This window comes from Perissodus microlepis, chromosome 1, assembly GCF_051167445.1.
Source record: "Perissodus microlepis isolate ML-2025 ecotype Zambia chromosome 1, ASM5116744v1, whole genome shotgun sequence".
In the NCBI taxonomy this organism is placed as follows: Eukaryota; Metazoa; Chordata; class Actinopteri; order Cichliformes; family Cichlidae; genus Perissodus; species Perissodus microlepis.
Window position 1 is genome coordinate 19,992,007 of NC_140461.1, and position 121,896 is coordinate 20,113,902.

The following is a 121,896-nucleotide window of genomic DNA, read 5'->3' on the forward strand; positions in this document are numbered from 1 at the left end:
AAAAGTACAGCAGCTTTAAATTGAAACTGGCAGTAAAGCATTGATTTTTTTTTCAATTATTATTATTATTATTATTGCACATGATTTAAAGTTTTCTATAATCTTATGTTAAAGGAAAATGACTGCAAATCCTGCTAATTTTCCCATTATTTCTTTTCCAGCCATTTGTTTGCCTAAATTCATTAGCTTTATTGGGGTAAATTATCCAGCCTTAGTCACTGTGTGGTGTCTTTTAAGGAGCCACGGGCGAATGGGAAACAGGAAGGAAATTGGAAGTAAAAGCAGGCAGATAAAAAATGAACAATAGAATCCCTGAATGCAATTAAGCAAAAGAATTAGAAGTCTCTGCAGCGAAGAAGAAATGTCCTGCCTCAGTAGATCCTCTCGTTCATGCAGGGAAAAAGAACTTTGGTGTAGAGATAAAGGAAAGCCTTTCATTCCTCAGAGGTGCTCCTGGTGTCCAAGAAGTGAGGAAAAATTTCTGACTTAATTTTCATGCTGTGAGCTCAGTGTGCATGATATTAAGAACACCTTCTTTGCTCAGTGGTGCTATATTTTCCTCTCAAAACAGTAGGTGATCTTTGAAAAGATGGATTTCACAAGATGTTCCGCATGAATGCTACTGAATACTGACCCCTGTGTCTTTCATGTTTTTTTTTTTTTTTTGCTAAATTTGCTCATGCTGGGTTTCCATCTATAGACATCACATGAATGTCTTTTGAACTATTCCTGGAAAATGTAATCTTTGAGGAATGAGCAATTGTCAAATATGCACATGAATCAGCTCTAATACTGAAATGAGTGAGGATGTTATTATAGTAAGGCATGCACAGCACAAAAAGACACAAAACCTGTCAGCGAACTGTCAGAGCAGGACAATTTTATGTATTGTATTTATCTTGATTGCCCCACAAATTGCCTCTAGAAAATGGAACTGATCACACTTGGATGTGTTTTCAGACAGAAAAAACCTGTCACATTGGTGTGACGGATTGATTTAAGATAAAAGGTTTCTAACCAGCACAGAACAGAAGCATATAGGAAAACAATAGCTCTCCAGACTTTTTATTTTTGATCCTGTCATGTTTTAGCTCCTTTTGTTTTCAGACACAGTCAATACACAGATAAAGGACTAAAAAAGTCCCAGGTGAACTACACAAATAAGAATAAAAACAGACTTCTGGTGGCTTGCCTGCAGTGTGTTTGTACAGGATTGCTGTGCACTGTTTGCTGTTTGTGCTCTGTATCTGGAGGCTTCAGCTTTTCTAGGTCTGTGCCAAGGAAATATTTTTAATTCTGTGCTAAGTTTTTTTTCTTTTATTTGTTTTGGATACTGTATAGAAAGGATAACAGTTTCCTGAGACTAATCACATGAAAAAAAAAAAGTTTTCACAAGACTGTGCAATCCTGTCAAAAGCCAAGTGGGTAGGTAGCAGCCATGTGCTGCTAATCAAATGCAGTTGATCAACTGATCATCATGAAGTTTTGACAGTGTGCTGCTCTAGAGCATTCAGGTGCATGTTCCCAGGAGTGGACATACCAGGAAATTTATCAAAAGTCAGACTTTGAAATCTTTAGACCACATCATAATAGCCAAAAACTACATCTCAGACTCTACAGGCTTCAGTTAGTATGTTAAATGTTAAAGGTCATGGCAGTAAAATTAGGAAAAGACTGATCAAAGCTTTTTTTTGGAAGGGTTGCCAGTTAAAGTCTCTTTTCTCTAAAACAGTAACAAAAAATTGCATCAGAGCAAACCAGAAGATTTCTGGAACAATTGGACAGATGAGACTAAAGTGGAGATGTTTGACTGTAAAACACAGCACCATGAGAAAACCAAACACTTCATACCTCCGCAGTGGTGGAGGAGTGATGATTTAGGCTTGCTTTGCAGTCACAGGTTTTGAGTTGGCCCAGTTAAAAGCTATGCTATGGCAGGACCTTAAGTGAGTCAAGCATACTTACAGAATGCAGACCTCAATAAACTGAAGCAATGTTGTAAACTATTGCTGCTTGAGTTATTGAATCATACACTTGGTTTTTCACAGCATTGCATGGGGCCCTGTGAAAACTTATTTTTTCACATGAGTATTTATTGTAGCTGATGTAACCATGAACACAGAAAACAAAGGAACCTACTGTGTAATAAAAAATGCAAAATAATGTTTCAGGGCTGCAGAGTAAAAATGAGGTGTTTGGGGAGAAACAGCTTGAAATAATTTAGTTTCTAAATACAGAGCAAACAACAACAACAGCATAAAAAAAAGACGGGGCCTGGGGAATGATAGTACTGTAAATAGGAAGAGGATTCACAGCAATCAACCCCTGCTGCAGAGGATGTTGTATGTCTGCTGATTAATTAGAAAATGTATAAATTAAATTTAATGTCAAGGTATTCTTTATAAAACGATATGCTTTTTTTCCCCACCAATCATAAACTTGAGACAAATGTTGAGCGCTGAAGGCGGCTGAGAAATAGTCTATCTTATTCATTAAACGAAATCAAGAGAAAGTTGAAGCACAACTTCTAAAGCAAGCTTTACAAAGTTTTGAGGCAAAACCCATCGTGTCAAATTTACATCTTTGGTTTACACAGTTGCGCACCATCATTAATTCATCTTACTTTCTCTCTCACTTAGCAGATGACACATTTCAAGCAGAGAAGCAGATGTACAAGCTGATTGATGTGATTTGTAGAACAGAAGCATGCCATGCGTGGAACATTATAGCCTGCACTTTTGCATAGTTACTCAGTTGGTGTAGGACAGATGTTGTCAGGAAACAGAGGATGACTTGGCTTCTAAATGATCTCCTCTTGCCTCGCTTTCTTGGTAATTTAGAAATAACGCAAGTGTAATTTGAAAGTGTGAAACTACTGAGCATGAAAGCACCTTTCAATTAATCTCACACTGCTGGACTGCTGGATTGCATACAGTATGTGTGTAAACAAAACACCACCTTCTTTAATACCCTGTACAAACTCAATAAACAAACAGAAACTAAATGATATGCTTTTGTTAAACAAGATATTCTGTATCTGTGTATGGAAGTATAGACTCTTACTCTCCAACAAATCAGCTGGTTGTCTCAGGAGGAAGAGTAATTAAGTCTGTCGAGTGCACACTACTTGCTCAGCTTTTTAGCCTAAATTCTTTAAGAACCAAAATAAAAAAAATATATGTTTGTAGAATCTTAAAATCTTTCAGCTTTGTTATTGAAATTGAAATCTTAACAACAGACTCTTCAGTGGTTTGCCTGTAGCTGCTGCTGCTGGCATGATAAAGCCTGTAAAGCTGTGGCTATAATATAATTATATATAATAAATTTTATTATAATTTTATAATAATAAAATTATCATATTGACATACTGAAGTATGCCAATTCTGATAATGTTCACACTTTAAGGCAAAAATGTTAAATGCAAAAATTGTACATCCTAAACACAGACAAGTTAGCCGTTTTAGATGATATGCATTGGTGGTGGGTCAGCAGTGACATGCTAAGTTTACTCACTCAGCTTTGGGCCAACCTCAAATAAAAGTTAAATAAATGTAAAAATGGATTATTCTAGAAGTCTTTAATTCCACAATCGCAGAGGTCTAGAGACCAGTTTGCGACTGACTGACAACTTCTGATCACCCTGACATTTTTTTCACATTTTGTGTAGATACCAATAACAGCTCGACCTGACTTAAATTTGGTGAAAATCAGGTCAAAGTCACACCAAATGTGAAACACACAACTTTTCATAGATCGTCTTCAAACTTCACAACGCTCTTTGATTGCTGTTGTCTGGGCTTGTTTGACATCTACAGAACCTGTGCACCTTGCAATCACTGAGTCAGCCATGAACTCCTCTGTGTACCATCTGCATGACTGTTAAAGCTTGGCTGAAACTGGGTCATATGACAGGACAATAATCCCAAGCACAGCAGCAAATCTGCAATGGAATGGCTTAAAAAGAGAAGAATCGAGGTCAAAGTCCAGACCTCAACCTGATTTAAATGCTCTAGTGGGACCTCAAGAAAGCACTTTCTGCAAACTTGAAGCAAGGTTGCAAAGAAGAATGGGCCAACATTCCTCCACAATGATGTGCAAGACTGATAAAGTCACACAGAAAATTTTTTCTTCAAGTTATTGCTGCTAAAGCCATTGAATCATGGGGTATTTAATTAACTATACATGCTTCTGAAATAAAATCACTATTTTAATGCATTACTTCCCACTCACTAACACAGAAAAAATGTGACAGTTTGTGGCTGTGAATAAGAAAAAATACATTATACTGACTGTATTATTCACTGTTTATTTTATGGAGTTGCATATAATGAAGCTAAAGTTATTCATTATTTTCTGAGGCGTGGACAGTGTTCAGCACAGAATATATTTGTTGTCATTTAATGCGATGACAAAGTGCTTACCTTTAAAGCTGATGTGTGAGATGCTCAGTGACCTTTATTGGAACAAGGAGGCACATACACTACATACAGAGACTTGTTTTGTAAATCCTTTTCACATGCTGTGAGCAGTATGATTTGTTGATGCTTCAAGGTGAAAAGACCTTGAAATATCTCAACTCAGTTGAAAATCTATTGAATATGACAGAAGATGGCAGAGCGGGATGTTATTAACGACAGATGTACTGATGTATAATATGTTTGCAAATAGAGCATACAAAATGCTATGAGAGGCAACAAAATTAAGACACTCACGATGATGGTTGTGTAGTGGGGAGGGCTTCAAGAAGGATCTGCCATGGTTCTTAGGAACATCAGACCCCCAGGGGACCTGAGGAGAAAGGAGAGCGAAAAGGGGATGAGGGGGTGGACCACAGAGAACAAGAACAAACGGCAAGGAACGTCAGGAAGTACGTCGTTGTAAGAGGAGTGGGTGAGTCTGATCTTGAGCAGCTAAATTATTACTACACACTGATTTGATGAAATGTTTGCTCAACTCACCAGATGCTTTAATTAAGAGTATGCTATATTTATCATAAATAGTTTTTTTTTTTTTTTATTAATTCTGCAAGTCCAAACAGACTGAAAACATTTTAAGGCACTGCACTTGAAGTATTAAAACTCTTCTCTCTCATTATTGACATAGCTCATTATATGCAGGGTAGCCACTCAGCACTGCAGGCATTATCAAGCAGAGATACAGCACAGCACTGGGCCTGATCTAGCTAAAAAAAAAAACAGTTTTCATTAAAGAACTGGTTTAGAAAACACTTAAAAATTAAAGAAATTTCCAATTAATAAATAGATGGCTCAAAAAGCCACTGTCTAATATGCTGTAAGAGCCATGCATGAGCAGTTTCAATAATGTGAGGTGTATATGCAGGGATCTCCCATGTTTCCACCTCTCTCATCTATGCATACATGTGTTGGTTTATTTGTTTGTGTAGTAGTTTGAGCGCCGATAACTGTGCACGACTTCCATTAACCTTTACATTTTTAAAAATCACATCCTGAGCACATCCATTCAGCACAAAGCTTAAAGGACATCCTTTGTTGAGCTTTAAAACCCTACACTTAGAGGATTAAAGGGTGTCTGTGGGCGGAGGTGCACTCAGGTAAGTGAGACCTGTGGGGTTCATAGAGGCCCACACCTGAACAAAACCCTGCCAGTCAGCCAAAGGGTACTGAGAGGTAAGATACTGCATGCACAGCCCTGGAGGAGTATCAGTGCTCGCTGCAACGTAAGACCCTGAAAGATCTGGTTTGATAGTAAAGTCAGCCCAATTCAAGGACTCAGTTTTTTACTTTGCAGTAGTGTTAACTGCAGAGTGCGCTTTAATAACAAAGAAGATGAAACCAATTCAGAAAAATGAGTCAGACACTTAAACAAACCTTCAACTAGCAATGATGTGCTGACTTCTCACATACTCTGGCTAATTTTGCTACTACAAAAACGTAAGCCCTGCATTAGCCAGATTGTTTTTATTGTCCTGTCACTCCACAATTTTTCTCTTGAAATTTCTGACAAGTTTAGCTGTATAATGTTGTTTTATGGAGTACTTTTAAGGATACATGGGTTTGAAAATGTGAATAAAGTGATAATATAACAAATGCCTAAATAATATTGCAGGTTAAACATTTACAAAACTGTATCCTAGTGTTTTCCAGATACATTGTTAGCATGTTTGCAATCCAGTTCAAAATTGCAGGTAATTATTTTTGTTAACTGCAATGATTGGCATTTGGCATTTAAATGCCAATATGGCAATTAATCAATTTAGGCTTTAGAGTAATGAATGGCTTTCACTAAGTAATATATCCTATATGCTGTATGAATGCATGCTGTGCCTGCAATAGCCATTTAAATGAAACAGAAATATCCTCTGCGTACCTTCTTAGCTGCCTCTACATTATAACAAAATCCTTTCCGACTGATGTACATCTTTGTGGGTGGAGGATCTGTTTTATAATTGCTTTTGAGAAACTTGTAGGGCTTAGTCTTTATCACTCAGATCTTTTTTATATTTGAATTTAAGTAATACTGTAAATCTCTGTGCAATCACCTCTCAGCAAATTAGGTTGCTGAAAGTAGCTGAAAATCCTTCTGCTTAACGGGCTCCTGTGTCCTCTCATCCTCGACAGCGTAATGGTGCTTTGTATCAGCAGTTATACATGAACATAATAGATTGTCTGCTGCCCTCTACATCTGTTGCCATGTGGAGAGTGACAAGTTGATTTATGGGACTTGGAGGAAACAGTAATGAATTAATTAGTTTGATGAGATGCGCCCATCAAGGTCACTGTCCAGTGATTCCCATGCATATCCTCGCTGACTGTAAACCTGATTAATTAATACTGAATGAGATCAGCAAGTGACCATATAAAGACCTGACAACTGCCAACATCATTATGTGTTATCCTGCTGTTTTAGTTTTATTTACAGCATTTAAAATTGCATGTCGTCTAACCGAGGCCTCAGAGGGTGGGCTTATGCCTCCGTCAACACTAGATTAAAAAACAGGAAACCTTCTTGTGACTCGGAAAAATTGTTAGTTGCCTGGTGATAGCATGTATTTAATTATTAATTTATTATAATTAATATTTTGTTCTATTTTATTTATTTATTCTTTTTGCTGTTGGCAAGGTTGAATATCCTCAAAAACAACCGCAACACCAACAACCTTTGAGCAACCAGTTTCAATCACAGGTCAACTGCACAGGTCTTCCTAGTAGGAGGCAATCTGTCTCCAAACGACAGACAGATAAACTTTAACCACTGTCAGGGCAGATTGTCAACATATTTTAATAAGTCTGAGTCAGTCTGCACTGACAAGCACAACTCATCTGCAACATGAAATTCGTAGCAGGGGACTCAGCTCAACTGGATGCTAACTGGTTGTGTTCTGGTTTTGTTTCTATGTAAAAGGTTGAAAGTTGTTGAGCACCTGTTCAAGCAGTTTATGTGAGTTTTTGAGACTTCTACATGATCAGTGTGATTTTTTTTCCCCTGTGAAAAATAAATTGCACAATCAATTCAAAGAAAAACAGCAAAAAAAGAAAAGAAAAGAAAAGCCAGATGTAGCAAATTTGATACAAATTAAAACTTGGGGGAGTGTATTAATATTTTATTAATTTAAAAAAATTGTCAGAAGTTTCAGTAACCACTAAATAAATAAACCATACCATACCTTAAAGCTTTAAGCCATCCTGCAGCAACTACCTCACTCTTTTGCAGAGGAATTTCAGATTTGTTTCAGATCTACAACTCTCTGGCTGAACTTTAAATTAATTTCTGTAATTTCTGCAACAGATAAGCACATTTATTGCCGATTAATGTCAGTTAATCATCATATTATTACAACTAGTTTGCTGATAATTGCCAACCCGATCATGATTGCAAACTGACAGCGGAGAGCCTCTATCTTAGTGCCGTTTTATCACCATCTTAAAACCATCTTGAGTCAAGGAGTCACAGACCTGGTTTCTGTCCTTGATGCGCCGATTTCAAAGGCAACAAATGGCAAGGTCATTGCACTTGGCTGCATAAAAAGAAGAATTCAAATATTAATATAAAGTTGTGTTAAAATATTAAAACCTGCCCAAAATGTTTTGGTGACACTGGAAGCAGTAGAAAGTGGCGTTAACTGAAAAGCTCTTTGGAAAACAGTTCTTTGTGACACATGTAAAAGGTACAGAGCAGCATTAGCATTCATTAGGAGTCATGTCATCGGCCACCTGGCAACTCTCCTGTTTTTGGTCCAACCCCCGGGGGAAATATCTGGCTCTTCAGCTGCTGCATGTTCCTCTGTGCTCATCATCTATTTGTTAACTGTGACTGTTTGCTGTTTAGTGCTCAGCAGGTAGACTGCAGTGACCTTTTTTCTCCAAACACCTGCCCGCCACCTGAGCTGGAAGGTGCTGGAAAACCAAAAATCTTAAAGATGCTTCCTTCTGCTCACTTGCTCCATAATAGGTTTTTTTTTTGTTTATACAAAAATTCTTTAAGAAAAAAACCCTTTACATATAAATTCTGCCTGGCAGAGTTAAGACTCCCAAACTTGGAGAGCAGGAGATGTTTCTTTGATATAAAAATCCTCCCCCTTACCCTGTATTCCCAGAGGCTGACCTTCAAATGGTGAATCCCATTTCAGGCTGTCCTCCCCTCCCATACTTCTTCTACCTCGTGCACCTGGAAACCACATTTAATTTAGTCTCAAAATGAATCTGTCACTTGTAGTCGCTGGCAATTTCTTCAGGTTAACAGAGGCACAAGCGACGGTGCAGCTCCCATTTATTGGTCACAGGAAACTAAGAACTTCCACTTTGCTCAGCAAAACACCTCAGCCTCTTTCCTGCGGAGCCCATTAGCTCTCTGATCAGAGGGAGTTAAGTTGGGCAGACTTTACCAAGGCTGAAGCTGTTAAATAGATCTGGCCTGCAGGTTGCAGATTCCATTCATGATGCTACTGAACACATTCAAGCTGTGTGAGACACCCGTCGTGACCCAGCGGGGAGCTCAGGGGGAGAAACTATTTAGCCAGCTCAGCATGTATACTGAGCAGGCACCATTACATCCCACTGCAACATAGGTAGTGGGATTGGAAGCCATTTTGGGGGGGGAGACAATTTAATTTCACTACACAGTATGTCTGTGGAATGAAATCAGTTAGTTTGTCTATACGTGAATGCTTTGTGGCATCTCTGCTTTTCTGTTTCATCGCTTTATCTGTTTTATCCCACCATAAAGAGCCAGCAGTATTTCCAGCAATTGCTCTTCTAATGTCGCTGAGAAATGGCAGCATTTTACTAATGCGTGTGTGCAATTTCAGAGCTTGTTTCTTGCCTTACATTTGTCTACACAAAAAAGGTTTGTCAGCATTAAATTAAATGTTCATAATCTCCATGATGAAATTAATTTGGTGGCTATAATACATAAACACGACACCTGCTAGTGTTATATCTGAGGCAATTTGTGGTGCAGTCTGTGCATGTATCCTAACAATAACTACACAAAAATGCATTAGCTATAGAAAACTACACCCAAATAAGCAATCGGTGGAATCTGGCTACAAAGGGCGGTTGGGGTATGATCTGACCATTTTTTGGTAAATAGTTCCTATATATTTGTTACACCTTGTGTCCCAAGACTGCAAAGATGTTCTGAGACGAGCATGATGTTGTCTGATTGTTGTTTAATTTATTTATCAAGCATAAAGCCACTGTCACCCTACTGAAAACTACACACTTTATGCTTTTGTTGCATAAACCTTGGTCTCATTTGTCAAGCTCTGCACTTTGTTCAGCTTTCACCTTGACTACTTCTATCTTTTGTGCACTACAAAAAAAATGTTAGCATTAGACTAAAAGAAACCTTAATATAATCCTTAACCAGAGGCAGGAATCAGCTACTTGAACTGTAGCTTTGAGTGTAAATTTCCTGTGATTTGCAAGCTCACCGTAGTAACACTAAAGATGATTTCACCTCAAAAATATGCATGTAAGGAAATTATTTGTATATTTATTAAATTATTATAGACAAAGTCGTGCATCATCCTGGTGGAGTATTTAACTTGGCTGGTATGGAGGTATGAGATCAGCGACAGATTTGCAGGTCAATATGCAAATATAATGTTTAAATTTACCGTTCTATGCATATATTAGCGAGAGATAACACTCTGGTAATAGAGCAGAAGCCTGTTTTTCCTCTTGTGCTTTGTGACTGATAAAGAAAGGAGGCTGTTTTGACACCGCTGATGTTGCTCCTGCACAACATAAAGCTGTGACTCATGGGACCTCACAGGTTCAGGCAGCAGCTTTAGATGTCCTTGAAAACAAGATTTTGAAGTTTGCAGCAGCTTTGTTTGCCTGGTTTCACACTATAGAAATATAACACAAGGGCCTTACACAGTTTGAGGGAAAAACTAAAGACCTAAAAAGGTTTTTCTTTTCTTCTGTGTCGTCTTAAACACAGGCTAGCTACTTTAATTTCCAGCAGCAGGTGAAGTAATGCAAATTCCCATTCATCTGTAAAAAGGAAAAGTTGACTTTAAATGCTGCCTCTCAAATAAAATGCATCTGACCTCATTAAAAGGGATTCACATTAAAGATTTATGTGCATGGGCATATCTGTGTCACAGAGGCGATATGCTGTGTGCAAAACTACAAAAGTAGTTTGCATGTGTTTTTGTCTATTTTTTTTAATTTTATTTTAATTGCAGTGCTAGCGCAGTGAATTACACAAACACCTTTCTGGTCATTTGTGTTGATTTGTATGACAGAGCAAAGCTTTACACACTGGCTTCATTATTGTTCAGTTAATCGTTTAGTTTCATTACAGGACCAGGACAAGTTCAGCAGGACAGACACAGGTACTCCTGTGTCTGCCCTGCTGTGACTTTTGACAATGACTACTGTGAAAAAATATATTTTATTGAAATGGAATGAATAGATAAGGACATATTACATCCAAACTGAGTACAGTTCACTCACGAATATAGAAATGTTACGTGTCCCCTCCAAAAGCATTACAAATGTCATGTCAATGACATGAAAACAAAGCTTTAAAGATTTAAGAAATTAGGTAATCAGCATCTGTGGAGAACTTTCATCAATCAGGTTACAATAATAACTACTGTACGTGGTTAAAGTCAGTGGATAATAATCATGCTTCTCAATAATAAACACTTTTCTGTCTGCTCTTTTTGTCCTTTTTTGGAGAGTATGTTACTCTGAAACAGCATCTAGGAGCAAAGAGTAGTTTCTTTGCTCTTGTCGTGCTCTTTCTTTGGTAAGTAAGGATCCAGAAATAGAAGAAAATCACTTTTACAGTTGTAGAAAAAGGAAAAAAGAAAACCATCTATTCAGTTTAATAGTAAATCATATAACAATAACATCATATTTCTTTCAATTAAATATGCGGAATTGATAAGATGGTTTCCCCTTATTTTTTAAAATTATTATTATTAATCTTGTTGAACCCATATGGCATGCAGTTTGAGAGCCACCTGGCATTCAAAAGTGGTTTTTCTATTGAAAATTGATTTGAGAATTTTATATCAGGAAATGGAGCTGTAGTGCAAAGACATGGACAGAGAGATGATTACTGTACCTTTTTTAAGCAAAAATATTTGCATCTCCTGGCATTTCCACTAATAGTCTCCTCGTCTCTGACACATTTTACACAGGTGCCTGGATTATTCTAATTAGAGAGGGGGATTATTTCCAACACTGAATTGTTCCTCCTGGATCCAGATATAATGTTACATGAAACAGGGATATCTGTGGAAAATTGGTTAAATAATGACTACGGTTCTGTTACTTGGTGGGTTCAGATCTACAGCCATATAAATGCGTCACTGATTTAAGTGTGATCCTTCTGCCATGCAAACGTGTGAAAACTAACAGTTGGGATGATAGTGAGAACCAGCGGGTACGAACTAGGTGACAAGTGTAAAAGCTCCGATTAAATTAAACTCATGCATGCTCAAGCAGGTCAGACACCTTTTCTAGAAGACTGTGTTTTTCTCTTATTACACCTCATAATTAAGACAAATGGAGCAAGGTTTGCTATTTAATCTTTCTCTTGGGTCATGTAACAATCTCATATTCAAAACTTAACTCTAATTGCAATTAAAGGGGTACTGCAACATAGAAGATAACTTATTTGTTTTACATTAATAGTTACAAGTACTCTGTCTTTCCCAGTTTCTTGTGATTATCTCAAGGATGGCTTTGGTGAACAATTGCCTTTTGAGTTTTTCTATCTTATCAATGTAACTTCTGCAGAACAAACATCTGTGTGTGGCTGTATGTTGAACAGTCAAGCAGCATATGGCCCCATATTGTTTGTCAGGGGGGAACAGTTTACTGTAAAATAATGGCTGATGCTGAGTTAGCAGATTAAAGAAAAAAGCCCACATCTGGCTGTAAAGCCTATTCCAAGGTTATAAAGTCTATATAAAATATAGAGTCCATCTGGATACGTGCTATTTTGTGCAGGCTCAAGTGTTTATGAAATCTGACCGTGTGTTGTTTTATAGTTATATACATATTAATTGATGACACCTACTTTTAGCAAACTAAGATGAAGTTAGAGACAATTTTGTACACTAAGCAGCACCTCAGTGGATAGTCTGTTGTGCATAGTACTGTGCAAAAGTCTTGAGCCACCTCTGATTAATTTGTATGTTTTTAGGTGCAGCAATTTATTAAATGTACAAACATACATGGAAATACAGTATGTAAGACAAAAATATAGTTTGTCTAATTCTAACAAGATTGAAACTCAATATTTGGTGTGACCACCTTTATTCTTCAACACAGCTTGAACCAACTTAAGCAAGCTGTCTTGCAATGTCTTTCAGTAGTACTCAGGAATAGTTCTCGAAACTTCTTGAAGGACTTCTCTGGATGTTGGCTGCCTTCTGGTCCACTTTCTGTCAAGATGATCCCACACTGCTTCAATAATGTTGAGATTCAGGTGCTAGGAAAGCCAATCCATGACTGAGAGGATTCTGTTGTGTTTGTCTATCCAGGTATGCTTTTACTGCATTGGCAATTTGATTGGGATCATTGTCATGGCTCCTTGACAGCCACGCTTCCAATGAAACGAGGAAACAGTTAAAATAAATATAATCAGAAAGCCTGGAGAACTATTGTTGAAGAAACTCTGGCAGCTTGGAAGCAAACTATAGAGAAATGATGGGTGACTCAAGACTTGCACAGTAGTGTAGTTATATATAAATTAATTGATGCCTGCTATTTTTTAACCAATTAAAATAAGGCCAGAGCTAATGTTTGGAACGGCAAGTACCACCTCTGAGCTTAGTCTGTCGTGTTTTACACTGACAAAGCAGGCGGTGCACCATCGTCGCAGCTGTTTTCAACAAAAAAGGAAGCTAGCAGAGACAAAGGTTAGTTGCAACAAAGGAACCAAGGGAAAGAAACAGAAGGAACAGCATGATTGAGAAGCCGGAGATCAAGACACTAATCAAAGGCACGCATGGATCTGTAACTCAGCAGCTGGGTGCTCTTTCCTGCTCGCAGACATGCTTTAACCTGCAGTGACCAGAGGGAACAAAGAGTCACACTTTAATTGATTTTACTTTTAAGTTCTGTTGCTAAATGGAAATCAAATCAAAACTCAGCCATGGGCCACTCAGCCTTTCTCTTCCTTTTCCTCCCCCCCACACACCCCTACCCTTCATCCCAATCCTGTGCCGTGCTGCTTTGAAGTGTAAATCAGATTCTAGTGATGTATGAAAATAAAAAATACTGTACACTAGAGACCATTTTGCAGCACTGAGGGCATGCAGGGTGTAACCAGAAGTAACTGTGTCTTTTTTACAATATGTTTAGGTCAATAATGCTTTATACTGTACAGCTCCGTGTATTTGTGTGTGTGCGTGTGTGTGTGTTTGATGTGTTTGTCATTCATATACCTGCAGTTTGTCCTTTCATCCAGCTTCAACTGTAGAGAAAAATGCAGTGACCACCAGGTGTTCAAGTACTTCTGCTGCTCTTTCTTCATCATCCTTTACCCCGATCTTTGTTTTCAGAGCTTTTTGGGGATTTTATAATAAATAGATCTTACTGCTGAGTGAAAATAAGCAGATTCTATTATAACAGAGCTCTGAGCTATGAATGAAAAAGCATGCTTGATGTTGGGTTCAGTTCTTTTCATCTTACACCCATGTGACTTTTGCTTCCTTTCATTTAAAATTCTTTCCTTGAATTTTCAGCGATTTATTAAAGAAAGACAAAACGCTAATTACTTTCACTTGGCTTGAACTCATGTACTTTATGAAAAGAGCACATTTTTATAGATTCTCACAGTCATTTGGGTAGTTGATGTTCATGTCCTATATTTTTCATTATGGGGTGTGTATAAAATTCAGTTTCTGAAATTATACATTACTTTAGCAATCAGCTAAAAAAGAAAAACACTGCTTTTAAAATAAAAAACCTTAACAAAATTTTAGCCTTGATAAAATTTTTGCAGTAAATAATAATAAAATTGGCCACTTTATAGGCACCAGCAGTGACCCAGACAATGAGTCAATCAGTGCTTGTGACTGAGTTTCAGTTTTATGTCATTTTTATTCATAAAGCATCAAATACTAATGAAAGTCATCTCAAGACATTTTACATAGTGAGGCAAAGAACCTACATATTTATTTATATATAAAAAAAAACACAACCCTGTGAACACAGCACAGTGGGAAGAAAAACAAAGTCTCTTTTAAGAGGAAGAAACCTTTGGCAGAACTAGGCTTAGGGAGGGCGGCCATCTGCTACGACCGGTTCGGGTTAGGGGAAAGCAAGAGAGGCAACAAACAGCAAACAAGGGAAGACACAAACTACTAGAGAGATTATACACAATGACATGCAATTTTTAGCAATTTGTTTATGATGCTATTTATTTAATAAGTGTAGTCATTAAATTATGTGTTACTGCTGTAAAAATTCAGTTTAGTAAACCAAACACACACACACACACACACACACACACACACACACACACGCTACTTTTGGTAGTGTAGTTACCAAAAGTAATACTGTCTGAAGATTTAGCCCCACTAAAGTAGCACAAACACAACTGTAATCTCTGTAAGTATAGAGCAAAAGAGAGAAGCGTGTAAGTGCATATTTTCAACATATAAGTGGTAAAAATGTTTCAGTCCTTTCCAAAAACACAAAGATAAATATTCTCTCATCTTTCCCTGATAACACAGTTCAAGTCCAACGTTCTGGCATTATACTCATCCTGCCCTTTCCTCTGATTTCCCTTTTTGAGAACCGCTCTTTTAATTTTACTTCTTCTGTGGTTCACAAAACATAATTTATAAAGCTACTGTGGTAACAAACTGCTCTGTGAGATTTTTGCAGAGAAACACGTTGATGCACAGTTGGCACCAGCAGGTTTGCACACATTACCCACAAATGACAGAGAGTCAGGGCAGAAATTACAAGTAATATGTATCCCAGGATGCCCCCATTCATCAAAACCTTTCAGGTGAGACACTTGCTTTTAAACTAAAGAAGTTTAAAATAGTGGAGTAAATAATTCAATAAAATAAATCAGGATAGAACTATGGCTTAGACATATAGTGCAACTTTAATTGAACTCAATGATCATCTGCATGTAATTTAATGTGGGGAAAAGGTCCAATTTGATATTCATGTTCACTGGGTCCCCCCCTACCTCCTGGGCCCCTGTGGTACTGACCTAGCTGCTTCATTGCCTTTAATGAAAACCCACATTTTCACCTGAATGGCATAAAGACTCTTAATGATGTGACTGAATAAATTTAAGTCATTATTGCCTGTCTTTTGTTCAGCTTTAGCTTTAGCTTGCATTGCATTCAGTCAGCCACATAATTTTACAGTTTGAAAGACTTCATATTGACAAGCAACCGGGACATCACAGGTGAGAAATATTTATAAACTATTAATAAACAAATTACAAGAATTAAAGGGGGAAACACAAAATACATAAAGGAAAAACTGAAAATGAGATTAATATCACATTACAATTGCAAACATGGGAAAAATTAAATAAACAACAGTGCCTTTTTTTTTCTTGACTGGGGGATAGGACAGGGAGAAAGAATGAAAGAAAGAGAGGGAGAGAAAGAAAAATAGAGGGGAGAAGAGATGGAGGGAAAGGGGGGAAGAAAAAAAAAGAAAAACAAACAAAACACCTCGATCACCTGTATGGAGATTAAAAAAAAACAGAAGAGAAAACAAACAACAAAGAGCAACATAATAAAGACAACACCATCACAATAAACTAGCTAACAGTAGATAACAGTAGATACTTTTTTAATTTCACCTGTTGAGAATGAAAAAAGAAAAAAAGCAGAAGAAAACGAGAGCAATAGAATAAACAACATCATGATGATCTATGGGAATATAATGGTAAATACTAAATATTAAACATTATTGTGCAGCACGTAAGATCAACAGCGCACAGTGTGCTTTGAGGTAGGAGCCAAAAAGGGTGTAGTTTGTGTGTGTGAGCACCCGTGTGTTCACCTGTGAGCATGAACGCGCTTGTTTTTAAAAGGTTCCTTCATGTATTGATCTGCTAGAGGGTGTGGGGAGCCACAGCCCCGTCCACCAGGGCATGAAGCAGGTATGGAGGAGATCAAAACTCCAGACATCCAGAGGCCCTCAGAACACAAGAGACCAAGGAAGACCAACGGAGGGGCAGCCGCGCCACTATCCCAGAAAGAGCTGACGAGAGTCCCAGATGAGGGGTCACTCAGCAGCCGCGGAGCAGAAGCCGGGGGGGGTTGCAGTGACGTGCCCGTGAGCTCCGCCGGCAGCCAGCTGTGCCAGAGTGACCGAGCCCCAGGCCGAGAGGCTGAGGGCACCCCCCCGAAGTAGCCTGAGCGAGCCCCAGGCTCCAGGCCCTGGGGTAGTCACACATCTGTCTACTTCCCAGGTGTTTGGTGGCAAATTTAAACTTTACATCACCTCCACTTTCCCACACTGTCAAACTCATTGTGACGTCACTGGTCTAGTCCACTCATCTTTCAGCTCAATCATCTGTCATTTTTCCTTGCAGACGCCTTTGTGCAACCCACCTCCTCCCAATCTGCACCTTTCCCCTGTTACACAGGCTCCATCCAAGCCTCCATCTTCATCTCCACCACCATCGTCTAGACTCCTGTGTGGTCCTGCCCTAATTCCTATCACTGCTGGCATTACGTCCTGCAGTGATGGGCCATCGGACTTCCATTGCCAAATACTTTAAGTGAATTCTGTTCTGTTCCTTCAAATGTTCTCTCCTTATTTAACTGGTGTCAGGTAAAGATAGCTACGGGAAGAATATTCAACATGACAATCCACTTTTCTTTTGAGACGATATGTTTAGGTTTGAGCCCAGACACACCACATGTGTTCGAAAACAAATATTTGTAGAGGATTTTATTGAAATGATGGATGATGGAAGCTGACGTTTATTTCAAGACAGGATAAGGACACATTATTAAAGTGCTGGCAATTCTGGATTGAGTATATGCCGATTTTAAATAAGCTAAAAATAACTTATAATAATAATATTAATAATAATAACTTGTACTTCCTCCCCTAGTTGCTAAGCTACTCAAAGTTATGATAGTATTACTGTAGGTTATTTACTTTCTTAATTAGGTTTAGGGGTTTTGATTTTATATCAAACTGGTTGTACAAAAAAAAAGAAAAAAAAAAAGAATTTGAAGCCAGTTTGTGGTGTTGTGATATACCATGTGCATCCCAAATAAGAACTTAAAGCAGACAGGTCTGTGTGAAATATATAGCCATGCCTGTATCCAGCCTTGGATAACACTGCCTGGATGAGTGGTTTTGGGCATGTCCCAGTGGCAGGATCCCCCGGGGCAGAACCAGGATATGCTGGGAAGATTATGTCTCCCGGCTGGTTTGGAAACACCTTGGTGTTCCTCTGGCATCTCTGCTTAGACTGCCGCCCCTGCAGATCAGTGGCAATGGATGAATGGATGGTTCATGGTTTCAGCTCAGTACACTAGATGATCACCAAAAAATATAACTGAAGATCATCACATACACCATAGGTCCAACTTCAAATTCATTAACATTTCTGGTTAAACAGGCATTGAATTGTAATTGTGACCTCAGAGGTTATTTTGTTCATCCAGGAATAACACATGCATGGGCATGTTGGGTCATAACCCCTAAAAGCCTTTTTCTGACTCAAAGTGTTGAAGTCATTCCTAAGTCAGTCTCCCACAGCAAAGGGATGTCACCTTTAATATCAGTCAAACTGTGGAAAAGTGAATTTGCGGCATGATTTTCTACTTGTTAGACCTTTACTTTAGTATCTTTAGACAACTCAGGTTCGGTATTAAATGTTAAAGCTTGTTAGGAAATGTGAATCATTCGCGGCTTAAAGGCTTATAAACAAAAGGATTTAAGACAGATTAGTTTTTTTCTACAAAGCTCATATAATAAGGATTACACATAAACCCCCAAGGTTTATTACAATATAGAAAGGACACAGACAATTTTTCCAGAGAATAAAATGTTCAGGAAGCGTTACTTTATTCATTCATCGTGCTAATGGAAAATGTTTTTGTGAATTACACTGTTAAAAACAAATCTACAAAGATGTAATAAAATTACAAGGTGATTGGATTTAAGAAAACATCTTAATTGATTGTAAAATATTTCAAGCTCCAATGTTGCTACAAAACACTGAAAAGATTCCCTTACCTTCACTCTTGAAAAAGAAAAACATACCACGGAGGCTTTGGGATTCTCATTCTGGGCAGCATAAATATATGCATGATGTCAAGTACTGCAAGTTTAGCCAAAATCTTTTCATTCTTGCATGAGAGAAAAGAAAAGAAAAGAATCTAAAGCTGAAATGGAAAAAGTAGGGCAAAGAAAGGAGACTTTATGCCGGGTATTAGACTCCCCTATTGTAACGGTCAACGATGATGAGTTTATTTCAGCTCTACAGTTGCCGAATAAAAGGCGGCCAGAGGTTGAAAAGCCTCTCTGAATGAAGGTTAGAAATATTCAAATGCATAAAGCTGCAAACTATCATACACATAATAATACAGCAGATTCTCACTAGATGTATTTTCTGACATGTACAAAATTCTTAGCAGTAACAAATAATTATAAGCCAAAGTAGTAGCTTGAGCACAAGAACAAAAAACGAAAAGAACAAAAGAAGAACAAAACAGCATGCACGGCACATTTGCATTTTTTCAGCATAATAATATGATCTGCATTTCTTGGTTTAAAAAAAGAGAGCATCTGACAGGAATGCTACAAGACATCAAAGCAACCTGATAACCATCTATCAGCCGTTAAACTTGGGTTAAATTAAACCATTCTGGATGTTTAACACGTTAGAGAGCTGACAACTCCAGTGCACTTTTTACATGTCTCTTTTTAAACACCTACAACAAGAAAGCACAATCACTGGGTGCCCTGGTAACTAGCTTCAAAATGGTGCATTCTTTTAATTTTATAAACCATACACACCTGCAATTTCTGTCAGTTTCTTTTGAAGTGAAGCTCTGGGACTCTTTGAGGTTGGTATTAGGGCTCTATAAGCCACCGAGCCAAGCAACTGTCACATTCAGTCTCAGCAAATGGGCTTGTCTGCATGTCTGATTAATTGCTGTGTGCGAGAGGTTATCCTCTAATCATCACTGCAAGTTCATACAGACAAAGACACTGCCTCTGTAAGTTCTTTAACTGTGGCCACGGTAGCCATTAATTAGCACACCCTCAACACATAATTACTAGGCAGTGCCAACCTGGAAATATGAAGCAGATATTTGTGGTATTTTGAACCAACTTTCAAACCTTCCCTTGAAATTATGCACTTCGACTCATTATGAATTGTCCACTTGTTTACTACATAGTATTTTGATGTGCTATTCAAAGTCTCAAGTGTAAGTTTTTGTACATCCACTCACCGACACCATCATGTGCTTGTCAGAAGGGGGAAAAGGAGCGATCAGATATGGAGCAAATGTGATTTTCCTACCCCCTCGAGAGCGTCTGGTGAGGATAACACTCCTCAGATGTCTGGCACGTTTAAAGGCTTGTCTCCACCTCAGTCTGAATACCATGATATATATATACATGTACACAAATAGATCACTTACAGCTCCAGTTTCCATCATACTTGTGAAGGTGGACATAGTTTAATAAATGTAAATGTTGGTACATTTATACCTGGGGTTGGGTGTAGAAGCAACACTACAAAAATTGTATAATTGCTCAAACAGCTGTGGAATATCTAAATCTAAATCTGCATGTAGTAACATTTTAATAACATTTTTTCATGGTCTCTTTCTTTCACTTTTTTCCGTATATGCTTAGCATTTATGGACAGAGAATAGCTTCTGTTCTTGAAATGATGATTACACATAAATCATTTACCCAAGAATCAGATAAATATTTGTATTTTTTAATTTTAATTAAAAATATGCTTTCACTTATCCATGTCTCTTTTTCTGACCTCCACCTTGTTAAAAGACTCTATTTGAAGTGGTGTAACTAGTCTTTGCTGGCAACAGCTGAAGGGCACAAATTCAGAGCAGAGAAGTCTTTTTTTAATTCGTGCTGAAGTGCTCTGAACATTTGTAATTTTAAACAAGCCCCCATATTAATTTAAGTGGTTGTGGAGCTATATTTCTTGATGTGGACACAGGGATTGTGAGATGGGAATCACATTAAGTTCAAGCTCATTTGTTCATCACAAGTGTGTCTCAGAGGACTCCAGAGAGAGAAACTGCAAACCTATCCAGATCTCTCTAATCATACTCATGACATGACAAAATGAAGTGCTGTAATACATGATGAAACAACTGAAATGCAAGGCAACAAACAAAGCACAGAACTCAGAATAGACTCTAATACATCTAATCTACAAGAGGTGGACAAAATATCACAAGTGCAGCATAATTTAATTCAACAGCCCTGCTCTGAATAATAGATTTGTCAAGCTTAAAGTAATAAATTGTTTTTGTTGAGACGAGATGAGAGAAGCCGGCTCTGGAAAATTTTATTCTGTGTGTTTCTATTATTATGTTACACAGTGTTAAGCAGAGCTGGTGTGGACAAAATATAACGTCCACCTTATAATTTAATATATTTGTAGTTAGCGATTCCTGCGGGGCTCCAGAACACGATTTTATGAGGTTGCAGAGATATTGTGTTCACTCCCTGTACGTCCTGAAGTCTAGTCTTGTTTACCTGACACCGTCAACCTTCCCTTGGCACAATCAAAGCTGCATCCATCTAGTGGGATCACATTTGAAGTATAGCATCCTTTCACTACGAATAATTTGAATAGTCTCATCTCTCTGTCAGCTCTCTGAGTGTTATTAACATGCTGTGCTCTGCAGGCTGCCTGTGCAGAAACTCTGCTTTTCAAATAAAACCATCGAAATGAGAAGCCACAGGTCTTGAGGAGGTACATGGGCTTAATGGACCAAAAAGCAAAATATATGTCAATAATTTTAGCAAGCATTTGCTAATTAAATAGGCTCCGAAAATGGCTGAAAAGGAAAAAACAAGTACAGAGGGTCGCCATTTAAGGATGCGCGTTTACTTTACCAGAGGAGGCAAAAACAGTTCTTCAGGTTATATCTGTGTTTTTAGAGTGTTTCTTTCTCTCTCTTTTTTTAATGCAGCAAAATGAAGTGATGTATCCGAAAGTGATGGCAGGGGGCTTGAGGAGAATAGATGTTTGGTTTGACAGAATATTGAAGAGAAAAGCTAGGTGAACTCACCAGGGCTTTTTAGAGGAAATAGAGTTTACTAGCTCAGTTTGGTGCCTTGAAAGAGAAGCCACAGAGCTTTCTCTGTGCAGGCAGGAAGGAATCAAGTAAGGTTATTGCAATTTTAGTCTACAGAAGTCAAAAAGAAAAGTAAGCAGAAGCACAACTTTCTCTTCACAAGCACTTATCTTCTATTATAGTCAAACACACCAAGGGGAAAGAAAAAAAAGGACTCATTCAAATACTGACATGATTTCCAGGTAGTTTTGATCAGCCTTGAAACACAGAATTGCTGCAGCTATACTGCTTTGGAAATAATCTTTTTGTCTAAGGAAAAATTTCAAAAATGGCTTTGACTGAAAGACACATTGTTCTTTGTGCTCCTCTGCAAAACAAGTAACTCAGTGAGATTTCTGAAAGAAAAGACACTAATCTCTCTTCTAGTTTTATGCTGAAGGTCTTCTTGTATCATAAAACATTTCGGTAAATTAAATCATCTAGCATTGATGCTTGCTTACCCTGCCACTATGTTGTAAAGCTCCTTCCTCACAACTAACTGTACTGACTCATTTTATTTATTTTCTGTGTTAATGTTATTTTTTTTTAAAGTAAATTAGTGTCCCAGTAGCCTCAAAGTTTGTGTCATTCTCAGAATCTGCATGTCACAAAATTGAATTTACTTATGTTTAGTTCAGTCAGTACAGCTGCTTATTAAACGAAAAAAAAAATGATTAAAGCTGAAATTCTGTACTTCAGACAAATCTTGATTTGTGTATCAGTTTGGTAAATAAAAAAAACAAGCTTTTCAATAGGACGTTTAGACATTTAATTCTGAGAAGCATCTAACAGGCTGTTTAATCTCAGTGAAAGGTAATGTCTCAAATTCTTATTCAAATGCGACTTCTGTGAATATTTCTGTTCCTAAGTGACCTCAAGTTTAAACTATGAGGAAAAAAACCTAAAACATTACATCAAACACTATCTTAACAAATCTTGAATGAGTTAAACAAAAAGCCATGCCTGCTTCAGGGCTGCTGCAATTACACGGTACAGACATTAGTGCTGGGCCACCAGCACATGTCACCTACAGAAGCTGCTCAGTCATGGAAACTAAGGCAATGAAGCTCCCAGTGTACAGTTTTTGTGCTGATGTTAGTGTCAGAGCAGGTTTATAGCCCTGTGATTAGTGAATCAGCAGCACTCTGTCAACTTTTGTTCAACAAAATACACCTCAGCATTTGGTGACTCGTGTGACTCATATTCATGTGGTCAGCCACAGGGTGGCTGAGCTGCTGTGTTTCCTCAACATTCAAATTTTGCAAAAACACCACTTACAGTTGATTGTGGAATACTTAGGAGGTAAAAAATGTCAAAAATTGACTCTGACTTGGATCTTACAGCACCCATTTTTAAATTCAGTGAGCTCTTAAGAATGACCCGTTCAATTCAATTCTGTTCAGTTTAATTCAATTGAATGCAATTTTATTTATATAGCATCAAATCACAACAACAGTTGCCTCTAGGTGCTTTATATTGTAAGGTAAAGATCCTGCAATAATACAAAGAAAACAGAGAAAAACCCCGCCAATCATAGGACCCCATATGAGCAAGCACTTTGGGAATGAAATACTCCCTTTAAACAGGAAGAAACCTCCAGCAGAACCAGGATCAGGGAGGTGAGCGAGTGAAGAGAGGACAAAGACACTCTGTGGAAGAGAGCCAGAGATTAATAATAACTAATAATTAAATGCAGAGAGGTGTATAAACACATAGTGACTGAAAAAGATGACTGAAGGAGAAACACTCAGTGCATCATGGGAATCCCCCTGCAGGCTAGACCTGTTGCAGTATAACTAAGAGAGGATTCAGGGTCACTAGATTTGCTTCACCTATATGCTTTAACAAAAAGAAAGGTTTTAAGCCTAATCTTAAAAGTAGAGACGGTGTCTGTCTTCCAAATCCAAACTGGATGCTGGTTCCACAGAAGAGGGACCTGAAAGCTGAAGGCGCTGCCTCCCATTCTGCCTTTAAAAACTCTAGCAACAACATGTAAGCCTGCAGTGGGAGAGCAAATTGCTTTGATGGTGTGATACGGTACTATAAGGTCATTAGGATAAGATAAGGTCTGATTATTGAAAGCCTTGTATGTAAAGAGCATGATTTTATGAGTCCTACTTTGAAGTCTGGGTGATGTTCTGTATTTATCATTTTCTAGCCAAAACATATAAAATCATGGAGTTCAGCTGAGAGAGAACTAAAGGAAACAATATGCACAATTGAACTGTCAGTTTTAATGTTCAGCTGAAAAATATACTGATAAAAACGTGAATGTCATTATCAAACGTAAATGAATGTTTTCATTAACTGAGCAATAAAGATTTATAGCTGGTGTCATAATTGTAAATGACATCTTATACACAACATTTTAAACTTTTATCATGGACCTCAATTTACAGTCTAACTTAAAAGGTGCAAAGACTGCAAACAGTGTATTGACTTTCTGGAGAATCTAATGGTTTGGGATAAGTAGAAACAATGGGAAAAGCAAGAAAAATCTTTTTCATCAGATCCTTGTAACTAGAGAATAGGAACACCCTTCACATATTGCAAACTAAAACAAATCTACCTTTTGGCAGTCTGGCAGGTCTGTTAGCTGAGATGAATGGGCAGCATGCTCCTGCATTGATCATCTCACAGCCATAAATGGCTGCTGCTGCTGAGAAGACAGGACAGAGGTGGTGGTGGTCTTTTATAGAGATGTCAGAAGCTCCAAAACAACGGACAGCAATATTAAATATGTAACAGTAAGAACAATAAACGTAATTTTACAAAGCAAAGATAACTATGAGCTAACCTGTGTTCTGAAAGACAAGTTAAAGAGCAACTGATTTGCAGCACGGTTGAGCAACTGAATCTAATTGCAACAACGCTTCACTAAGTGACTCTGACAGGGAATAGATATTGCCTAACCAAACCAATAAGATAGGAAAGAACAAGAATAATTAAAATCAACTACAAAACACACTGTTCTGAAAGTTCATTACTATTATCTTTTTAAATAACAAAATAGGTAGCATTTGTGCATTATCTCCTAAGCTCTTTCTTAAGCAGACTGTCTGGGTACAGTCTGGGGCCCAGATGTAGAAAATTAACACTATTCAGCTGTCTAATCTTTTGTTCCAAAGGCAGGCAATCTGCCGATTGAACACGAAATCAGTAAAAGAAAAGCATCATTCACAGTTAGTTCTCTACGTTTTTTGAAAAACTACACAATTTTTGTCATTTTGCCTCTGTCCAACAAAACAGTCGATTTGAAATCAGACAATCAAGATGGGAATGAAGTGCAGACTTTCCACTTTAATTCAAGGGTTTTAACAAAAGCACTGAATTAACTGTTTAGGAAGTACAGCCATATTTATTCATAGTCTCCCATTTGCAGATGCTCAAAAGTAATTGGACAACTGCCTGTCATATAGTTTCATGGCCAGGTGAGGCCCGGTCCCTCATTATTCCATGACAAATTGAGCAGATGAAAGATCTCGATTTGACTGATTCTGATTCCAGTGGAACCGGGTCATTAGTGTTTATTGATGATGTGGCTGCTGATAGAAGAAGCATGATTAATTCTGAAGTGTACAGGCTACACTGTCTGCCCAGAAATAACCACATGCTGCAAAACTGATGGACTTGCTCTTCACAGTTCAAATGGATAGTGACCCAAAGCATATGGCAAAAGCAACCCAAGAGCTTCTCATGGGAAAGAAATTTGATATTTTTCAGTGGTAAAGTCATTCACCTGATCTCAACCCAATACTTTTTAGTTATTAAATAGAAAACGGAAGGCTGAGAGACCCACAAACTAGCACTAATTGAAGGAGGCAGCAATAAAGACCCAGCAGAGCATCTAAAGGCTCTAGAACTCATGGACATCGCCAAATGTCCTTGGGTTCTAGATTCAGGCCGTCTTTGACTGCAAAGAATTTTCATCCAATAAAGTCCTTATATTTCAAATTGTGTTACTTCATCCAATTATATTTGAGCCTCTGAAAATGCAATATTCCTAAACAGTTAATGTCTGCACTCAATTTTGCACTTCAATCACATCTTGACTGTTCAATTTAAAACCAACTGTGATGGTGTACAGTGGCAAAATTACAAAAAGTGTCACTGTCCAAAAACTTATGGACCTGACTGTATCTTAGAGATAGTAGAACTTCTGTGTTTACAGTTCCAATAAAGAACCACATATGATTCATTTAAGTACCGGCATCAAAACTAATAAACTGAAAATGCAAACTGAAGCACTGGCAGTGTTTAATTCTTTGAAAGCTGTCCTTTAACATTTTATACCAAAGTGTGGGTCAAATTACTGTGAAGCCGAGTGGGAATGACATTACTCAGTGATAATGGCTGCTAGTGTGACCATCACTGATGAAGCACAAATCGGGTAACAGTGGTGATCTTTGACTGTCAAAATAAATTAAAAGTGATTGAATTTAGAATAATAAGGCTTTTAGATTTGTTTTTCAAATGGCCGCATATTCCCAGTTGTCAGTTTAATTTACCAAATTCCTGGTTTCCCCCTCCCAGTCTCTGTAATCATAGCAGCCAAGCACAAAGAAGACATTTCACGTTTTGCTCTGTAAAGTTAGAGAATGGGATAAAACTGCAAACAAAGGAATCTGTCAGCATTTGCTCTGCTTTTCTATCCTGTCTTACTTCACTAACATGCTTCAGTCACTCAGGAAAAAATGTGGAGGAACGAAGTATCACATTTAACGCTATTTATCCCATTTGAAAAATTATGCCTATATCATATTGATGTAACTTTTATTTTTCATTACTGAATGTAATAGCTTCACCCTGACAAGCTGCTGTGCTGTTGCTGTCTGGATGATTGGATGACAAAGGGTTTTTACTAGCAAATAATCATCTGGTGGAGATGATACTGGAAAATGCTGTCAAAACATAATCAAGAACTGAAGTGGGGGGGAGAAAAATACAGTCAACGACGTCTGACATTCATTCAGACAATAAAAATATACTGCAGACAAATACTGTGTGCTCTTAATATAAAATAAAAACATTCTGATCTGCTTAAAAAGGAAAAGGAAATGCCATATGCTTTGGATACACCGAAAAGGAAAATCACTAAGTGACAGATCTGCGTAAACCTGAGGCTCTGCTGCAGACATTAGTATTGGTGCACTATACTTGGGAAAAATCTTCTACACAACGGCAACATTTAAAGCTGTTTGTTATCGCTATATGTGTCATTTACTGACTCCTTTAATGAAATGTCAATAAAGAGAGGGTGCAATTAGGCCCAGACACAAAAGTCCATAATTTAAAATTCAGTCCTCACCCAGTCACTCAAAAAGGGGAGGGGGTCTTCAAAGAAGCAACATCAGTTCAGCTTGCCTCGAAGTAGATGTTGATAATTTTAAAAAATGAAGTTCACGATTTAGCCCAGAAAATACATTTTAAATGATTCTCCATCTTCCCTGTTTTATCCACCCTCCCCCCTCCCCGCTCCCTCTTCTCTGCATTGATAAGGCAGACCTATGACATGACCCCACGCCTCGATTTCACCGTGAAACCCCGTTGTCTCTATCTCGTGGTTTGATCCAGTATTGCAGCAGGTAGGCTGTGGATTTCATAGCTCTTGCATCAAAAGTGTGTTCTACATGCACGGGACAATTAAGAAAAAAGAAAGAAAGAAACCAACGTGTCCGAGGAGAGAAATCAGACACGCATGCTGGAAATGTCTCGCTGTCTAAATAAAATAACGCCTGGCTACTTTGTGTCCTTTAATGTGCGAACAGTCTTGACAGATCCACTTTCACAGTGAATCAGTGCGCAGTGTGAGGACGCGTGCAGCGGGCAGACTGTCAGTCCTCTCCACCCTCCCATTGGCTGCAGGATGCTCGGTGTCTCTCCAGTTTCCTTAATTCTCCAAAGCTACTGGAGCTGACGGAGGTTTACGATGGATCGCGAGAGGGAGCTTCACCTGTAGATATTTCATATTAACCTGTGATTCAAAATTGAGAGAGGAGGATTAAAAAAAACTAACACCTCTTTGGAAGTAAATGGTTTTCTATTGGATTTTGCGTTGCTGAACAGTTGCTGGAAATAACTTCACTATCACAGTTTTGCGGGCGGGCTGTCGCCTCCTGCTCCGGTTTAACGGGATACCGTAAGCTGTATGGAGGGATGTCGGCATGGCTTGCACCAGGAGAACCAAAACTTTGGTGTCCACATGCGTGATACTGAGCGGCATGACCAACATTGTTTGCCTGCTCTATGTCGGATGGGTTACTAACTACATCGCCAACATTTACATCAAGGTCCCGATGCCTTTACCGGAGAGAAAGTTTGAAGGGGACAAGCGAGGTGACACTCTCCGGATCATGGAGAGGCTCGATCGGCTGGAGAATGTGGTCAACCAGCACATTCATGGTAAAACCTGTTATTTTAACACGGTTCTGGATGAACTAATCCTTCTGTTTTACATATAGTGTCCGAGCTATTTGCACTAAACCATGTGAAAGTTTCATTTTTGTCACATAAAGGTGTGTGGTATTTGAAAGTGCGTTGTGCCTGGGGGAATGGATAGAGCAGGAACTTCTTTTGTCTGTTCACGATCAGGTTATTTAGAGGGTGTAATAAAGGACAAAGAAAAGCTGCAGGTTTGCAAAGGAGTGCAGCGAGGCTCTAACCTATATGACAGTAATACAGCACACATAAACACCATTTAAAAAGCTGCATATATGAATTTCATTGTAATGAACAGATAGAATACAATAAAGTCTGAACAGCATTTTCTCATTTTTTACGCACAGAGAGTGAATCTTCATTAATACTGTCAAACACGGGATTGTATCTTTCCTTCATTTATTTAGGTGTTGTTTATGCTGTACAACGCGGATTGTTAATAAAACGTTTCCTCTTAGAGAGACAAAAAACGTTGAGCGCTGCCAGCGTTAAAATACAACAGCACGACAGGACATTTCACATCTGCATTAAGTCTGATTATGTGTATAAGAAACTTGCAAAGAGAATTTCTGGATCTGCTCTTTCATTCCTCGTCTGAATGAAACGGAGTTATACATTAAACAGCTGAAACAAAAAGTAAGTCCTTTCTCCCCAATCACGTTTGACTTGAACTTGACCTGTTCCTACACTTATAGGAATGCCGGGAATCCTTTTGGTCAGATTCCTTGCTGGCATGCAGTTTCTTTATGCTTGATCACACATGGTTAATTTTCGTCCTCTCCCTCTCTTTAAAAGAGCTATTCTTGTCGTCACAAGGGGGGCTCGTTTTGGGCAGGTCCCAATTTGAAATGGCACAGAGCTGCTGCAGAACTGAAATGCAGGCAGAAATCTACTCATGCTTCTTTGAGCAATAAGGCTCTGTGCTAAGCTTGGGTAAACATTCCTCCTGGAGGCAGGTCTCCATTTCAGCTTGGCACCCATAGGCATCTGCAGGAGCTTTGTTGAGTTGCCCCCATTGACTTGCCTCCAAAGTACACGTTTCAGCTATTTCTGTTACTCTGACTGAAAAAGATAATATGTGACATTGCCACTGCTGCTGCGATTCTGCTTCTTATTAACCTTATCACCCAACCTATATAAATTATGCTGCTTACACGGAAAAAGACTCGGTCTCTAGAATCACCTGTACTTTATTTTAAGCTGCTTTTTGACAGACCGCACATGCAACATCTGAGTTCTTGGACTTTTTCCAGCTTTAACGCACAGTTTGGCATATGGGGAAATGTGCTTATTCACTGTATTGCATTCGGTCAGATGAAAAGATCACAAACCCTCCCATCTCGTTTCTGTTTGGTAATGAAGCTAAGCTGCAAGAGTGCCAACAGGGAAAAAGCTCACCTTGCTTTGTCCAAAGATTAAAAAAAAAATATATCTGCCTGCAGCCCCTCTGAGGCTCACTGATTAACTTGTTATATATTGCTGAAATTACTGCACCCAGACCAATTCCCATGCACAACCCTCCATAAACCATAGCTTGTTTTCCTTCACTTTGGCAAGAAGTATCATGGTATTTGGAGGTACTCCGGGGTGCTGGTTGTTCAGTTCTTTTTTTAACATTTGGACGAAGGCTTGCTGTTCGGATTTCTCTTAGTCAACGTGGCTTCTGGCTGTAACAGAAACAGGGGTATAGCTCCCTAAATGGAAACTCTCTTTAAAAACAGGCTGTGGTTCACGTTTTTCTTACTGTCTTTTTGTGCTACTTTTAAAACTAGGACAATCATCCTGTAATTAGTTTTAAAGAAAACGTCATGCATATCAAACATTTTCACTTCTCCATTGTTTCACCAGCTCCTGCACAGTCAGCCAGCATTATTATTGTCTGCTTTGGGATTTTTTTTTTTTAAGTTTCTGAACCTGTTTCCAGGCCCTTGCCATAAACTGAAGAGACAAGACAGAGATAACTTTAATAGCAACAGTAAGTCTCAGTGCTTGTCATTTTTTAAGAGTTCGGGACCACAGCGTTGTTGTTGGAAGCAAAAATCTGTTGGGGCTAATGCTGGGGGAGACTGTTGGAGCTGACTCAGTCAGAGCACATTTGCAACAGTAAAAACTGTAACAGCAAAATGACCCATCATTCTAAGTGCAAGCCATATTGTCTGGATTTCCCCGATAATTGCTTTCAATGGATCTGCAGCAAATGTAGACCCATAATCTGAGTGCATATGTGGCCAACAGCGTCCTCAGAAAAAGAGCCAGAGAGTCATTAGTGCACTTTTGACATCTCTAAAAATACATTTCCTTTCTGCACAATGATTTGAGACAAATGCAGAAATGGTATATTTTCACTCTTACATTCTTCAGTTTTGTGATGTGACTGAGTCATTGTATACTAGTCACACAGCCACCAACTGTATATGCACTTAGTTTCAGTGCAGCGGAGGCCAACATGAGCCCTCACACCAGAGAGCATTACCGCATCCGAGAATGAAACATTTATTGCAGCTGACAGTCAAGAGAGATGTCTCTGGTGTCAGCTTCGCTCTCAGGGATGAGACAGAAATATTCCACTATGTGATGAAGTTAAGTGGCCTGTTACCAAGATAAAGCATCATGGAAACAGCATGTTAAGCGGCTGAACTCTTTTTTTTATTAAGTAGAGTCAGCCGAGGAGAGTTTTTTCGAGTGGCTGGATCGAGCACGTTCACACATGTCCACCATGTGTGAACGTGCACTCTTTCCCTTACGCTACCAAACCCAAAACTCAAGGGCAAATGCTGCAGCTACATGTGTGACAGTTTACAGAGCATATTGTCAAGTCGTGCTACAAAATGTCTGATAAACCTCTGGAATATACAGTTAATGGAGCACTCCACTAGGTGTAATAGTCAAGCTTTTTTTGCTCTGTGTACATTTACATATAGTTGTAATTCTTTATTAAAATAGGAGGCATCAGAATTCCACATATTTTTATTTGAAATAGTGCTCATCAACTAATTTTGTCTTATTTTTTGCTGCTTTTTGTTGTTGATCTGGGTGACAAACTGTTGCATTGTTGACACAGCAGGAAAAAATAGCACTGAATAGCACTGCAGCTAAGAAATATATTCTTGAAATCATTTTGGTTCTTTGTTAAACCACTAATGAATTGTTAAAAAAAAAAAAAGACGAAGAAGAAGAAAAACAATTTCTAAGAATCAATGGGTGACATCTTCCAGTTTCCTGTAATTTGGATTTTGTTGTTTAGTTTATTTGGTATAAACAAAACAATGAGGCCAATTATCACACCTAAACAAACATAAATGCACGAGTGTTGTTTTAACAAACTGCTGTTTTATTGTGATGGTGATTATGAAAAGATAGCCGGTTTCATTGCTTCATTTGACCTCTGAGGACGTACATTCGTCTGATTGAACAGTCACGGAGCCTCTGTGAGCGAGGCATTAACGCAGTGGTGATTTAGCTGCAAATGATTGTGACAGCTCCCATGATGGCTCCAAGAAAATACTGTACACCCATCAACTCAATTGAGAAGCTCAGTAAAAGAGCATTTCAGTTGATGCTCAGAGGACAGTTATAGCTGGCTGTTTATCTGATGTGATTTTCTCTGGGGAAAGTCGGTGCAGGCTGGAATAAACGAGTGAGGGTGAAAACTGAGAAAGGTGGGTGCATGTTTGTCTGCATGTGTTCAGGTGCTTGTGTGTGCAGGCTACGGCATGCAGCCCCGGCAAGAACAAGCTGCACTCACACATACTTGTGGATTCTCAGGACTTAAGGGCCAGTGAAAGAAAGCCTTGTTTCTTACAGAAGTTATGATAAAATATAATGACTGCGTTTGCATCATAAACAACAAGAAAACACAAACATTTCTGTATTACTATAAGAATACACGTGTGTGTGTGTGTGTGTGTGTGTGTGTGTGTGTGTGTGTGTGTGTGTGTGTGTGTGTGTGTGTGAGAAAACCTCTCTTTCTGGCTCACGTTGCAGAAACCTGTTGATGATTGGTCTGTTTCTCTTTACCATTTAACTTCTTCTGAATCTGACTCACATTCATTTGGCAGCTCTGAGAGCTTGTTACTTCAGCAGAGACTAGTGAGGCAAACTACACAAATGGTGTGGCTGTTATGTTGGAGTGCAAAGCAGCTTATTTTCCTTATGGATATAGCACAATTTGAAACATTTTTATAGGTTGTGATGATTTTTTTCCCCAACATGTCATATACCAAATGACAGATTAATGTACAAGCACCACTAGTACTACTACTACTATTAGTAGTTCATGTACCTTGACATATTGCAATCTGGCAGATAACTAGAGTTAGTGGGCATAAACTGAGTGGCTAATTAAGGTAATTGAGGGCAGGTGCTGGCAGGTTGAGGGGATTAGGACAGCTGGAACAGCTGAAGACTGCTGCTGGGTGGAGAGACTATTCGGTATCTGAAGTGGCAGGACAGGTTCAGACTGGCAGAGAATCATGATGAGCATTAGCATGCAGAACCATTAAGGATGAAGATGATGTAGAACTGTTGCAAACTAATGTGCTATCCATGATGAACAAAAATGTGATTTTATTATAATATTTTTGCGAGAAAATGTCAGTGTCGTTTTACCTATTGTTCTCAAGTGCTGTCTTTGCAATATACTGCAGAAACACTGCTTGTAATTACTGTAGCAGGCTATTAAAGAGATCATATTTTTCTTTCTAATATTGTCTTCTTTTCATTGGCTCCCTGTAAAATCTGAAATTTAATATGAAATCCTTTTCTTTACATGCTAAGTCTTGAATAATCAGACCCATCTTAAAGACCTCATAGTACCTTATTATCCTGATAGAGCACTTTTCTCATAACCTGCAGGCTTATGTGTGCTTCTTAGTTTCCAGAAGTAGAATGGGAGGCGTTCACTCTCAGGTTTCTCTTTTGTAGAAGGAACTTCCTCTTGTATTGAATTCAAGAGACCAATATCCTCCTTGGGCTTAAAATTGTACTTTTTGTTCAAGCTTGTAATTTGGGATAGATCAGGTGATTCTGAACCCTCCCCTGGTGTTGCTGCTATAAGATTAGGCTGCTGGGGAATTTCCATTATACATATCATTTCTTTGTGACACTGAAATTTTGGAAATAAACAATGCAAAACACCTTAGACAAAGCAATGCTTTGAGTGAAACGCTAACACAATAAGAATGCTGGCAGGCTCATGTTTAACAGGTGCAGCACCTACTGTAATTGCCATGTTCGTTTCATATAAGACAAAGGAATATATTTTCTAATGGTCTCCTTGAGGAAATTGGTCAATTGCATTTAGCCCAGTGTAGGTATTCTGATAGAAAATCAGGTTCAAACCCAGGACCATTTTGCTGTGCACTGACTGTGGAAACTACAGAGCCACCATGCTGCCTTAGCATGCCAAAAATCACTAATTAGTACTATAGTACCCTGCAGCTAAGGCTGAATGTCATTAATTTTTCAGGTATTTGTATCATGAACCACAGTAAATTATCTCAAAGGGATGGGAGTGAATAAATGTGACTGTGCTTCCATAATAACTGGTTAAGATTCAGACTCTTTTAATTTCTATATTTCCAATACATGGAATTCAGCTGGAAAATAAACATGCCAGTGCGTTCACTTAAGTAATCTGCAGTATGTTCGATACTGCTTCAAAATTACTGCAAATGTATCTCAGGTGTGGAGTGTGTGTGTGTGGCATTTACATGTTTTCCCTGTGCTTGTGTGCGTTCTCCCGGGTACTGCGGTTTCCTGCCACAGCAGCCCTGCGCTGCATGTTAGGTTAATTGGTGGCCGTAGGTGAGAATGTGAGCGCGAATGGTTGTTTGTCTCTTTGTGTTGGACCGGAGACCTTGCTAAGGTGCACCCCTCCTCTTGCCCAATGACAGATGGGATAGGCTCCAGCCCCCACCCATGACCCTGAATTGGATAAGCAGTTAAGAAAATGGATGGATGGTGTCTCGGTTGTTTCTGTAGTTAGTTATACCTTTTGTGCAAAGTCAATAGATCTGTGACGAGCTAATATCGGTCTGGCGCTGCTGTAAAAATTTTGTGATTAAAAAGAATATTTGTTTAGGGAATAATGCAGTCTTGGTAGGCTGGCAACATTTCATGTTTTTTTTTTTTAAGTAAGCAGCCAGGTAAGGCACTCGGCACATTTAGAGAGACATGAAAATGCAAGTGCTTATAAAAGCTCCAGCCCTTTCAATATGTTTTTTTTTTTCTTTTTATGAATAGATCATGAAGCAGAGATGGTGCTTCTCAGACTTCACCATCTGTTAAAATATAGCAAGGAGGATTTTACTGCATGACTTTATCTTAATGCACAGAGCTTAACAGTGCTTCATATTGTACTGTAATGTAACTGTGGCTCTAAACATTCTGCTGTAGATTTATTACAAGTCTGATTCATCTGTCAGCACTTGCTGTTCGCAGCCTGTAGGCAGGGCTGCAGACAGTGTGTGAGAGCGAGATGTGTGAGGAGTGGGAATATAAAACAGGAGAATATTCTGGGTGGTAATTTCAATAAATCAAGACGCTATTGAAACACAGGGATATTAATCCACTGGAGAGTCTTTGGTAATGAAAACAATTAATTATTTTGAATCCAGAGGGCTAATATGTTAAAGTAAGTAAAGCCCTCTTACAAAAAAGGTCATCCCTTGACAATTTATCCTGAATTGATCAGTTCACTTTTGCAAATGTTCTCAGTGTTGTTTTTCCCCCGCTGAATTTGAAGTTGCTGCTAAATATGAAAACAATCCTTGTAAGTCAGACGGAAATCTGATTTAGCTCTGACTGCATGGGATTTACGTTACAGCCCCAGCAGTTTATCTTTATATATTGATCTACAATGATTTATTGATAAGAACCTCCTTCCCTGGAGCTGGTTATGTAAACATAATAAATATTCTCACAGGATAAACATAAAGATGCATTGTGTGATTTTTTTTAGACCGATGTGCAATGAAAGTCTTTTCTCCGGGACACATTTCTGATAACCAGATGTTGTCATCCTACAGTCAGTGGAGTAGTTATTTGCTGTCAGCAGAATGAAGCTCCAGATTAGCACACTAGATGTGATCCTCAAAGTTGTCAACACCACATTTATAAGAATTGAATTAGCAAAAATAAACACAGGGCGTTTTATGAGAACATGCATGGACATAACAGATATGTATCTGTGTTAAAGCATCTGCAGAATGCTCAGCGCAAAAGACGATGAGTGCATCAGCAAAGCATTCGAAGTCAATCCATGGACTGGAAAGCGTCAGCTGTTTCATGGTTATGTTTAGGCAACCCAGACCTCTTATATAAATCTGGGCCCTAATTTTGGTTTAGTGTTTTATATCAATTATAATTAATGTAAGGGGTTATAATACCAACAGAGTCTCATTGAGGTGAGACTCTTTATTTTGCAGAATAATCATAAACCAGTATTTGTTTGAAAATAAAATGGCAAAAGAATGCACCATCTGGGTTTCTCCTCAAAGTATCTTCTAATCCACTGTAAATGCTTCAGACCTCCATGCTTCACATTCAGCGTATATCAGCAAAGGCAGCAACAGCGGAGAACAAATTGAAGTGTTTTGTTGCACTATGCATTCAAGATTTGTCAGCAGTCGTTTCTTTTTCTCACTCCTCTGCACTTTTTCATAATTAATGGCACTAAGTGAGGAAGTATGCGTTTCCAACACAGCTATGCCATTATGTTTTCATCTGCTATATAAACAAGATCTGTCATTTTCTCATGTAGTGTCTCTTCGACTCCTTTTTATTAGATTTAATCTGAAAGCATATATCTTAAGGTATCTGAAATTATCCAGATCTGTGCTTTTATGTTTGCCTAGCTTTGGTATGAGACTGCCGACATTCAGATTATACTTTTGGGTCTATATTAAAGTCAAAATACAAACGCTTTCATCAGAGCTAAAACAGACAATCAAATACTTAAATCTCTGTCTGTTTTAGCTCTCGTCCCTTTAAACCAAATTTCTTTTGACAGACAAAGTTCTGTGAAACAGTATTTGCCTCCTATCTGATTTTTTTATTTATCTTTACTACACGTAAATGTTCAAGATTCAATCAATTTCAATAGCAGTGAAACATAACACATAAGTAAATACAAAATGCCGTTTTTAAATGATTTCATTTATTAAGGGGGGGAAATTTGTAAAATAAATAAATAAATAATTGAACTTTATGTTTGTGTCCCGCTACATCTGGCATAAAACTAACACAGCATTTCATATAAAGTCATACCAAGAACACAGTGGTAAAATATTAAATATTAGTTAATAATTATAATAATAATTTCATCTCTGCACACAGTCGTACAAAAGAAGGGCAGATTGTGAGGAAAATTGGTCTGAGCTGCTGGTGCTGCTGGTGCATACAGCGTCTGGCTCATGTTCACCCACCAACACCCATCTGCCAGCTGCCTGGATTTGCTTTTATGAACCATGTGGACCTGCATGCAGTGTGTGGCCTCCATGGCAAATCTATAATATGCTGGCCATGTGTGCACTCAGTACACAAAGCCAATCTGCTCACACCTCGACTGAAACTTCAATTAAAGTTCCGTTAGCCAAATTTAAATAATGTTAAATATTTTTCATGTCTTATGAATATGCATTTTTCTCCACTCAGCACGTCTTTGCCCTACATGATAGTTGACTGTATCTGTCAGTATTTGATTTCTCTTTATTGGGTCAGCTGATGTTGCTGATGTGAGACAATGATGGGGACGGTGTAGATGGATTATAGGGTGAGACTCGAGAAGATAGAAGTGAATTACTGTGGCCTCAGAAAGAGATTTATCATCGGCTCACTATAATTGAGATCCTCTATCAGAATACATTTTCCCAGGCTTCACTCACCATTAATCCATCACTGATACAGACAAAATTGGAGCTGTAGTTGTCCAGCCCACAGTGCCACATTGATGGAACAAATAGTTCTCTAAATATCAAATGGACATGAGAATTTTTTTCTTAAAATGTTCCATTTTTTGTTCCAAAATACATCCTTTAAAACTCCAGCAAAGTACTGAACAAAAAAAGACACTTTCCTGCTATTTCTAATAATCATTCAAAATAATCATTGCAAATCTTTTGTAATCTCAAACTGTCAAGGCTTGATGATTCTAAAATGGCATTCAGCTGTATTACCAATGACACTTGAGTCCATCTACAGTTTTTATGGCTCTAATAATTCATGCACCACTCCAAACAGAAAATGTGGAAATTGATGTAGAAAGCTTAATCTAAATGTGTTTGTTTCCACTATTAATTTGGAGAACATTGAGCATCCTTATCATTCCACCCAGATCTGATATTTTCTGTCTCAGTTCATTTGTTATACACATTCATACCCCTACACTAACTTCTGCTCACCTCTCCTGATCACTTGATTTCCCTCACATAAACTCTCATCACATCTCTTCATTCACTCCCCGGTGTAAATATATTTTGTTCACTTCCAACTACCCTCTGCCCAAATTGCCTGTGATGCTTTTCAAGTTGTAGCTTTCATGCCTTTTTTTGTCTTTGGCATCCTGACAGTCTTTTGGACTCTGCCTTTTGCCCATTAATGCTTTTGGTCTCTTGATATTTTAGCCTGCCTGCTGACTTTGCCCCTTGCCCCTTGTCCCCACATCCTGCTTGTGCGTGCATTACTTTTCACAAAGGTGAAGCAGCTGAACTTTTGGAGTCCCTTGTTCTCTGAGCTGTCAGTTTTTTTGGGTTTTTTCTCTTTCTATCATAAATTTCATCTCCTCAATAGATTTAGAAGTCCCATCGCTTCATGTGGGCTTATAGCATGGGATTTCTGCTGAGTCACTTCCATCATATTGTATTCTATTTTTCAATCTCTGCCAAGAGGCAATGTTGAGTTTGTTCATTAAATTGACAGCATTTGTAAATGCAGTGATGGCTGTCATCTTCACGGTCTTTCTAAAAATGACATTGTGACAAAATCACAATTCACATAAAATAATAACAGAAAAGACAGAGAAGATACTTAGTAAAATCCAGTCATTAATCACATGAGATCCACCTTAGTGATTGGAGTTTGAGTTGACCTTAAGGTAGATATATTGTATCAGTTTTAATTAGACAGATCCTAACACCAGTAACATCACACTGGCCTTTCCCACTTCCACTTAAAACATACGATCCGGTTTAAAACATGACTTAAAGAAATACCAATATTTCAAAATATCATTAATAAAAGTTTTGATTTGAAAAATAGAAAGGGCTGTAGTTTTATATTTCCAGTGGTTGCTCTGAAAACTGGGCATGAATTGCAGAGAGATATAAATTAGTGTGCAGCTGTGTATAAGAAAATTGAGAGAAAATATCACATTTGTGAAGATATTAAGTAATACTTTTCTGCTGTGATGTCTCTGCTACCTGTGCTTTTGCTGTTGTCTTGCAGTATGTCTTGACATAGTTGTTACACTGTTAACGTCGGAAGTGAGAACCACCTCCTGTTCTGAAGCTTTTATGTCTCTGTTGAGGCTTAAATCACTGACAGAAACTTCACATTATGCCCCACAGAGATGAAGAGGTTGTAAATGTGCTTTACGTCAACATTTTTCATGCCACTCACCTTTTCCACATATCAGTTCAGCCATTTTCTTAACTTCTTATTCATTTTAGGGTTGTGGGGTTGCTGGAGTCAAAATCCCAGTTGACACTGGGTGAGAGAAAGTTTACACTCTGTCCAGGTCATCGGTCTGTCATAAGGCTAACATAGAGACAGATAGTTATTCACTCTGTTATCTATTCTTACTTTAGTCTATGAGAGGAAGCCAAAGCACCCAGAGAAAACACAAGCATGCACAGGGAGAACATCCAAACACAGAAACGCCTCAGATGACCAGCATGTTCTTCTTATTTAAGTGTAAATTACTGCAAAAAATGGAAACACATTTGTCCCATGTAAGATTGAAACTATAATGTCTTAACACTTAACTTAAAATTAAAATAATTGCCAAAAAAAAGTTTTCTTATTCAGCTAGAGTGTACAGAATCTTTTGACAATTAAAATAATAACAATAAATTCAATATTATTTTGGATATGTAAGTTTTAATTTGTATCATTTTCATTGACGGTCATGAATCAAATCAAAGTATTAATTTGTTTAAAGTACTTTAGTTAATGTTGTGATACTCTTTTGGTGAAAATGAGATCAATCTAGCTTTATTCATAATGCATTAAATGACAGCAAGAGTCGCAAAGTAAAGACTACTGTAAGGTAAAGAGGGGTGCAACAGGTTGTGGGATGAGAGGGGAAAAGATGAGATGAGATGACATCATATGGCACTTACATGAATTTCCTTGGATTTTGAGCTGTTTTTTCCAAAAGGGTTTCAAATGGATCATTCTTAGCTCTGCCTCTTATTTCTTGCATTTAAATTCAATTCATTTATTCAAATACATACTTAAGTGCATAGTTTAATCTTAAGCATAATGTAAGTGAATAATAAATTAGTTTTTCCATTAGTCTTAAGAAAAGAAAATTACTTAAGCAATTGCATTCACTAACATTCAATATGTCTGCATGGTGTGACAGCATGTATAGGAACAGCTTTACCTACATATTCACAAAAGACTCCAAAAGTAAACAAAAGATTGTTTACTCCCCTTCTGTATAAAGCTTTAAACAGGATAAACAGTGAAGACACACACACTAACTAATTCCCCCTCTGAAATAAACAATACAGAAGCAGATTTGGTCACGTTATGAGGCAATTGAAGGCCTGAAGCTCTGCACCAGCTTCCCTTGCCTGTCTGAGTCTCTTCCTGGTGCAAGTGCAAGCTATCAAATGCACACAAATGCCTTGTGAATGCTAATGCTTTGCATAAAAGTAGAACTGATGCCTTTCAAGGTGGTAAATATCATTTTTATTTAACACCTTTAAATATGTATGGAAATGAAGTCATTAGAATCAGAATCAGAGTCATCTTTATTTGGCCAAGTTTGTGCACACAAACAAGGAATTTGACTAATCAGGTTCGCTTTGCATTTCTTTTTTTTTTTTGCATACAAAAAAAGGAATGTTTTTAAAAAGACAATATACTGTATACACAAGGAGAACATAAATATGAGGAGAAGATAAAAAGTAAGAAAAGTCTTAAGAAACTACGCAACTTTTTGGAACATATTGTTATTTGTTTGTTTTTTTTACAGGATGTCCCAGCTGCACTGTAGCCTGAGAAGATTTAAAGTTACTTGCATAACAAATCTGGGACTACTTCTCTATAGGACCTTCAGTTATGGGTGGCAGTGGTTAGCACTGTTGCCTTAAAAGAAGAAGGACCTGGGTTTGAACCTCACAAATGACTGCGGTCTTTCTGTGGAGTTTGCTTGCCCGCCCTGTGCCCACACAGGTTTTCTCTGGTGGCTCTGGTTTGTCCCACAGTCACGAGACATGCTCTTTAGACTAAACTGTGATTTTAAATTGACTGTGGATATGAGACCTGTTGTCTGTCTGTATGATGTCCTTGTCCAAGGTGTATCCACCTTTCACCCTACAACAGCCCATCCAACCGAAAATGGCTGCATGGGCCATCAGTTATCATCATCACTTTCTGTATGCTCATCTAATGTGGAAGGTATTGAGAACATATGGTCACAGAAAAAGAAAATGTCTTCATTTATTAGTCACGTTTTCTAAGAAGAGCACTGAAAGTCATGTTAAAAAAACTAAAAAAGCTATCTTGCCTTGCTGGGTGTAAATGCTGATAAAACTAACTCTGCTTTTTTGTCCCACTTCTTTTACAATCGTTCTTGGGAAGCTTTTAGATCTTCTGACACAACATGACAGGGCATTCAGCTGTCAGGCAGGGTACAGAGGCCAGCAGCTGCCATCAACAACAAACCAGCATCCCGTCTGTCTGGCCTGAGGTGCAAACCAGCACGTTGCAAAAAAGCCCCCCAAAAAACTGTCATGTGCTTTTGTGTGGCATCTGCTCTGTGGTGATAAGGACTGAAGTCAGTTGGTTCACTTTTTGCTTCAAAGCACAGCTAATTATATCTCTCATTGTATTGTTGCTGGAATTAATGTTTAACCTATATGTTCTGCAGAAGAGTTATGACTCTTGATAGTGTGAGTGCGAGGCAGAATGTAAGGCTTTATTCAAAGTGATGTGTTGAAATGCAGGAGCACATCTGCTCCCCTGTGATTACAGAAAAGCACCTATGTTCATATTTTTTTTCTTTATTTTATTTTTTTTACCGAGAGCTGACTTTGGCAGTTCTGCTGTATCTGCAGCCTCAGGTTGAACATATGGACTTGCTGGACCTCTCTGTGATCGCTGTCATTTTGCAGGCTGAAACCCTGGCTTTGTGGCTCCTGGGAAGAACATTTAGGCCACTACAGTTAGTTGGCTGGTGGGTTTAACAGAAGCAGCTACATCTGTCCATTGCCTGAAGTTGCAAACAGCCAAAATATTTTGCTAACCCAAACCCAAGCACAGTGTATTTTTGGTGCATTTAAGTATCTGAGAAGCATTGTGTGCACATTTTTTTTATGCATTTACATACTTGCTGAAAACTTCCACATGTTGTGTGGGGATATAACATGCATTACCACCATACAGTGCTAGTAATAGTACTAGTAATGCCAGCACTCAATGTCTAAAACTGTTTTATTTCCTTTCAATGTTTTAATTTATGCATTATATTAACTTACAGTATCTCAATTTATAGTATTACTTAGATTAGTTGTATTTTTCCCTCTAATAACACCCAACATATTCATAGTCCATGAGATATTGTTGCAGTTTTACTCATTTTTCACCAGCAGCCTTTTCCACTAAAGGTTTGATAAACCTCATTACTGGCCTTTACCTTGTTTCTTCACCCTTAATGAGAGATATGAAAGGTGCAACTCATAAAGTCAGCTGGTTCGGCAAAAAGACAGCCTGAGGCCATTTTTCTCTATTTCTTACAGATAATAAGCATGCCAGTTCATACTTGCGTCTGGACAGTGACGCTTTATGTGAGGTTAGTGATTCTTATGATTATGCATGCATTACACTGGGTGCCAAATCTGACTCCATTTTCCCTTTTGACCTATGTTTTGCTCCTTCTGGGCATTTTAAAGGTGGAATATAGACTACAAGCAACTCAGGAAAAGTAATATTTGTATTTTAACGTCAATAACATGAATGCAGCAAAGCTGAATCCCTGTAGCAATCATTTTGTCCTCTCTATTTTTCATTTTCCAGCCTCTGTGTCACCTATCTTCAATAACAAATCAGCAGTTGATTGCTGTACAGACATTGTCATATTCATCAATACGGGAGCATTGTTGTAAAGTTGTTCTCAACCAAGTATGATAAAGGCCTGACAGCGCTGAGATGGTTTTTTTTTTTTTTTTTTTGCCAATCACTGCACCATCTGATTTATTGACCTCAGTCATAAAACATAACAAGCAACTGTCTATTGTTCAGCTTTGACAAAAAGCACTTCATTTCACACTTTGTGTTCTGCCCCTGCCACCATTAAAATATTTAAACACACTATGCTGTTGTCATAAAAAAACGGTAAATTCTTAATTTCCAATGATTTTTGTGTTTCTGAACCATCAGTCCATGTTTTTGTCCTGAATTTTGTTGAAGGATTCCATTTTTATTACAACCGTAGCTCTAAAATTGAGGCATGGGGAGAAATTAAGAAATATATATACAGAGATATGAGATAAGAAAGAAACCTCATGGGGATCTTTAAATATTCTCTCCAATAAAGGCAAGGGCAAACAACAAATAAGGGCACTGAGTGAAGTGAAAACCAAGGGTGGGAGAAGTTGACAAGGAGAAACATGTTTGATTCAGTCTCTATAAAACTGCAAAATAATATAAAATTAAAGTATATCAAAGCTGACGTGCTTTTATGTTTCACTTCACATAAAAATGGTTAGAAATAAGTGACAATTTGAAAGTTGTTCTTTAAGATAAACATCTGGGTCTTCATGTTGTTTGTGTCTGACTGGTGAAAATATCACAGAGTATCTAAGGCACAAAGCAAAGAAATTCATTTAAAAAGCCTAAATAGTGGTGCAATAAAAACTTGGCTGTATTTAGCTTTCAGTTAAAACAGTCCAGCGGGGAGTTTAATGATCAGTTTCTCCATCATCAAAGAATAGATTTTAGTAATCCATCCAATTAAAAATCTGTTGCTGTCTATGTACTTTCAAGGTCACTTAAAACAGAAATTCAAATAAACTTCTTAAATTCAGGGTCCAGCAGAAACTCATAGATATGAAACTGAAATTCCTCTACAAATAGTGACATTGTTGCTGCAGGATAGCAATTGAACCACAACATGCCACATGTGGGCAGTAACCTTGCTTTTATATAAGAATATAATCACAATACAACCATCTGGCAACGAGCTGAGTCAAGTCTCATATTTGAAAGAGACATGTCACAAGTGAGTTTCACTTGTTTCACAAGCAATTGGTTGCTTGTTGGCACTCTGTTGGTGTTTGTCCAGCAAGTCCATTTGTTCAACATGAGGCGGCAGATACAGCAGAACTGCCAATGTATCTGTGTCTGAGGGGAATTATTTGAAAACCTCTGATAATCTGTCTGAGAGTGCAGTTAGTCCTAATCAGACAGTGATTGCTTGGCAATAGTTTGCCTCTCACCATGCAACCTGTGCAATCGCCTTATTATCAAAACTGGGCACTGCAACTACCTGCAATCTGTGACTGAATGCAAAAAACCTCAGTGCAACAGCTGATTTCTCCTAATCATAAGCAGGTTGGTTTTCAATCTTGTTTGACATTAGCAAATTATTTAACCACATTATTCAATGAGGAAATCAGAAAGGAATAACAAAATTAATTTTGTAGCTTTCCGGTGACATTTTGGGGCTCCTGGGTTTGATAACATTATTTCAGTCTGTTTTTATCCCTCATCTGCAGGTAGCTCCTGCAGTTTGACCTCAGGTCTTTTTTCCTTTTCCAAAAAGAAGTGGAGAAAGCCTTGACTGATCGTTTTCCAATCCTTCAGCTTGCTTGCAGAAGCTGATAATGGATAATTAGTTATCAAAGCTTTGGAGCTTTAGCCAGTCGAGCCCAGGAGCACATTTTCTTTTGATATTTGTCTCAATACAACATTGCTTCACATTCATATACAGGAATGTCCTTCTCCAGCTTTCACTTCCCAGAGATGCACTTTATCCACTCTGCATGTAAAGATGCACAACAGTGAAGATGCAAGGAGCAGAGATAGTGTAGCTGGATGAGTTTAAATCCCTGGGGTCAACCATCTAAAGCCTCGGACAGTGCACAAGAGAGGTGAAGACGAGAGGGCAAGCAGGGTGGAGTGGGTAAAGGTGAGCGTCAAGGGTGATTTGTGACAGAAGGATAGCAGCAAGAGTGAAAGGAAAGATTTACAAGATGGCAGTGAGGCCTGCTATGATGTATGGTTTAGAGACAGTTGCATTAACAAAAAGACAGGAGGACGAGTTGGAGGTGGTAGAGCTGAAGATGATAAGATTTTCATTGAGAGTGAGTAGAATGTGCAAGAGTGGAAATGAGTATGTCAGAGGGATGGCTCAGGCTGAGCAGTTTTGAAACAAAGTTAGAGAGGCAAGGCTGAGATGGTATTGGACGTGCAGAGGAGAGATAGTGGATATATTGGACAAAGAATGTTAACAATGGAGCTGCAGAGCTCAGAGGAGGTTCGTGGATGTAGTGAAGGACATGCAGAGGGTTGTTGTGACAAAGGAGGATGCGGAATGAGGGATATCATCAACACGTGGAAAATGGGGAGTGATGATTAATTGTCCTTGCTGGTGTGTTGGAAGCTGAAGCAGTGACACAGGGCAGCAGAAGCACTAACATATCAGAGGGAGAGAAGGGTGATTTGCAACTTAAATAGAAAACTAAATTAGAATAGTGTATTTGGTTTCTGTGATGAGGAGTGTGAGGCATGTTGAAGCAGTGTGACTTCAGTTGTCTGCCTGAACTAAAATCGGCTTCCCTTGATTTCACAAACTGCAATAAGTTTGGAATTTTTAAGTCCTAATATGTGAGGAGGCAAATAAGACATTTCTCTGAATATTTTTACTCTTAGCCCAATCACTTGTGCAGGCTCTGATGTGCACATTTTTAATGCAATGTTCAGTTGGTAGGGTGATGTATCTATAATGCTCAAATAATCTCAAACTGGTTTCTTGAATATAACAACGAGTTCACTGTCCTCAAAATGACCTCCACAGTCACCAGATCTAAATCCAATAGAGCACCTTTGGGATGTGGTGAAATTGGAGAGCCTCATCATGGATTTGCAGCCAATAAATCTGCAGCAACTCTTTGATGTTATCGTATCAATATGGACCAAAATCTCTTAGGAATGTTTTAGCACCTTGTTGAATCTATGCCAAAAAGAATTAAGGCAGGTCCAAAGGCCTAAAGTAGTCTAACCTGGTTTCAGAAAGGTGTACCTTATAAAGATTCTAGTGAGTGTGTATCTGGCAGAGAGCTATCTTTACAGACACTAGGTTTCAAAAATCAGATTACAATAGAAGGCTGGATATAATCTTTTAAATCTTTTTTATGTAAACACTTGGCACTAGAGCAGCTCAGTATTTTTTCCCAGACTAAAGTACAAAAACAAATGCAACAATAGAAACTCGAGCAGATGTTTTCTTGTTCAGTTCCTGTGGAGGTGTGAAGAGTGTGAATAGTATGCTTTTGTGTGCCATCATTTCATTCAAGTATAATCAGAAATAAAACCTCAAAACAAACCTCAGGAGATGAACAGCTTTTTCAATAGTGACTCGCTTCAATAGCTCCAGCTGTTAGGTGACCTGTTCCATATTCCCATCAAAATTCCCCAAGTGAAAAATCAAGGAGCTCTCTACCTGAATAATTGATAAATACCCCTCACCAGTCGTCAACATAGGGCATGATCAAAAAATAAAACATGAATCAACGATGTCTGTATCTGCTGTCTAAATCCATGTAGACTTCACTGAATATAGAGCAGATATTTCTGTTTCTACATGCGGTCATTAAGAAAAACCTCTGTACTCTCAGTACAGTATTTTAAATATTCTGTTGCTAGTGTGTCAAAATCCTTCACATTTCCCAAGATCTTTCTGCATTCATTAAAAGAAAGTTTTTCACTGATTTGTGCTGGTGTAGTTGAACATTTTTGTACAGCTCTGCTGGAATTAGTTTTATTGCTTATAAGATATTGAATAGTAAAATACTAAAAGAAGAAATTCTCTGAGAGTCACTGACACACTGACATATGATGATTTATTGCTCAGTTATGTCAGTCCTTTGAGAAATAACGTAATGAAAAAACAAAAGGTACGTAATAAAATTATTGTTGGTTGGTTGGTAGACAGATTTTTTGGTTTTTGACAAATAGAAAATACACCCCTTTTGATTTTTAGCCACACTTATAACACTGCTGCCAATGTCAGTCAATGATTTGACGTTTTTTTTGTCTGTACACTTAAAAAGTTAAACAACTGTTGGATAGATTGCTCTGAAATACGTGCTAGATGAATTGTACTTAGTTGGATTGCCAACTGGCTTTTCCTCTTTTGAGCCTTTTGAGTGAGAGGTATTAGTGTAAGGACCAATTTTCCTGTAGAATTTGAGTTTGGTTGAAAGCATACCCCGAGAGTTTCTGTAGTTCTAGCAGAGTGTTGGAAAAACAGTGTTGGAATATTTCAGTGCATCGTGTTACTTTAAAGAGTCAAATTTCCAGTTAAGGATCAATTTATATCGTAAATGAAGCAACTTTAAAATTAAAAAGTAAAACAGAAGTTTAAAAATAAAATCAGACAGGAGTACACAACATTAAAGAACAATGACACATCTCCCCAACTAACCCTCATATTTAACATTTATTTTAACACTTATTTTAAATTAAGTAATTCATATAATTTCAGAATAACCAGAACATTTCATTACAATTTTTAAATCTGGTAAAATTACATGAATTTTCAAGTTGGGAAGAGACCGCTTGACACTAGCCAAGAGAAAGTGTTTCAATTACTAGTCTGAATGATGCTGCAGTTTACGCCATGCATTTGAGCTCATTCTCAGTTCTTTTTATATGTTGCAGGTTTATATGTTCTTATGTTCATACTTTCCATATATATTGTTGCTTTATTCAAAACATCCTTGCAGGGGTTAGTGTTTGGGACAGGAACATTTCCTGATTTTTCCTTTTTTAAAAAAAAAAAAAACAATAAAAAAACCCACCTTGTAGAGGGGGTTTCTTTTTTTACATGGGGATGTTTTCTTTTGTTTGTTTTATGAGTTATGAATCATTTTCCAAGATTATTATAGGGAGATCTTTAGTTATGTAAATGAGCTAGCAAGTCTGTGGGTATTATGTGATTCTCTGATGTCAGTATTGCTTTGTAGATTTACTGGCTTGATCTATTAGTAAAAAAGCACTATACAAATAGCGCTTTTCTAGTCCCTAAGGACCCCAAAGCGCTTTACACAACCAGTCATCCACCCATTCACACACACATTCACACACTGGTGATGGCAAGCTACATTGTAGCTACAGCCACCCTGGGGCACACTGACAGAGGCGAGGCACTGGCGCCACTGGGCCCTCTGACCACCACCAGTAGGCAACGGGTGAAGTGTCTTGCCCAAGGACAATCACAAGGCAAACTCCCAACTCTTGAGCCACGATCGCCCCAGTACTGGTTAAACAAATTAGGGGTGCAGACAGCTAACACATCATAGAGAGTAAATACATAGCTTATCTCGGGGAACTCATAATATATGCTAAGTGGGGGGACTTTTAATGACTTGCTAAAGAAAAACACTTCTAGTAGTAAGGAACGTAGCAATAACAATTATTTGCTGTTTATTCTGTTGCCTCTAAGAGCAGACTGGTCTCTGCACTAGTGTTGTAGCAAATTGGGTTAATGGTAAATTATTAGAAAATTAGGTCTTAAAGAAAAAAAAGTGTTTTGTTACACTTTAAAACTTCATTACCAGTGAATAGTTGGTATTGACTTAAAAAGACAGATGTGCTTTCTGATAGATAAATGGGATACTTCACCCTATATTTTTCCATGCCTTGGGCTACATCAGTTTATTTTTCTGCTCCCAATGCGCTGAAATATTTTCAGATTTATATCCTACAACGATGAGTGCTTTTCTGAGAAGAGTCTACAGCCGAGACTCAGGGAAAACAACCCCTCCCCATAAAGGACAAATGGTGTTAAATGCAGGGCACAGATAAAAATTGCAAGATAGAAAATGAAAAGATACTGTGAAGAAGTTTTTTTTTTTCTCCACACGCTCATTGCTGAGGAAGTCAAATCTGATACGAGGTTATAGAAAAGGCATCTCAGATGACTGAATTTAATGGAATGGCAAATCCAGCTTTTCAAGTTGAGCAGTGAGAATGAGAAATGTGGCTGAGAAGCAAAATGTCCAGAGCTTGACATCAAATAACGCCGGCAGTGTCTCATGATATCTGCTGTTCTTCAAAAGCAGGAAAATATTAGGAGTTACTTTGCTCTGATGTTTTTGGTGTTAATGACATTGAATTTTTAGAGAAGACTTCTTCTTCTAAAGGATGAAAAAGCAAAAACAAAGCATCGGTGGCCCTCTGAAGGGCATGGGTGATTTCAGGGCTTTAATGAGGAGAAATGAACAAAAGGAGTAGAGATGACAAAGGCCGCTGCAAGTAAACATGACCCTCCTAAATTCTGTCCCTGCATATCCCCTCTTGGGAGTAAACAATGAAAAAGCTGCACACCCCTCTCCTCTTTTAAGAGGAAAATGTCAGTGTGACGTGCCAGCTACTGATGCGTCCTAATGAGAGACTCCCACCGCCACTACCACCCTCCCCCCAAGTCAGAGATGCCTATACAGCATCTATACAGTGGCCAACTTAGCCTTTCTGCCAGTAAGTAGACTAATTGGTTATTAGCTGTATTTATTGCCAGAAGAGGGGTGACTTGTGTGAGGAAGGAGTGACAATAAAAGCTGTAACTGGTCTATAAACATGAAAAGCTGATCACACTCAACGTGTTTTGCCATAGCATGCATCTTCTTTAGGGTGAGCTTACATAACTGCGCAGGTTGTATCACTTCATTTTACAAATAATTCACATAGTTCTGAGGATGTTTTTCACACCTATCGTTTGTTTTCTCTGGTCCGAATCAGTTGATAAGTAAGTAAACTTTCCCCTGGTTTGAGTTCTTTTCACACAGAGAAGAATCCAAGTGGACTCCAAAGAAACTAAGATTTGCCATTACAAACCACAGGAGAATTTTCAGTCCACTTATTGGTTAGATGTGTCGGGGGACCCTCAATGAACTGAAGCAACATTGCGGGCCAAAATTCATCCCCAACAATGTAAGACAGTGATGAACGATTTCTCATTTCTGCTAACGGTGGTTCTATAAGCCACTGAATCACAGGGTGTAGTTAGTTTTTCACAGAACTTTATTCCTCTTAAACTCAGGCAAACTGCAGAGTCAGGTTATTAATCTATGGAAGTTTGTGATTATAAGTCACAGCTTATATGTGACGATATTCTTCAGAGATGGTGTTAACAGACAGAAGTTGATTAGTACAGCTTTAAACTCATGTAACATAATTTACAATTAAACAAATGATGTCACAAAGATGGTGTTACTTTGTAAAGCAGAATTTTGCCAGATGCTTTACAGACCACAGGTCTTGGCTCCAAATTGAATTAATACCGCTAAGACAAGTTAGCATTGATCACCCCGCAAAAGAGAACAAGTGTTTTAGTTTAGCATTTCTTTCTAAATGCAGACATTCTCCATGTCCTTTTGACAAAACTAATTTAGTTGTTTGTATCGACTAATCCTGCATTCATAATTTGACATTTAAAGCACAAACTGCAGCCCACTGATTGGATAATAAAACCTCTGCTTCTACACCAGTGCTGATTTCAGGTAGATCATTGAATCTCGTCTCTGTCTTCCTGCTCATATTTTTTTTGCTCACACCCTGTTACCATACGAATTAAAGATAGTGTGAGAATAACATTAATTGCAACATATATTGATTAACAGCAGTTGCATGAATTTCACATTTAGTCTCGATTCTGGACGAGTCGTGAGGTAATTTACAGAAGATCTAAGACTCTTGTGGCCTGGCTCTTTGGGTAGGAGGGGCAGGGCTGTGAAATGGTTTTGAAACAGGCGATGCCAGAATCAATTAAATCTTTGAACTTCTTCTAAACCTCGGAGAGAAACAGAGAAAAGGCGATAAAACTGGATTAATGTGTCATTTAGCTTCTGTTAAGCGTCTACCAGCAATGTTTCCTGCTACCTGCAGCTAAAATGGCAAGGGAAGGAAGAGGAAAAAGGTAATTTATAATGAAATCAAAGCATCAGTGACCTTCTTCACATCACTGTCAGATAAGAGCAGTCTTATTTTAACCATATTTCTGAAAGCAGTTGAACTTGTCTCTTCATGCGCTTCCACATCAAGTTAAAATTAAAAACGAGTCATTCTTTGAAGCTACACATTTAGACAAAAGGCGCAAAGGAACAGTGTGTCAGTCTGTAACAAAATGCAAATTACTGTTTTTCTTTGAACGACTCTTATGTGAGTGCTTATGTGTTAAAGTGGAGCGGTGTTACCGTGACTTGCTGTTGGAAACAAAGTAAAAGCAGATAAGATAAGACAGTCAACAGCAAATTATTTATTTAAAGAATCTGTTTCTCTTGCACCCCTCACACTGACTTGAATGTGACCACTGAGTTGCAACCCTGAGGTGCCAACAGAGTTTTAGTGTGAAAAATTTAAAAGGTACTCAGCAAAGTGAATTGGCAAAGTGAACATGTGCAAGAACACTTTTACTTTCTAACATGGATGCAGTATTTCTACTGTTCAGTCTGCAGTGGTCAGAGGGAAAGATAAGTACAAGGATTGGTCCACTGCTAACCTCTTATAATGCAACTCATCCTCCATTTAGTGTGGGAAAGTCAGTTACTGAAAATGGACTTCCTGCATTATGTTTTATTGTGTCTGTTTGTGAAGGATAATGCTGCAGCATTAATGGATTTATTTATTTATATTCCAAATATCCATTCAACCTTACCATGCCTGGGTGGTGACACGGTGGTTAGCATCACTGCCTCACAGCGAGATAGTAATGGGTTTGAAGCTGCTGACCGGCTGGAGCCTTTCTCCGTGGAGTTTGAAAATTCTCCTTGTGCCTGCTATGGTTCTTCCATGTACTCTAGCTTCCTCCCATAGTTCAAAGACATGAATCTTAGGTTAATTAGTTAATAGCTGGTCTGAGTATGAGCATGATTAGTTGTGCCCGTGTTAGCTCCATGACTGGTGACGTGGCCTGGGTGTACCCTCCTCTCACCCTATGACAGCTGGGATAGGCTCCATCGCCACCTGCTATCGTGAACTGGATAAGTGGTTAAGAATAGATGGATGGACTCGGCGTATGAAGAGACATGGATATACAGTAGAAATCTACTTCAAAGGCATCAAAGGTTTTTTGTCAGTACATATGAAATTAGTTAGTTTTTTGACTTTCTTTTATCTATTAGTTGTCTGGCATGTTTTTACTGGATCGGATGATGTGTTGTCTTTCATTTGGGTTTATGGTTCCAGCTTATTTTACAATCCTGGCTCAGACTCAGATTTTTTGCTTTATAGCTAAAAAAGGAAAACGTTTGGAGAATGGACCAAAGAGTGGACCACAATTCCTCCACAGGGGTGTGAAGGACTTATTGCTGCCAAGGGTGACACAACCAGTTATTATGTTAAAGGAGTAGTTACTTTTTCACATGGAGGCAAGCTGGTTTGGATCAGTTTTTATATTAATACATTGTCCAATATGGAAAATATTTCAGATCATCAAACCAGTTAAGTGTGACAAATATAATATAAACCTAGGAAAGCAGGAGGGAGGCAAATACTTTTTAACAGTGTGTGTGTGTGTGTGTGTGTGTGTGTGTGTGTGTGTGTGTGTGTGTGTGTGTGTGTGTGTGTTCAACTGCAATGTAATATACAGGGTGGGCCATTTATATGGATACACCGTAATAACATGTGAATGGTTGGTGATATTAAAGTCCTGTTTGTGGCACATTAGTATATGTGAGGGGGCAAACTCCTCAAGATGGGTGGTGACCACGGTGGCCACTTAGAAGTCGGCCATCTTGGATACAACTTTTGTTTTTTCAATAGGAAGAGGGCCATGTGACACATCAAACTTATTGGTAATGTCACAAGACAGGACTTTAATATCACCATCCATTCCCATTTTATTACGCTGTATCCATATAAATGGCCCACCCTGTATATCACAAAGCTTTTTAAATGCATAAAACAAGTCATCTGTTCTTCATCTTTAGCAATTTATGAATTTGATTTTCTACATAAGCAGAACAAGATTCTTAAAATCAAAATGCAATATTTAGGCTCATAAACTTATGATTTTAATGAAAGCAGCTAGCAAACGTTATTGAATCAGCATTCACTTAATTTAGAATAGCTTAAATATATGTGTGTGTGTGTGTGTGTGTGTGTGTGTGTGTGTCGTCATTGCTTTTTTCCCCACTATTGTCAAAATCGCCTTGAACAGTAAATTTTTTGAAATAAATACTCTCTTTTAGCAGGCAGCTTATCTAGTTTTATATTAACCGTGTACCTGAAATCTTCATCTGCCTTGTTCATAAGACTGTAATCGATGTTGTAATCGAAGGTCCTTTCCCTGCTCACGGTCCGAATGAATATACAATGAATATATTGATCGCGTAACGGTGTTTGATGTCTTGGCTTCATACTCCACTCTCATTACGTTGGATGTTAAAATGACAGGATAGGATAAATTGCAGACTGTCTGTTTTAATTGGACGGTATTTTCTAGACAGTGAAATTACAAGAATAGACACAAGACCTTTTGAAAGGCTTGTCTCATGTCTCGGTCAAACAGGGATCACTGATTAAAGCAAAATGTGCACATCAATTTTAGTTTGTAGCAAAACACATTTGAGTTCCTCAGCACCTGCATTAAGAGTTTTGAAGCTTAGATCTCAGTGAGAGTTACATAAATTAGTTTCGAAATAACAGAACTAAAACCCAGAAGTTCATAAATCTGATTTTCATCTTGTTTTTCCCAAAAAATTCTACTTAGACCATTAGATTAAAATAATAGACTGAAACTGAAGCACTAACAATATATCCTGAGTAATAAGCTGTAAAAATATGATGACTATAAAGTAGGTTCTTAATATCAGCCATGTTTTTGCTATTTTCTGACTGGACCTGTGGAGGTGGTAATAAATGTGGTAAAACAGTATATCTTACAAGGCTACCAAACTACTATACTATCCCTCGAGACTGCTTGGCAAGCATGAGGCAACCATTGGTCACTAGGGAAAAATTAGTATTGTCCAACTAGTTTCTAGCAGACTGTATGGCAGTTGCTGATTTGTCACTCACTAACTGCTTGCCATGAGGTCATGAAACTGTGAAAATTGCTGTGCAAACCATTGTTTTTCTTCGAGGCAAAAGTGGTATGTAAGAGTAGAATGGAATCGAATAAAATGGAATAGCCTTTTATTGTCATCGTACATGCAAATGATGACTGTCGTAATCTACTTGCAATGAAAGCAAGCAACTTTCGGCAACAATTCACCAACCATTCAGGGAAATACTGGTGCTGTTTAGTTGTTGTTGTTGTTGTTGTTGTTGTTTTAAATGCCCCCAACACTGAGGCTTAGCAACCATTTACGCAGCAACCTCCACCAGCCACTTGCTGGTTGGGGAACTGGTTCAATAACGTTTTCTAATCGCTTCACTGAAATCATTTCAATGAAATCATAAGGACATTGTGGTGTGGCTTTTTAAACTTCTGTTCTGCTCATTAATTATTAATGATGATTTAGATTTTAAAATCAAAATCATAAACTGATAAAGATGACAGAAGATTTTACTAACAATCTCGAGTAACCACTCATACAGGCAGGGAATACACATTTTTCCCTAGCGGCCAGAGGTTGCCAGGGTGTCACCAATGGATCTCTAGGCCTATGTGACTGAGGCCCAATATATGACCTCTGCCTCGCATATCGATAACACATCTGTTGGACCTCGTCTGATATTTTTATCTTAACAAAGTGGAATAGAGTGTCTATAAGGAAGCTCTTCCCCCTCACTAAACCATAATTACTGTCAGAAATACAAACAGGGATAGCATCCTTTGGGGAAGCTCTTGGATGACTATTTATGAATATGGTGATGATTATCTGTCCCAATTTAAGCCTACTGTCACGTATTAAATAAAGAAAGGATCGAGGATAACCAGTGGTGTGATCTCTGAAGATAGTAACCATTATTATCATTACTATAAGAGCTAAAAAAAAAAAAAAAAGGGTTAATTTGATCATTTTTATATATATAATAAATAATATAAATACACCTAGCATGAGCTTGGTGTTGGCCAGTCTGCTACTTAAAGTGAACAAAAAAGGTCTCTAAAACCCTGAGAAATATACACCATATATTCATCACAAAACAAAGCTTTTCATCAGTTAAGTTATTTTAGGACTATATAAGGTTAATGAGAATATTCTCCATCCATCCACTCTTGGCCGTTTGACAGTTTGCAGGGTCTTAGATATACTAAGGATTTCTTAAAGGACATTTTGTCATCGTATTGATTTGCATTAAATAGTTTCAACAGCCTTGCATTTCTTACCAAGTGTACTGTGTACCTTAGGGTTTGAAGGCGCAGGTAAAAAGCTCCCAGTGTCTGCAAGAGCTTTATCAGAGGTCTACATCTGTACCACTGTGAGTTAGCATTGCACAGAAGGGATTTCTATAAAATGATAATGCTTTGTGTTTGACATTCAAAACATTTTCCCTTCACAAGCATGGGGGCATGAGTAAATATAATTTGATAAAATCTTTGTGCATTGTGGGGTGGTTTCATCACTTTGAACTATCTTTAATGGGATCAAATTGAATAATTTAACACGTACTGCTTTTCCTCCCAAAAATTAGACCATGCAGGACCTGGAGGTTTGTTGTTCTCTTTCAGTGACGTCTTTTTTAACTGTTATCTGTTCCCTTACAACTATTTTTCTTCTGTTAATGATGAGTGTGTTTTGGTTGTATGTGCATATCTTTTTTCCTGCACTATGGGAGACGGCCGTAACTCAGTTGCCTTGCTGTGCACGCATTGAAAGCACACTTAGTGTTGCACTCCACACAGGGCTGGAGTGCTTCTGGGAAGCTTAGGGAATACTTTCCCAGTCTACACGCACTATGCACGTGCCCTACTCTTTGCCTCAGGTGTTTGGCTGTGCTTTACTTGAATTAGCAGCAGTGTTTGTTCTGCTCAAGAGGAAACCACTCTCCAAACACAAGGTTAAAGTGAGTCACGTGATCTGCTTAATAGAAGAGTCATGTGACACACTTTTAATTGCTTCGGTCTTTGTTTGAACCACTGCAGTAATTGTATTGTGCTATCATATTTGTCAGATGTGATTATGTAGATGTACTAAAAAACACCAAGTTGCCAAACTCACTCTGTCTAAACAACACCAACCTGCCCTAATAGCTACTTCTGGGATTCACCGCAGAGGAAATCATCTCTGTAGGCTTAATTAATCACCACCACAAGCAGTCAGATGAATGGGGCTTCAGGCATGCTTGCCCAGATTGAAAGACTTGGAGAAGTTTTACGCAGGCCTTAGCCTAACCACAGAGTTCTCTTATCGAGAGCTGAGACACTTCCTCTGTGCTTCACAGCAGTGAAACAACTGTGGGTTGTATGTAAGTTTCACTGCCTCGGGCTTGTATCGTTTTCTGTCTTCTCTCAGCTTGGATGTTGGCTGGCTTTTTGATTTGTAAATGTTTCTCTGAGCATTTTTATAAAATACAGCTACGCCACTGTGATGTATCAAAGATAAATAACTTTGTGTACAATACCGCACCACATTTGATAAATGCAGGAGACATGCAGTCAGCTGGTAGCTTTCTGTGCAGCAAGACAAATACATTCAATCATCAGCTCGTGCTTCAGTGCAATCTATTCCTTGTTACTGCGCACAGTATTTAAAGCATTTAAAGCTCACAGTCTAGTTGGTACATGTGGAGACTATACAACTAGACTCGAAAGAGTGTTAAGTACATTAATAGCTGCATGTCCTGCATTGTCAACAGTGCTATGCAAGTTCACCTCTAACCTCCTAGGACTTGGCGTCCACGTGGTGTCCACATGTGGACATCACATTTTTGGTTGTCTAGACCAAAATACTAAATTTTGCTTTACAAGGGCCTGATATCCACTTACAGGGACATTATACTGCCACTGTTCTATTGAAATTTTAAACAAATATCCTCATATGTGCATCTCATTTTTGTCAGGAACAAAAATCAGGTAAAAAGAGAAGAAGAGTTCGGGTCTTATGAAGTTAAAATAGAATAAATATTAAAATGACCTACAGGTTAGATTAGTTACAGGTAATTCCATCTGGACTCAATGCCTCATTTACATTTATAGTTTGCATGTTAGAATTTTTAACCTAAAAGTGAAATTTCCTCCATATTTCTCTGCAATATTTTTGCCTTCTTGAGCACAGCACAGAGTAATTTTCAGAACAAGATCGACTGCATAATGCAAGACTGCATTATCACATTTACATGCTGTATTTGTTAGCAAACAGTACATTTACACACCAGGAATTACACAAAACAAGATAATTCATTTGGAGTTGTATTTCGTGCCCAGTGACGAATATATGAGTGTAATGTTTGCTTTGTTCATCTCTAATTCTGCCTCTATCCTCCAAATTCTCCAATGTTTACTAGCTTGTCAGCTTTGTCTGTACTGCCTGCTGTTTATTGTTGGGCTAACACACCATGTGTTTGTAGAGTTTTAAAATTTCTTATTTGTAAAAAGTGATATTAAGCTGAAACAGAAATATTCAGTGAAGGCCTGCATTACAAGATGCCCAGAGGCTATTTAAAAAAATTTTTAAGAGACCATTTTAAGGTCAGACTCAGGGTCGAGGTACAAAACTATGATTATGTCCTCATGATAACCAAATGTGTACAGGATAGAGACTGTGTTTTAATTTAACGGAGTATAAACTTTGTAGTTTTTTTTCCCTTTCAAAGCACAGTAGTATTATCTCCTGCCTTTCAGAAGAAGTTTTTCGTTCTGTTCATAATGTAATCCTGTTACACCTGCTGCCCCTTCATATTGTTGTATTTAATCTGCTCATGAATATTAACCTTTCTCACACACACACACACACACACACACACACACACACACACACACACACACACACACACACACACACGTCTGTAACCTGTCTTTTGTATGCAGTCTCAGTGAGGAGTCACCCCTCACTTCTCTTTGGGTATTTGAGAGTTCTTAGTTTATTTTGCTCACGTTTTATTGGTAAAAAAATAATAATAGTCTTCAGTTAATAGAATACTGTAGCTGTATTAAAACAGCTTAAAAATGAATAAATCTGAACTTTGAAAATTTAATTAAATGAAGAAATTCTTTTTGTCACTCTTCTACTAAACAGCTTTTTTTTTAATAACCATACATAAATGTTTACGTATGGTAGGATGTGAATTATCCCTGATAGCTGGAGTCTTTCAGCAGGGAGCTGAAATACTGAAGGTTTATAATGGAAATTGTCTCTTTTTTATTGTTCTATAGTTTCACTATGCTGCAGGGCACTGATGCCTTCTCTTAATGAAATTATTAACACATGATACGCCAGAACCTCTTTTCATTAGATTTCATTTCCTGCTGATGAGGCCATTTTAATTTACAATATGTTATTATTAACCATGACACAGAGGTAATTTTTTATAACGTTAATTATTTTCTGACTATTTTTTCTCGCCTCTAGAGTCCCTCTGTTTGCAATCACGTTTTCTTAATATTACTAACAGCCTCAGTTTTCAGACCTGTTGCACACTATTCACTGAAATGAAAAAAGTGTTTTAATAAGTGTATTAATAAGCATCACAGAAAATATTTTGGGATTAGGTATTGTAAGTATAATTGTAAGTGTTGTAAGTATTGCAAGTATAGCTTGAAAACTTTTATTGTGTCTCTTTTGAGATTACATCACTTCATTTTAAAAAAGTTTATGCGCTTTATTTGCTGTATTTTTGGTGATTGACCCTCTTATGGATAAATCACACTCACACTGTTAAACACACTCAAAACTTTACCTCTTAAGTTCATTAATGTCTCTTGGAAGCTTTACAAAAGGTTTAAATGATGCTACCATTGCTTTATGGAGTCTGGTCATGAAGTGAGTCTATCAACACGGACCGAAAGCTGTAATGTCGCATTCATCAAAACTTAAATGTCTCTAAGCTCTCAGTGCTGTCAGTGCAGTCACCGTGTTGAATTTTTCTGCTGTCAGCCTTTTAAACACAGTCCTTTTACAGTCTCATGTAGTGTAAGAACACAGTAGGATCGTATTTTCCAAGAAGGATCACACAATACCAAGTGATTAACTATTAAAGAAAGGTAAAAAGTGTACTGGGCACAACTAACAAGGTGCCGACTTCCTCCAGCAGCAAAGGAACGTAATCCATTAAACGACACCGCCCTGAAGACTCACTGTAGCCAGTTTCTCCACAGTACAGCAACATTGTTGACATTTTGGCGTCCACTGTTTAAAAAAGCTGTCCAGCTTAGACGTACGCCTGGCCCTCCTGGAAATCCTGCATAAAGATTTTTAGGCACTGCGCGAGTCGGTGGAGTTCAGCCAGCAGCAGGTGGAAACACTGGCTGCTGAAAATGCCACCCTCAAAGAGTTGGTGAATTCCTAATTGAAGGAATGACCCAACTCTCAGAAGAAAAGAAAAAAAATCAAGGAAACTGTCATCAGGTTCCAGGCCTGCAACACGAGGGACAACTTGGTGTTTTCAGGAATACCAGAGAAGGCAGAAGAAGACCCAGAAACAACAGTGAGTCATTTCTTCCAGACTCACCAGAAACCTGGAGGATGTAGTTAAAAACATCAGCTTCCCTCGTGTCCATTGTTTGAGCTGATCGTTCTTGGCCAAATTTGAACACTTAAAAAAAAAAAAGAACTGGTGAAGAGCCACGGCCAGGAGCTAAGAGGAACAGACTTCAGCGTCAACAACCAGTTTTCCAAAGACATCCTGGAGTGACACAAGGTTCTGTTAGAGATCTGAAAGAAATTCATCCAAGAAGGCTCTCGAGCTTTCATCGCTGTTGATAAACTGTGTGTCAACAGCCAGCTTTATTGCGATCAAAACACCACGCCATGACTGTATTGAGTCAGGTGACCTGGATCTACACAAAAGCCACTTTCTGCTTTTCCCTTCTCACTCTCCTTTCCCACTAACAGACATGTCTACGGAGAACAAATATTGCTGGTTTAATCATCTTAGCCTGTAATTTTTCTTTTTTTGTCATTTTTTCTTTTTTTGTCATTATGTGTTAGCCCTGCGACAGACCATCCATCCATCCATGGGGATGGTTAGTTGATTTAGGTTACTCAAAATGGTTCTTGGGTGGCTGCATTAACTTATTTCCCTTGTCACCATTCATATCTTTTCTCTTCTCCCTCAGCACTCAGCGTTATGTATGCTTTGCCTGAATGCTGGAATTTACCACATAAACGTAAACATCACAATAACAAATAAATAAATATTTTAAAGACTTCATCACAGATTAATCCTTCTGAATTTCTGCTATATCAGAATATAAAATAAATATTTAAAAAATATAAATAAATATTTTAAAATATAAATAAATATTTGTATTTTTATTGAGCCAGTAGTGGTAGCAATCTGACAAAATATAGCTATCAAAACAGTTCAAATTGAAAATACAGACCATAAGATAAGCCTGTATGCCGATGATATATTACTTTTCCTTAGGAACTCACAAACCTCTCTCAGAAAGACGATCACACTTATAGATAAGTTCTTATCCATATCATACTATTCCATCAGCAGTTTTGCCTCTGAATTGCAATTTGACAAACACCACCACCCCACTACAGTCAGGTAACATTAGATATCTAGGTATATATGTTTCTGCCAGGTGCCTCTCAGTTGCCACCATGAAAATTATGATTTTGCCAAAAATAAACAATTTTTTCTCAGTTATCCCTAATAAATCCCCTTTACTTGGTTTAAATCACTAGACTCGGTGGAAAAGTAAAAATCTCTAATTTGCCTTTCATAAGCTCCAGTATTAAGCATCAAAACTGCTTTAAAAGCCTTAACATAAAAATCTTTCTGATAGCCTGGTGGGACATCTTAAAAATAACTAAATGTTCATTTTTCAATTGTAAACTAACACACATTTGGAACAATCCAGATATCTGTCAGGAAAAGAAAATACTAAAGTTTACATCGTGGCATGAGAAAGGGATAAAAAATCTTGAACATGTTATATGGAAAATCTTATGGGCCTTAAACACTCAAACATATGCACCCACTGCAAAGAGAACTCTGCTGAGAACTGTGTGCATGATATATGGTCCTACACGCCTGTCCAGAGGTTCTGGCAGAGGCAGGAAAGCTCGCCTCTTCTGGGTGGGTCCAGGTGCACGACCTGGGGCCCTGGGATTGTAGGTAGCAGACAGTTGGTGCTGCAAGCCATCCCCCCTTTTCAAGGATGATCATTCACAGTGGACACAATGGGTGACGCTGTGGAGCCCATGGCACATCCTTGTTTTTTGTCTGTAGAAACCCTCGCTGTATTTAAAATATGTAGTGGTAAGGCAGAGGTCTAACAGTGGGCAAATCTGATCAGGGCCAAAGCTGGTTCTGTCTTCTAAGGAGCTGTCTTGCTTTAGTCATTTTCTGACAGTTTCCACTGCCTCAGTTGTATATCTGCAAGTAACGAGTGAAACCACATCAAAGGACACTACGGTTTCTTCTGGATCCAGTATAACCCAGATAGCAAGCAGGTCTGGCCCGGATCTGGTACCAAGCCGGCACTGCTGGCTGACTTCTGGCATGATAAGACGTATGTCATCCACATATGGGCCAGGCCTGACATAGATGGTACTGCCTATGTGATGGCATGCCATATCTGGCTCGATTGTGGTTTGGTTTATTTGGCCCAGGCCTATAGAAAACAGGTCTGGCCTGGATCTGGCATCAAGCTGGCACTTCTGACTGATTGGTGTCATGGCAGAGTGTATGTCAACCAGATGTGGGCCAGGTCTGGAAATGATGGCACTATTTATGTTCCTATCTTTCTATTTTAGTTAGAAGACCCAAATGCCATGTTGCAATACTATACTGCTATGGTAGCCAACATTTCAAATGCAGGTTTGACAGGTTTGTGAGTGTACACTTTATCCAAAACCTAGTGACGGTTTACTCATCTTTGCCAGTGGGTGGCTGTAGCTCAGGAGGTAGAGCAGGTCACCTACTAATCAGAAGGTTAGTGGTTCAATCCTTGGTTCCTCCAGTCTGCATGTCAAGAGTGTGAGTGTGTATGAATGTAGTTAGGAAGCACTGAGTTTGGAGAAAGTGTATGGCATGTTGTATAAAGCACTTTGAGTAATCCGGGACGCTAGAAAAGCACTATATAAGAATCAGTCCATTCACTGTCTGAACAGAGCTTTGTCATGTTACGTTTGCACTGTTTTGCATGTTCTGACACATGTTGTTATTACATGGCTTGATTAAGGTACGCATTCGGCTGACATCTGGGGCCAACTTACAACTTACACATGGCCCACATACCGCAAAGAATGACGGCCCTTTGGTGGCCCAGATCAGGTTTGCCAGAGGTAGTTCACACATGGGCCAGCACAGGACCATCAGTGTGTCTGCAGCTGGCCTTGTGCTGGCCCATGTATGGGCCAGATCCAGGCCATACAATTTTGCTATGTGGGAAGTTTCTGGACCTTGTTGGTGAAGTCAGTGGAGTTTTTGATGTGATGGGGTGCGTTCCCCAGAAGGGGAGCTAGAATATTGGCGAGGTTCTTGGAAATGCTGTAGGCAGCTGAATTTATACTGCTAACTGTTTATACTGTCTGAGTGGGACTCCATCTTTGCGGATCTTCGGAGGTCCCACCCACACACCTAACACCCACTCACATCTTGCGTAATTTGATCTCAATAAGTCACATGATAGGGTGAGGCAAGGTCTCACAGTAGTTTCGCCCGAAACCTTCTGCTGATAATGACCCACACCCTTTTTAACCCTTGGATCATGTGATGATGCACATGATAAATAGTGGGACAGTGAACCTCTTAAGGGACAACTCTCACTAAGGCTTAAATACCTGTGACTTTCCACCATTTGGTCTTAGAACTGAGAGGTGAAACGTCTTCAAGAAACTTACAGAAGTCCAGTCACTTTTCTTTGCAAGCTCCTTAGATTACTGTGACCTGGATGACTTAGAGCCTACACATACATTGTTGCTTTATGTACCTGTGCATTTTTGAATGTTTGCGTTCCAGGTGTTGTATATTTTTTGTTTTTTTTTTACAGGTGCAGCAGCTGGCAATACATTGTGCATTTCTAGTTGTACTTCATCCTTTCATTATGTCTTCCCCAACCCCTCCTCTTTTTTTTTGCCTGTCCTGCCTTAAACATTGTCATACTGTATACCACATATAATGTAATAACTGAAATAACAGAAATAGAAATAAAGAAATAAACAGATAAACCATGAACAAGAGGAGCCTATAGAGAATTTATAGAGCTGGTCTTGGAAAAGCAAAATGTGTTTGGCACAGCAGTGCATATAATTCTGATTGATAAAACTGCCAGACAGGACAGGATTTAAAAGGAAATGGAGAAAAAAACTATGAAAGAAAGGTTGTGTCTGTTGCTGTAGGCAAATTGGTTTCACTTTGTCCTGTCTGTGTAGGTCAAACAGCAAAGTCAGCTACAGCGCAGCTCAGCAACTGCTGGGACAAACTGAATCTTTTTCTCGTGTTCAAGGACATGAGAGAGCTTCTCATCATCAGCATGAACTCTAGCATTTCTGTTGAAGGACACTCAGCCAGTCTTTTTAAATAACAGTTCACCCCCACCTGCACACATACATTACAACACAAGGAAAACAACATTAATCATAGGGATTATATTAGCTTATCGTTTTTCACTATTCCTTAAATATCCAGTTATGCAAACCTCACAGGTAGGTTGACAAGTTGGAGTGGAGTAGACAAATATTTATGTTATTTGTCTTTCTATCCCTCATAGAGACTCCATGGAAGGACGATGGTCAGCCGGATACATCATTCTCTGACTCGTCACTGTTTGCTCACTGGGGTCAAGAGCTCAGTCCAGACAACCGGCGAGTGGCTCTGAAGCAGTTCCAGTACTATGGATATAATGCCTACCTCAGTGATCGTCTCTCTTTAGACAGGCCAATAGCAGACCTCAGGCCTGATGGGTAAGACTGGTACAAAAATGTTCAAACACTGCCTATGTGCTAGATTACTAGATTATATGCTGACTTTAGATGTAAAGTGTTGCTTTTAGTTTAATTCTATCCTACCATCTTTTTTTTTAAACAACCAGAATTGCAGTTGGAGAGTGAGGCATGTGCTCATATTTAATGTTTGAAATGTGGTCGTTTAATTCTATGCGAGTATATATGTCTCTCCAACTGCAATGAGATGCATTGAATTAGATGTAGCATGCAATAACATATTAAAAAAAATATGTATGCATGTATGTATGATACACATTTTACATGTATCAACGATGAAGGCAACTTATCACATTAATGAGTATGGGTGCAAACTAATGGGGCACACAATGTAGATCCTGGGGGCTTCTTTATTTATACAAAGGGAAACACAAAATCCAGGTGACAGGTTCTTGAGACAGGTACATTTATCCTAAAATGTAACGCAATGAGTTTTTCTCACTAATTCTTTGCAACTTTTCACATGTAACAATTATGATACATGTGATACATACACAGTTATGATTTCTATTTACCGGTCACTTTAGTAGGTACACCTTGCTAATACTGGGTTGGACCATCTTTTGCCATAAGAACTGGCTTAATTCTTTATGTCATTCCACCACATTCCACACATTACAGTGAACTCACTTTCACTTTGAACACGGTTGGCTTTCCTGCTGTGAGCAGCCATCAGAAAACTGTACTGTGGTCACACTGTGGTCATAAAGAGATAGATGTGGTCAGCAACAATACTCAGGCTGTGGAGTTTAAATCATTCTCAGTTGATGCTAAGGGGCCCTAAGTGTGCCAAGAAAATATCTTCCACATTATTACACCACCAAAATCAGCCTGAAGGCAGAATGGATCTATGCCGTCATGTTTTTATGCCAAATTCTGACTCTATTGTGCAAATGTCATACCAGTCAGCCTTTTTTTTTTATCTTCTGTTGTCCAGTTGTAGTGAGCTTGGGTATATTGTAGCCTCACTTTCCTGTTTTTAGCTGACAAGAGTGGCTCTCTTTATGGTCTCTGCTGCTGTAGAACATCTGCTTCAAGGTTAGACATGTGCATTCAGAGATGCTCTTCTGCATATCTTGGTTTTAAATTAATGTTTTTTTGAGTTATTGTTGTGTTCTCTTTTTTAGCTACTGATACAGGGTTTAATTAAGCTATTTGCAAAAAAAATAGACTCCAATGAGTCATCATAGCAGAACAGAATCCTAGCAGTGATAGAATTTCAGACAGGACTAGACTTGGTGGCATCGAAGGTGAGGGTAAGAGACAGAGACGGGCAGGAGTCTGAACAGTAGAATGACAAAAGAGCACCAAGAAAGCAGAATAGAGGCTGATTGGCAGTGATGTTGATGATTTGGTTAATTAACCAAACAAAACATATGTTTACATGTGTGCATTATGTCTATAAATTTGTACATGCATTTATTTTAATATATTGGCCCTTGAAATGTAATAGCTTAGAGCTATTTGTGAGAGATTACTGCTCATATGTAAAACTTCCGGCACATTCAAAACAGTTCACACATACAGGAATCCCTTTTTCGGGACACATTTTAGGAATTCTATTTTAGCTTTGTTATTAAAACTGAATGAAAACAAGAAGTACGGGCAATGTCATCTTAAAATTTATTTAAAAACTACAAAAAAATACTTCCTAATTAAAGAAACACAATCAAAGTGCTCGCAACCTGCATATTGACCGGTTATCCGGTAATTGTAGTGCAGCTTAATGAAGAGATTAATAAAATACTAGAATTTCACTCATTAAAACTGGAGCGCAGATGTATTGGACAGGTTGTACCACAGAGTAGATACAACACCACAAACACAGAGGTCAAATTCACCCATCAGTCAAAGCAGTCAGAATAAGTACACTTCTATCTTGAAGCCTTAATTAAAACCCCATTTTCTTCAGGCAGTTATTTTTACTTTGAAGTTGGGGATTTTGATATTGGAGTTTTTGGGGATTGATTCATATTTGGAAGCTTTGAAGGAGCTTAAATTAGCACTTTGTCTTTAGCTTCCTTTATAAGCCCTGGAGGTTGCAGCTTGGCAGTGAAAAGTAAATGGAGTCATCCTGTGGGGACCATGAACATCTGTTCTAAATTTATGGGCCACAGCAATTGACCAAACAAACAAATAAAAATCCTGAACTGGCAAATATTGTTCTTCAAATATTTTTTTTTCTATTTTCTATTTGGAAAACTGCATTTTTGTAATTCACCCACTAAACTATAAAACATCACAAAACTATGCAATGTTTAAAAATCTATAACAGAATCAAATATTTGTAATTTGTGTTAAAAAAAAAAAACAAGAATTACCTGATGGTTTTTGTCTCTAATCTCACTGTAAACATCCATGTACTGGCTAAAGAAATCTACACTGGCATTGTGTTCTGATTTTTAGCTCTAATGAAAAATCACTTTGAAGTGACAAAGAATTTACAAGGTCACATGGAAAAACACTGCCTCAGTAATTGAAACCCAATGAAGAGTTTACTTTTGCCTAAAGCATGCAACACCACTCACTACCTGCTAATGAGTGAATTATGTTATAGATGCAAGAAAAATGCAGTTTTAACTGGTGTTACAAATCGCCCATTTAAAGGTGCTGGGGCAGCTGTAATGCATTTTTATCCCAACAGTCAAAGGTAAAGACTACTATTCTGGAGAAAACCCCAACAATCAAGAAATTCCCCTGTGAGCAAGCACTTAAATGGACACAACACAAGAATCATTCACATCACCAAACGTGATTGTGCACCTTCTTAGCGATGACAATTTAATGAAGGCCACTCCACAGTCCAAAAAATGTGATCACACAAGTTATTCCAAACAAAAATCAGGGAAAAAATTACATCACATCATCACGTTTGGGACCAGACATATGTAGATGGCTCCATGGTGGAGAATAAATGGCGATATAGTGCAAAGGTTTACACAGCTTAAAGAACTTTTGGACATTTTCTTCTCCAAACTCAATTCAGCACATTCATTCTTACTGACACTGGCTCTGCACACTCATCTGAGATAGTTCCAGGGGAGACATTAATCACGCATGTTTTGTGTCTCTGTTTCACATTTCCCAAACATTATGCCTGAGCCATGGCTTTCTGCAGATACAAAAAGAAAGGCGAGCATGATGAGCATGGACAGCAATGGGGTTTTGTTGAATTTTTCTGAGGGGTGTAGAAGCAAATAAAATGACACAGTCCTAACCCAATTCTCTTCTTTTTAATTAAATTAAATGTTCATTTCTAGAGGATATTATGGGGAGGTTTTAACTAATTTTGCTACTGTTGTTATTGAGGTAGTAGTTGTCTGTGAACACAGGAGCCATAGAAGCATACAGATAAACACCTGGGTCATTTAAAAATACCTCTGTTCAGACTGAAAGCTATGTTTCCCGGACTTTTATTGGCATTTTGTGCAGCTTTCTCTTTCTGCAAATCTTGGAAACAGACATTTAGTTTCCTTTCAGGAGAAGAAGCTGGACTCATTATTCACAATGCAAATGTCAACATGTGGTGACAGAAAACAGTGTTTTGAAAGAGAAAGAGAGGAGTGGGAGATTGATGACAGACCTTACCGCTTTTCTTTTCTTTTCTTTTCCCATTTGCATTGCAGAGCACCAGCAGTGCACTAGCACCTGTATTTGTTAGATTAACCATAAACCAGTGACAACATTTATGCGTTGATAATCGGATATAAGGTTCTGATAGTCTGCCAAGGAGACACTTTGGCAAGAAACCTGACAATATCTCACTCTCAAGCGGGATAGTGTCAAACGTGTCTGTTAATCATTTAGACAAGCTGAAGGTCTAAACGTTGCCTCTTATTTGTTATTTGTCCTCCACAGGTGCAGAAACATTACTTATCCCTTGAACCTCCCTCAAGTGAGCATTGTGTTCATTTTTGTGAACGAAGCCTTGTCTGTCATTCTGCGGTCTATTCACTCTGCCGTCAACAGGACACCTTCCCACCTGCTCAAAGAGATAATCCTGGTGGACGACAACAGCAATAATAGTAAGTACCCACATTTTATGTAACAGAAATTGACTGTTTGTCTTGCTGTAGCTCAGCAGCCGCAAACAGGCAATAGATGCCTTTCCAGCTAGATTGAAGTAATAGGCATGGATTTGCAATTAGGGTGACACTTTGTCTACTATGCATTTCTAAGAGTTTTATGTGGTTTGATCACAAGCGCAAAAGTGAGTAAGCAGTGTGTTGAGCTACCTTTCCCTAAGCTTCCATCTGATAATTGTCTTGTCACATGCAATTACTCCAAAGGTAATGGAGAACACCATCAGATAAAGATATTGTTTTGTTGGGTTACAGGTTGTGTAAAAACCGTGTGGAAGCCCATCCTGGATGCTATCAGAATAATCCTTCAGCATCTCTCTCTCCTTCTCTGCCGTTGTTGGTTTTGGGGGAGAGCTGAGCAATTCCAGCCAAAGTTGTTAAAAATTACCTTCAACAAAAACTTTTCAGTCTGAAGGGCCTTCTCTGCTAATGTGCATAAGCGAGAGCACAGCGTAAACTGCCACTGATACACTGAGTTTCAATAAAATTACAATAATGCTTCTTGTCAAAGTTTCAAAATGCATACATTCAACCCTACAGCTCAGCTCCCAAAGTATCCTCAATAAAATGGCCAATTAGCGATGAGCTCACAAAAACACAGAGGACACATAAGAATGCAAAGCTGGAAAGGCCAATATAGTTTAAATATCGGTGTTTTCTTGCAGTCAGTATCTGTATTGCTGCTCCTCTGAGGGCCTTCAAACTCCTTTAATGTTAATTAGGAGCTGTGTACACTGGGTTTAACTGATAGATGAATAACACTAATTAGCTGCAAAGCCAGGAAATTTGCCCCAAGGCAGATAACAATCCAGCAAGGTGATGAAGTGTTTGTACATATCTTGTCTGCATTTGCAAACCTAATTCTTACATCTGCATGCATTGGATGTTGAGTAAACACTGTCAGGTCAAAAAGACATTTAATATATGCGTGTAACTACTGAGCTCTGTTTCTTCTGTGCTGCTATCACTGACATGACTGATGTGTGAGATCACTGACAGGTGACTTTAGTCTGCTTTGCAGAGCACAAGATATAGACTTGAAGTCACCTGTGAAAGTGGACCTGATAATTTACAGCAGAAGACTTTAACTACATCACAAAGGCAGAAAGCAGGCTATAAAAAGGTAATGATACTGTGCCAAGGTCATTTATAGGCTTTTCACTTTTAAATAGGCTCTGCACCTTGTAACAGGAACTGAGACAACCATTACGGGCCAATCAACAGGGGAAATACTGGCACTGGGAGGAATATGTTTACCAGAGTCAGTAATGCACAACATGGAGCATTGCCTGTAGCCTGCTGGAGCAAAACATAGATCACTGTGGTATGTCTTGATAACTTACCTCAACTCGACTGAATAAGAATTATCTCTCTCCTTCTGGCTGTTACTGGCCATAAAGTTGGATTTATCCAAATGTATCATATAAAAAAATGTAAAACCCAGAAGTCTCGTCCCAAATTACAACTAATATTCATTCATATTTCATCAGGTAATTGAAAGCTGGAGAGCAGTTGCCTTCAGCGCCTTCAGAGACCCAAGTCACGCGTTGACATTTTGCTGATGGCATTTCGCCCTGTTTGCTTGAGCACTCCGTCACACTGCGTATGATAGGCCTGGTGTTATCATTATCACCATGACTGTGAATCTTATCTGTGCTAAATGTCGTTAGCCTGTTGACCTGTGATGCTGCTGATAGTGCTGAAAGGGTCATCATCCAGAGCTTACCTCTGAGGCACCCACGGCCTTGCATTAGTCATCAGCCGCTGTCACAGCTCACCTCCGAGACATTAGCATGCAGGAGAACGTGTAGCCATCAAGGGAGAGAAGGGCAAATTGACCTAGCTGATTCCTCCTTAATTGGATAATGTCCCAAGCTGTGGGCCGCGAAAGACTTGTCCGTGTAAAAGTAGGGTTTTGAGAGGGTATCGCTTATTAGACAGGCTCAGAGGACTTATGATCCATTCTTTACCCTAAAATGTAATATGTTAGGGTGTAGAGTTCTATGATGAGACACTAACCTGAAAGAAAACGGACAGCAGAAAGAAAAAATCATGCTTATAGTAATGTAAAATTGTTGAAGAAGACTGTCTCTGCAGCATCCATCTAGAAATTCAAAGGCTAGCCTGCTGATTAGCCTCTGTAGGCAACATGCAATCTTTTGCCAAGGTTTCCTGTTCACTCATTTAAGTAAGGAGATAGAGATAGCTAATAAATAGCTTACATTTCATTAGAAGATAGTTTTAAGATTGCATTTTAGCAAATATAATGTTCTGCCACACAGACTATTTATGCAAACTTTTCTCAAAAGGGGTTAAAAAACGTGAAAATAATTTAAGCATGCTTAAGCATTCAGAAATTTCCTCCCTTGCCTTCATGTAAAAATAGTCATAGGCAGAGATTACTATGGATTTTAACAGTTGTCAAAAACTGCCTGAGTTTTCTCATATATGATAGAGTCTAATATGTTTGTTGGCTAATTAATCCTTTAGTCACAAAAGTTAAATGTAAAGTTCTCAGAAACTAGTGAACTAACCATAACAGTCTCAGCTCCTTTAAAAACAAAAATAGATTCAGTTTGCTAAAAAACTTTCTGGCATGTTTTATGGCAATTTGTTACTGACCAGTAACCACTGACTTAGTGTGGAATGGTTCAGCCCCTCATGTGTGCAAAAAGGTTCCAGCAGCTGTTGGAAACCACTGAGATATCCATCAAGCAGTTACTACAGGTCCAACCAGTGAAAGCTGGAGGCTACACAAAAGTTATGATATGATCAGAAATAAAAGATTGTATTAGTGTTCAAATTGCTGTTAATATGTACTGCCAAGAATATGTCCAGATATTTTCCTGTTCTTTGACAATGCTTACTGAAACGTCCGTACCAGAAAAGTCTTCATCAACGTCTAGAGAATGATAAACAGGCAGTGCCAATTTGTGATATAACTATAAATGTACTCTATGTTCACCATGTTTTTTTTTTTTTAGCTTTTTTATTTCTTCTTCTGTTTTTTTTAAACAAACTGCCTTTGGACTTTTTGGCTTGATTGTGGAGGAAGAGCAGTTCTCAGTTGGATATTTTAAACACTGATTTTCACTACCACTGAGTTGTGCAGTGAGAAATTGCCAAGTGATGCTGTGCAAACTACTCATCAACTGCGAGACCTGTATCCATGACGATTTGCCATCTGCTGTGCAAGCAGTAACTCCTGCTTGCTGATAAATGGTGTTTAGTTTGAACATGCATGAAAGAAACATATAATATTCAAGGCATAGTCAGATAGGCGCAGTTCATAGAAACATTTATGTAAGTTATGATGCAAGATAGATGAGGAAGGAAACAATGACTAAAATCCCATTCATCAAATATCCTTTGCCTGGTTGTGCACGCAATGATATATATGACACAGTCACAGCTAATTCCCTGTGCAGCTAGGAGAAAATCTGAACAAGAGGATTTTAAGCCCTGTAGCCATATGGAAAGCTTTCAAGGTTTGTTCAGGAAAAATTGTTCATTCAGGAAATCCTTTTCTATAACTGTGTTACATCTGACTGAGAATAGGCTTGAGGTGAGCTAAATGGCAGGTTCTTCTATTGTGCCACTCACCATTAGATTTGCTATTCATCCTCTGAGTGAGAAAAACCTTGACTTTTCTTTGATACTTGTAAATTATGTACTGGAATTAGTGCACGGCTGCACAGTGATGTTATAACCTGTTTTGCTTGTTGTTCGAGTCCAACTCTATCCCAAAGCCCATTGCTTTCCAGCAGAGCGTCAGCCGGATATTGGTCCTGAAAGATTGATGAGCGTTGGCTATCAGCTATTCCTGGTGTAATGAAGTGTGTTTTATTAGGATTTGTTATGAGGAATAAGAGCATCATTCTTATTTTCAGTGCACACACACATTAGTATGTCTTAATTATTGATGGATTAAAACTTATAGATCTGTTGCAGCTGCTTTATTGGCTTTAGCCAAAGTAAATGGAATTATATAGCTAATCTCTCTACTAAATGCCTTTAAACTTGAATTAGTACAAAAATTACTCTGCTTTGAGTTCGAGAAATCTCATTAGGGGCAAATTCACATCTCAGTTGTTAGCTGATTGCAGTTAATAAAGAGGTATAGAAACCAACTGTTACTGACTCCTCTTCCTACTGTAATACTCAACATACAGGACATGTAAAATACCACAGTTTCATGTGGCATGTAGTGCATGTTCATTACTATGAGAATTAATGTGCTTTTGAATTATTTATTACCTGGCGGGAAATGGCAGCCGTCCACTGGAATAAATTAAACACACTCTGACTCTTTTCTGTTGAAGCACTCCTGTTTCCACATGTGGTCTGCTTGTAGTCCAGTTTTGGTTGCATGCAGATAAACAGTGTGAATGGAGAGAAAAAGATAGATGGCATTTCCTAAATGCAATCTCGAAACCAACAGATTGCTTTACAAGAGCTTCTTAAAATGTATCTTTATTCGTAAACAATGATTAGTGTGAGAAACAACTATACCCATCATCCAAAAGTTGGCTGTTGCCTCCAAAGCATAAGTCAGCAAACTAGTGATATATTCCAGAATTGAATACGTAAATCTTTTTGTTTTTTACTTTTGTTGCTCGATGACATTTTGTGTCTGGAAAGTGTGAGTGTGCACAAACTGAAATAAGTGGCATCTCCTGCGCTCACATTTATAGGTGGGATATCTTATCTATATTATCACTCTTCATAGAGTTTGTTGACATTATATAATTCAGACTCAAGGGTGAAGGCAGGATAGCGGACATTTTATAGAACAGCTTCACGTACCTGTGTATCCCACAGGCCAACTGGAACTATGATCAAGATGCAAGAAGGTCAACCGTAGCCAAATACATCCAGAAAGTAAGACAGGTGCTCAGAAGCCAGCTGAATGGTAGGAATAGGATCTGAGCCATCAATAAATAAGCCCTATGAGTCATCAGATACTCACCTGGAATACTAAGCTGGCCACAGGAGACATAGATGCCACTGATGTCAAGATGCAAAAACTCCTCACAATTCATTGAGGTTTTAACCCAGAGTCCAGCACTCTGAGGCTCTACGAGCACCAGAAAGAGAGAGGGTGAAGATTTATTAGCATCATAACCTAAATCCTTGAAAAAACACAGAGCATCTATGAATAGGAACTGTGCCATCAGATAGAGGAAGGGGCTGACAAGACATCCTACCAGTGGCTAGAAAAGGCCAGCATAAAGGACAGCACAGACACAGAGTGTATGAGGAGTCTACCACAGTCAGAAGGACCCAAGCTGCAGAATGTCCAAACTTACCCCAGAGACTATCCATCACAAAGTAAGAGGAAAAAAGATGCAGAGGAGGCAGAACCAAGTAGCTGGGATAGTGTATGGGATCATCTATGTTTATTATAGACTAGAAGTCTCCAACTCCTGATAGGAGACACCAACAAAGGTGGATGTAGTGATGGATCTGGCAATACCAGTAGACAACATCAGAAAGAATGATTGTTAATAAATAGAAAAGGACCAGGGGCTGAAGGAACAGCTGCAGCAGATGTGGAAGGTAAAGGTCAAAGTGCTCCCAGTGGTAATAGGAGCATAAGAAGCTTTAAACCTCAACATCAGAGGTCTCTGTCCAGAAAAGTGCAGTCCTAGGAACAGCTAAGATAATCCGCCGAACTGTCAAACTCCCAAGTGTCTTGTAGAGGACCCGAGTTTGAGGAACACATGCACCACCACCCCAAGTTCAGCAAGAGGGAGATTTTTTATTTTTTTTTTATAAAACAAGACCCCTTATTAACTTGACCTTGGGTGGCAATGTAGTATGCTAGGAATTATGTGATGTCAGCAGACTCTAGTGTGTCCGCATGTGTGTGTATAAGAACCTATGCAATTCTTTGGCTTTGGCAATCATGTTGCTTTACTGTGAATACCAATGAAAAGAAAGACATAATAAAATTTTCATACTCCACATATGGAGGAGATGAAGATAATTACTGCTTTTGCAACCCTTGAAAGGATTCCAAAAGAAAAGATGAGCTCTTAGCACTCATTTCTGCTCTTTCTATAGGAATTCAATGCTGTGGATTCACTGGATCATATGGTGTGAGACTTATTTACTAACAGTTGTCAAAATTAGCAGAAAATAAGGCTGAAAAATATTTCATTTAAAGACCACATATTGGTTTACTGAATGCACTGTCGGACTGTGGGGAATCTTTACATTCCAAGAAAATATGCTGCCTTTATTATCTTTGTAGAGTTGATGAGGACTTGACTGTACAACTTTTGAATAACAGAAACTTTCTTTAACAGAACTTTTTGCTAGCATTATTCATTTAGAAAATCAAACTTATTTTTTTCTAAAGCACCTCACACTGCCTCTAATAAAGCCAGCACAGCATAATTTCACGGTAGCCACTTTTTGTCTTCTCGCAGCTGCTTCTCACTCTCTTCAAACTGAAAAGATGGTTAAAACAGTGGGAACACAGCCTCGGGTGATTTATGTAAGGAATGATAAAACACAGTACTGATAAAACTTTTATTTTTTCCCCAGCTTTATCTGGTTGATAGTACAGTACAGAGCTATGATGTAATTTTGCCTTATCACACTGGTCTATGCTGATATTTTACAGCAGACTCAGAAGCTTGGCCTTTTTGAAAGAATTAGTTTCCGTCTCAGTCTGTTTCACTATCCTTGGCATTTTTCTAGTCGAAGCACAAGGTGAACCTGTAAATGTGCTGTTGTAATTTATTGCATTTTTGAGAAAATTACCAAAAATGTGGCTCTCTCAAAACCTTGAAGTAAAATACATATTTATTTGTCATGTAAGCAGCAATGAGTCATATTCTCCATGGCGTGATTCATCACACAGTATACAGCTCAGGTAATAATGGAGGTAAACTTTGAATCCAAACATCAAACCACAGACATTTCATCTCCTCCTTTCATGTTTTGAAAAGCATTGCAGGCTGAGTTCTCAATATTGCAATATCCCGTTATGACTGGTAAGCCCATGGAGGTCTGCAGTGCTGGCTCAAGCTGCTGCCTGTTTGGTCCAGTGATCAAAGCAGTGAAGCAGAAGTGCTGCTGGCCTCCGACCAGTGAAATACTGCCCACTGGAGGAGGACATGATGTGTTCTTGTGGGTGGAAGTTTACTTCTAAGTAGCTCTCACTTTTCTTACCCTTTTCAAATGATATCTTCAGACACCGATATGCATTTGTTTGTTTCTTGCAGATGAGCTAAAGGAGAAACTTCATGATTTTGTGTCTGAGACTAACAGCCAACGTCCAGGATTCATAAAGATGGTGCGGCACGACAAGCAGGAGGGTTTGATCCGGTCCCGAGTGAGTGGGTGGAGGGTTGCTACCGCCCCAGTCGTTGCCCTCTTTGATGCCCACGTTGAGTTCAGTGTCGGATGGTGAGTAACTCACAAGTGCAGCATGTGAAAAGCTCAGCTTAGCAGCACAAGAGCGCCACTTCTTGAGCCATATTGCTCTGTGAGGGTTGATTGTTTCTTTTTTTCAATCGAACCATCAAACTTCCTTTATATAAATAGCAGGTTAGCGCAGGTTCCAAAAGAGTACGAACAGATTCAGCTGAAAAAAATTAAATCATATTTAAAGCTAGATAAAATAAATTAACAAGACATACTGTAAAATAAAAATATAATGTACACATACACAATGTGCATTACAAGCAAGTGGATAAAAATTAAGTTACGCTACTGTAGATTAAATAAAATTGAAAGACAAAAAATTTTAACAAAACTGCAAATTCACTTAAATCTAATTTTAGAAATGTATTGTGTATATATTACTTTAAAAGAAAGAAATTTGCTATGTCTTTATAATGAACTAAGTAAATAAAAAATACAGTACATGATATTCATACATCAAAAAGCCAAGCTGAGTAGTTTTATGTTTACGACTGAATAAACAGCACTTCGGGCTCCTCTCAGGACTCACTCACTCGCACTAAGAGTGGGCCAGAGCATAAAAAAGCTGCACCCCTCCCCAAAGATTTTTGTTCTGCACTTTGAAACAACTGACTTGTGCTAGAGAATGTGAAGAGCCTTAGTGATTCACACAATATATACATTTACATGTACGCCAAGCAAGACAATAAACTTTTGTTCTACCGGCAACAGTAATTTGTATCTTTGTATGACAAGATCACTGAAACATATCCTATGGGCTCAAAATGTGGTCATAAATATTTTGTACTTGTAAATCGGTTTTGTACTTGTAAATCAGGATTTGTATGTGTAAAAAAAAATTTGTGTGTGTGTAAAAAAGATTTGTATGTGTAAAAAAAATTGTGTGTGTGTAAAAAAGATTTGTGCGTGCGTAAAAAAGATTTGTATGTGTAAAAAAGATTTGTGCGTGTGTAAAAAAGATTTGTATGTGTAAAAAAATTTGTGTGTGCGTAAAAAAGATTTGTATGTGTAAAAAAGATTTGTGCAGGCGTAAAAAAGATTTGTGTGTGCCAAAAAAAACCCTGCAAGTTACAAGTACGAATTTTGACCCTATTTTTCTTCCTTTCATCTGATTGGTCAATGTCATGTCAATCACAAATGTAACAATCCAATCAGAGAACAGATGGGTTTGGCTGTCGGAGGGGCGCTTTTTTTTAACTGCAGGTCTTTGAAGGGAATAAATGCCCTTTTACATGCCAACCCAGCGTTTTCCTTCATCACCACGCAGGAAAACAGTCTGTGGTCATCCGAGTTTGGTGATTTTTGTGTCACAGGTCTACGTGTTTAATATAGGGACTTCCACAGCCTTTTCAACAGCGCTGCGGACCGCGGGGTGGGGGCGGGCAGTGTTTTGGAAATGACAGTCTTCATCACAAAGCTTTCTTCGTTATGAATTAGCATAGATGTTTTTATTGAACATTTGAAGAACTAGCAAAAAAAACAGAAACTCTTGTAGAGGACATAAAGTCAGAGATAGAAAAGACAAGGAGCAGGTGCATCTAGTACAGGTAGAGCTGCTGCAAAAACCCACAGAGCCCAGCAGCCAGCGCAACAAATTCTGGATCCTTTGCTTTTAGTTAGCAGTTAGCATTAGCAGCACATCCTGCATCCGATGTGAAAGGACTTTTATGCTGCGCACTGTGACTCACAGCAATGGTCCCGGGTCAGCCCTGACTTTGTGTTAAACTAATCCTAAAGTAATAATGGTATTTCTAACCACTGATATACCACAACTTTATCCTTTCAACAGCTACTGAAAGTTAGGGGACCTAGCTGCTATCGGATATTTATATAGAGATCCTCCAGCTTCAAACTGTATTACCCTTCAAGGACCTGCAGTTCAAAAAAGCGCCCCTCCGACAGCCAAACCCATCTGTTCTCTGATTGGATTGTTACATTTGTGATTGACATGACATTGACCAATCAGATGAAAGGAAGAAAAATAGGGTCAAAATTCGTACTTGTAACTTGCAGGGGTTTTTTTTCTAAGTCCACACACAAATCTTTTTTACGCATGCACAAATTTTTTTTACACACACAAATCTTTTTTACGCACACACAAATTCTTTTTACACATACAAATCTTTTTTACGCACATACAAATTCTTTTTACACACACAAATCTTTTTTACACATACAAATCTTTTTTACGCACATACAAATTCTTTTTACACATACAAATCTTTTTTACGCAAACACAAATCTTTTTACACATACGAAACTGATTTACAAGTACAAAATATTTATGACCACATTTTGAGCCCATACACATCAACTAACAGTTAAAAATACAGAGTCCGATATTAAATGTGAATTCAAAGGTGCAGGGGTTCTTTGTCACATTTCAAACCGGCATGTAAGACCCACTCGTGTATTTAGATGTGAAGCATAAAGACCTCATTCCCTTTGGTCAAAATCACATCAAAATTAAAGAATATGATTTTTTTAGGGGAAAAGGGTGGATTTTAGGTGCCTTAATAAAAATAAAATAACAATTATATTCAAATTTTCCACAGTATTTGAAGGGCACACACATGCATAGATGGGAATTTAGATGTATAGTGATTGTATAAGTGGAGTTTATTGTAATGTATTCATTATAGCAGATCCAACCTCTGTTATAGCTCATAATATAATTTTCAATTTTTCTATGTGTGTGTGTGTGTGTGTGTGTTCCTGTTATTGTGTATTGTGTTAGTTTTTCCATGAATTGTATTTTTTGAAAAACTGTTTGGAAAAGAAAAAATGTGTAATTGTGTGTAAACAAATCTTATCTCTTCCTATTTTGATTAAAAAATATAATTTCCATAAAGCTTTGAGATGAGCAATGAACTGAATAAAATTGTTTACTGAACAAATACCCTAACCTGACAAGTGTGGTCATAGAGTCGATGGAGAAAGCACGCAACAACACATACTGACACTGAAATATCTTTCTCTCTCCATATTTATAGGGCTGAACCTATTCTGCAGAGAATTAAAGAAGACAGAACCCGGATAATCTCCCCGTCCTTTGATAACATCAAATATGACACTTTTGAGATTGAAGAGTATCCGCTGTCAGCACAGGGCTTTGATTGGGAGTTGTGGTGTCGCTACCTCAACCCACCCAAGTCCTGGTGGCACAAGGGCAACAAGACTGCACCAATTCAGTAAGAGAACAACATAATTATGTTTTTAGCCTAAATAAAATAAAATGATTAAAGTATTCAAAAACACATGTAAATCCTGCTAAAAATGGATTTTATGCACTTCCCTGAACGTTTTACACGTTCTTGGGTCACACATCTTTTCCTGCCTTCTGTTACTATAGCAACTGTGTCACGCTAACGTTATATGTGCAGAGGATAGCAACTGATAAAATAAAAAAAAGCTCATCTTCATCCCCTTAAATCCTTCAGGAGCCCAGCTCTGATTGGCTGCTTTGTGGTGGATAGGCTGTACTTTGAGGAGATTGGTCTGCTCGATGAAGGGATGGAGGTGTATGGGGGTGAAAACGTGGAGCTGGGCATCAGGGTGAGTAATGATGTCACTCCTCTAGCTATGGGCCATTGTTCATCCAGGTAATGTGTGGAAAATTAACTATGATAATGAAACTTAATGGTTGTTAGGAGCAAGGTCGCTGAGGTCTTCACTCACTGGTTCATATGTAAAATGCTAAACTCATAAGCCTTACCTTGGAAAGTGTAATTTGGCTTCAAGCAATGGTCTCTGTGCATTTAAAAAATGTGTGGGGGAAAGAAATATGAAGCAGCCTTTGGGGTTATGTAGAATATCCATTATACAAACTGTCAACACTGTGTCTTTTTGCTGAATGCTACTGTTTTTAATCTCAAAACTAGAGAACTGTAAAATAAGGCTGGCACTTCAAATTACTGCTGATCAAAACATTCTTTGGAAAGTTCTTAGAAATATATAACTCACAAAACAATCTCCCTTCATGGCACACATAGTAGTAGTAGTAGTAGTATCACACTGCCCAATAAGTACAGCAAGTGATACTGAGTGTTAAAAACAATGAAAGGTGTCCACTGCAGGCACGGTCTTTATTTTAATTTAATTTTTTTGATTTTTCATCATTTTTTGGGCTTCTGCCACTCCTGGTGAACTCCACTGTCACTCCTTTTACTGTTGCAGGACACTTGTCAACTCTATCCACGTCCACAGACGTGCAATCGGGATTTTGAAGAACTGCACAGGAGTGTCCCTCTCCGATCACTGTCCAACCATAAAAATGTATTCTGATGGACACATTTGCAGGACCATAAAAATATGTTTTTCTCCTGTTGGTAGGTGTTCAGTTGGCCATATACCTACTGTACATCTATCTCTGAATGCACTTACTCTAACTCATGGCATAGTGAGTTGGTGGCATCTTCTCCAACACGTGAGCAGCAACAAGCTCATGAATTTCAATCGGCGGGACATCTGAGTTAAAAGTGTTCTGGAGCTGCTGTGCTCTTCTTGCAGGTGCCTCTTGACACGTGAAGTACAGCTCTTCGGCTGATAAACATTTAAACATTTTTCATCAGCCAGGCACAGTTTGCATTTTACTGTGATGTACTTCTTGTCTTTTTCACCCACAAAATGTAAAGGCTATCTATTCTCCCATCTCACAAGCAGACTGTCTCAGGACTATATGTGTTACTATCCTTATAAGAGAAGGATAGAAAGCGAAACCAAGCATATTTTTGAAGAATATGTTTTGTTTTGTTTTTAAGGAACAGGGAAATTTGGGAAAATATTAATATTGGCATATTGCTTATTTGGAAAATTAAACTGCAAAACTAACATTTTACTTCTCCCATTACAATAAAAAAATGCGAACACTGTCCTAGACTTAGGCTAGCTTGGCTCGAATTAGCTGCTTTGTTTTTTATCGTTACCTTTTTAAGGCACAGAGATCATTTCTGGTCATGTATAACAATACAAACACAAAACAAGCGACATCTAAACAAACAAAAATCTTTCATCTTTTACTTATAACATAAAATTCTCTTCCTTTTTTTTTTACATAAATTTACAACAAGAAAAATAGTAGAAAAACAGGGAGGCCATGCATTGCAAATGGTGAGATGATTTGACTGGAACAAGTGACTCGAGCAGAGGGAATTATCCCTTTTTTCCTACTGTACCTGGAATACACTGTGACATATTCCCTCATGTAGATTTAGCTAGAACAAATGATCACTACTAATGAATTCTGAAGTCTGAATGATCACCTTCATGCCCCGGCGATCCCTCTGAAGCACATGTGAGACTGTGATAGCAACCGTGTGTGAACAGAATGCTGACATTGTTTAGAGCAGAGAGATGCACCATGTCTGCCGTTGAGTTGCGTCCTTCTAACAGTGCTTTAATTAATTTGTACACCCTCATCAGCTTTGTCTGGGAGCTGAAAATCGCTTCTGTGTGCATTCACTTCAGCAGAACCAAAAGCAGATGGGCCAGAGCTATAAGTACCCTCTAGCTGATGATAGCACACATGTACTATACCAAGATCATTAATGCAGCTATCAGCCGGTTTATTAAAAGCAAGAAACGAGGGACAGCTCCTCCTCAACTGCACTCTCCCTGGATTTTTTTTTTTTTTTTGTGAGCAGGAAATGGAGACAAGTTTTTGACAGGATGCTGAATGTAGAAATAACCATTCTCACTAATGACAGAGATGCAATCATCAGTAAAGAAGGGAGATTAGTCCTGCAAGTCATTACATACTTTTAGAATTCCCGAGTCTGATAATAGCCCCAGTGCCTGATTCATAGCTGAACACATTGATGATTTTATCACATATATTATAACCCATCGCTTTGCCTTCTTGCGTTATTATCTTAGCTTTGAGTTCAGTCTTTGTCCACCATGTGGTTTACTTCCATGGTTATAATTGACTGAAGGAACTTGCCCTTGCTGGGAGTTAAATGCAGTTTATAGTTCTGCAGCATTTTTGAAACAGAGGGTGAGACAATGAGCTTAGAGCTACAAGTCTGAAGGACCCTGGCTTGGCCCCAGATTAAGAGTCCCATAGAGCCCCAACAGGGTCTGTTTGTCTATCTGCCTGTCTGTCTGTAGCGTATTGGTCATGCCTCCAGACCACCTGCCAGCATGCAGACTGGCTGCTGACGAATCTTCAGAGACACAGTCAAGCCAGGCCAAAAACTGCAGGCTTTGGCTGGGGTTTTAAAGGGCTTGTGCTCTGTAGAGTGAGGTTTGAATGAACTGCTGCTCTATGATCACATTTGGTCACAACGCAGAAGCATAATATTTGACTATCTGGATGTGTTGTTTTCATAAATGGCATCTTATGTGTATAACTGAAGGGGGATGCATTTCATCGTGCCTATGAACAGGGAATTATACATTTCTGCCATATGTGAAAAAATCCAGCATCATGTGCTTCATATAAGGTTTTTATTTTATGCTATTTAACATGAGATTCTTTTGTTCTGGTACACATTAGAATAAAAAAAAACTGTTTGATTAAATCCAGTACCAGTCAAATGTTGGGACACACCCGAGGACATTTCTCTTTATCTGACAAGTTTACAACCGTGATGCATAGTGCATATAAAAGAGTATTTGACTATTATACACAGTGAGCAGTCAGTGCGCTAAATCCATCGTAACTGTATTTTGTCAAATATAAATTTAATGCAGTTTGTTCTTAATATGTAAAATTCATAACATAGAATATCAGGGATGTTTAGAAGTAAGACTTTTTACAGGGAAATCGCTAAATAACCCAGATCATTTTTTGGTTCAAGATGAATCTCTGGTTTAGTTTTCCTCTCTCCTGGCTGTTGATGATTTACCCCAAATAATTATTTACCAAAGTAAGCTAGGAACAAAATATACACATCTTTAGTAGAATAAAGTTATTTAGAGCAGTTTAAAGTCAATGTTTTGCAGAAACTCCAACAAAACAAAAAAGGTAATCCAGATTCAGAAGTCAAACAGAGCAGGAGAACAGATAATCTTATTTATACTAAATATCTTCATATATCTTATCGACTTTACCAAATCCCCAGTAAAAACTTGAATTCACATTTTGAGTGCCCATCAAAGACTGAACGGAGACCACTTTTACAAATTCACATTTTCATTACATTATATATGTATTTATAACCAGTATCATATAATATCATATGCTGCCTGTAGGAAGCTAATGCTAGTGCTTTATCTTTCTTCTTAAGCGGTCTTTACAGATTTCAAAACTATTGACTGCAAAATAGCTACTGAGTTACACGTGCTAGAAGCAGTGTTGGTCAAGTTACTTGAAAAAAGTAATCAGTAACTAATTACTGACTAGTTACTACTCAGTAACTAATTACTGATTACTTCCCCAAAAAAGTAATCCTGTTACTTTACTGATTACTTATTTTCAAAAGTAATTAGTTACTTAGTTACATAGTTACTTTTTAAAAAAATGATTTACAACCTGAATAGGTAATAAAGCGATAGATCTTTAAGCCCAATTCTATTTTTTCTGCATAATCCATCATATAAAATGTAATCAAATGAAAAAGTCTCTTTTTGAAACTAGTTTTATTAGTTTTAATCTTTTAACTTTATGCATCAAGCAAACATTAAATTATATGCAACATTCTCTGACTGGAAGAAATTTGTTTAACATTTAAACCTATTTTTTGCACATTCCAGCACATAAAATAAAATAGGTTTTTGTGTTTACAATCACTCTTTCAGATAAATGCAAGTAAAACAGCAGAAAATAAATAAAATCAAAGACTCAGCGGTCCTTTTGCTCTATTTTCACCTGTATAGCAGGAGTGGGGCAGGCGGAGGTTTGCCCTGGCGCAGGTGTGTCGTAGCGGTCAGTGGAAGGATCTGGGAGTTTCACATTCCCATGGCAGCGTACTGTCGGTGCTTGCTCGGAAGTTTAGGGGGTTTTTCGCCGTTTTTCTTCACACGCAGTGAACAGCGGACGCTAATGGTTTTGTCACTTTTTACGGAATCAAACTCAAAGTAAGGTCAGTACTTCCACGCTTTAAACGCTGCATGGTCATACTCTCTCCCGCACTCGTTATATTAGCCATTGTTGATCTGCACACAGCTGTTGCCACAAACGTGGCACTCGCTTACATCATTGTCATGAGACACTCTCGCAAACAAAATCATTTTTAGTAACGCAGTAACGCTGCATGCTTACGGGAAAGTAACAGTAATCTAATTACCTTTTTTGCAATAGTAATCCCTTACTTTACTCGTTACTTGAAAAAAGTAATCGGATTGCAGTAACTTGTAACGCGTTACTGCCCATCTCTGGATAGAAGGGCCAATGACAGTCTCTGGAAATTCAGGGAATGTATCTGTATGTGTTGGAGATGAATCCAGTGAATTAGAATCAAAAGTCCTTCTGAATGTGATCTATCTATGTTGTCTATTGCATTAAAATGCTGAAGGATTGTCTTAGGGAGTCTGAGTCATGTCCACAATAAAACACAAAGCATCGTTAGATCCGTAACACAAATCTGACCTGTTTCTAACAGGGCTGGTTCTCTGTTTGAGCTTCAAGGAACACTGGGGTGATTTGTTTTTTGAAAACTGAAGGTGGATGCGTTAAAAAATATATATATATATCATTTATTTTTTTGAGGTTATCCTTCAAGTCAGACTGTACGGTGGAATGCACAGCAAATTGCCACAGGACCATGAAACAAAATTATAATACAAATGATTTCCCCAAACACCTGTGAATACTGGGTACGGCGCCAGTGAAGTCAGCCTAGGACAATGCATCATAAGAAGACCAAAGCAGACATCATCACTCTAACAGTGCCAGGATGGTTGTGTTGAGAAATGAGAATCATTGAGGGCTATGAAAAACAATTATGCAGCAGCCTTTGTGCACAGTATTTATGGAAGTGGCAATAAAGCATCATTACTGTCATCATAATGATTTACACAGTAGATTTCAGCCAAATAGTCACCAAGCAATTTAATTCACTATAAAAAAAGTGTAATCTGTTTGAGCTTTAAAAAAACAAAACAATGTAAAACACATAAATAGGACATCGAATCAATCAAACTCTATCTAAACAAAATATTAAGGCCAGTTATCAAACTGAACTATTTTTCTGTGATAATGTTTAAAATGATAGTTGTCATTTAATCAAACTTGCAGTTTGATCAGTTACCAAGCATCAGGATTTTTTGTTATGTATCTGTTGAAGAAATACTTTATGTGCTGCACATGTAATAGACATGAGGTACAACACATATAGTAAGTTTAAGTATTCCAATACAGCAAATTAGCTATTTAGATTCAGCATATACAAAATCAAACAGCAATGTCACACAATGTATATTTAAATTTAAATATATTCTCATCACCCATATGGAAAAGAAATAAAAGACTTGCATAAGATTTGGCTTACTTCATATGGTGAATCATATAAGGCTTATATGATTTACTCATGAAAGTGGCTACTCCACTCATTACTTTCATATATTGTTTTAGTAAGTATCCAGAACATACAAGTTTCATTTATATAATTTTTCAAGGGATCTTATATCTGTTTTCACTTTTGTATGCTTTTCATACAAGTTTCACACAAGACAGATGCAAACTTTATAAGATTTATATATATCTTTTCCATATGGGCAGCCACATTATTAGGCACACCCAGGGGTGGTCGTGGCCTGTTTGGTGCCCTGGGCGAACTCTCCTGCAATCCCCAAAATGCGCTGTCATGATGTCGGGGCAGCATGGGTGCGAGCAACTTTTTTTGCCCATGCCATGATGCCGCCCCCACCACGATGCCGCCCTGGGCAACCGCCCATGTCGCTACTGGGCACACCTGTAGACATGCTCAAGATTACCTGCTGAATAGGAGAGAAAGATTTAAGATGTGTTGTGGTTGTGGGTACCAGATGATGGTTTGACTATTTCACAAAGTACTGATCCTGACCCAGCGCTACGGTTTGCAGAGATTGGTCAGAAAAAGAAAATATCCAGGGAGTGGCAACAGTAATTCAAATAAGCACTTGTTAGAACAAAGGTATGCAGAAGAGCATCTCTGAATGAACAAAATGTTGAACGCTAAAGGACATGGGCTTCAGCTGCAGAAGATAACACATGCAACTGAGATCTGCAGCAAATGTGAGATGCTATCATGTCAATATGGAATGATTCCAGCAATAAGAATTAGGGCAGTTCTGGAGGCAAAAGAAGGTGTAACCCAGAACTAGCAAGGTGTATCTAATAATGTGTATGAATATACAAGCTTTGTGTCTTGTAAAACGCATTCACATTCACAAAATGTTTCCCACATGTCATTATTTTAGTCTTAATCTCAATATTTTGGGTATCAATTGCAGGTGAGTGAATCTCAAACAAAAGCCACATTCACATTAGCAGTACCTGTGAATAAATTACCAGCTCAATTTTGTGTTCAGTATTCACACTGCATAATGCTGTTTTGAAGTTCTCCACCATATAAAATTTTAAAAAGATTTAGCTCTGTAATCATACATGAACGAATAACAAAACATTGTAATATAATGACCGAGTCTGTAATTGTAAGACAGCGCTGATTGAGTTCCATGACCCCTGTTCTGCTGAAAATCTGCGTAATCTCAGACCAACAGGACAATCAATGAGCAAGTCTTTTTTCTAACAGGGGTAATGGGAACAGCATCGCAGCCGTCTTGTATAAAAATGAGAAATGTTGCAGTTTCATGGATACGATGATCCTTGTTATATGGTAATGCTATATGAGCCAGAGTTAAATCCCATTAATGGCAGTGGTTTGCAGTAAGCAGCTGGACACTTGTAACATTAAAATAGTTTTATAGTGTACTGAGACAAATGAGACAATCGGTGCCATATTAACAGAATTAACTTCAATGACTCCCAACAAATACCAGTCTGTTCACATAACTCAGACTGGCTTCTCTACTTTGGCCTGCCCATTTAAAGTCATTGCAGTAGGAGTAACATCATAAGACCATACTACTCTCACTGGGTTTTAATTTTTATACTGAAATTGTTATTAGTGTTTCACATCATTCATAAGCCATCTTTCCACTTACCAAAAAACATTGCTGGTTTCCTTTTTCCTAAGAAAAATATTAGATTTAAGTATAAGCACTCTTAGCTACATTTGCTCTAGGAGCTTCACTTTGTTCTTGGCTTTTGGCATTACAACAGCTATATCACTGTGAAGATAAATGTGCTTGATTATTATGTTAAAACCTTCACCCAGTGCACCAAAATGTCTGTGTAAAATTTTGAGTGAGAAGAAAACTACTTGGATTTAAAGAAAAAAAGACTTGAAGGATTCGGTATTGAATACAGAAGAACTGTGCTCATCAGGGTTCAGACTGCAGGCTTTTATTTTGTAAAAGCACCTCTGAGTGGTGGGAATTTCCCAGTGCAAACACACCAGGAGATACTCATAATACAGACTGCTGAATTAAATTCTTTCTAGTGTTGTTTCTGGAGGTGAAATAAGTCTACAGCAACATTTTAAAGAAAAACACAGTTTTCTTCTGTGAGGACTCAGACAAAGAGATTTAAAGTACTGTGAAAAAGTCTTGAGTCATCCCTTATTCCTCTCAGTTTTGCTTCCAAGGACCTTTTAAGGTCATTTTTATAGAGTGGTCTTGAGCAATAGTTCGTCAAGCATTCTGAAGGTCTTTCAGGGGTTTTTCTTTTTAGACATTGGCCTTAGTTTTCCCTCATTTTCCACCCAGTCCTTGTACTTTTTTTAGAGTAATGCTGTATTCGTGTTTGTTTCTTTCCGTATTTTTGGTTTGTTTGGTTGGTCATGAAGCCACTAAACAATGACTATGATTTAATTAAGAATTTAAAGAAGACACTTGATTTAACAGATGAACCAGTGTCTACCTATATAATTTTTAATCGCATCTTTAGGCACTTGTTACCATCAGCCTGTTGCAAAATCTCCTAATATTTTCCCATTTCTTTAGGTTGCCAATGCCAAATGAAGCAGTCTGACAGGAATAAAATAGTATTTTTGCACCAGCAACATGATTGCCAAAGAACTATAAACTGAAAACTTGGTATATCTCAGAATTGTGTGGCATATGTCCTTAAAGACCAAAGAACATGTTTCCTAAAAATAAAACCTGCAGCAGTTGAATAGTATCTGAAGGTTCTGCCCCTAAGAACTAGAAAAAAATCCAGCAAAAAACAGACAAGACCCGACTGATACATCTGACCCTTTGGTTGATCTACTGCTCATCAGAAATGTTCTCAACACAGTGGTGGCTCTTAATAAGCCATTCTTAAGTAAAGGAAACATCCGTCCATCCATCCATTTTCTTCCGCTTATCCGGGGCCAGGTCGCGGGGGCAGCAGCCCAAGCAGAGAAGCCCAGACCTCCCTCTCCCCAGCCACCTCCTCCAGCTTGTCCGGGGAAAAATCAAGGCGTTCCCAGGCCAGCCAAGAGATATAATCTCTTCAGCGTGTCCTGGGTCTGCCCCGGGGCCTCTTACCTCTGGGACATGCCCGGAAAACCTCACCCAGGAGGCGCCCAGGAGGCATCCTTGTCAGATGCCCGAACCACCTCAACTGACTCCTTTCGATGTGGAGGAGCAGCGGCTCTACTCTGAGACCCTCCCGAATGGCCAAACTTCTCACCCTATCTCTAAGGGAGAGGCCAGCCACCCTTCGGAGGAAGCCCATTTCCGCAGCTTGTATTAGTATCTCATTCTTTCGGTCACTACCTACAGCTCGTGACCATAGGTAACGGTAGGGGCGTAGATCGACCGGTAAATTGAGAGCTTCACTTTTACACTCAGCTATCTCTTCACCACAACAGACAGCATCTGCATCACTGTGGCCGCTGCACCAATCCGTCTGTTAATCTCCCGTTCCCTTCTGTAACATAAAACAGGATGTTTTCATTAATAATTCAAGGCTAAGAATCTTCACATGCCGCCTGTATGAATTACTTCATCCCTGTCTCCTAAGAAGTTGCATTTATATGCATTTATTCCTTATTAGCTTTTTGAGGGGGGGGGTTTCAAGAGCAACATTCAGACCTGAGTTAGGGTCAAAAAAAGAAAAAAAAATCCTCAGTAGACAACATGATGGATGCACATTTAAAGTTGGCATGTTTGTAGTCTGCAAATGAAAAAAGAAAAAGTAGGTTTACCTTTAAAATTTCACTATTTCTCTTAGGTAGACTTGTGCAAAGTTTTTCAATGTGCTTGGCAGTAAGTTGTTCTGAGCATCTTGGGGATCTTGCCACAGTTCTCCAGTGGATTTAGACTGTCTCCATGTCTTTGGTCTCTTAGTGTAATCCCAGAAGGACACGTACCATCTGCTGCAGGACAGTTCTTTATATTTCCCACTGTGCTTAAAACATCTATAGAGCAGTGTAGATACTATTATTTTTCTAGCCATTGTCAAGTCAATAACATGTTTAATAAGTCGATCAGATGTCCTTAAAAATGTCAGAAAACATTTTAGAAATATTACAGTATAACAATGAAAGTAAGATTTGCTTGTTTGGCATAATAAAAACTAAAATATTTAGGTTCTACGCTTTCTAGAATATATCAAACAGTGCTCATATGAAGTGCAGGATTCTAGGTCTCTATAAGACACTAAAAATTTAATAAAAGTCTATTTCTCCAGTTTTAGCTAACTGACAATATTCAGGCATGGGATTCATGCAGGCATGAGTACATGTGTATTTTGTATATTAGCCATTCTGTACTAAATATGCAAATCTCAAAGAACACTTGCTGAAGCACTAGTTCTCATAGTTTAACAATATTTTGCACGCAGTGTGCGACAGGGACTGATAGCACTGAGAATAAATCATGTGAAAGTGAAGAGTTCTCCCCACACGCTGTATGAGTGGGTTTTAAAACTTATGTTGTATTTGACTGACTGTTTATCTCTGAGCTTTAATTAATGACCACAGTGAGCAAGAGGGACCTTCACACCCTCTTCTCACTACACTAATCAAGGCTGGAAGATCCCCTAACAATTTTCTCTTCAGTGTCACCATTTATTAGGTAGAATATAGAATTTAGTTGCTCGTTTTATCGCCTACACTCTGACGGCATTAGCATATCCACGTCCTTTAGTAAGTTTGCTGTAGGAGATATTCCGGGAATGGAAAAAGGTGCTGATTAATTTTACAGTTATTCAGAGGATAGCTTAATGCGACACCACCTTGTGAAGTTTTGCAGTTCTCACGACTGAGAACAGGCAGTGAAATCGTTGAAGATGTACTTGTTTTGGCTACAATTCTGCCTTTCTCACATAAATTAAACACCTGTTAGACTGTACAGAGTTTAAAACTCCTGAGAAACATTTATATGCATCACTACAGCTGAACGTGGATTTTGACTTTTTAATTCAACGAGCAGTGAAACTTCAGTCTAAGGTAAAATGATGGAGATGCTTCTCTTCTGAGTGATCCAAGTTAAACTCCACTGAAATTTTGGGTCAAGCCCAAATTAAAGTCTAATTTGCTTCAGATATGAGTTTTACATAATATTTAACATTTAAGGAAACCATTATTATGACTGTTTTTGAGTTTTATGCCTGTGACTTTTATTCAAATTCAAAACCAACATGAGAAACACATTAACATAATGAAGTGAGTGTCTGAACCTGGCTTAAATTAACATAATCTTTTTTTATTGTGCCATACACAAACACATAATAAGACTGATTTGGTCAATTAGAAATACTTTGCCTGGTGTGTTTAGGATTGTCTGCAAATGGTTCAGCATTTCTGCGGTAAGGACGGGGAAATGTGTTTTGCTTTTCAAACAACAAAGAGTGCAAGCTGATACACGTTCAGTGGAAACTCTACACCAATTGTCTGCACTGCTTTAACTCTGCACTCTGGGCAGGAAAAGAGGAAGTCAAGCTTTACCTTTAAAGTAAGTCTGCGCTTTGATGTGAAGGGTTTTATTATCACAAAATACTGAGGAAATGTGAAATGAATGCAGTGGGAAATATTAGGGAGTTTATTTAAAAGCCAGTTAAGGTTTCTGGAGGGACAGGAGAGGTTGTGCAGGGAGATGAAAGCAGATACCTTCAGATACGCAGACAAGCATGAAGTGAAAAAAATAGAATTCCTAAAGTAGCATATATAAAATCACAGGACCTTATGGTGCTTCAGAAGCATCATTTCAGTCATAAACAAGCTGTCACATCAAGGCGTTCGTGTCAGAATTACATCAGCTGTGTCGTTGTATAGGATAATTCACTCATTTGCATAAGCAAGAGTCCAATGTACACACAATTTTCCATTCAGTTGCAGTTTTCTTTTAAGTGCAAATGGCTAAAATTAGCTCTAGAACTTTCCCTGCGGTATCCTGCTGAAAATCTATTCACAGATAGATATATATCATAGTTTTACATCTATTGGCATTTAAATGCATGCCAGCTTTTATTAAAGGGCATGTATTTAATACAAAAACCCACCCTATTTCATTTGCACACCTCCAGGATGCAGCTATAGCAAGACTGATACATGAACTTATGAACTCCAAGTCTTCCCAGCTAGAAACAAGGTATTCATAGATTGATTGATTTATAGTGTGTGTGATTTAAGAGCAGATTTCAGATTTATTTATTTTTTAATTATGCATAACATTAACGTAAAATGTGTTTATCTTTCAGTTAAACATGGAGTAACAAAGACTAACTATTCTGATATCCTGAGTATACTTGGAAGCAGAGAAATACTTCATGCCAAAAAAGTGCTTTGAGGTGTTTCATGTGCATCTTCATCTTTTTGCCTGTGAAAATGCTGAAATCAGTTGTTACGAACACAACTTCAAGTAGCTGCTGTTCTCAGTGAAGAAGAAAAACACAAACATTTTACATGTTGCCTTTTAAGCCTGCAGGAAGTGAATATTTGACACTCTAAAGCTGCAAACTATGTACAAACCAGAAGTTAACAAAAGTTCATGAAATGATTAAGTAGATAAGCCTGCATATATGTAATCTGATTAGGACTTTGGCTGCACCATAAAGCTTTTTGCCGGTATGCTTCATATCCTCAAAGATTTTTGCAAAGTAACCTTGTGGCTACTCTCATCAAAATCCACTTTAAACCACTGCACAATCTGTTTGGTAAGTGGCACCACTACACAGAAAAATGAATGAAGCACTTCCACTCACATTACATTTACATTAAAGGTATTTAGCTCTTGCTCTTATCCAAAGCAAATTATGATGAGGGCAGCAGTAAAATTAGCTTAGGCTCAGACTGATGGTGCCCTGGTAATAGATCTAAGCAAACACAGCTGTAATGTGAGACAGGCTCTCTGGCTGAAAAGTTCTACAAAAAGAAATTAAGAGGAAGAGCACTTAGATGGTGAGGAAGAGGATATTTAAACATGAGTATATTTGCAAGAGGATCTGGAAGGAAGGGGTTTGAGCGGGTGACGTGAGTTATTTCTTGAGGAGGTTTTAAGCTTACAAGAAAAGGCAGAGGTTGTGCAGCTCTGCCTGAGATTGTTCTATCATCAGGAGTCAGGGAGACTTGGAAGAGTGAGGACCTGACTCTTAATAACACAAAGTAGGCTCATGGACTGTAAATGGTGAAGTAGTGATTTATTTGTATCACCGTGTGGGTGAACAGTCCCGCCACCCATAATGACAAGGCCCAATTAAGTGTCGCGATTAGGTTTATAAAACTCCTGTTTGACAGCATGGAGACTGAGAGCAGTTTCTCATCCAACATTGTGCCAACTCCTCGGAGTAAAGTGTGGTGTAAGTGTTTGCTGCAGTAGCTGCTTTTTGCTTTGGCGACACACTGGAAAACAGATTGTATGAATGAACATGCAAATTAGGTGGTGGGTTTGATCATTCAAGGGGAAGGGTAACCGTGTAAGGCTTTGTATTTTGAAAAGAATAACAATATAGGCATGCATAATAATGGTAGGCTCAGACTTCTGTCCTGACAGTAATGGCCTGTTTCTTGAAATGAATTTAGAAACAGGCTGCTGGAAATTAGTGGTTAACTGCACGGCTTTAACAAAGGCAAAAATTATTTTTTTATTTATTTTTTTCATTGTCAGAAAAGAAAGTTGACACTAAAAAATAGAGAAAGCTGCTGCATAGAAGCCCTAACTGATTATGTTTTATATAAAGTCCTAGCAGAGTTGTTTAAGCTGTAAAATTGGTGCAATATTGAAACTGCCACCAAAGTAATATGTTATCCAGTGATATCTTAACTTTTACCAGCCGACCAGTCCACAATTTGAGCTCAGGCCAAAGTAACTAACAACTGTTTGTTGAATTTCAATTAATTGTATTAAAGATATCTCCACAGATATCACTGAGCTCCATATCATGACATTCAAACATTCATAACAATAATGGTAAACACTTCAGTTTGTTGTTTATTTGTAAACAAATATATCCAAAAACAAATATTAGTATAGTCAGACTCTGCTGACCTTTGGGTTACAGTCTAATTTGGAAACGTTAACATGCTGGCCTGCTAAGATTGTTAATGATTTTCAGCATTTTATCATTCCGGTGTTGGCATTTGCTTGGTCACAGATGCAAACTGTGCATTTACTGCCTTTTGTTGTTGTAGATAGATAAACTCTACAAATATATCACTTTTGTAACTGGTTGCTATCCAATATAATATTTAACGCTAGTTTATTAATTCTATAACTTGGTTATTTTAGCTGTTATTAAGTATATCTGACACATAAGAGCTTTCAGGGACCTAAAATCCACCTATTTGCTCAGCTCAAGACATAATAAACACACAAATTAAAACAGCAAAATACAAAGGATTTAAAATTCTGGTCAGTTTCTTTTTTTGTTTGTTTGTTTGTTTGTTTTTGTATTAGTGTGCTAATCTGTTTGCATATGTGCACTTGACTGGATTTTAAGCTTTGAAAGAAAAAGTTATGCCACTGATCTGCTTTTGGAAACTGCATGAATAAGAATATTAGTCTTTAATCTGGTGTTTTAGTTTTCTTCTGGGACACAGAAGAATTGAGCAACAGCTGCTACAACTGAGCAGTTTCTTTTCAGGCGTTAACAACCACATGAACCAGTGACTTGGTATTACTTGTGGAAATCTGCTAAACCTGGGGTCCGTTCTTCGTACCTCGCTTACTACATCCAAGATCAAATGACACATCCAAGATCAAATCATCGCGCCAACTTTGAGCTCGCTATTCCGGTTCTCCGAACACACCTGTTGTTGACGATTAGTACAGCTGGATGAAGTAATGTGAGATCACTGGGTGGCTTAAAAGGGGCTACGCATCGATAGTAGAAACATTGATCGGCAACCCTTTGATTGGTCGGCGAAAATGTCGAAGGAGCGCGCTCAGTATTTTTCGGCAGCAGAGCAAGAACTCTTGATTGAGGGATTTCAGGAGTTTCAGAGTTTAATTAAAACGCAAGGGAACACTGCAAAGGCTGCAAAAGCAAGGAGAGAGGGCTGGCAGAAAGTTGCTGACAAATTAAACTCGTAAGTAATTTAATAATAATAATAATAATAATAATGGATTGGATTTATATAGCGCTTTTCAAGGCACCCAAAGCGCTTTACAATGCCACTATTCATTCACTCTCACATTCACACACTGGTGGAGGCAAGCTACGGTTGCAGCCACAGCTGCCCTGGGGCAGACTGACAGAAGCGAGGCTGCCATATCGCGCCATCGGCCCCTCTGGGCAACACCAGTAGGCGGTAGGGTAAATTTATTATATTATATTACATTATATCATATTATATTATATTATATCATATTATATTATATTATATTACATTATATCCTCTTTCACATTAGAGCCACAACAGGACCCACTAGAACATGGGAACAAGTAAAAGTGAAATATAAGAATATTCTACAGAATGGTAATATTTATCACTTATATTGCTTTTAGTCTCTTGAAAAGAGACCCTGAAATAATCTGTTTGTTTGTTTATAACAGCAACCAAGAAAAGGGCAGAGCAAAAAAAGACAGGTGGTGGTCCTGCACCCCCTCATCAACAAGTTGGTTAAGTAAATAATACCCTCACGGGAAAATCGATATCTCTCTATGAGCACACTGTCGCGCTGAGCTAAAGGATCCTGTCTATCCCGCAATATATGCTGAATTCTGAAAACTCTCCTTATCAATCTTGCACCTTCCGCGATGGGTTGCTCGCATACAAACGGACAGGACATGGCTGCGACAGACTTCCCAAATCCACCTTCGCTTTTATAGTCGTGGTCTCTCATCTTGATTACACGAAGTAATTTACTATTACTACTCTAAAATATGAATTACATCTGAAATAATCAAATACATGAAATAGAATGATTAATAGTACATTTCCCTTTTTTTAGGAAATGACCTGTATGTATCTGTATGAAATCAATAAAAGAATCAAATACTGCATTATCTTTAGTTACATTGATAATATTTATTTATGGAAAAACAGTGGAAAAATATCGCTGTTGCTTTCGTATAAATGAAGCGGACATACCTGAGTGGCCGCGATCTAATCCTGTTTACATAAAGTAAGCCTGTTCCCAAGCAGGTTTACGCTTACGGATCTGTTGCTATGACAGCAAGTCCCAGATGAGCTTCGGAGAACCGAACGATCCAAGATCACGCGAAATCGTCAACAATCAAATCCAGCTAACTTACTTAGCAAGGTACGAAGAACGGACCCCTGATCTGCACCTTAAAATACACAATAAATAAACTAAGGTGATCCTCAGGGGGTTTTGTGGCCTGAACTTTTAAATAGGTGTGTGATCAGCTGCTTTCCAGCTGCTTTCACCAAGGAACCATTAAATTCATTATCATGTACATAATCGTCACCTCATTACCAACCATGAATTTGAATTCCTTGTTTTGAATTTGATTTCTTTTTTAAGAGAAAATAAAGAACAACACTGACAAGTAAATGCACGACCAGATTTGCTTGACGATTTAACAAATGTGCAGAAATTGTGTCAATTTTACCCCAATTGTATCCAGAGTGTATGCCACAGCTTATGTTTGTTCTCTGTGCTGGATGATGCTTATTTGCAGCAAATGCTTTTTGTGTTTTCTTCGGGTTGATGAAAATGATGAAAATAACAGGAAGGATGTCAGCTGTGCTATTTGGTCCTCACATAAGAGCACAGTGTGATCATTTAAAGCTTATTCACACTGAAGCATTGGGTGTTCTGAGATAATGCTGAGTTCAACACATTTAAGTGATTTCTTAGCATCCTCCACAGGCTCTGTTAGTGACATCTCCCGTGACAAACCCACACAAATGTGAGCATGTACGCAGAAGAACACATCTTCATTGCTTTGTTGAAGACTTTGGATGATTTGAGAGGCCATTCACATTCTTCAGATAGCAATCAGCAGAACTGTACAGCCCAATTTATTTTCTAATTCATATCCCTCCAAGATTGAAGTCTCATTTCATTCCACTCAAAGTTTCTTTTTTCTTACTCTGAAATTCATAATCTTTTTGATGTACTAATGCAGTAATTAAATTAAAATTGAAATAGTTCATATTTCTGATTGGGTTGTTGAAGAATATGGGGAAATTGTAAATGTTAATATAAATCAAGTGTGTTTTATAATAACCGCAGTCACCAAATCAACCATTTTACGTGTCATTTCATGTCGATTAAAAAGTTTTTCCCAAAACAGAAATCCATTAAGAAGTGTTTGTCATTATACAAATGTATTGTATTTATCAAAACTTCCCTTCAGTCAGCATTCTGAGTTCATTAACGGTCTCCATTTTCTTGGATGGGATTATTACAGTTGGGAAAAGTTTTTAGAAAGTCCTGCAACAGGGCATTGAGTCTCCCAGAGGTCTTCATTATATGAGGACTTAGTGCCACTAGCTTTTAGAGTCAAAGAGTCAAGCTTTTCCTCCTGGGCACTAGGACTATCCACATTCTCCACCATGGGCACTCCCTCTTCACAGTCAAGGATACAGCAGGCAGCAGAAATAATGAAGGCCCTGTGCTTGTTAGCCACTACGTGCTTTATGCAGTCTCGATGTCATCATGGCCCACTGCACTGACTGTGAAGTTTCCAAAACTGTTCTCGCACTTGAGTAACAGTCTGACTTTTCAGGTATGATGTAAACATCAGAAGAGAGCTAAGAAGGAAACTTTTCTTTGTAAAACAGAGTCAGCAATGTGCTCAAAATGTTCCTCAGAGATTCTTGACATGATAGCATCAAACAGTTGCTGGATGGGTGGAACAATGCTCAGTTGGTACCGAGGGGCCCAAAGTGTACCAAGAAAACATCCACCACGCCGTGAAACCACCAGCAGTCATAACTACTGATACAAAGCAGGATGGATCCATAATTTCTTGTTGCTCAGAACAAATTCTGACTCTGCCATCATCATGTCGCAGCAGAAATTGAGATTCATCACCCGAAACAACGTTTATGTAGTCTGTATGAAATGGCCTGTATGGCCTGTATTTTTGTATAGCGCTTTACTAGTCCCTAAGGACCCCAAAGCGCTTTACACAACATTCAGACATCCACCCATTCACACACACATTCACACACTGGTGATGGTAAGCTACATTGTAGCCACAGCTGCCCTGGGGCGCACTGACAGAGGCGAGGCTGCCCGACACTGGCGCCACCGGGCCCTCTGACCACCACCAGTAGGCAACGGGTGAAGTGTCTTGCCCTAGGGCATTGAGTCTCCCAGAGGTCTTCATTATATGAGGACACAACGACCGAGACTGTTGGAGCCGGGGCTCAAACCGGCAACCTTCCGATTACAAGACAAACTGACAACTCTTGAGCCACGATAGCCCCTGGTGAACTGGTGTGGTCTTCTGCAGCAGACATGATTTTCTGCCTAATGAGTTTTTGTTAGAGTTATTGTTGGCTTCCTATCAGCTTAAAGCAGTGTGGCCATTCTCCTCGAATCTCTGGCATCAGCAAGGCATCTGCACTCAGAGAACTGCTGCTTTCTGTATATTTTCTCTATGAACCCTAGAGATGGTCGTGTGTGAGAATTTAAGGGATCAACAGTTTCTGAAATACTCAGACCAGCATATCTGGCACCAACAGCGATGCCATGTTCAAAGTTCCTCAAATTAACTTTCTTCCCCATTCTGATGCCCACTTTGAACTTCAGCAGATCGTCTCGACCATGTCTACATGCCTAAATACATTAAGCTGCTGGGTTGTCATTGGCTGATTATACTGGCATTTTTAATGAGATAAGGTGGCCTGTGAGTGTAAAAAAACAACAGAAAATGGGTCACAGGTCTTCACAGAAAAAAAATTTCCTGTATATTGTCAGTTCTGGCAGCACAGTACAGCTTTATTGAAACTCGTCCCTTTCTAAAGTATCCTTTAGACACTTTCAGTGCTCCATAGAGGGCCTGCTTGCTAGCATGAGCATCAGGTACAAGGCCCTAGAGTGTGTAACAGCAACATCTGTGCAGCCTGTGGTGCAGCTGTGTTTTCTTAAAGTCTTCTGGGGTATCTGTCTGTTTTGTGACTTAATTGCTGGAAGAATACTATTGAATATTTCAAGATAAACTTTTAAACAGCACAACAATAGCTTGGGTTGTTATTGTGAAAAAACTAACAGAACTTTCTTTTCTTTGTATTTGGAATACTTAAATACAGGTGTGGCAGTGTGGAGGCAGCATCGAAGTCCTGCCTTGTGCTCGCATCGCCCACATAGAGCGTGCTCATAAACCCTACACCGAGGACCTGACATCGCACGTACGTCGAAACGCCCTCAGAGTTGCAGAAGTTTGGATGGATGAGTTTAAAAGCCACGTCTACATGGCCTGGAATATTCCACTGGAGGTCAGTGACCATGTTAATGACAACAAGCGCAAGTCACACATGGATTTGAGGTTGGGGAATGTCAGCTTACAGCTTGTCAGTAATGCAATGTGCAATGAAAAAAGTTAATCCCTTGGAAATTGTTGTGATTTTTTTACACGATTGGACTGCTGATACTTTAGATGTGTGCAGACAAGGAAAATAAACAGCTCTTCTTTAGTGGCATTCATTCACTATTCAGAAAGAGTCTTCAAAGAGTGATGGTTCCTTTCCAAAACCCTAAAAATAACATCAAAACAAGAACTTCATAATTTCTCACAGCATGATTGACTGTTTTCATTTTGTGTCATAATCCAAAGGGAGTATTTATAAAGTCAGGTATGCAAACCCACAAATAAGAGATCATATCAGAGAAAAGCACCATAAATTTCAGGATGATCAGGCTGAGTCCAGTCTTCAGCTACCTAATCTAAATGTTGAGGGTTGAGTGTCATCTGTTATCAGCTGCTCTCCTCCCATCACAGATGCTTAGTTGAACGAGGCCCCTGACACCTCCTGAAGGCTCAAATGAAATGATTTTCTTGTGACTTACAGACTGGCCTGAATTAAATACGTGCCACTGAATAAATAAATGCTTAATATGATTCAAGAAAATGGTTTAAATGAGGACATTAGCATTTAGAAAATCCATTGTAAAGGCTGACAATAATAATTTAAAAGATTAATTAAAGAAAGTAACTGGATTATAGTGTGACTTGGGAGTGAAATAATGAATAATACAGAAAGAACAAAATTAAATGCAAAGACAGGCGCTGTACGTCATTTATTCAATATGTTGGAGCAGAAATGCCGCTGATTTACTCTTTTCAGTCTTTTCATTTGGGGAATTTGAGGCTATACTCACATATACTTACGTAATATTTTCAGCGTGTTTTCACAGTTGTATTAGTGTCAAATTTCAAGGATTTCATAAAAAAAAGATTTTTATTTGATCTTGGATTTGGTCATTCAAAATAAATATGCACGCTGTGTCATCTTATGTTAAATGTAGCATCCCTCAAAGGCAAAGTCAAATGTTTGTTCACTGAATCTTTTTTTCTTGTCCTGAATAATCTGTTTGAATATGTAAATCCATGTTATGAATAGATGAACATCTGCAGGCAATTCATTCAGTCAATAATGAGGCGTTTAACAGAGCCTGTACTCAAGAAGCATGAAATTTAGCCCCAGCTTTAGCCCCATGAATTAACTACACAGTGAAATCATCAGTGTTAATTTACCTCTGAGAGCCTCAAAATGAGCATAGGGCTCATCCGAAGTTTGCATCCATCTGAGTTCACTTTTGTGGATGTTTTTGAACCATGGAGAGCCACATCAGCAACATTTGCATCCTCTTCATCTTAATTGAGAGAGGCGTTGGTGGTGCTAGAGGCGATGCATAGGACAACATGCAGCAGATGGTAACTGTGAGTGGTAGAAGAAGTTTCCAAGCCCTGGACTTAAGTAAACTAGAGGTGACACATAAAAAAACAACTCAATCTTAAATCCAAGAAATTCACTTAAACAACTGAAATGAAAGCTGTACTTTTAAATATACACTTAATCTAATGTTATTTTTCACCACTAGTAATATAAGGCAAGCTCTGGGTATTGAAATTTGAAGTGGCAGCTGGCTAGTAAAGATGGATTTTAAGTCAAAACAGAAAAAACATTAAAACTTTATAGGGGCTGTTCAAATGCACAACAAACGGCTGCACAATGCACCTCAATGACACATTATTTGAGTCATCTTTTTCAAATCTACAGGTAATCAATTCTGTACTCTGCGTGAGCATCTCTGAGTTGTCCTGTGTGTTGCTGTTTCCTTAATGCAGGACTCAGGGATTGATATTGGCGATGTGTCTGAGAGGAAGGCTCTGAGGAAGAGGCTGCGGTGTAAAACTTTCCGCTGGTACCTGGTCAACATCTACCCAGATATGAGGATGTACAGTGACACCATCGCATACGGAGTAGTAAGCTGCCAACTCTCTCTTCATCCTAAATTCAGTTCGGTGTCTGCAAATGCCAACGCAGGGCTAAACCGTGCCTGAGCAAATCATTTTAATCCCTTGTGCTGGGATATGGATGGCTGCAGTCAGGAACACAAACAGTTCACATAGACCAGGTTGCTTCAGCAACTCTGACACTTGCCTACACTACACAGCTGAAGTATTTATTATTTTTTGGATTCTTATCGTTTTTCTTATAAACTGCAGTAAGGTTAATTAAAAGATACCTGTAGCATATTCTTCTAGAGAGCGTTGCGGCACAGTTTTCAGTCAGAAATGCCAGAAAACATAACACCCAATTGGCATGCTGGCAGTGCTTCTATTTGCCCATTCCTAGGTGTTCTCAAACAGCTGCATTTCCACGGTCCTCCCACGCCACATCACTACGATCCACCCTAATCCACAGTGACACACAGGCCACACTATTATCACACTCATTTTTATCTTTTTTTCCCCCCCACATTAACTGACAGTAGATAGTGGATGGATACAGACAAGGGAATAGATGGGTCTCATTACATTCATTTCCCAGAATTAGTTGACCTAATTACCCTGTATTTGTGCCATGCATTCACGGGTTACTCAGTTGTGGTGTCATGTGGGTTCATTACATGCAACAGATTGTCAACCTTGTTTAATGAAAACAGCAAAATACAAAGGCAAGGCGGCAGTGTCAAACTAATTTTTCAGTATTATTTATGCTAAAGATAGGTGTTTATCTGTGTGTGTGTGTGTGTGTGTGTGTGTGTGTGTGTGTGTGTGTGTGTGTGTACGCAAGAGAAAGACATTGCGAGAAATTGCTTATTTGGATCTTGTGGATGTATACAATCAAATGTGATTTAGGTTGATTAGTTAACCCAGCCCAGCAGATTTAATTTGATTTGATTTGAGTCTCCCCAAGGTATACACTCTTCCACATGCATAACAAATACACTACTGAGAGATAAAGAAAGCTGATATTTCATGTGACATTGCCATGCCATATGCCATGCACTAACATAAGCAATTACACTTTACAGCTAGCTTATGAATTATACCTAATGGTGTGTATTTGGATCTTTACCTATAAAGTTGCCAAGGAACTGCCAGTGCCTCTACTTTTACTTCTAGTAATGCACCTAACTGAGTAGCCCCATTCATCATGCATAATTACCAGCCACATCCATTAAAAGTAACTCTCTCCTTAATGATCTGTGCACTTCTAAGTTTTTACTTTACTGGCCACAAAAATAGGCCCCATGGATCTGTTATTTTTATACACTAGTATAGCCCGTAAGTACACAAGATATTGCCTTTATTGTAATATGAACAATCTAAAAGATGATGGCCACAGTTTAGCCTTCATCACCAAATTGATTATTTATTCAAGCAATTGGAGGGGGGCAAAGTATACAGTTCAGTCAGATGACAGAACACATCATAAAATCCAGTTTGTATAACCTGTTCCTACCCAAAGGTCTTTCTGAGCTTCCTACTCGAAAATGACATGGCCAAAATGAATGGAGTATTTCTCTGCAATTACAAACTCTCTGTAAACAATCTTGGTATCAAAATAAAGCTAGTACACCTTTAAAAAGAGCCCATGAGGTTGCCATTCCCCTGGTGGAATGAGCTCTCACTCCCTAGGGCAAAGCGAGACCCTTAGTGCTGTACGCCAGTGAGATAGCTTCTATAATTCAGTGCACGCACTGGACAAAGACAATGCATCCTCCTCTGCTCTTCAGCTGCAAAAGAAGGGGAGCAACTCAAGCTCCATTGAGTTATAAGATGCAGTCATGATCTTGGGAAAATATGCAGCATTCGGACGCAATACGATCTTGCAGCCAACAGCAGAGAACTGTGTGCGGAAGGGATGCACAGAGAGAGCATGAAGGTCACCCATTCGCTTTGCCGAAGCCAAAGCGAGAAACAATGCAGTCTTATACGAGAGAAATTATATATCCACAAACCCAATGGGTTCAAAAGGGGAGCCACAAAGGGGCTCCAGCACCAAAGACAAGTCACGCGAACCCCATTTAAAAAAACATATGGCGAGGGGATGTGCACCTGGTGCCACCCTGTAAAAAAAACAATATGACAAGCAGATAGCTGCTAAATAAACCTTAATTGTAGAAAATGAAAGGCCCTTATCCAGCAGCTCCTGCAGGAATGTCAAAACATCCACAATAGAGCACTAGAATGGGAGAGTGTGGCGGTCCTGGCACCATTGCTCGAAGCCTCTATTGGATGAGACCCTAACACTCTGAATTGTTGCCACCACACTAGGTGGCAGGCCCCTATTAACCAAGTTTGACCTTTCAGCAGGTAAGCATGAAGGCGCCACAGATCTGGGCTCGGATGAACCACTTCTCCTCCTGCCTGGAAGAGGAGGTCCCTGCGGAGAGGAAGCTGCCAAGGACTTGCTGCTAGCAGACTGATTATCTCTGCACACCATGACCTTGTGGGCCACCAAGGGGCCACTAGAATCAGAGAGACTGCCAACGCACTCTCTCTAGAACCAGAGGGGAAATGCATACAGGAGCACATCTGGCCATTGGTGCGCCAGCCCGTCCATGCCCAAGGGTGCATCGTGGTCGATTTTGGAGAAGAACAGTGGGCAGTGAGCGATGAAACAAGGCCACTTTGTGCTGCAACAAACGTGCATGTCTGGAAAGCAAGAATATTTCCAGGAACGAAATCTGCTGACTTGGGATTGGCGAGCTCTTTTGAAAGTTCACAAAGAAACCCAGTGTCTGAATGTGTGACAGAACCAGTGACAGCTGTGCCGCCGCTTGCTGTCTGGAGCAAGCTAAGAGCCCAGTTGTCTAGATAGGCTAAGATGCAGGTTCCTCTCTCTCTGAAGAGTGCGAGCGCTGCCTCCGCACATTTTGCAAAGATGCGAGGAGCAGGCAACAACCTGAACGGCAGAACCAGGTATTCGTAGGCTATGCCCTCAAATGCAAACCTCAGGAACTGCCTGTGGTTCAGGTGTAAAGCCACATGAAAATAGGCATCTGTTAGATCGATTGTTGCAAACCAGTCACCCGGGCCGGCTTAATTCAAAAGCTGTCTGAGTGTTAGCATCTTGAACTTGTACGTTCGTAGATACTTGTTCAAGACTCGGAGGTCGAGGATGGGACGAAGCCCTCCCCCTTTTTTCGGAACAACAAAATAACATTTTCTGTCTCCGAAGCAGGGACCACTCATATTGCTCTTTTCTGCAATAGCGCATTTATTTCTTCCCTCAATATCACTGCTGCCTTGTTGCCAACAGTAGTGTTGATGATTCTGCGGAAACGAGAATCATCAACGGAATTGCAACCTGTAACCCATAGCTGCGGTTCGCAACACCCACGGGGAGGTGGCGCAAGCATGCCATTGAGGGTGCCAGCTAGATGACCTGCAGCACTGCTGGTGTGGTGTTGTCGATTGTAACATGGTAACATGTACATTAACACATTTTGTTGGAGGCACCTTTCCTGGGGCACAACAATGAAAAACAGCGGGAATACTTGATGTGGTCACCTGAACATTTAACACACCCGAACCAGGAGTTACAACCTGAGACATTTTGTGTGCCAGGGGTTTTTGCTTGGGAGACGGTGTTAGGAAAGTGCAGCGCCTTCTGGGGCTGACAACCTGAACAGAACTTAAGTGGTGCCTCTTGGGCGGCAACAGAGGGGGAAAAGCAGTGTCTCCACTTTCTCCACTCAATTCCACAGCTCAGAGGGTTAACCTATTGTGATGGAAATTAATTTTATTTCATGTATTGGTCCCACGTTTTAGTAATATCGCTTTTGGGTGATTTAATCCGTCTTCGGATTCGGATGAAGCCGGGGCCCCAGAGTTGGAGAGGAGAGTGTCATGCCTTGCAACAGCCGTCCATCCCAGCACTTTCTCCACAAACGTCACCCATCTTTCCAGGGTTGAGCACCAGAGCTGGTGACAAAATGCAGAGGCTTCCGGCTCCGTCAATGCTCTCCTAGCATGGACAATCCCCAGGCAGACAGGGCAGGCATCGTGCTGGTCTTTGTTGTGCAAACAGAAACTGCACCACTGAGGACAGGGGTGGAGAAAAGATTTCTGCTTTGCTCGCTTAGGTTTGGAGTCTACGGAGCCCCGCAGGGGACATGGGAGAAAAAAAAAATTAAGACGGACTTTTGCGAGATCTCGCAAAACTAACTCGGGATCTCGCAAAACAAACTCGGGATCTCGCAAAACTTTTGCGAGATCTCGCAAAAGTTTTAGCCGCATTCTTCGGACGCCGGCTCGAAGCCGACCGGGAGGTCGAGGCACAATGTGCCGGGAAAGCGGTGTTCCTCCCAGCTGTAGTAGGTCTCGAGCTAACGGGAAGAATGCAGCTAAAACTTTTGCGAGATCCCGAGTTAGTTTTGCGAGATCTCGCAAAAGTCCGTCTTAATTTTTTTTTTCTCCCATGTCCCCTCCAGGGCTCCGTAGGAGTCCATTCCAAAACGCAAAGCAAAACGCTGCACAAGAAAAGTCAAAGTTAGCGCTCCAACTGCGTCAAGTCGGCAGACAACGGAGCTAACTAGCAGCAGCTAGCTAGCCCAAATCAGCAGAGGTATTCTCAGTGAGGTGAAGAGAGTAAGAACTGAGGGATGACTGTGATGACAGGGGGTATATGTGCAGGCGGGGCTGTGCGTATGTCATCACAGGTCAGCCGCGTTAAAGGCGTGAATAAAGGTTTCTTCAGCCATGACACGCGAGGATATGATATCCCACACTTATGTGTTGTACTGAGTGAATTGACTTAAATGGAACTTGAAGTCATTGTGGGTTGCATACCTATTGAGCACTGGGGCTCAAGAAGATATATCAGTTCAAAAATCATGTAGACTAATCATAAGCTCATAAGAGCTCATGGGTTGTTTGGGTTATTTGCTACTGACTGTAGGAGAGAAAAGGACAGAGCATTGTTGTGCCGTATTTACTGTTTTTATTTTTGTCTTTATATTAAAATCTCACTGACTTTCTGTTTACAACATCATTACACTTCTTCTAATCAGATTCACTACAGAATGCTTACTTTTAATAATTTTATTACATCTGTTCATTTTACATACTATTTCAAGAGCAAGAGTTGAGGCTCAGGTGTGAAATTTATGGTTTTCAGGGTTTTTATCAATTTTTATCATCATTTTTTGATCGTTTTTATCGTTATCTCAGTTTCCCTGTGTCTTTTCATCTTTTTTTTGGTACCGGTACTGATTTTATTTTGTTGTATTTATCCATGACACCTTAAAGCCCGGTCTGTGAAAATATTGTAGGACTGTTACCGCGCCAGATCCGCGGCCCCGAACCGTAGTAAGGAAACCTCTGGCAGTTACTTGAAGGTTCCGTGACTGGCTCGTAGCCGGCAACTAGCTTACTGTACAGGTCAACTCCGCTAGTAAAAAGATCGAAGGAGGCGTAGGAAAACTGCTTCACCGAACTTTATTTCTTCTTCAAGGCACAAACACACCACATACAGTGGGCTGAAACAGTTTACTCACAGCGAGCATCGCCGACACAACTCTGGCTGCCGAGGGAGTTATTATATTCCTCTTACTAATTTTCTTTCCGTCTCTTCTGTTGCTAACCGTTACTTTTCCCCTTCTCCTCTCTCTCTCCACACACACACACACGCCAGGGCAGTCCCGCTACACACATCCCGAATACATTTCCCATCAGGCTTCACCCTTAAAGGGCCATGCCTGTAATACGACATAAACCGGTCCGTGGCACAAAAAAGGTTGGGGACCGCTGCTTTATTTGGTGTATGAAGCTGTGGGAATCACAAACTTTTTAACAATAAATAAAACTGTAAATTCTGCTGTTTATTAGGTGTAATGTTTATCACATTCACTATGTTAGCCTAGCTAATGTTAGCCTAATGTTCGCTAATCTGCCCTAGCACAAAGTCAAAAGTGCAATGAATGAAAATTTGTTTAGTTTTCACAGGTATTTGGTCATAAAAGAAAAGACTCGATAAACTGATGATCTGATGAATTACCTCTGGCTGTATAACCCAGTATCAGGCCAAAATGGGTAATAGGCGCACCAGCCCACCATGTCCATTTCCATGCAGAAGTCACAATAAGTTGCAGTAGACTGCAGTACCAGCAGAGGGAGACATTTTATTTTTAGCCAACATGAAAATAATCACAGGAAAGAATTTAAACAGACATTATTAACACATTAGCATCTAAATACATAGGGCTGTTCGATACAACGATATATATCGGATGACGATATAAAAACTTCTATCATTTCCTAATACGCTATCGTTTGTTTCGTGGTGTCGTAAAATAAACTGTTTACAGCAATATTTTTTCATCATTTTGATGGTCACTATAGTGGCTATATTAATTTCTTAAAGTTCTCTCTTTCTCTTATATTTAATATAACCACACGGACAAGCGCCTGTTTTTACATGTTGTTGTTAACAACAATGATGGTAAAACCATCGCGTGGCTCCGCTGTCCGCTTGTTTTCTACTAAACCTTTCACAATAAAGCTCAAGATCCTGTTGAGACTTTTCAAAATAAACTGAATCACGTGAAAGAGTATGCAGAGAGTTTACGGATGAGAAGAAAACAAAGAAAAAAGAAAAAGAGCTGTTAGGTGCTAAAAAATAAACCTTAGACTCAAACTTTGAAAGAAAATGTCTAAAAATGTATAGTTTCATGCATCGGTTAAAACACTCGAATCCAGGTAAAGGACACCCAGCTGGAAAAACTTCACGCAACTCGAGTTGCCCGAGAGTCACAGAATTTACAGAAAATATTACATTTTTGTGATTTATATCGTTGTCAGGACGATAAATGTCTTATATCGGGATATGAGATTTTTGTCATATCGCACAGCCCTATAAATACAAATTAGCCGCCTATCTTAATTGTTTGCAGTGATTAAGGACCCTGGAATGTATTTCATACCTTCCTTGCTCATTAGTGACTTCTTGGCTTTAAATATATTATCTCCGCCTGCTGTTATGGCAACTTCTGCATGCGTGTCCATTTCACACTTTCGAGAAGCAAAGTATAAAATGGAAACGGTGGCCCTGTGGAGGTAAACACAGACGACACGAGAGCTCTCGATTAACACTGCTCGTTTATTACTCATCACCACACAACTGAACACTTTCCCTCCAAAACACAGCAACAACACTTCCTGAGAACTGGGTGTGAGTGGAGCCCTCCAGTGGTCCACCACAGCCCGGTGTTTCTGTTACACGCTTTGCAGTGATATCGGGTTGGGTTGTAGGCTATTTTTTTAATTGTTGTCATGTTGCGGCATTAATTAACAGAAACAAGATGTTGCTCATAAGACACATCTGTAGTGTTTTAAACCTCTGAGCATGGGTTCATAGTCTTGACCAAAGTGGTAAGCTGATCATTTTTATTTCGACAGCCAAAAATGTCCTCACATTTTCAATTCACGTGTTTCGGGTCTATTTATTTCTCCCTCATCTTGTCCTCTACAGCTTTGTATCTAATTCCTGTTCCTATCCAGCTTTGTATTTGCTGTGCACTCATTAGAGCAGTCCAATCAAATCTGAAGGATTTCATTTTTAAATCTCTCTTGTAACAATACTCCACCCACATATTTTCTGAAACATGTTTCATACATCATATTTCAAAAGCTAAAGGTCCTGATGGTTCAACGTGACTGTTTTCCCATAGGTGTCGCTTACTGTTACATATTTATTGTTTTTATAGCTTTAGAATAGTTTAGACCTGTGCTGTTGATGTGGCCATGTGCTGCCTGTGGATCTACTGATTATCAGATACGAGTAGACATCCCCGGAGCAACTGTGTTCTTCTGATCTTACATCTTTGCCTAATTCACTCCTTGCTCAAACCACTATCCCTGAGCTCCCTGCGGTGCACTTTGTATCTTGCAATCTTGCCGACCTTTGTCATGACGCACATGAATAACCCTCTGGGCCTCAAAATCTGAGTCATGTTCATGAAGCGTAACAGTTCTGATTTACATTTTTATAGAGTAAAAATTAGTTTAAGAGGATTCAGAATATGATTCATGTTTAGATCTTTCGACCCACTCACGTCCATTTTCCTCTGTATTTCCTGTAATTATGCTTTAAACCTCATATTCTGTGAGTTACAGTGAAGATGTATGATTGATGTTGGTATTAGATGGTTTCTGTGGGATGTAAACCTCTCTGGCCTCTTAATTAGTTACATCTTGCTTGTACTGGGTTGGATCACCTTTTGCCTTCAGAACTGCATTAATTATATGTGGCATAGATTCAAAAAGGTGCTGGAAACATTCCTCAGATGTACACTTGGTACTAAGGAGCCTAAATTTTGCCAAGAAATTTCCCACACACTATCAACCCAGCCTGAATCATTGATACGAGGCAGGTTGGATCCATGCTTTCATGTTGTTCAGAACAAATTCTGACTGATCAAATGCTGACTGATCCAGCACAAATTGAAATTCATCAGACCAGGCAATGTTTTTCCAACCTTCAATTGTTCAATTTTGGTTATATTCAAGTTATACAATCATGTTTCATGTTTTTAGCTTCCTGTTAACAGGTATACCCAATAAAGTGGCAAGTGAGTGTAATTCTTATTTGTCTTTCTGGGTTTTTAGCTCCAAACTTACACAGTTTTGTAGAAGTATTTTAGAAGCAAAAGCAAGCACTGTATCAGGAAGTACTAACTGTCTGGGTAATAATTTCCTCCCCTATGGAAGAAGAAATAATGCAGTGCAGAGTTGAACAGAGCTTCCTCGCTCTGTTCGTGGACTGTTTTTGGCTTATTGATCAAACATGTAGTACTCTGACATGTCCATCTGCATCTAAAGGACAAAGGTCACTCTTTCGAGGATGCCAATGTTCACATTTTGGAAAGAGAAGCCAGATAGTTTGAAAGAGGAGTGAAAGAAGCCATCTATGTCCACTATGAACGACCATCTTTGAACAGAGGCGGTGGCTTGCAACACCAACTGTCTGCCATCTACAATCCAGTTTTGAGATCCCTTCCCAGACACCTTGACGCCCACTCGCATCCTGGACCATTTGACCTCAGGAAATCACATGATAGGGTGGGGCTAGGTTTTACAGTGAGCTCACCCGAAACCTTGGCTGATTGTGACCTACACCTGTTTTCACACCTTGGCTCGTGTGATTAGGTAAAGGATCATCAGGGGGTCCTTTGTCCCTCTCGGGGGGACACTCCCACAGGGCTTAAATCTGGGACTCTCCACCATTTGACCCTAGAACTGAAGAAGCTTCTTGGATGAGAGATGAAATGTCTTCAAGCAACTTAAAGAAGTCCAGACGCTTTTCTTTCCAAGCTTAAACTCTGACATGTAGTACTTTGGATTACAAAAGCATCATAATCAGTACATACTCCAGCATAATAAATAAAACTGACCACGCATACAAAACAGCACAGAAAATATCATGGTCTTGTAGCAGTGTCCTCCGTACACCATCGATTTTTCACACATTTGGAGTAACAAATTGAAGAACTAACAGGACTTCTCTCAGACAAAGAAAATACACTTGTGCTGCAGCAAGCATTATAAAATGGTACCAGGATCAATCGACGGAGTAATAAAGTGACATGTAATTTACCACCTTAAATAATTGCCTTTTTTTGCTCAGTTAGTTAAACTCTTAAGGTTGGTCAAGAATTCTCTCTTTGAGTACAATTGTAATTCTGCAGGACAGCAAAATCTTTTTTTTCTCGCTTGTTTCTTTTCAGTTTTCTTTGTAGCTACTTCAATAAATTAAGGGAGGTGAATAAATCAAGCTGTACTAGAAAAGAGCGCATCGAGTTGTCTTTTAATTATGACAGGCTTGAATGGAAGCTCGGCACTTCGCTGCATGAACCTTGTAGAAATTAGATACTACTGTTGATGGAAGCACATATTTCTAAAGGATATAAAGGTAACATAACAAACTTCATTTAGTTTATAGTGTTACCTGCTTGTGCCACATGTAAACACAGTCATAGTACTGACTTTAAAAACTAAATTTTGTTTCTTTGTGCATTTCCCCAGTTGAAAAATTCTCTGAAGACTGATCTGTGTCTGGACCAGGGGCCTGACAATGACAACATGCCCATCCTGTATCTCTGCCACGGGATGACACCACAGGTTAGTGCTCTCCTAAACATCCTCTCTGTCTCCGCTTCACTTCAGCATGGAGCAAATACTAAAACTGAATATAATACCTATATATCTTGGGTTGTCTTACCCAAACTTGTTTTATCTTATCAAAATAACCTTAGCAACAGTCCCCGGTGTTTTTAAATACATATTAAACTTGTCTCTACTCGCAATACACCTCAATTTAGCTGTGAACCTTCCTGAAGGAATTCAGCTCGGAATAAAATTCCACATTATCAACAAAACAAGTTGCAAAGACCATGTTTTTGATTACAATATTTTGTACCTTGATCTTTTTCTCCAGCTTTCTGTTTACACTCTGTCTTTTTGTTTTTAATCAGTTTTTATTTGCTGTTTGTCTGAACTGCTTATTCAGGATATATGTCAGCTCAAATAGGAGGGAGTTTGTGTCTTCAAATGTTAGTACAGCGTGATTATCATTTGCTTTCTCCAGTCTCTCCCAGCATATTGATTCCATTACATCTGAGCAGATTGTTTTCAAACTGTTTAACCTTGCTGTGATGGTTGTAAACTTGTCTCATAGAGTGTGGTTTGATCTGACATTATCCCTCTCTATTTAAATGAAACTACTGGATGTGCTTCAGACTCAGTGTGGCCTGTGTTGATGTTTACACCACTGTACAATTTAAAACTCATCCCAGAGAAATCTTCGGTGATATATCTGTAAGCTTTAGGAATGTTAATAATTATTATTTCCATATTCTGCTTAAACAGCTCTTTTTTCAGGCCTAGATAACTTAAAACTTGTTAATTATAAATCTGTTTTGAGCTATAAATCCAGGCATATCAAACAAAGGATTGGAGTAGCACCAGCATTTCTAATGAGATTAGGGATCTCTGCTGCAAGACAAATCTAGTCTGCTCTATTTTTATGTTTCAGTGTTACATCATCGGGAGGAATTAGTCCCTGGATTGCTTTTATATTGGTACAGATACAATGACTGTTGCAAATGCATGCTCTAGTCGGTCAGAATTAGTCATTTTAAGCGTCAGCTACTTTCTGCAGATGTTGCTTTTATAGGCTTTGTGTCCAAAGTGCTGTGGTAAAAGCAGTACATAAATGTGCTAAAAGAAACCTGCCAAGGTACACATGAAAGAAAGAGTAATACAAAGCTTACACTCCCACACTAGAACATGTTGTCAGCAAACATACAGCCCTCCAGCTAGCTCGAGCAGTAATAAAACATACTGACTTAAGCACAGCGACAACAGAAGCCACTGCCACAAAGGCCTGGCAGCTTGCACATTTCCAAACGTGAGCAGCACTGATTTTTTTTTTTTTTTTTTAAATCACTCTTATCAGATTTGTTTAATGCCTGGTGCAAAAGAGGCAGGAAGTAATTTGGGAATTAAGAGACAAATATGATTAGAGCAAAAGTAATACAATCTAACTGTGTTTTTAATAAAACTTTAATAAAAGAAAGTATTTTGAGTATCTTTGACTGATAATAGAGGGGATGATGAGGGTAATCTGTACCCCAGATCCACATAGTTCCTGTGTAATTGTCTGCTTCAAGCTCAGTTTAACTCTGGAACTCTGGTGATTTCACTACTCCGTTGATGTTTGCGCCTCTTTATCATTTAAATTCTGCTACACAATTAACGTGTTCACCTTTGAGCTTTGTTTTTATCCCTTTGTTTTAAGCTTCCAGTATACATACCCGGATCCTTTACTTTTGTAAGTCTACTAGTAAACAATGTGAAAATACTAGAGTCACAGTTCTGCTCATGTAAAACCACAGCGTTGACAGCACAACGTGTAAAGCTGTACTTGCTCTGCATACAAAGGGGTCTAGTCAGACACTTGATACTGATCCATTGATGTGTAAGTAGCATTTTATTCTTTTTTTATGGCTGGTCAAGGTGGAGGCGTGGAGCTAATTTTAACTGTTTTCTGGACTACACAGTTAGATACTGTGGCAGCCAGTGTGGGCATTGTGCCCCTCCACTGGGTCACTAGATAAATCTGGTGAGTTGATTAGTGGGAGAGGGAAAAAAAGAAAAAACAAAGCGACATTAATTTCTTTTTATTGCTTTAGGCATCCAGCTGCATTTTCTTTTTTGTTAAAGGTCATATAGTTTTATCTTTTTGAAATATCTCTGGTAAAAAAATGAGTGCTAACATAACATGTTTTTAGTTTTTTAAAAATGTAATTAATTAATCAAAGAGTTTCGAGTTTACTTATTTACCTTCCACCCCTGCACGATTGAGCACATTCAAATCATCGGTACACAGCATAGCACATTATATTTGTTCAAGACGTCGTGTTTTTCACTCTGTGTGCTCTTCACCAAACCAAAGCAAGTTTTGTGTCAGTGAATACATAACTCGTTCCTTTGCTTCATTCTTGCAAATGATTTACAGCTTTGTCAGCTTAATATGAGCAAACATTTGCCCTTGGAAAAAAGCTGTTGGGAAGGTTTCCATCAGAGAAAGCACAATTATTTCTCTCCCCCCCAATTCCTGAATTAACAATGAGCTTCTTTTGTTGCCTCGCCTGGTCTATCTTTTAGCCTGTGTTCAGTCAGGAAAGCAGTATAAATATGCATCTCTAATGCATGTAAATCAGCCCCACAGATCTCTCTTTCATACTGAAAGAAAACGCAAGAGCAAGCCTCATTTGCTGCATAGTTTAACACCTGTATAGCATATACAGCTGGAGAAGGGCCATTATCTAAATGTCAACAACGCCAGTCTGAACATGCACAGTAAAGCAGCATGCAGTTTGCTTATAGCTGGGTTTTGTGTTTATTTCAGAATGTTTACTACACCAGTACTCAGCGGCTCCACATCGGGCTCCTCAGTCCCACCATTGATGACGATGACAACAAGTGCCTGGTGGATGTGAATAGCAGACCCCGCCTCATTGAGTGCAGCTATGCTGCAGAAAAGCGCATGAAACTCCACTGGCTCTTCACTCAGGTAAAAAAAAAACCACAGCACAGATCTTCAGAAAAAGCCTTAAATAGCTCTTCCAAACACTTCCTGGAAAACTCATTATCACATTATTACTATCCATCATTTTAGCACCAAATTTTCACTGAAAGTATAAATTGTGGCTGTTGTTCATTCATTTTGCAACACATAGCAGTGACAATTGTTCTGTGGTAAACACAGATACACACAGATATTAAAATGTGTATGTGTATGAACATAAGAGGAAAAGAGGTTTCAGTAAATCCCCTCAAACAATAGAAAGTGCCCGAGAAGAAAGTCAAAGAAACTGTACTAAAAAAAAAACAGGAAAAAAACCCCAGAATCAATGAAGCTTAATCTCACCTTCCTTGTTGGTCAGGCCATCAGACTTTATTCCCATCCATGGGATGTTTTTCTCGAGCCTGTGAAAGAAAGTTGTGTTTATAGTTTTGTAAAAATGGTGTCATAGCAGAAAAAGGGCATTCACACACTTAGTTTAGTTTAAGGTACAAGTGTTAATGGTGTCCTGGTTCCAGGGCCGTGCGCTGTCTCTGAGTGCTGAATCATTCGTCTATATATGTAAGTTTGGGTTTTCTATATTGTAGTATTTAAAGTTTTGACTCATCTGTTTTGGGGTTTGGATTCTTGTAATGGTTTTATTTTGAAATCCCTGTCTTGGTTTTATTATTGCTGTATTACTTTTCAGTTTTGGGATATTTTTACCTTTTGTCTCTGAGGTTATCACTTTGGCCTCCTCAACGTTTTCTTTGTTCAGTGTTATTTTTCTTGTCTAAGTATTTAGTTGGGTCTTTTTGTTATTTCCCATTTTGTTTTCGTAGTTTGTGGTGTTAAAATTGAGGTTTTTTCTTCCTACTGTCACCAAGTAGCTGGCTCACATGGTATGATCTGATTGTTGGGGTTTTCTCTGTATTATTGTAGGGTGTTTACCTTACAACATAAATCACCTTAAGGCGACTGCCATTGTGATTTGGCGCTATATAAATAAAACTGAATTGAAAAATAATTAAGGGAGCACTTAAAATCTGACATTCCATTTAAAGTACATAGACCTGTCTTCCCCTTGTCCTTTGTCATGTCATTTTCTAAGTCCAGTGTGTGTTCCTGTCTTGTTTCTGTGCTTGGATTGCTTTTCTCTTTGTGTTTTTTGGATGTGGTTCTCACTATAAAAGGCTCGCTTCTCTGTCTCCTGCGTTATGCATCTTGGATCCCCTAAAATCTACAGTCCACACAGTCAACTGTTTGGTTTTAGACTTCAAGCATCAGTTTAAGCATTCAGGAAAATATTATAATCATGTAGGTGGCTAAGTTACAATTTAAGTTCTCTTCAGCTAATTTGGACACAAAGACTCACTGAAAATTAATGACTGTCTCACTCCATTAGTAGCTCAGTGGTATTTCAATAGAACTGGGGGAATTTTGATTTACTTTGTGCTTTCATTTGGCTCCACATATCCTCTGCTTTGCTGTCAGAGTAAAATCAGATTCGTGTTCTCTTTTCCATTTTTATGTATAAAATCCCAAAATAGTGCTTTTAAAGAGGCTTGCTGTAACAAGAACAGCACAGTTTTCACTCCAGTGCCTCTAGACCTGTGTCTGTTTGGTTTGGCATAACAGACACACGCTCAAGATCATATGTCACACATTCCCTTGTTGATCTTAACGTGGCAGTTTTAGTTAACTTTGTATAATTTAGTAAGTGGAATGAGGGCATATCAGCCAGGCTGGAGCATACGTCCCTGAAATGTGCCATCAATTATTGACACAGTTTTAGCTGCACAAGGAGTCAAACTTCAGCAGAAATAGATTGCCTTGATGCAGCTTCTCCAACTCTGAAAGAAGGAGTGCTCTGCAAATAAGAGGGAAAAAACTTTGATTTATCTTAATTCAAATGCTGCACTGTTCTGCACAAAACCTGGTTAGATAAAGATATAATCTCTTTCTAATGAAATGTGGAAAATTGCCTCACCTCCTTTACTCACTCTAAAAGCCTCTCATTAGCCACAGTGTGATTTCCATTGTCCTCAGTTTGAGAAATAAATGAATTGTTTGCTTTCATGTAAAGATTACTCACATGGTGGTAGATTAAAAAGAAAACTTAAATCGTAGAGTTTGGTTTGGTTGTATAATTTGTGGGCGATGCATTTTATTAAATCACTGTTAGAATTCAAGTATCAGCCGCCCTGTCTATGATATGTATCCACACATTTTAAGAAGGCGTACCAAGATTTCATGTAGACAAGTTGGCTGATTAAAACCCCGAGTTTCTACTTTTATCACCCAGTGTTACAGATTTACAGTGATTCTGGCTTTTATAATGGCCATGTTCCAGCTCTGTGAATCATCGCCCAGGTCTTCGGTTTGTTCAGCAATTCCAATAAGTCTTGCATTGTGTTTATTGACGCCTGTTTCCCCAGTTTGCAAATCAATGGGACAATTGTTTTGCAAGCATGAATAAGAATAAATATGTCATCCCTCTATGCAAGAGCCAGAACAATAGCTGCATCCCCGGATTAAGTTACAAATGCACTTATATAATTATCCAAAAAAGACATTTATAAAGGTATGAACATACCCTAAGTTTTATCATTATTTTATCTTATTTTTTAACACACTGTAAATCTGGAGTTTGCATATTTTTATCCGGTACTTTTTGGGCCAAAGACATGCATGTTAATTCAGTGGTTTCCAAACTTTTTTTGCTAGGCCCCCTTTGTTTTACAACAAAATCTTTTTGTTTTTTATTCATACCACTTTTTTAGCCTTAGCTAGTTTGATAAAAACTAAAACTCCAGCTGTAGATAATGGGCTTATGTTGGTCATTATCAACTTTCTCTGTTAAACCCAGTTTAGTGCTTCAAGCTCTGAGTTTCACATGTCATTTGATGTTTCATCAGCAAAAAAAATGATAAAAAAGATGCTGATGATAAAGTGGTCATTAAAAAAATAGTAAAATGCAACACTTACAAATAGGATAATGCTGCAGAAAATCATTGATCTTGCTAATATTACACAGAGCGGTATAATAAGCATTTTATTGCTGAGTGTGCTCTCAGTACTGCACATTAGAGCTCTGAAACTCTAATCTGGACACATTTGAAGAGGAAAGAGACACAAGGAAGACATTGTGGACATATTGGCAGATCATTCTAATCTTTTGTTGTGTGTTCTCTGTTAAGAGACTTAAAACCAGATTAGAATGAAATATAACATCATTTATGATATCTGCATCACCACTCCCACGAAATTGATATGCACATTTTGCGCTTCATTCAGTGGTTTTAGTAGCCGTAGTGTTGGGAGGATAGTAGAATGCTCCCAAACAGGTTATGTGTTCAGCATTAGTTACCATGGTGATTCAGCCAGGTAAAAAGAGAGACATTCTTTGTGGCATAGCTTCCTAAGCAACCTCGCTTCATAATACACCCCTCAGCTCTTCTGCATAATTTATGGTGTCCATTTGTAAATGGATTTCCATATAGTTAGCTAAGAGAGAGGTATTTTCCTGCACATTCCTGAATGTGGATGATGCTGTCTATTGTTGAATTCTGATTGGTTGACAAGTGGGTCGGAATAGGAAAGCGAGTGAAGCATGACTAAAAAAAAATATGTCAAAAATCAAAAAATGCAGCATGACAAATGCAGACAGTGACTACAGTGCAAACCTTTCAGTGCTTTTTATATTTTATTTCACTTCAGCTTCTGTTATGTTATAACTTCGCTCTTCTCTAAGGCTGCCTGATGGACCGGCAACAGCAAAAGCAAGAATAGGCGACAGACCAATTGTGTCACATACTTTGTGCATGATTGACAACATCTCTGCAAGTAGACGGGCCGTCCACAGACTGCCTGTGGACTGTAAGCATGTTGTACTTCAGCCTTACAGATGCACAACCTGACACAGGAGGACGGGCTTTAATCCCAGCTTTCATTTCAAAAATCAGAGAAGGTGCAACATTTATAAACAAACCTCAAATAGTCTGATGTTCAGAATGACACAAACGTAACCTAAAAAAATAAAAATAAATGAAAAGGGAAAAGTGTTTTGGGGGGTTATATTGCTACTGCACACCCCCTCAATGCAGTCAGCCCACGGGAAATACCAAATTATTTGTTGCAATATTCTTCTACATCGTATCACAGCTAAAGCTGTCGCTATATCTGCTTATGGAGAAGACATGTGTGCCCCTCTGGTACCCTTCACCTCATGCAATAGCTGTGCCTCATGTTTAACGCCCCCCCGTGAAAAAAATCCTCCTCTTCTTGGTTAGGGAAACCTGACAGTTTGAAGGTGTCTGCTCTAAATAGAGCAGCCATTGTTCTCTATATTTGAAGTCTAAGCGTATTAGACATTAACTGTTATGTAAGCAGTGAGAATTTAGGATACTGTGGGTAAGTTAGTGTAATGGCTAGTTACACTAAAACAAAGGCACCTTATTAAATAATAGCAATAATCATATCTCGGTGTAGGTCCTGTTTACTGGGGTTCGAGCACCCTGATGAAGAGCACAGGGCTGAAACTGTGGAAGTAATAGAGCTTATTTTCCATTTTTTGGTTCTGTAGTCAGATTTCATTATGAGATTTGACCTTGCAACTCATATCTTAACAGTATCTTAAATGAATAGCAGGCTGTTGTCATATAAAATATTCTGTTTCTATATCAGGAATGGGGATCTGTGCCTATACAGCTCCAATCCTTTAGGTTATTTCCTTCATTGTGCCCCATCGGGTGGTGCATGTCTTAATGGTCTTTAAATGTCCGCTTCCAGAGTTACTGCAAATCTGCTATCTGTAAAAATGTCTCTTGGACTTCACACATGGGCCAAAACTCGTGAAGACATAGAAAGAATAATTTAGCACCAGGTCTGTACAGGCTGTCCAATCCTTGGGTCTTTTTCCTCCCACATCCCTTTGCATTCCTCTCATAGCACTGAAAAGAGCTCTCCCCACACAGCCCTCTCCACACTGTATTGACTGTTGAAGGCCTCCTCTTCAGTCACTTGCCCTTTGTCAGCCCTGACACTGTAATGAGAAAATCCTGCCTCATTTCATGAAGACATGCTTCAATATTTTTACTGAGCTGATGGTCTCATTCTGTTCAGACTCTGGCAGCAGGTGTCATATTAAAGTTTATAAATTGCTGGACCTTAGTTTTTGCTCTTCCTCCATATGTCCCATCCTACAATAAATCAAAGACTTCTTGTCTAATAAATGAAGGGTTTTTTTTAAAAAAACAATATTGTAATAGCTCTGAAACCTAATATGAAGTGTCTGTGTCCTTCATGCCCTGGTTTCAATTTCTCTTCCTGTTTGTCTGGGATGTCTGTTGTTGTGTTTGTATCTCGTTTTCCTCTTTTGAGTCAAGCCTTTTTTATCCAGAGCCTTGCTAGGAAAAAAGCTAATGACAAAGCTGGTAATCACGTTGCTGTTTTTGCCCTTAACCATGTTGATGCTATCTGGTGGCCCAGTGAGGATGGTGTGAATCAGCCAAAAAAAAAACCCCAGCTTAGGGCTCCTCAGTAGCTTACATCTATAACCATTCACAGCAGTGTGGGTTTAAAAAGAGGCAGGTTATATTGTGCACACATTTTTTTTGTCTCTTCTGGATTCTGGCACAATTTTAACCAGCCTGCTTTTATCTTTTCAGGGAGGATCCATTCAAAACAGGAAATCAAAGAGATGCCTAGAGCTTGTAGCAAGCAGTGACAATGAGTTTGGCTACCAACTGGCTCTGCAGAAATGCACTGGACAAAAATGGTTCATCACAAATGTGCTGTTTAGCAGCTCCCTATGACTGACTGCCAAAGGAAACACTGGAGTCAATAGCAACTAGACTGAATGAAGTCGTCTCTTTTGTGTGCATTTGTGTATGCAAGTGTGAGTCTCTGTGTGTGAAAGTCTGGGACGCGGGAGCACTCATTTTGAGAGCCACGATGTCTTCTAAAGAGCCGGTCGACATCACATCATAAATGTTAAACATTTTATTTTGCCTAAAGGAACAGCCATAGTTGGCAGATATTTTTCAGATCTGACAATGTAGTATATTTAGTATATTTTGTGGTAAATACAGTACAGTCAGATTTTCGTTGACTTCAAATATGTAATGGGTACTTGTTAATATTTGCTACTGTGTAGCAAGCTTTCAGAATCTGTCCCTGCTGTAATTATTTTTTATTTTAGTGTCTCGGGTTTGTAGGTTTATTATGCGATTGAGCTGTACAGTTGTGGAAAATATTGGAATAAATCTGAAATTGATATTTTCTAAATGTAAATATTTTTGAATATTTGTAATATATAACATTGAAATAACGCCTAATAATTATAGAGTGCAGTGCCTTTTTTTTTTTTCGAGGTCAGTATTTGAAATAACAGGTCAATCTAGCAGTAATTATCAGCTGAAAGGATTCAAGCTGGGATAGGCTCCAGCGCCCCCCGCGACCCTGAAAAGGATAAGCGGAAGCAAATGGATGGATGGAGGATTCAAGCTAACAATCAAATCAACAAACACATTTCACACAGGGCCTTGGGTGACCCCAGAGGGTAGGGTGGGGTGTGCCCCGCGAGGCCCTGGGACGTGCCCACACACACTCACACTACAAGAAGACTGTTGATTTATGTATCTGTATATTTTTTGATTTATGTGTTCCAGTAGCTGTGTGTTTGGCTTTTTTTCTTACAGCAACAGCAGTTGGCGATACACTGTGCACTTCTATTTGTGCTTTATCATTTTATTATATCTCCCCCTATCCCCCCCTCTGCTTCTTTTTTTTCCTGCCTGTCCTGCCTTAGACATCGCCATACAACGTATAGTGTAATAACTGAAATAACACAAATAGAAATGATTAAATAAGCAGATAAAAGATTCACATGAACAACAGGAGCCTGTAGAAATTTTATATAGCTGTTCTTGCTGAAGCAAAGTGTGTTTGGAACCAAAGTGCATTTAGATCACAATTCTGATTGCAAAAGCTGGCAGACAGGACAGGATTTTAAAAATCAAAAAAGACTGTTTACACACTGTGCTACAAAGCTCAACACACCCAGGATAACTTTCCATTATTGGCTTCAAACTTGTCAGTCAGGCTAAGCAGTTACACAAAGGCAGTTGTCAGCTTGATAATTTAACCCAGAGTTTTTCAATCTAGCTACAAGTGCACTCACATGGAAGGGGTTAGCGTTGGCACCATCTGACTTATTACAAAAACGGTAAAGTCCACAGGCAGAAGTATAATTGATCTTAAACAGGAAGATAAAACTATGATATTAGAAAAACATCAAGAAGTTAGACACTTTCGTTACACTGCTAGTACTGTGTCATGAGGAAAAGCACTGTACAGTTATTTACCGTTAAAAGTGCTGCATGAATGTGCGCAATCCAAACAATTTTGATGTTAAGACTGGAAGAGACCTACTTAATTAATAACATTGTCTATTTGAAGCCAGGAGGAAAAGTTGGCCAAAATGCTAATTGTAGAAGTTAAGAGTACCAGTACTTTGTCATTGGGTGGAGTTATTCATTAAACTGATATTTTGATGAGCATAAGACGTTATGCCCATCTAAATATCAGTTGTAGTTTAAAAATAAAAAAAATAGTTTTTTCAGCAAACAGGAAACGAAATCAAAGAGTTGTGTTTATCTCCTCAAAACGTCATACTGCTGCTCATCAGGGAAATACAAAGACTTTAGATGATATTAAAACACTTTAGACCTTCCTTTTATCTGTGCACAGAAGTCTGAGGGACTTCCAGGAATGGTAACAGGATTTTTTTGAGCTCTAATTGTTCAGCAAGTGGTAATTTTCTATCTGTTAATCTAGGAACATGACCTGCTTTGGAGCAGGTTAGGCCTGCAACATAAGTTACCATGGTGACAATAAGGAAAACCCAGGGTTAACCCTGAAGTTGCCTGGGTAAGTCCAAATCCTCTTTCATAATGCAGACCCCTGTTGGATTTAGAAATCACAAATACAGAAATACTGGAAGTGGCACAGAACCAGTACAGATAACAGAGATAACTGTTAGGAGTTCAAACACTCTCGAAACCATCTGTCAGACAGAGGAAGACAAGGCAAGACAATGTTTAACTAGACGCTTTTGTATAAATTTCCTCAGAGTGGCATCACAAAAACCGAAAAATCTTTCTTCTGATTGAATTGTATATACAAATGCTGCAAAATTTCACAGTTGCCACTTTTTAAACATGCAAATGGGCTCCACTCCATTTCAGTAATTCCAGCTTTAGGCTGTTGGTTGGAAAAAGCAAGCACTGTGATGGTGTCACTTTGAACTCTGAGACCATTTTCTGAATTTTTTTGCAAATCACTTTCTTTCAGGAAATGGTTTGCTAATGGTTTTGTTTAGGTTTCAGACACCTGCTGAAACCATGTTGGGGCTTTCACTTGGGGATGGAAGAATTGCAGTTTAGTTGTTTAAAAATGTGTTTTTGCTACCTGTCAACAACAAGGAAGATTAAACATTAAAGAAGCCACTCGGCAAACTGACCCACTTAGATGTAGCACAAACTTTTTGAACTATAGAGCATCATCAATTGCCTGAGAGCAAACCTACCAAAACACAAAACCGTGGTCCTCCGACTGGTCCAATCAATCAATCCAAACACTTGGAGTTGCTGTGACACACTGATTTACTTGTAATTTGGGGTAATGCTGGCATAAATCTTCCGAAATCTATACTTTAAAATATTTGCTGTGTGTGTTATGTGTATATATGATATATTTGCAAATAGCTTCACTCTAATGTC

The 121,896-nt window shown here is 38.7% G+C and overlaps 1 protein-coding gene across 1 annotated transcript; it reads left to right on the plus strand.

Moving 5' to 3' along the window:
- The first annotated feature begins 27,385 nt into the window (after positions 1-27,385).
- galnt18b (UDP-N-acetyl-alpha-D-galactosamine:polypeptide N-acetylgalactosaminyltransferase 18b) lies at positions 27,386-121,644 on the plus strand. Its single transcript, XM_084934364.1, has 11 exons — positions 27,386-28,186; positions 63,447-63,639; positions 67,537-67,703; positions 74,996-75,179; positions 78,191-78,388; positions 78,638-78,752; positions 97,841-98,026; positions 99,880-100,017; positions 110,071-110,166; positions 112,958-113,122; positions 118,783-121,644. The coding sequence occupies exons 1-11, from the start codon at positions 27,949-27,951 to the stop codon at positions 118,927-118,929; spliced, it is 1,827 nt and encodes a 608-aa protein (XP_084790490.1). The 5' UTR covers positions 27,386-27,948; the 3' UTR covers positions 118,930-121,644.
- The last annotated feature ends 252 nt before the right edge of the window (positions 121,645-121,896 follow it).

Bases quoted from the DNA above. Each gene is read 5' to 3' on its own strand.
- galnt18b (XM_084934364.1), top strand. From the start codon at position 27,949: ATGGCTTGCACCAGGAGAACCAAAACTTTGGTGTCCACATGCGTGATA. The intron at 78,389-78,637 runs GTAAGAGAACAA...TAAATCCTTCAG, and splicing joins AACAAGACTGCACCAATTCA to GAGCCCAGCTCTGATTGGCT. The intron at 78,753-97,840 runs GTGAGTAATGAT...ACTTAAATACAG, and splicing joins ACGTGGAGCTGGGCATCAGG to GTGTGGCAGTGTGGAGGCAG.